This window comes from Sorex araneus, chromosome 2 (genome assembly GCF_027595985.1).
Source record: "Sorex araneus isolate mSorAra2 chromosome 2, mSorAra2.pri, whole genome shotgun sequence".
Classification (NCBI taxonomy): Eukaryota; Metazoa; Chordata; class Mammalia; order Eulipotyphla; family Soricidae; genus Sorex; species Sorex araneus.
Genome location: NC_073303.1, coordinates 297,248,817 through 297,392,995, shown reverse-complemented (window position 1 = coordinate 297,392,995; position 144,179 = coordinate 297,248,817). Strand labels below are relative to the sequence as shown.

Below are 144,179 nucleotides of genomic sequence, written 5' to 3'. Positions count from 1 at the left end.
TGGCACCTCCTGTGGTCCTTCTGTCCTGCCAGGAGTGACCCCTGAGCACTGCCGTGTGTGTGTGTGTGTGTGTGTGTGTGTGTGTGTGTGTGTGTGTGTGTGTGTGCATCACCCCTCCACTATAGTCCTGGCACCAAAAGAAGAAAAAATCGATGGTAGTCAAAAAGTCAATGTTCTGGAATAAAATGGACTCTCAGAGCAATGGAAGAGAATTAAGATCCCAGAGCTTAAACCTTCAGATGTAGGAACAAAGGAGCTTTGCACATGGAGTAGAATTAGAAAAGGCTCTTTGGCAAGTGGTACTGGGAAAATTGAGAGGGAAAACAAAGTGTAAAATAATTAAAAACCTAAAACCATATCTCATGCCATTCACAAAAGTTAATTTAAAGCATATTAAGGACCTTGAGATTAGACCAGGATACATAAAATACATTGAAGGAAACATAAGCAAAACTGTCCAGGATATGGAACTCAGCAATGTCGTCAACGGTTTGATGGCAGGGAAGAAGATAGCAAAAAATAAGAATAAACCAATGGGACTATATCAAATTTATAAAGCTTGCCTGGCACAAAAAAAAAATCCTTGGGATTAAATAAAAGATACTCTATTGAAACTCTATTAAAAGAAAGGAAATATTTGCACACAATACATCAGATAAAGAGCTGAGATACCTGAAGCACTCACAAAGTTCAAAAACAATAACTAACTGGGAGACTTGAACACCACACTCTTGTGACGGAACATATAAGTAAGGAAATAAGAGCACTAAATGAGAATTTGGAAGAATTGGTATTAATAAGTATGTCCATGACCCTCCATCCCAAAATCTAAATATACATTATTTTCCAGTGCCCATGGAACATTCGCTAGGATAGGTGATATGCGTAAATACAATTTGATAGTTTGTAAAATTTAAAAGAAGATAGAAATCATATCAAGTATCTTTTCAGATTTCATGCCATGAAGGTTGAAATTAATCATTTAAAATAAAGTTGGGGAGGGGCCTGAGAAAAATATAGTGGGTAAAGCACTTGCCTTGCACACTGCTGACCCAGGTTGATCCCTGGCATCCCACGTGGTCCCCTGAACACCACCATGGGTGATTCCTGAGTACAGAGCCAGGAGTAATTTGGGAGTATCGCCTAGTGGCCCAGAAGCAAATCAAACAAACCAAAAAAACAAAAACAAGAAAAACGTGTTGGAGAAGATGTGGACAGAACGGTATCTGCTTGCATGGTGGAATGTAACTAAGTGCAAACATTTTGGAAAATATTATTTTGGAAGAAGAAAAAAACACTTATTCAAGAAGCTAAATATTGAGATACCGTATGATTCAACACTTCCACTTGTGAATATCTATCAGGAAAAATATTAAAATGTTAGCACAGAAAACTGTATGCTGAGCACAGAGCTAAGAGTAAGCCCTGAGAACTGCTGCATCTAGAGTCCCTCTGCCCCTGAAAATAAACTACATCCAGGGCCATAGATACAGTAAAAGGCAGTAGGGTTGGTCCACAGCACTGCATGGTTCTCTGAGCATGGCAGGGTATGATTTATGCCTCCCCCACGCCCCCTCCCCTATCCCACTGCCACACACACACACACACACACACACACACACACACACACACACACACACAGAGCTATATCCAATGTAATATTTATTGAAGCATTATTTATAATAGCAAAAAAATAACAAAATGAAGTCTTCATCAAAAGAAATAAAAGAGGGCCTGGAGCAATAGCACAGCGGGTAAGGCGTGTGCCTTGCACGCGGCCAACCTGGGTTCAATTCCCACCATCCCATATGGTCCCCCAAGCACCTCCAGGAGTAATTCCTGAGTGCAGAGCCAGGATTAACCCCTGAGCATCATCTGGTGTGACCCAAAAAGTAAAAAAAATAAAGAGAGAGAGATAAAAGAGATAGTGCAGCAAATAAGACACTTAGACACTTGCCTTGCACAGAGCTGACCTGGGTTCATCCACGACATTACGTATGTCTCCCCCGCCCCAAAGTACCACCAGCAGGGATTCTTGAATATAGATAAAAATATAGCCTGGAGTGCTCCCATGTATGTCCCTTCGAAACAAAAATTATTTTCAGAAAGAAAGGAACAAAGGTATAAGCACGGAGCTGGGCATAGTCCTGAGCATATCCAGTGTCACCTCAAAAGTAAAAATTAATTAAAAAAATTAAAATTTCCCGTTTGCATAAAACAAAATAATTTTTAGGGATTCTTCAGAGAAAAATAGAAAAAAAAAGCCATGTATTGGATGTTTTCACACATGTGGAGTCTAAATATATAAAGTTGACAATGGACAAAATGAAATTAAAAATGCAAACACTGATATATTTTTACCAACATGGACATTGATAGTAGAACTAAGGTTCCCTGAGAGGAAGACGGTGGGGAACAGAGACGGGTTGGAAAAAGGGTATTGTTAAAATAACAGATGGTAGAGACACAAACAGGATCATTCAATTTTTGATTTAATTGTAGTGGTTGGGGGGACCACACTCAGTGGTGTTTAGAGGCCACTCCCATTAGGGGGGTCACTCCCGGGGGAACCATATGATGCCAGGGATTGTCGCCTGTGCTAAGTTTTCTGAGCATTCTCAGCATGTGCTCAGCCTGTTGAACTTTCTCTCCAGTCCCTATTTTTCCTAAGTAACAGGTCATTCCCAGTGCAAGGAGAAGATCACACTCAAGAATCAAACACAAGTCATTGCACGTGCAAAGTATGGATTCTGCCAACTGAGCTACCTTCCCTGTCAAGCTGAGCCCATGTGGTTGTATAGATTAGAAATTTGTCTTGAGATTCCTATCTAATGACTTCATTCTTATTTAAAGACTATTTGTCTTGGGGCCAGAGAGATAGTACAGTATAGTGGGAAGGGTACCTTGCATACAGCCAACCCAGGTTCTATCCCCATCTGATCCCCTGAGTTCTTCCAGGAGCGCAGAGCACAGAGCCAGGAGTAAGCCCTGAGCACCACCTGGTGTGACTCAAAATGCAAAGAAACAAAAAATATTTTTTAAAACCTACTGACTGTTAATTACTAGACATGATAACGTTGTGCAGAAGCATAATTAAATCTTTACTCTAGGGAAGTTTATGTCTAGTTTACATTAGAAAGATAATTTGCTTTCTATCTTTTTAAAAGGTTATTGTTAAATACTATAGTCTATATTAGTAAGATAATATATCCCCTTGTTCTCTGCAAATTACACTGTGTAGCTTCATTTTCCCAAATAGTCTCATCTATGAATTGTGTTTACTTTTATTCTACTAGCTCTTATAAATATTCCCTAGGAAATCTCATCCACTTTATTGATATTCACTACTAAATATTCATCATAGGGGTCAGTGATCTAGACCAATGGGCTGGAGCATATACTTTGAAGGAGATGAGGATTCAGTAGCTAGCACCACATGGCCCTCCAAGCACCATGGAGAATAATCCCTAAGCACTGAGTCCAGGAGTAACCCTGAGCACCACAGTGTGTGGCCCCCAAATAAAACAAACACATACACATATACATATGTATGTGCTGTATATGTTTTATTTTGATGTTTTTATATGGTGACACCTCTAGCAAAAGTCTTCACCATGTGTTTTGAAGATGCAGCGAATTCAGTGCTTCCCAAATAGAACAGAACTGATGTAGACAGGTTAGAGAAGAGAAAGGCAATGGAATTCCTGGAAAGTAATAACCACCTAAGGTTGTCAGGTTGTCAGGACCCACCTTGTGGATACAGAAACTAAGACCTGATAAGATCTTTACCTGGAGCTAACCCAGACCAGAGAAGGTTGGTTGGACCCAACCTTAGAGAGAAGCTCCAGCATAAACTAAGGTCAAGAAAAGGAATTTCAAAGTAGACCATCCCAACTCTACCCCTTGGCAACCAACCTAGCAATGGATTCTTACTTCGCTAGAAGGCTCCATGTGGGGTAGCTTGGGGAAAACCCTATAAATGTCAAGTTGAACAAAGGAAGCAGGCGCATATGCTGCTTGTACCCATGTGGCCAAGCACATGTGGTACCTGAGCATGTGAATCACTGCATCCCCCATCTTGAAATGCGTACAGGGTGCTCTCTGCCTTTGGAGAAACCCAAGTTCTCTCTTGAGCATGCTACTCCCTCCTTCCCTCCCTCTCTTTCTCTCTCCTTCTCTCTCTCTTCCCCTCCCTCCCTCGCTTCCTCTGCTCCACCCACTTCTCCCACTCCTTCTGCTTCCTCAAAACCTCCAAGTAAAAACTGGTTTTACTTCACTGCTCTTCTGAAATTCTTTTCTGAGAGAAAGCCAAGGACCCAGAAGGCCTGGGTAAGGCCCAAGACTGGTTTTTCTTTCCTGCAAAAGCAAGTCCTCACTCCAGCTTGGGTCCATAGATTCCCAAAAAATCGGATGGTAAAGGTTAGCTCCCATGTTGAACATACTAAGGGGACATTAGGTGTGGCTTGATGGCTACCTAGTGGGGCTGGTGGGACTCTGGTCCATGCCATGCAGAGGCTCACTGTAGACTTTCTTCTTTCTTCTTTTTTCCCCCTCTTCTTTTGTTGCCACCCTCTGATTTCTAGCCTTCCCAGCCCAGCCGGTCCTGGGGTGGTAGAGTTGACTCAGGAGAAAGTGGGTATCTCTCTTCTCTCCACTTCACATACACCAACTACGGAGACCCACTGACTTTAGACGCTCCTTCCATAAATTTTCCCCTACCTTCTAAGTTAATTGCATTATCCTTTAACCAATTGACCAAGTAAGAACTTTAATTTATTTACAAGTTTCTCCTTTCTCATCATTTCTAGCTATGAGACTCTATTGCTTCAACACTTTAAGGATCTGTTTTATCTTTTTTCTACACTCTCATTACTGTTATTCAGGTTCCATTTATCTTTGACTGCAATAACCTTTTAATTTGTTTCTACTTTCTTTGTTGTGATCTTAAAATCATTCTTCCTTGGTCCCAGATGTAGACCAATTGCCTTGCATGTGCAATACAATGGCTTTATTCTCAGCACTACACAACTAAATAAATATTTCTTTCCCCTCTATTGCAAAAGAAATTGAGGAAAGCCCAAATGTAGTTAAATGAGCTTTCCACTTCTAAGCTATAACTTGGTCATTACTTGAAAAATCACCATCATTTTTTGAACACCTAATATATATCAGGCATTTTTATGGTAATATATAAATGGTGGAGACAATAGTTTAACTCTAAAATTATTGTTCTTAATATCACATGATAGCATTATGGCTGCCTTTTTTTTAAATAGGATAAATCTCAAATCTTTTAAATGCAATTTATATTATTCTCAATTAGATCCAAAATCCATCCATTTATTCATTAGACATTTGTGAGTATTTATTACATAACAAGTATACTGGGTACTAAAAGACTTCCTTCAAAATATATAGACCAGAGAGAGAGGGAAAGAGGGAGAGAGAGAGAGAGAGGGAGGGAAAAAGGGAGAGAGAGAGAGGGACAGAGGAAGAGAGAAAGAAAGAGAGAGGAAATGTGCCCGTGATAGAGGTGGGGGTGTAGGAGGGGCCGCAGGGGAGGGCAGGGGAGAAACTGGGGACATTGGTGGTGGGAAACGTACACTGGTGAAGGGATTGGTATTGGAACTGAAACCCAACCATGAACAACATGACTGTGGAAAAAAATAGAGATAATTGAATTTTTAAAAATGTATGGGCTAGCCAGCCTGAGAGATAGCTCAGTAGACTGAGCAAATGCAAACTATGCATTCCATTAGAGAAACTGGATCCAATCCCCAGGACCCCTGAGATTGATCCCCATGCACAGAGAGCTGGCAATAGCCCCCAGTAGCTCAGGGTAAGGCCCCCAAACAGTAAATCTTTAGGTTTTGAACTACACAGTACAATTTGTACAAATGCACACATCTGCCTTTCACCTTGGAGTGGAGATTTAATCACTTTTAATCATTTGGTCTTTTAATACTTGATCTTTCTGGTGACTGACTAACAAAGAAGGCACATCTGAATGTAAGGGCCCCACTTTAATCCACCTCATTAGTTTAAACTCAGCTATGCTCAAAAGTCCTTAGGAATAAAAAAAGACTCCTGTCCTCAGGAACTTCCAAGGAGAGGAGAGAGAGAGAGAGAGAGAGAGAGAGAGAGAGAGAGAGAGAGAGAGAGAGAGAGAGAGATGGTTTCATTTTAAGAATCACCTCACCTGGAAATCTCCAGGTTCTTATGGAGTTGGGGATGGATCTCCACCATCTCCCTGTTTTTACGGGAGCCTGGAAGTCACGCCCATGAACTACCTCTGGCACCATATAAACTCATTAACCGGCCATGATTCAGAGACTCATAAATAAATCTTGAAAGAGATCAACAAGATGCAGAGTTACTTCCACATCCCAAAGTCATTATCCAAATTTAGAATTCTTGAAGCACATGGCCATATTTATAGCTGCACATCTCATACTCTATACCACTGATATATCAGGAGTAGCACATCATATTGGGTGGTATGTAAAGAAGAAGGCAAGCAGTCTCGATTAAGAAAATATTAACACAAAAGGCTTAACCTGTAACAACATGCTGTATGTAACAACATGTTAGTAATCTCATACACAAAAGCCAAGTTGCTAAGGGTAAGATACAACAATCTTCACACACTTCTAAGGAAATCTTTTTTGGATAATTTTTAGTGAATTATTCATAACAAGCAATACAAAATAAATTATTTAGGATCTGCTATTGGGGCAGGCTTGGGTGTTGGTTGGAAAAATTGGGAATAATGGTGGTAGGAAGGTGTAATGGTGATGAGAGTAGTGTTGTAATATTGAATATGATAAATCATCATGGACAACTTTATAAAAATAAAATTAAATTAAAAATAATAATTAAAAAGAAGAATAGCCTCACAATTGTGAAAACTAGCAAATTCAAAATCTGGATGGTAGATAGTTTTTTGAGATTTATCCATATTGTTTCCCAACAATATGGAAATGGTTGAAAGAGTTGACATTAACACCAAGCATTCCTCCACATCCCAACCGTCACTGGTTGTTTATGTTCTTTGTGATGTGGTTCAGCCTCACTGGTGTGAGGTGATGATTATGCCTTTCCTAAATGATGAATGATATAGAGCATTTTACCTATTGGGAATCAGTATGTCTTCTTTGAGGAGATTTTTGTCTATCTATTCTCCTCATTTTTTGATTGGCCTTTTTTTTTATGCTGAGTTTTCACCTAATGTCTTGGCTATTAATCCTTTGCCAGACAAGTAGTAAGAAAATATTTTCTCTCAGCACGTGAGGTGTTTTTTTTTTTTTTTTTTTTTTGCTGTTTTCATTGTTTTGATGTAGAAGCATCTTAATCTGCTGTGGTTTCATTTGTTTATCTTTGCTTTGTTTGCTTAGCCAATGGCATTGAGTTCTTGAAGATGCCTCTAGACTGAATGTCATGAAGGATTCTGCCTATGTTTTCCTTAATGTTATCTATGAATTCAGGTTTGATATTGAGGACTGTAATTCTTTTTTTTTTTTTTTTTTTTTTTTTTTTTTGCTTTCTTGGGTCACACCTGGCAATGCACAGGGGTTACTCTTGGCTCTGCACTCAGGAATTATTCCTTCCGGTGCTCGGGGGACCATACGGGATGCTGGGAATTGAACCTGGGTCGGCCGCGTGTAAGGCAAATGCCCTATCTGCTGTGCTATCACTCCAGCCCCTAATCCATTTTTCTTTTTTTTTTTTTTTTTTTTGCTTTCTGGGTCACACCCAACAATGCACAGGGGTCACTCCTGGCTCATGCACTCAGGAATCACCCCAGGCGGTGCTCAGGGGACCATATGGGATGCTGGGATTTGAACCTGGGTCGGCCGAGTGCAAGGCAAACACCCTACCCGCTGTGCTATCACTCCAGCCTCCCCCCCAATCCATTTTTCAATATACTTTTGTGTATGGTGTAACATAGAGATTTAAGTTTATTTTTTTTACACCTGACTGATATTTTCTCATCACCATTTGATGAGGTTTTACTTACTGTGTTTAACACTTTGCTCATTAGTTGAAAACTAACTGTATATGGTCCCTAAAGCACCACCAACAGTGATCCTTGAACACAGAGCTAGGAGTAACCTCTGGGTACTGCTGGGTGTGTCCAGGATCAAAACAAGGTTGGCCACAAGCAAACACTTTCAGTGAAAGTGCATTCCCTCCTGAACTGTTGCTTGAGTCCAAAATGAAGGTATCTTAATTAATTCTCTCACATGGGAGAACAGTAGGATGGCAAAAGTCTGGAAGTCAGGGGTTAATTTTTCAAGAGCAGAATACATGTCACCCGCATCAGCCACAATCAAGATTCAATGATTGCTGTTGAATTGCATGGGTCAGCTAAGGCGTTTGACTGTAGCTGATCGGTATAGTTTGACTAAACTACAGGAGAATGAATCCTTTTAGTATTGAGTCTCAATACTGATAACATAATAGTAATTCAGTTAAATTTAATTTTGTTTTGCTTTGGGAACACACGCTGCAATTCCCAGGGCTAATTCTAATCTGTGCCTAGGTATCGCTTTTAGAAGTGATCAGGGGACCAAATACAGTGCCAGGGATCAATCTAGGTCAGCTGCATGTAAGAGAGGCACCTTAACTCTTGTCCTAGTTCCCCCTTTTTGATGACAGACATTTTAAAAAGAAAATAACATTAAGAAACCTGGCCTCCCATTTGTACTGAAGTCCAAAGATATAAGAAAACCCTATTCTTCTCATAGGAACGTACCCCATGTGGACTTTCCTTCTTTAGGCAAGTTTCCATTGTCCTCCTGGCTGGCCACAGAGGCATCATCAGCCAGAAAAAAACAAGCAGAGAAATTCTTACTGTTTTCCAATTTTTTTCCATTACTGCTGGGAAAATAGCATGCTATGCAGCTCCATGAGTAGATTTGAGTTTACCATCTTCAATCTTTTTGTCTGTTTTTTCAGGGGCCACACTTGACAGTACTCAGGGCTTATGCTTAGCACTAGGCTCAGGAATCACTCCTAACAGTGCTCAGGGGGATCATATGAGGTGACATGGATCAAATCCAGGTCAGTCATGTGTAAGATAAGCAACCTATCTACCACACTATCTCTCCAGCCTACCATATTCAATCTTATTAGTGTCTCTAAACAAGATATTGTCAACTCATTTCAGAATTGGTGTCCACAAGGCAAGTAGCCCTTTGATTGTCAAAGGTTTTTTATAATACTCTAAGTACTAGTAGAATCCAATATTTCATCATACAGTTCCCAAGCCAATTCTAGAAGATGAAGATTCTCCCCACTCCTGTATCTCTCTACGTTCTTTGGGCAACATGATCCCATAAAAGCCACTTATATTTCCATATGCATGTGGATCTTTTCAGGGTACTACTCTCTGAATTAAAGTTTTTCTCTGACATCCTAAATGTTGTATCTTTCTCAGATTTTAAGATCATTGTTGATCCTTCGGTCTAAAACCAGTTCAAAGGAAATTAAAAGCTGGACTTAAAATTAAGCCCAGAAAAATCTAGGCTTGGACTATTGAAGATGTAAGGAGTGATCTAGTTTCCTTTTAATTTGTCCTTTCCTGAAAAGCTGATCAAGAAAAACACATAGGCAGAACTTTTAGGGTAATTTTTTAATAGTTTTTGGGGAAACACCAAATGGTGCATGTCTTATTCCTGGTTCTATACTCTGGAATCACTTCTGGTGGGACTTGGGGGACAATATACAGTGTCAGGGATTGAACCCAGATTGGCCACATGTAAGGCAAGTGCTTTAAGCAGTGTCCTATCTCTTAAATAGTTGTAGGAGAAATTCCTTAATAGTCCCTTAATAATTCTAGACAAAATTCTTAAACAGAACATGCGTCAGAAGGCCAGGTCACATTGAAATTTATCAACCATTCTGGTGCCCACTAGTCTGCAACATGTCCTGTCTAAAAATAGACTTCATGTTCTTTTCCTTTAGAGGTTGCTTCTGATCACAGTGCTAGCAAGATGACTTGCTAAGACGTGAGCTCACTGTCTTTCATTCTGTCTACCTGTCATTTAGTAAAGTTCTTTCTCTAACCATCGCCTTGTCGCTCAATTGATTGACCCTATCAAGCAGAATAGAACCAGACCTTCAAGGATGGTTTCAATTAATGTCAGATTCATTCATACATGTCAGATACCACGGTAGCAACACACCTCCCATGGAAATTCTTTAGAACAAAGTCCCAACAATTATGACTGAGAGGTGCTCACAGATTTTTATCACAAACCCCAGATACATCCACTTGGATAATTGCATTGAGATTGTGTTCCTACGAGCCATTGAACCTTTTCCCATAATATAGTGTGGATTCGGGCAACTTACTGATTCTCATTTATTTTGCCCAGTCTTCATTGCTTGGAGGACAAATTTATAAACCTTGTGTGTTATGATTTTAGGTAAGAGAAATATTGTTCAGTCAGACAAAATGTCTATTTCCCAAAACAATCAAAACCCAACCACTTCACATAGTTTATTCAAACATGCCATTTCACCTACGTGCATTTACCTTAATCCCAACAACTTTTTATTATTAACTATAGCCTCTGTTAGGACTCAATCAAGAGGTATGCTAAATTGGATAGGTGTTAATCTAGGCAGAGCCTTACTTATAACTAATTGAAACATTTAGATTCCATACCTTTACATTTTTCTAATGTCAGTATTTGTATCCATGTCAGAGATGCTTCACACATGCATGGTAAATGTTCTACCATTAAGCTACATCCCTGCTGCTAATGCATTAGAAGTAGCCCATGGGAGACCAGGAATGGTTCAATGGTATATCACCTATCTTTCAGGTATGAGGCCTCGAGTTTAATTCTTGGCAGCCCCTTTATGCCATGTATGCTCCTAGAGGCATTGCCCTCTGAGATTCCAGAGGTCATACTGAGTGTTAAATCTTTGGTGTACCACAACAAAATATTTGTGATTATCACAACTAAAGTGTGTGATCTTGCAGCTAGCACCATAACCAAGTGCACAAGTCCTGGCAAGCACTGCAATGAAAAGTGTGAGCACTTGGGTCTGAGAGATAGTACAGCAGGTAAGGTGACCTGAGTTCACTTACTGGCATCCCATATGATCCCTTGAGCAAAGCCAGGAGTAATTCCTGAGTACAGATCCAGGAATAAGACCTGAGCATTGCCAGAAGCGGCCCCCCAAACAGAACAAATAAATAAAAGTTGTGAGCTCTTTAACTCAGAATGTATGGTCCATGCTTGTTGCAACAACAAAGAAAAAGGAAGAAGAAAATTCAAATAAAAAAAGAAGTGGCTTGGGGCTGGAGCGATAGCACAGCTAGCACAGCGGGTAGGGCGTTTGCCTTGCATCAGCCGACCCGAGTTCGATTCCCAGCATCCCAGGAGTGATTCCTGAGTGCAGAGCCAGGAGTGAGCCCTGAATCGCCAGGTGTGACCCAAAAAGAAAAAAAAAAAGAAGTGGCTCATAGACTAATAACCTCAATTAAATGAGGGAACTGCCATAGAGGTTTGATGGAACCCTTATCAAAAGGGGCAGGAGAGAAAACTCAGTGGTGAAGCAAAGGCCTTCTATGCTTGAGTCCTTGACTTATCCCTAGTCCCATCCCTAGTGCATGCACATGTTCATACACATGCATTCCAATGACATTCTTCAAGAAAATAGAGCAATAAAAACAAAATTCTAAAATAGGGGGCTTCTATGACCCCATGCCACCCCAGGAAAGGAAAGTTTTTTCTCTTTCGGGTCCACGTGGTGACCACCAGTCCACCGGCAGCCAAGTAAGCGAGAGAACCCAACTGGTTACTGATTTATTACTGTTTATTCAATCTTTAAACTTCTCCCACACTTCTAGCTCTGGCCTCTGTGGATCTACTTCGCTGCCTTCTCTAGTCTCTCCTTCCCCATGTGTCTCTCTCGGAACCCCTTTTTGCTCATGGTGCAATACATTGACAGTTACCAAAGGCACCAAAAGATCTTACAGGAAGAACATTGAGGCAACATTATTCTCTTGTATCTGCAGGCCAGTAATCTAGGCCTCCGGAAAGAAGATATAAAACCAAAACCTAAGCCTTCCTTGGGCTGAAAAGCACTCAGATTTACATACCAAAGACTGGGCTGGGCTGCCACATGAAATCTACATTGTCAATTACAAACTAGGCAGCACCTGAAATCTACATCCCAAAGACTAGGCTGGGCCAGAGCCTGGAATCTACAATGTAACAATTCAAGCTTAAAAGGTTCAATAACAATAGCAGAACACCTATTCTCTAGGACAGATACTCTTTCAGCAGGACCCATCAATGATGAAATCCCATGGTTGTGTTTCTCCTCTCCTTGTCCAACAAACATATAAGCATTCATAATATTAATCGTTTTGTATGGGCATAGCAAGAGATGCATTAAACTTTTAGAATTGCTCTCCTGAGGTCATCTCAATCTCAAACTATAGTGCTCAGGCCAGATTAGTCTTTCCTATCCCTAGCAGGGTCCTAGTCTCGTCATTACTTTATGATCATGACAGCACTTGTCCATGATCAGACTCTTAACTTATAGTTAAGAATGAGGCACTTTGGCCAGGCCCATCTCGATGCCAGGGTAGCACATAACTTACCGCTTGCCCTGGGTCCGTCTTGTCCCCCGTTGGGACCCTGCCTTTTAGAGGGCTAGGAACTGAGGGCAACCAAGGCTACAGTCAAGAAAGCAGATGCCCGGGAATTAATAATATTCAAAGCCAATTAAATCCCAATTGCAAAGGCATATTAATAAATGTTTTTCTTTGTCTATACAAAAAGGACTTGCTCTGAATAAGCTATGCAAAGGACTGAAAGAGAAGAGAAAGACATTATTTACAAGTCAACAGAACACTAAGAAAGAAGCTACAAATAAACACAGAGGAATAGGAGCACTGTGATGGGAGTAACCCAATAAACCTAAACTACCTGAAGCTATGTAATCCTACAGCCCCCTATCCTGTTTTCTGCTTTTTCAAACTTCAACTCTCAGATCATAATTCAATAATCTTATAATAAGGGTAGTTAGTGCAGACTGGATGACATTATTTTTTTTATGGAACACCAAATGTACAGAAAAGTGTTTTCCAAGGAGCTTAAAGTCTGCTTGAGGGAACTGGAGCAATAGCACAGCGGGTAGGGCGTTTGCCTTGCACACGACCGACCTGGGTTCGATTCCCAGCATCCCATATGGTCCTCTGAGCACTGCCAGGAGTAATTCCTGAGTGCATGAACTAGGAGTAATCCCTGTGCATCGCTGAGTGTGACCCCAAAAGCAAAAAAAAAAAAAAAAGAAAAAGAAAAAAGGTCTGCTTGATTTTTTTTTGTGTGTGTGTGTGTGTGTGTGTGGTGCTTATTTGTTTGTAAGTTTTTTAAATAGCTTGATCAGTGCAGATGGGAAAATTTTAAGAACCGTTAGAAGTTGCCTTTAACACTTCAGCTCCACTATGTGATTAGCAGTTCCAGAAAGCCTGGGTGGGAAGCGCAGGAAAAAGAGTAGAAGATTGGACACCTGGGGCCAGAGAGACAGTAGAGCAGGTAGGCCACTTGCCTTGCCTGCTGCTAACCTGGGTTCCAGCCCAGGTACCACATATGAGTCCCTTAGCAACACTAGGACTGACCCCTGACCCCAGAGTCAGGAATAAGCACTGAACCATGCTGGGTGTGGTCTAAAAACAAAAACAGCCAAGGGATCAGACACCTAAAAATTACAAACCAGAAGAAACAGCTTGGGAGATAGCTCAGAGAGCTGGAATCCCATATTTGCATTCAGCAGCCCCCATTCATTTCCCCCAGCACTACCAGAGGTGCTGCTTCCCACCTACCCACCATGCCATCCCCCACCCCAAAAACAAAAAGCCCAGTAGAGAATCAAAGAAATATCTCAATGGGCTGAGTTATATGCAGGAGGCCTGGATTTGGTCACAGATGCTGCGTGGTACCCCAGTACCCCTGGAAGTGACTTTCAAGCTCTGATTGGAGGACAGACCCTGAGTACCACCAAGTGTGCCCTCCCTGCGAAGGAAACAAAAACACCAGAAGTGAAAGGACACAAGAAGGAATTAGCATCCATTAAGTCACCCAAAGAGACACCAGTCCCCACATCCTGTACAGGAGAAATTTGTGGGTCCGAATGAACCCAGAGGGTGAACCTGTGACAACCCAGTGGCTAAGGACTATGTGGAGCGGGGTGGTGGCTCCTTTCCTGGATTCCCTTTGGCCTGCTGTCATCCCCCTCCTGAGGTCCTCTTATAAAACATCTTAGTATATTCAGTGCACACGTTGCTCCCTCTTTCAATTCTTCACCAGAGATATTCTCTAGCTTCTTTTTGCTCCCTCTCCTCTCTGCTTTGGTCCTTGGAGCATATCTGCCTGTGCTTGGGATTACAACCAGCCCTACACTTTGAGGTTGCTCACAAAGCTGTACTTGGAGGGCCGTGGGGTCCCCAGGATACACCCGGGGAGACCTCTACTTTATTTGTGTGGATGGATAATTTATTTTTAAGTGTAGGCTGTGATTGCAGTCCTATTGTTTATTACATTTTCAGGAATATTTCAGTGTTGCTACCTGAGCCTACATGAGAGTATCAGCATTTTTCCTCCACTGTCTCTCATCCTCCCACATACCCACTTAGCAAATTCAGTTCTATAGTAGACCCAGGGCCTATTATCACTGGTTATTTTTAATTCCTTTGTTATATTTATACTGCACACACACGAAAGAAATCATTTGGTACTTTGCCTCTTCTGTTTAAATTAATTGCCTCAGTACAATACCCCCCCAAAATTTGCAACTTGAAGTGAACTCCAAGATTTCTTTTTCTTATAAATGAGTAGTGTTCCATTGTGTGTGTGTGTATATAACATAGTTGTTGACCCCTCCCCCCAATTTGGGGCTTTGTTTTGTTTTTTTTTTGAGGGGGGGTCACACCAACATTGCTCAGGGTTTACTCCTGGCTCTGCACTTGGGAATTAATCCTGGCAGGACCTGGGATTGAACTCAGGGTCAAGCTCGGGTAGGCTGCATGCAAGGCCCCTGTCCTACCTACTATACTATCTCTCCATCCCCCTCATCTTTTCATTGAGGCCCCCTGAGTTACAATATTGTTAGTGATAGTTTCTTCCATCCCACCACCTGAGTGTCAGTTTCCTTCCAGCAATGACCCTCCCACTCACCTCCTTTAGCCAGACTGTCTTTCTCCTTAGTGATCTCAGTTCTGTAAACCCATCCTCGGGCTCTGTGGCCTTTTATTTGCTATTGCCTTACTAAGATTAGTTTTTATCCCAAGTATGAGAGTGATCATTCTGTATTTATTCTTTCTCCTTCTGACTTCTCTGAGCATAAAGCCCTCTAGCTCTATCCATTTAGTGGTAAGTTGCATGATTTCATCTTTTCTTATAGCTCAGTTCATACATACAACAGCTGTTTTATTCACTTATCTGATATGTGGGCACTTGGATAGTTTGCAGATCATGTCTTCTGTAAACAGCACTGCAATAAACATAGGAATACAGGTGCCTTTTGAACTTAGTGTTTTAATATTTGGGGGATAGAAGTCGAGGAGTGGAGCCACTGGGTCATATGGAAGATGCACTCTTTTTTTTTTTTTTTTTTTTTTTTTTTGCTTTTTGGGTCACACCCGGCGATGCACAGGGGTTACTCCTGGCTCTGCACTCAGGAATCACCCCTGGCGGTGCTCAGGGGACCATATGGGATGCTGGGATTTGAACCTGGGTCGGACGCGTGCAAGGCAAATGCCCTACCCGCTGTGCTATTGCTCCAGCCCCGGAAGATGCACTCTTAATTTTTTTTTTTCTTTTTGGGTCACATGCGGCAATACTCAGGACTTACTCCTGGCTCTCCACTCAGGAATCACTCCTGGTGGTGCTCAAGGGACCATATGGGATGCTGGGAATCAAACCTAGGTCAGCCGAGTGCAAGGCAAATACCCTAGCCGCTGTGCTATCACTTCAGCCCCAGATGCATTCTTAAGTTTTAAAGAAATCTCCATGCAGTTTTCTCTAGAGGTTGAATCAGAGGAATTCCCGCCACTAGTAGATGAAAGTTCCTCTTTCCTCACTTCCCCGACAGCATTGGTTGTTTTAATCTTTCTTGGTATGTGCCAAACTAAACAGTTTTTCCAGGACCAGTCTGTTGAAGTAACTTCTTTGCTCCCTCAAAGTACCTGTTCTTCCGTCAAAGATTAGTTGCCCATGTATCTGAGGGTTTGTCTCTAGTCTTTCAATTCTATTCCATCTAGTCTATTTCTTTTAATAGTGATATAATTTTGAATGTAAAAGTTTCTCACTTTCTTCATTTAGTAATTCCTAGGTAGTTGATCATTTTGCACACATTTGTAAATGAGTTTTTTTAAGTTACTTTTTTTTCTTCTAATGTTTGTGTTTAGGATTATAACACACAGATTTGTATGTGTTGATTTGTAGTGTCCTATTTTATTGCTTTCATTTGTTCCTAAAATTATTTGTGTGGAATCTTTAAAGTTTTTTATGTGTTTATTATGTCCTCTGCCAATAGTTATAGTTTAACTTCTCTCATTTGAATTTTTTTTTTTTTTTTTTTGCTTTTTGGGTCACACCCAGAGATGCTCAGGGGTTACTCCTGGCTTTGCACTCAGGAATTACTCCTGGCAGTGCTTGGGGGACCATATGGGATGCGGGTCGGCCGCGTGCAAGGCAAACGCCCTACCCGCTGTGCTATCGCTCCGGCCCCTCTCTCATTTGAATTTCTTAAATTCTTTTTCTTGTCTAATTGCTGTGACTAGGAATTCTCTAACACTACACTGAGTAGTAGTGGTAAAAGTGGATACCCTTGCCTTATGGATAACCTTGCCTAATGATGGAGAGAAGGCTTTCAGGTTTGTTTTTTGTATTTTTTAATCACTGAATATAAAGTTAGCTGTGCGTTTGTCATACATGATCTTAACTGTATTGAGACTATCACTATCACTATCACTGTCACTGTCATCTCGTTGCTCATTGATTTGTTCGAGCGGGCACCAGTAACGTCTCTCATTGAGAGACTTATAGTTACTGTTTTTGGCATATATAATACGCCACGGATAGCTTGCCAGGCTCACTGAGAGAGGCGGAGGAATCGAACACGTGTCGGCCATGTGAAAGTCGAATGCCCTACCACTGTTATTGCCATTTTGGTGATAGTTTTCATCATAAATAAAATGTTTCATTTTCACGATGGATACAATCACGCAGTTTTGTTTTGTTTTGTTTTTTGGGCTATACTCAGAGGTGCTTGGGGCTCTGTGCTCAGGGATCACTCCTGACGGTGTTCTGGGGACTCTGACTGTTGTCAGGGATCTAACCCTGTCAGACACGTGCAAGGCAAATTCCCTATTCACTGTACTATTGCTCTGACCAGATCATATCATTCTTATCTTTCCTTTAGTCATGTAGTATATCACATTAAATAATTTGCATATATTGAAAGATTCTTGTTTTGTTTTGTTTTTGTGCCACACCAACAGTGCTTGGAAGCTAGCACTAGCTCCATGCTTTGGGGTCACTCCTGGCAATGCTCGAGTCCATATAGTGCTGGGGATCAAACCCAACCCTCTGGTATGCAGGGCATACACTCTGACAACCCTCCAGAGTCATTTTCCACACTGCCTCAATATTCTTGTGTTCCTGAAACAAATCCTACAGGACTGTGGTATATTGTATAGTAGAATTTAGTTTGCTATTAGTTTGTGGCAGAATTTTACATCTATATTCATCAGGGATATTGGGGTGTAATTTGCTTCTTAAAGTTTCAGTCTGCTTTTGGTATTAGATGAAATAATAGGTCTTCATCGAGGATTAAGTAGAACTCATTAGTCAGCCAACTTAGGCTTTAATTTTTTGTAGGAGGTGACTTTTTAATGTAGTTTCCATTTCCTAATATATAATAAGTGTACTCAAGTTTTTCAGTTTATCCTGATTACATTTCAGGAAGTTGTGTATATCAAAAGTTAATCTATTTCCTCTTATTTCTCCAGCTCAATGACATAAAGTTGCCCATAGCACTAATGGTCTTTAATGTTTGTGGTGTCTGTTCAACTTCTCACCTTCCATTTCTTATTTACTAGAATTTTCTTTTTTTCCTCTATATATTTGTCAATTTTGTTTATTCTTTTTAAAAAAACAACTCTTGGTTTTATTGATCTTTTGTATCCTTTTTTATTTTAATTAATCATCATGAGATACATTTGCAGAATTACAGACTTTCATGATCGCATTTTAGTCAATGTTCAAGTACCCATCCCTCCACCAGTGCCCATTCTCTCTCCACCCCCAATGTTCCCAGTATTTCCCCCCCCCCCTCACCCCTTCCCACCTCCTGCCACTGAAGCAGGCACAATCCCTCTTACTCTCTCTGTCCTTTTGGGTGTTATGGTTTGTAATACAGGTAACAAGCAGCCATCATGTTTGGTCCATAATCTACTTTTTTTTTTTTTTTTGCCTTTTGGGTCATACCCGGCGATGCACAGGGGTTACTCCTGGCTCTGCACTCAGGAATTACCCCTGGCGGTGCTCAGGGGACCATATGGGATACTGGGAATCGAACCCGGGTCGGCGGCGTGCAAGGCAAATGCCCTACCCGCTGTGCTATTGCTCCAGTCCCCCATAATCTACTTTTAACATCATCTACTATCCCGAGCGATCCCTCCAACCATCATTTATTTATTGCCCCTCTCTCCATCCCAGCTACTTTTTCCCCAATGCATGAGATCAGCTATCAAGCTGTGGGGCAATCCTCCTGACCCTTATTTCAACTATCCTTAGGTGTTAGTCTTCTATTATGTTATATTCCACAAATGAGTGTAGTCCTTTTATGATTGTCCCTCTCCTTTTGACTCATTTCACTTAGCATGATACTCTCCATGTTGATCCACTTATATGCGAATTTCATGACTTCACTTTTTCTAAGAGCTGCACAGCATTCCATTGTGTAAATATTGTATCCTTTTCTTAAAGACTGTATCATATCTTTCTGCTCTACTTTTCTTTTGTTACTACTTTTCTATTGCTGTTACATTATAACATGTGTTGCTCTAGTTTCTTGATTACTCATTACTATTATTTATTTATATCATTTTTAAATTTATTTCATTTATTATTCCTTCTAGGTTATTTGAGCTTCCCTTATTTCTTGTATAAGCTTGATATAATATGAAATATAAATTCCCTTCTTAGTACTGCTTTTGCTGAGTCCCATTGGTTCTGATAATTTGTCTATGTTCTCATTTATTTCCAGAAATATTTTAAAAGATTTCCTTTACTTTTGTTCAATTGCATGTTTTTTAGGCTCCAAGTATTTGAGTTTTCCTAAATTTCATTTCATGATTAATTCCTAATTTCATAGAATTGTGATCATTGTGATCAACAAAGAATATGATTTATATTATCAAAACTTTATATGCACTTGATTTTTATCACAGCATACGGCCTACCCCAGAGAAAGTTCCACCTGCGTTAGAGCATATTTGTGCTCTTTGTGTGTGTGTATAGAAGATGTGTGTGTGTAGATGATTACACCCAGAAGTACTCAGATACTTTCAGATCAGTGCCCAGACTTTGTTCTTGGGGGTGTTCAGGGAACCTTATAGTGCCAGGGATCAAACTTTGGCTTTCTACTTGCAAAGCATGTGCACTACTTCACTGAGCTCTCATTCCAGCTTTTGATTAGACTTTCAGGTTGTCATATGTCTATTAATCCTAGTATTTCCAATTTCTCATTAGGGCTGTTTGTTCCTTATAGAACCTTTGTCTGGTTAATTTATTCAATGGTGAGAATGAAATGTCAAATTTTCTTCATAATACTGGGTTGCTCTATATATCCACCAGATTTATTAGTAATGGAGCAATGGATCAGTAGATGGAATAAACCCTGAGAACCACCAGTTGGCTCAAAAATAAAAACAAAGAAGTTTGCTGTTCTTCATTTGTTATATATATAGTGAAATGTTAGGTCCTCTGATGTATTAAAATGTCTATCCCTACATTTTACCACCTTTCTTAGTTTTAGTTTAACTCTACTTTGTGTAAAACAAGTTTGATAGTCCCTGATCTGATTTTTTTTCCAAGCCTACTAGTTGTCAGTATGATCCTTTTCCTATATGATTTTTGATATTAGGATAACATTGGTCTCACAGAAACTCTTAGGAAAAATTGGTTATATTTTTTGAAAGAACTTGCAAGATATTTAATAAGCTCTCTTTGAAGGTTTGGTAGTACTCACTAGTAAGCCTATCTGTACCTGAGACATTTTTATTATTTCAATTTTCTTACACATGTGGGTTTGTTTGGGTTTTCTATTTCCTGCAGATTCAGCCTTGGGAGGTTGCATGACTCTAAAAGTTTCATCCATCTTTCCTAAACTCTTTAGCTTAATGGAATAAATGTGTTTATATAATTATTTATCTTTTTCCAAGAGGGTGGTGTTTGGGCCACAGCTGGCAGTGTTCAGGGGTCACTCCGGGCAGTGCTCAAGGGACCATCTGCAATGTTGGAGATTGAACCAGGGTCTGCTACAAGTAGAGCAAGTATCTTAACCTCTAATACAGTCTCAATATTTTTGCGTGTGTTCTGAGGTATCTTTATAACTTCTTTTCATTTTTCATTCAATTTAGCTTTCTTCGTTTTTTCTTCGTCTAGCTAATCCTGTTTATTCCTTAAAAAATTAGTTTTATTGATCTTTTGCATTATTTTCTTGATTTCTACATCATTTATTTATGTGCTTTTATTATTGCCTTCCTTCTACTTACTTCATTGTTTTTGCTTTTGGGTGTTTTTTTTTTTTTGGTGGCTCTTTTTCTAGGTTTTCAAGCTTAATGTTGGGTTATTAGTTTGAGCTTCTTTATTTTTTGTTCAATGTTGTGAGTCTGTTTGGGCTATAAGCTTGACTCTACTACTGCTTTTGCTGTGTCCATAGGTTTGAGAGCTTATATCTTCATTCTCATTCATGTCCAAGAATCTTTATATTTGTCCTTTGATTTTTTTCATTTGATTCAATGGTTGTTTGGTAGAATGTTGTTCAGTCTCCAAATGTTTGGGCTTTCTCCAGACTTCTTTTTTTTTTTAATTTAATAGTTTATTTTTAATTAGTGAGTCAACGTGAGGGTACAGTTACAGATTTATACATTTTTGTGCTCATGTTTCTCCCTTACAAAGTTTGATAACCCATCCCTTCACCAGTGCCCATTCTCCACCACCAGTAAACCCAACATCCCTCCCCCCCCTCCCCAGTCCTGTCTCCCCCCACCCCACACTGCCACTATGGCAGGGTATTCCCTTTTGTTCACTCTTTCTGATTAGGTGTTGTGGTTTGCAATAAAGGTGTTGAGTGGCCATTGTGTTCAGTCTCTAGTCTATATTGGGCCCGCATCATCTTTCCCCCACATGACCTCCAATCACATTTTACTTGGTGTTCCCTTCTCTGAGTTTCCCAGAATGAGAGACCAGCCTCCAAGCCATGGAGACAACCTCCTGGTACTTATTTCTACTATTCTTGGGTGTTAGTCTTATAGTCTCCAGACTTCTTTTTATGCTCATTTGTCTGCTTTCATCATATTGTTGTTTGAAAAGACTTGACATCATTTCTGATTTTGTGCGTTTTATTGGCATCGTTTAGTGTCCAAGCATGAGGTCTGTCCTAGATAATGCTGTATGTGCACCGGAGAAAAATATGTAGGCAACTTTTGAAAGTGTCTTTATATATGTCTATTAGGCCCAGCTCTTCCAATCCTGATTTAGAGCTACTTTTTCCTTATTGATTTTCTGTGCTGATGATCTGTCTAATGATGAGAGTGGATTGTTAAAGTCTCCTCTACCATTGTATATGTTGATGGATCTCCTCGACTATTATTGCTGTTGATGTAACTCCTCAGTTATATTAGTAGTTACTTTGCTGTTCCTTCATTTGCTGTCATTGTTTAGAACAACTAAATCCTCTTTATGTATTGATCCCTTCATCAATATATAAATTCCATGAATATGCATAATAAAATGAGTTATCCATATTGCTTATTACATTACATTTTTATTTTGAACTGCTTGGGGGAGGTGGCATGAGTCACACACAGCAGTGCTCAGAGAATATTCCTTGCTGTGCTCAGATGTGACCCTTGCAGATGCTTCGGAAACCATATGAGGTACTGTGGGAAAATGGGGTCAGTTACACACAAGGCAAGTACCTTACCTCCTGTACTATATATCAGACCTTGAGCTTTTTCTTTTTTTTTGGGGGGGGAGGCAGGGAGTTGGAGACAAATCTGATGGTGCTCAGGGCTAACTCCTGTTCCTGTGATCAGGGCTCACTCCTGGTAGGGCTCCAGGGGCCATATGTGGTGCTAAGGATTGACCCCTGGAAGGTTCAAGGTTTTCAGTTCTTCCATTTTGCTGCCAATGCCTCCTATTGCATTAAAAAAAAAAAGAGGTTATTCTCTTTAGCTCATTCATATCATGATCACGATCACGAAATTCCGTTAATCACCGATTTGTCGGGCGGGCTCAGTAGCATCTCATTTCGTCCTTTCCCTGAGATCTTAGAAGTCCATCTGGACTCAGCCCTCCTAAGGATGTTGCACTGGGGCTCTTCAGGGTCAGGGGAATGAGATCCAGCTTGTTACTGGATTTTGCATATGAATACACCATGGGAAGCTTGCAAGGCTGTCCCATGTGGGCAGGAAACTCTCATCAGCTTGCCAGTTTCTCCCAGAGGGAGAAGTAGGCTACAAGACACCGCTTCTGGGAGCTGGCTTTTAAGTCTCATGCATGAAGGTATGGGCAGAGAAACCCAGGTGTGTGTAATCCCATCAACGGCCAACATCCAGAGAGAGACTTAAAAGCAAGCTCTTAGAAGAGTGATTCAGAGAGTCTCTTGCCCGCATGCCTGGCTGTCTTCCCCGTGTGGAGAAGGGCCTCTAGCATGGTTGTAGCTAGGTTCCGGTGGTCTTCGGCCACCGGGAGCTCTGCTCAGGGTGGGGAGGGAAGCTGGAGCCCATCCCTTCCGAGGGGCCCCGGAAAGACAGCCAGGCGTGTGGGCAAGAGACTCTCATTCATATATGTTGAATTTTTTCATATGTTCTTTCAAACTTTCTCCAAACTTGTTAATTGTCTTCCACAGATTTTTTTTTCTTTTCACCAAATGTCAATGCTTGGAAATCTTTTTCCAGGAAGTTTAGTAAATCATTTGGGAGCCCTTTCTGGCTTTTTGTAAGGGCAAATTTCTTCATTTTGGGGCCTGGGGCAATAACACAATGGATTGTGTGCTTGTCTTGCAGATGCCAACTTGGGTTTGATCCTTAGCACCACATAAGGTCCTCTAACTACTTGCAGGAGTGATTCTTTTGAGTGCAGAGCCAAGAGTAAGCCTTGAGAACAGCTGGGTGCCCCAAATTCCTTCATTATGTCTGGTGGTATGAGAAGGGTAGGGGACGGCAGGGGGCGAGAACCAAACACATGCTGATCTGAAGCCATGATGAGATACTCGCATTTACTATGTCAAATATGTGCCTGAAGGTTTGAGTTCTGAGGGTCGAGATGCCAGCTGGGGATTTTGTGGTCACATGTGACCTGTAGCAGCTACACTGCTATTGGGCCTTTGCCATTCCAAGATTTTAGCATTAGCTGTGTCACCAAGATAAGGCAGGCGAGTGTTACAGTACCTGTAGTCCCTAGCAGCGCTGTTATAAATTAGGATGATTGTGTTTGCCAGCCTCTAGTCATCTGTGTTACCAAGGTCAGGCTGGCCCGCGTTCCCATCCTAAGAGTGCTTCCACCCAAAGGTCAAAATAGCTGGCAGGCGTATGTGCTGCTGTCAGCTCTCCTTTGCTTCTACGGAAAGTCTGTTTTCAAGCCCCTCCTCTACTTGGTCAGGGGGGTTTGGAGTGGTGGGTGGGTGCTTGTTGTTTTCCCCACTACTCCCTGACTGCAAATGGATTACTTACTGCTTTGAAGGGCACGGAGCATGTCTGAAGGAGTCTGCTGAGACTTGTGAATAGCTTGTGACTTTATATATTGCCCACCTTTGTCATCTGGGTCACCTACGAGGGGCAGGACTGGTAAAATCTGCCACAATTCCCTGCCCAGCTGCATCTGATCTGTAGTCCCTTTGACTATGCAGTGCAGCAGCTGGTTCCAATTACTCAAGTTCTTGGGGGCCTCAGGCTTGAGTGGGGAACTGCATGTTACAGAAATGGAAAGTCGGCCCTAACCTTTGCCTAGGCTTTCCAGGTTGGTATCCTTCCTCGCAGAAAACAATTTCAGGAGGAGATGAACAGTGGAGTGAAATAGTTTTATTTAGAGAAATATGGAAACGGGGTGGAACGATAAAATAGCAAGTAGGGTGCTTGCTTTATTCCCAACTGACCTGGTTTGATCCCCACCACCCTAGTTGCTGATCCTAGTTCCATCCCTAGTACCACATATGTTCCCCCAAACACTACCAGGAGAGATCTCTGAGCGAGACTCAGGAATAAGTTCTCAGGACTGCTGGATTTTGGGCCAGGAGTAACCCTTGAGGATTGCCAGGTGTGTGTGGCCCAACAACACCAACAAAATAGGGAAACAAGATGAGTTTTTCAAGAAATAATAAAACTATTATATTATTTTTCCAAAAATAATAAAATTTGCCTTGCATGTGGCCAATCCGGGTTGATTTCCTGGCTTCCCATACAGTTCCCCGAGCACTGCCAGGAGTAACTTCTGAGTGCAGAGCCAGGAACAATCCCTGAGCACCACTGGGTGTGACCCAAAAAGTCAGAAACAAACAAAATTGAGAAATGTGGAGAAAAAGCAAGTATGAGAGAGACAGAAAAAGAGAGAGAAAACATGAACTAACACAAGAGAAATCCCAAGCTTCTCTAGATTAGGGAACTACAGAACACATAATAAATTGACACGCAGAAACTTGAAACCTTGATGGCCTTTTACATATTTTTATCATGGCCTTTTGTTTATCTTGAAGCTTCTCTTTTTCTGAGGGTGGGGTGGTCTATCCTTCTCTGAGTGAGACCTAAATTTCTGCAACTGGGTGGTGCCTCCATGCTTTGAGGGTTATTTCGGGGCTGATGACTTGACAACTTTTTAAACTCACATCTTAGTTTCATTATTTCTTGAAAAACTCATTACCAGTGTCTCATCCCTGTGTACCTGCCTGTCACAATGGGGTTTGTTACCAATTACTATTTTGGTCTTGTTGATTCTTTTTAATTTTATTTATTGATCTTTTTTTGGGGGGGTCATACCCAGCAGTGTTCAGAGATCACTAATGGCAGTCTTTGGGGAAACATATGTGGTGCCAGGGCTGGAATTAGATCAGCGGCATGCAAGGCAAGTTAAGTGCCTTAACCCCTGCACTACCTCTTTGGCACCTGTTGGTTCTTTTTAACACTGCAGATATAGGTCTGCTTTTATTGAGGAGTTCTCAAACTTTCTTGTCATGAAGCACCCTTAACTATTTTTTTAACTTATTATTCTGCCCAAATACGTAACAAATGATTCTACTTATTAAGTAATTATATATAAACAACTTAAGGAACATTGCTGTCCTTTTCTAGGTGTGTGGGTTGGGCCACACCCAGCAGTACTTAGGGCTTACTCCTGTCTCTGTGCTCATCGATCACTCTTGGCTGCCTTGGGGAACTTTATGTGGTGCTGGGGATGGAATAAAGGTCGGTTGTGAGCAAGGCATCGTAACCTCTGTACTATTTCTCCAGCCCAAGAAACATTAGTGTCCTATTTAATCAATATTTGAAAATGAATAAATGTAAAGTCGCTGCAAAATATTTTAATCTATTTGACTTTTGGTCCACACCCGGAGGTACTCTAGAGCCATTCCTGGTTCTGTGCTTATGAGTGACCTTTGTGGCAGTGAAGGGACCATATCTGGTACAAGGGATCAAATTGAGGTTCACTGCATGCAAGACACACATCTTAGCTTCTGCACTATTTCTCCTCCTTGCACCATCAATTTTTAAATGGTCCACTCACTACTTCATGCTTCTATTGGAATCTCATTGGACATTACCACCGTGGTTTCCTGCTCCACATTTTTACTTTATTTTACCTCAAGTGCTGAAAGTACATACTTGCAGATAGTAAAGCAAATGGAATGAAGCTTGAACTATCCCTGTGACTCTTGATGTAGCAGAATTTACAAGGGAGTTTTAAAAAAATTTACTTTTTATTTTTTGGCGGAGCTCGTTTTATTATTAAATTAAAGGTTATTTTAGGTTCTTTATAGTTTATGACCTTTCATCTCCCCCCCTTTGTTTTGATTTTTGGGCCACACCTGGGGGAATGCTTGGTTTTGCGCTCCGGATCACTTCTGGCGGGCTTGGGGGGGGGGGGGGCCCATATTGGATGCTTGCCATCAAACCCAGATTGGCTGCATGTAAGGCAAACTCCTAACCACTGTACTATCTCTCCGGCCCCTTACATGCACTTTTAAAGGTGTTATCCCCCAAAAGTTGGGCCAGTGTCATATCCTTGAGAAGGGAGAATCCCAGCCCCACAAAAAAGGTGGCGGAAGCACAGCGATAGTACAGCCCATGGAGTGTTTTCCTTGCAGGTGGCTCACCTGGGTTCGATTGTAGGCATCCCAGAGAGTTCTCTGGGTGCAAAGCCAAGACCAAATCCTGAGCACTGCTGGATGTGATCCCCCAACCAAAACCAACCAACCAACCAACCAACCAACCAAAACTCCCCCCGCTGCAACTTTTCAGTCAAGTTAGTTTTCCTAGCAAAGTGGTAGTACAACACACTGGAGTCCTGTTATCTCTGAAGACCGCACTCTGGGAAAAAGGTGAAGGATTGTTAAACGACATTCAAAGTACCTTCCTGGTAGTACTTAGTTCTGCAAGAAAGAGCAGGGAAAGGTGATTTTGCTGGGCCTCTCCACGCGGAACTTCCCCGTGCATCGCGAGGGAAACCCGGCCCGTGTCCCGCTTCCTCCGGCCTCCCGGACCTCCCTGACGATGGTCTCGGTCGCCCCAACTGTCCAGCAGGCCGGGGACAGTCAGACCTGGCCCTAAGCGCCCGCGGGACTCGGCCCGGCCTCCGCCGGGGAACAGGTGGGGGGCGCGGGCGCGCGGAGCCCTGGAATTTAGGAGGCGAGCACTGATTTTGGAAAAAAGCCCGGCGCCAGAGAACTCGGGGCCCCGCCGTCTACCTTCTCCACGCGCGCCCGGGGGCGGGGAGGGGGTCCCCGCGAGGTCGAGCTGCCCCGCCGCTCCGGGGTCGGGCCCCGTGGGAGCCGGCGGGGCGGGCAGGGCTGGCGCGGCGGGGGCCGCCCCGCGGCCGACACTGGGGGGCGGGGACTAGGGGCGGGTCCGGGGGGTCGGGCGATTGTGTCGGGAGGCGAGCGGGGCGCGGGCGGCGGAGGGCGGAGCCCGCGGCGAGCCGAGTAAGGAACCCGGGCGCCCCGGCGGGAGACTCGGGGGCTGCGCGGCGAGACCCCGGGGGTGCGGGGCGGGGGATCCCAGTCCCCGCCCCTGTTTTCCCCGCCCCTCCCCCGCCTCTTCGATGCCCCTCCCCCCTCCTCCCCTCTGGTTGGAAAGTTTCTAGAATCTCTTCCCAGCGGCCTTTGCGGTTCCAACATGGCGGAGCTGACGGTGGAGGTTCGCGGCTCCAACGGGGCTTTCTACAAGGTACCGACCCCCGGGCCGCGCCGGCGGGGCTCCTGGGACCCGGGGGCCCCGCGTGGGAGCGGGCGGGCGGCCCCGCCGCGGGAGGGCCGGGCCGGAGGGGCGCGGCCGGGCCCCGGGCCGAGCGCGCCGGCGTCCTGGCTGCGCCCCCCCTCCGGCCGCGGTTTAACGGTCTCGGGGGCCCGGGGCTCCGTTAGCTTTGGCCGCGGCACGTCGGACGCGGCCGGCGGCTCCCCCCGGAGGGGGCTTCCTCTTGGGCGCCGGGGGGCGGCGGGCGGGCGCGGCGGCCCCGCGGGGCGGCGGGGGAGCGCCCCGGGAGCAGGCCCGAGCGCCCGGCGCCGGTGTGTGTGGGGGGGTGGGCGGCCGTGGCGCTGGGGGGGAGGGTCGGGGGGCCGTCGACTGCCCCCCCGCCCTCCGCCCGGGGCCCCACGGCGCGACCCCTCCCCGCCCCCCGGCCGCGGGGGGTGGGGGCGCGCTTCGCGGAATCCCAGGAATTCACCTTTGTGTGGGGCTTTGGGGCTCATCAACTTTAGAGGTCTGGGAGGGGAGCGGCGGCGGGGATCGCGGGTTCGGGTCGGGGAAGGAGAACTCGGGGGAGAAGAACAACACCCCCCCCCCACCTCCCCTAAACAAAACAACAACAAAAACCAAAACCTTGAGAGGTGGCGGGTGGGTAAGATTTTTGCGGCCTGGGAAAGGGGGCGGCGCTTGGAGCCCCTGATCTTTTACGGAAGAGAGAGAGAAAAAGGGGGAGCCCGTACGAGGAGGGTTGAAAACATGAACGGGGTCCGAGAGACAGGTGGGGAGACGACTAGTTTGTTGGCAGCAAGTTGCCCAGTGTGGGAGGGGAGCGTGGGCTTCCCGCCCCCCACCCCGCTCCCCCTCCCGCCAACCTTCCCCACGAGTTGTTACGGTGTTTGCCTGGGAGGGGGGAGAGGCGCATTATTACGGGGGTCCCAGGACCCGAGGCAAGGGGAGAGGCCTCGGGGGAGTCGAGTGTTCCAGGGGAGGGGGCCCCCGCGGATGGGAACGAAACCCTTGCAGCCCGGGGTCGGCCGCCACTGCGCGCCTCCCTTCGCCCCGAAGTGTGTCACGATGTTACGGGATCAATACGGAGCGCCCAGCTGTTGTCTGTCACTCAGCCGCGCTGAGCCAGCATCTCAGATGTTGGAGAGTGCCCGGCTATTTTTGTGAAGGGCCTTTTCCTAAGACGGGAGGACGGTGGCGACGCGGGCGAGGATGGCCTTGGGTTTCATTCCAGCGTCCCCTGTTCGGTCCCCGGGGCGGGGGGGGAGGGAGGGGGAGTTTTATGTGTGAGCTGCTTGGCATTTGCAGCGTGGTCCTGAAACTCCCGTCCTGGGCAGGAAGCCGCGTGGATATGCAGGGACTGTCACATGACCCGAGGAGCTCGGGGGAATCCGGAGTCGAAGGATCTGGCCCAGCTCCCCCCGGTGTACGGTGTTTTTGCACCAGGTGGCCGGCATAGAAGGAGAAACAGCACGGTGGCAGCGGGCCTCTGAATGCCCGGGAAGTTACAGTAGGAGCCTACCTAGGTTTAAAGATTGATGGCGGAAGGGAAGGACCCAAGTGAAATTGAGTTATTTTATTGACTTCAGCTCCTTTTGCAGGCCTGGTGGGAAGCGAGAGCGTTGTGGCTTACATGCACAGGATTCTATCTTTGGCTGTCCCACGCCGTGGTTTACTTGCATCAGGGCCCCCTTCCTCCAGAAACATTTAAAATTCCCACGAGTGCGCTGTAATGAAGATATACATCCCCCTCCCCCCACCTTGCTAACATGTAGATACTGGCGGGAATGCCATTTCTTTTAGTCTACTGTGTGTTATCTTTATTGCCTTGCTTGAAAATCATCTTTCATGGCATTAAGATCACTTGGTAGCTTTTGCTTTAGCCTCTGGTTTCTCATTGTGGTTCAGTGCACGATAAGGAGTGAAAGAGACGTTCCTCTTTTTAGAACTCGGGAAGTATTGATTTCCTAGCCGAACTCAAATCTGTTAACTCATTTTATTTCAGCTTTTACCATGTTATGCATTTTTATCTAGCAAAACGAATGCCTTCCTCTAAGGAGGGCAGGGAAGGGCCTCAGCCACATTTGCCTACTAAAATAACTGCACTTGAACCTTTGGAATTTTAGGTCCGGCTGTAATGTGTTTGTGTATACATTTGTAGACATTATGGTTCACAGAAAGAAGCTCGAGCATGAAGTAGGAAGAGCCCAGGATTTGCCCTTGAACTCGGGACTTAGCAGTGGACCTCTGAATAAATCTTCCTGGTTCTGCTTTATGTAAGACAAGGGGCTGGAAGTCTTGGTGGTCTTCACTACATATGTCACACCCAAGAGGTTTGGGCCCCATCAGAGTGGTGCTGGGGAATCCACCCTGCGCCTCATTCAGCACTTGCAACTTGCACCAGTACTTTCAGCAATTGCTCTGCTCCAACTATCATATATATTTTTTAATATTTAAAACTGCCCACTTGGAAAAAACGTTTGGCTTTCTGCACTAACAGTTTATAACCAACACACTGAAAGAGGTCCACTATTCCCCGGATTTCCCTCATGCCTCTTCCTAGTCAGTCTCCCACGTCCCACAGTGTGTTTTCTTCCTGCAGGACTTACTCTCGAATGTCCTGTATGTAGAAGCGTAGCGTAAAGTGGGCAGGGTCACTTTTCATGTAGTGGAGCAGTAGCTTAATTTTAAGTATTTTTGATTTAGATCCATACCTGGTGGTGTGTGGTGCTCAGGGGCCACTCTTGGTGCTTGGGGAACCATCTGGGATACTGGAGATTAAATCCAAGTCCGCTGCATACGAAGCAAGTGTCTTACTCACAGTACTATTTCTCGAGCCCAATTTTAAGTAATTTTTTAAAGAATAAAGATACTTTATGATTTAGTGAAAACACTTGGGAAGAACTGGGTGGTGGGGTAAGAGTTGCCTTGAAATAACAGTTGCTGACTACTTTTTCCCTTTTACTGAATGACACAGGTGATTCTTATTTTCCTTATCTCCTTTACCTAGGCATGCATTTGACTACAGATGTTTCTCATAGAAGGATTTCAGTTTTGAACTTGTAGTTGGGTTATTTATCAAGTTACCCAATGTTCTGATCCCAATTAACATTTCTATTGAAAGCATGCTTTTTATTTTATAAAGTAATTGTAATCAGTAAAAAGCTGAAGATTTAACTTACAATTAGGATTTTAAAAAATGGTGATAATTTTCTAAATATGTTCTGCATTAAAAAACGAAATAGTGGTATTATTAAATGTTAAACATTTGATAAAGAAATAGAGTTCTATGTAAAATTTTGCTTTTATGAGCCTCTCTATCTTGTGTGTGATTTTTTTTTTTTTCTTTTTGGGTCACACCCAGCGATGCTCAGGGCTTACTCCTGGCTTTGCACTCAGGAATTACTCCTGGCGGTGCTTGGGGGACCATATGGGATGCCGGGGATCGAACCCGGGTCGGCCGCGTGCAAGGCAAATGCCCTACCCGCTGTGCTATCGCTCCGGCCCCTTGTGTGTGATTTTAATTTATACCAGTGTTCTCCTCTGCATCCCCCTTTGGCTTGGTTTTTAGGCCACATTGTGGAGGTGAAAGGTTACTTGTGGCTGAGTGCTCAGGAGACCATTGGTGCCTGGGATCAAATCTTGACCTTCTTTGTGCAAAGTATGCACTCAGTCTATTTATTACTTATTTTTATTTATTTAATTTTACTATTTTTAAAAATTTTTTAATTGAATCACTGTGAGATAAACCATTGTGAGATAAATCATGAACAAAGCTGTTCATGATTGGATTTCAGTCATACAGTGTTCCAACACCCATCCCTCCACCACTGTACATTTCCCAGCACCAGTGTCCCCAGGTCCCCTCCCATCACCCTCCCCATCCCCTGCCTGCCTCTATGGGAGGCGCTTCTCTGTCTCTCGGTCTGTCGGTCTGTCTGTCTCCCTCCCTCCCTCCACACACACATACACACATTCTCTCTCTCTCTCTCTCTCTCTCTCCCTCTCTCCCCCCCCTCCCTCTTCTCCCCCTCCCTCCTCCTGGGCATTGTGCTTTGCAATATCGATACTGAAAGGTTACCAAGATCTTGTCCATCGTGATCATTCCTAGCTATTATTGTCATACTGGTCTTTTTATCTTACCTACATTCCACCCCATACACACTTGTGGTTAGTTCCAACCATTGACCAGTCCTCCTAACTTCTGTTTTCCCTGGCCATAGATAATAGTCTCCTGCCGTATGTTTTTTTTATATACCACAAATGAATGCAGTCATTATGTATCTGTCCCTCTCCTTCTGACTCATTTCACTCAACGTGATACTCTCCATGTCCATCCATTTATAGACAGATTTTATGACTTCATTTTTTTCCTGACAGCTGCATAGTATTCCATTGTGTAGATGTGCCATAATTTCTTTATCCAGTAGTCTGTTCTGTACTCAGTCTCTTTAGATCTTTCTCCAGACCTCAGATGCCTTTTTAGGTGCCCTTAAAAAAAAAAAAAAAAGAAAAACTAAGAGTGATTTTACATATGATTTTAAAACAGTCAAAAATCCCAGAACATTTTCATTTAATCCCTCCCCAGTCAAGCAGAGGAAAAACCCTGTGCCCATCTGAAATAATTAAAATATTTTTAAAACTAATAATGTTAAGTAAGCTCTGTGATAATGTTGCAGCTTCCATAGACGTGGGTATATATAATTTTAAATAGAAGTTGGAATTAAGTCACTCAATTTCTAGGTCATGTAGAGCGTCATTTCTCAAATGGGGACTTTAGGCTATTTCATGGGGGCCACAGGTAAAATGTGGGGCCAAATGAAGGAAGGAAGATTAGATAGGGCCATGGTGGTCAGTATAAGGTTGAGACACTGGTATTGAGGAAGGTTCACATGCTATTCCAAGGAAATGTGTAGTCTTTAAGATAACTGAATGAAATCTCAGGTCTTTAAAGAGAATTAGTTGTTATCTAACTACTGAACAAATTTCAAAGTGCTTAGTTCTTTAGCTTAAAGGGAATTTGAGAGCAGTTAAATTATGCTGTGGGTTATCACAAATGATCACTGAAGTTACAGTAAAGGAATTGTGTTCGAGGCTGTATTGGCTTTTCAAAGTTAGTGTAGACTGTTGCAGTTTTTGTTTTTGTCACACCTGGCTCTGTTATGGGTTGACTCCTGGTGGAGCGTGCAGATTATGTTCAGCAAGCTCAAGAATATTATTTGTGGAAATTAGAAATTGAGAAGATGGTGGCCTTAATATGAGTCAGTGTTAAAAGTTTCAGATATTAAGGTAAATATTCTACATATTTTAAAGTTTTTTTATAAAAATATAAAAGCTAGGATTTAATCTAACAGAAAAGGTCATAAACTTTTAAAAACATTCACTGTCACTGTCATCCTCTTGCTTATCAATTTGTTCGAGCGGGCATCAGTAACGTCTCTCATTGAGAGACTTATTGTTACTGTTTTTGGCATATCCAATCAATACGCACGGGTAGCTTGCCGGGCTCTCCGAGAGGGGCGGAGGAATCGAACTCAGGTTGGCTGTGTGAAAGACGAACGCCCAACCGCTGTGCTATCGCTCCAGCCCACTTCCAAAACATTAGTAATATTAAATTGAAAACTATTAGTTACCTAAAGATGTATTCAGGATTTGGCTTTATATAGGTAAAGAAAATACTTTTGTGCTATATTTTAATTTATGCACCTGTATATTTTATCAGATGTGTATGCTTCCTGTTCAGATAGTAGTGTGAGTGCCTATTATAGACATCCTATTAAAATTAATGCATGCATTTTCTGATTTTTTTCTCTCAACTCCATGAGGTGCATTTATTTCCATTTTATCTATTAGGAAACTGATGATAATGATTAAGTAATGTGTCCAAGATGATGTTGCAGCTTAATTAGATTTAATTCTAGGGCTTCACACTTGAGTTAGCTCAGCGTGAGAGGTTTTCCTAAAGAAGTCTTAGAGTACTGAGCTTTTGTTTTCAGTCAACACCATTTACTGAAAATTCAAGAATGAGTTTTGTACCACTTTATGTGGCAAACAGTCTCCCAGGGGATTGAACCTCAGGCCTTACATGTGAAGCAGCACTTTACCCACCTACCCACAACATCCTTAGCTCCAAACTAGCTTTTCGTGTATTAAGGCGTGATAGCAACATTCATTTTATGATTGAAAGCCCTAATTTTATTAGCTAGTTTTAAAGATCTTGGTGTTTTCCTTTTTCTCCTTATTTTCTCTCTCTTTCTCTTTGTTTTAGTTGTGATTGGAGATTGTACTTGTGCTTGCTACGTGTGTATGAGGAGTGATCCTTCTCTCGGGTTGCACTTATTGGCACTTGAACTTTTTTAAATGTGCAGTTGTGCACATGAAGAGTATGGTGGTGTGGTGCTCACTGAAGATCTCATTGATGCTCACACATGTATTCCTACACTTCCTGGCTGGATCCTTGCACTTTGTTAAATTCCTTTTTGCACTACACCCAGGGATGCTCAGGGGCTACTACCAGCTTGGAGCTGGAGGGTTACCCCTGGAGACACTTGCAACCATGCAGTTACATGGAATGAGTCTTGCATGCTGAGCATGTGCTCTAGCCCTTTCAGCTATTTTTGTGCTTCACGCATTTTTTTTCAGACTCTGTGTGCGTTTGTGTGTGTGTGCGCGCGCTTGCTTCTCTTGTGGGGTGGGGGAGATTATTCCTGGTGGTGGTTGGTGTTCTTGGGGCCCATGGTGCTGGGGTGTGAACCTGGGCCTATAAAAAGCATGTGCTCTGCATCTTCGTGGTCTCTCTGTGGCCCTGCCACTTAATATTTCTCAGTATCAAAAAAATTATAAATTACAGGATTTGGGTGTTTTTTTAGGTAGGGGTAAGAAATTGTGATGGGTCTATGTTCTTTTTTTGGGTTTTGGGTCACACGCATGGTGCTCAGGGGTTATTCCTGGCTTTGCCCTCAGAAATTATTCCCGACGGTGCTCAAGTGACCATCTAGGATGTCAGGGATTGAACCTGGGTCGACCCTCATGCAAGGCAAGTGCCAACCAGCTGAACTGTCTCTCTGCTCAGATGCATCTATTTTTGAAGACCAAATCTTCATATTAAGGACTAGCTGGAGTAAAGGCAAAATTAGGTAGTGCAAATTAAGTTTTGTTAATCAGAACGTGTATTTTTACATGTATTCTTACAAATAAGTTCACAGCTTATTTGTCCTTTTATTAAAGACGGTGAAAGCCATGGCAAATTCAAAATAGTTTAGTTTTTATTAACATTCTGTACTGTAGCACTTTTGTGGTGCTGGGGACCCAAGAGGGCCCCGCAGACAAGGCAGGTGCAGTGCCCGACCCCTGCAGCCGCAGCAGTTGTTGCCTGGCTTTTTGTTGAGGATGAGAGGGATTTTCCATCACAGATGACATTTATGGTTACTGCTGGCAAGGGAACATGGTTTCCCCATCACGATTTCTTCAGGATCAGGAATCTCATCTTTCAGGTTCCTGTCTCTCTGCTTTTCTTGTTTTTGACTAATCATAGTAAAGTTTCTTTCTGTCAGTGTTTTGCTTTTACAGTTTTTCAGTTGTTTTCATGTCTTAATTTTTTTGTGTGTGACTTGATGTGTATCTTCTGCCTGCTAGTTCTTTGTACGTAATTGTTGAACTAGCAGATGAACTGAAGAGTCTTGGTTTCTGGATAGTCTCGAGATGATGTGTAGTCTTGGTATAACCTCACACACAAAAACCGGGTTTTAAAAACTGGAGCTTAACTTTTTTAGGTGTTACGTATTGATGCTGTTTAAGTTGAGATATTCAGTATCTTATGCATAACAGAGAGTCATAGGGACCTTTATTTTTTTTGGAATAGGAAAGTCATAATAGTTGTGGATGAACACTTGGAATCAGTAAGTCATTAACATTTAAAAACTGTTGGATATCACATACCGGCCAAATTTAGCCAGAGAGCTATTTCAAGAACTGTTGGATATATCGCAAACTGCCACAGACTTTGCCGAAGAGCTCTGTATGTTATTTACAAATGATATTCCTATGAAATCCTAACAATCCCCATTGTCTTTTTTCTTCCTTCTCCTTTTTCCTTTTTTGGTATCACCCAGCTATACTCCAGGGACCATATGCCGCTCAGGGATGAAACTGGAGTTTACCACATGCAAGGCAAGGGCCTTAACCCCTATAATATCTCAACAGCTCTAGATTACATAGAACCATATGATTTTTTTTTAATTGCAAATTGTGTTTTATATTACTACATCAGACCTTTTAAAATATAGGCAGTTGTGCCAGCATCTTCCAACATACATTAATCCTGTTGGAAAGGCTTTTTTGCGGGGGATCGGGGTTGGGGTGGGGTGGGCTTGTTGGGCTAATCAGGCATTTGGTCCCATCGGGTCTTTGTTTCCTTCACTTCTGGGGTTAGAGTGGATTGGGGGCAGGTTAGCTAGCAGAAGAGGTGGTTCCTGTTTAGGTTGGTAGAACCTAGAGTCCCTGAGAATTGTTCCCAAGTCTGGGTGGCTGGGGAGATCAGAGGACCTGTGCACATGCTTTGCGTGCTGCAGGGCCTGTTGGATCTCCATCACCACAGGGTCTCCCCAGCACACTAGCTAGGACCCCACACTAAGTGTTTCTGAGATGCTCAGTGAAGACTCAGAAGTTCCACGGGGACAACATTGACTTTTGGACAAGTAAACTTAGGAATTTTATTTCCTTTACCTACTGCTCTGGTCCCTGTTTTGTCTTCAGTTCCGTGCAGTAGGTCCTAGAGCACTTTTACCTGTGACACTGCTGTACCTTCCTGTCTTTGTTTTTGTTTTTGTTTTTTGGGTCACACCCAGCGACGCTCAGGGGTTACTCCTGGCTTTGCACTCAGGAATTACTCCTGGCAGTGCTTGGAGGACCATATGGGATGCCGGGGATTGAACCCAGGTCGGCCGAGTGCAAGACAAACGCCCTACCCGCTGTGCTATCGCTCCGGCCCCTGTACCTTCCTGTCTTTAGGAATCTTTTCCCCCTCAGTTCTTCCTGTACTTGTTAACTGTGTAGATAGGAACAAACTTCGTTTTTTTTAATTCTTTCAGTTAAGGTGAAAGCTCTAGGAAGAAGCTACCCAGGTATTTTTGGGAAGTGGAGTAACTAAGTGCTTTGAAGTAACTTTGAGTACCTGGAAGTACCTTAGTTTAAGATAGCCTCTGTTAGTTTCCAACTTTTGAAAAACTTTTAAGTTGCTGAAAGAACTGGCTGAACTTGGCACCCCCTAGAAGTTAGTTTTTTCAGGTTAATAGAGTTGGTCATTTAAATCACAGACAAAAATGTACCTTTTTGTCGTTTTGGTTTTTTGGGACACGCCTGGCTATGCTTAGGAGTTTCTCCTGGCTCTGCACTCAGTAATTACTGCTGTATTTTGGGGACTGTCTGGGATGCTGATGGTGCCTGCAAGGCAAGCGCCTTACCTGCTGTGCTGTCTCCAGCCCCCAAAATGCACTCTTCTTATAGTGCTGGGCTTTGTGCACTTCACACTGAGCCCTGTGTCCCTGGCCTCCAAACACTGTTATTTTCCAAGCATTGCGTAGTCAGGATCATTGTTTCCCAAAGTAGGTGGTGCTGCCCCTGAGGGGTGCTGAAAATACTCTGGAGGATGGTAGTTTCGGGGTACAATTTGGGGCGCTTTTTGCTCATTTAAGATTTTGTGCATGCTCAGTATTTTTCCCCCTGAAAAAGGGCAGTAGACCAAATAACTTTATAATCTCTTCTTGAGACTATTGAAATTGAAGAGAAGTGTTTGGAGAGAAGTTTATTGCACAAAACAAATGGCTTAGTGATTATGTTTTTTTTTTTAAATTCTAATAAAAAATGTTTGATGTGTTTGGTTTTCTTTCTTTTGATCTTGTTAGACACGAGGCTCATTCTGACTGTTCATATGTTGATTAATCTATAACAGTAAGTTAGAAAGGACCAGGAGGACTGGTCCATGGTTATAAGCTTGCCCTAAGGTTAGAAGCTTGCCACAAGTGGTGGTGGGGGTGGGGGTTATGATAGATAAGGGACCAGTATGACAATGATAGTTGGAAATGATCACTCTGGACAACAACTGAGTGATTGGAGACAATTACTACAGCCTTTCAGTACCTGTGGTGCAGACTGTAATGCCAAGAACAGGGGGCGGAGAGAGGAGAGATGGGGGAAGGGGAGGGATGGGGAGAAGGAGAGAGAGAGAGAAAGGTAAGAATGGAGATATATTTAGAAGTTGGGTTGAGAGAGCAAGTGAGAATGCTAAGAATGGAGATAAAGTTGGAAGTTGGGTTTAGAAACTAGGGACTAAGTAGTTCTTCCATGTTTAGATCTGGAAAGTTTAGTGGAAGATCTGTACAGTTTCATTTATTGTGTTAAAGTATACTTCTCAGGGGCACGAAGGAATATGTATCCTGTGACACTTGTACTGAAAGTTTTCCTTTTTGACTCTTGTCTACATAAAAGGGGAACTATAAGCCAAATAATGTTGGCTGTAGCACTGTTTTCCCGTTGTTTATCAATTTGCTCAAGTGGGCACCAGTAACATCTCCATTGTGAGACTTATTACTGTTTTTTAGCATATCGAATACGCCATGGGTAACTTGCCAGGCTCTCCTGTGAGGGCGGGATATTCTCAGTAGCTTGCCGTGCTTTCTGGGAGGGATGGAGGAATGGAACCCAGGTCAGCCACGTGCAAGGCAAACACCCTGCCCGCCGTGCTATGGCTCCAGTCCGTATGTTGACTGAGATATCTTAATACTTAGATTGTTTCTGCTCACTTTTTTTTTCTTGCTTATTGGGTCACACTCAGTTGCACAGGGGTTACTCCTGGTTCATGCACTCAGGAATTACTCTCCTCTATTATATCCAGGATTTTCTTCAAAGATTTGATGATGGTGCTTTCTTGATTTTTATCAGTGTCAACAAAACCTTCTGATAAGAAACCTCAATCAGTCCTAAAATGAAGACCATTGATAGCTGAGGGAAATGTCAGAGGGCTAGAGAACATTGTAAGCAAACCATGTTTGAGCATGTGTGTGGCATTTACATCCTGACTGCTGTGTGTCTTGTATTTGGCTCCATATAGATGTATCTACTGTAAGATAGTTGTAAAAAGCTTCCTGATTTCAGGGATGCTAAATCATTGGAATTGGGGGAGCTGAGAAATTGATTGGGATCAGAGAATGAATCAGTAACTTAATAATTTGTCAAAGGGTGACAGTTGTTCTCTAAAATTTTGTAAGTTCCTGGAAAGAAAAACTTGAGATGAACTTCATGTAAATTATGCAGTTACCTTTTTCCCCATGTAAGCTTGGTTTTCCTGATGTAAAAAAAAAATTACATTTTCCTGATATAAACTTTAACTGATGTAATTAGGGGAAAATAAAGTTCACCCTTTCTAAGAAAAGCAGTACCTAATGAGTACAGTGACTTTAATTTATGTAGATTTTATTTAATCATTTTGCTTCTAGAAATACAGTATTTTTATTAGCAACTGCAGTTTTTGTTTTGTTTGGGGGCTGCAGCTGAGAGTGCTGGAGGGACCGGACCCTGTCACTCCAGGGACTGAGCCTAGACCTCTGGCCTCTTAGAAAGAGGCATACAAATGAAGTTATGTTTAGCTTTTGTGCTAGGTCAAAGGGAAAATAGAAACTTTAACATTTTTATGCCTCTGAGCCAGGGAAGTTTTCAAAAGAAAAACTTAAGTACTAAAGCTAGAATGACATGTATGTACGAGAGTTCTTTTTTTTTTTTTTTTTTTTTTAATTTATTTATTTTTAATTAGAGAATCACCGTGAGGGTACAGTTACAGATTTATACACTTTTGTGCTTATACTTCCCTCATACAAAGTTTGGAACCCATCCCTTCACCAGTGCCCGTTCTCCACCACCCGTAAACCCAGTGTCCCTCCCACCCTCCCCAATCCCATCTCCCCCCCACCCCACCCTGCCACTGTGGCAAGGCATTCCCTTCTGTTTTCTCTCTCTAATTAGCTGTTGTGGTTTGCAATAAAGGTGTTGAGTGGCCGCTGTGCTCAGTCTCTAGCCCTCATTCAGCCCGCAACTCCCTTCCCCCACATGGCCTTCGACTACAATGTAGTTGGTGATCGCTTCTCTGAGTTGACCTTTCCCCGGAACGTGAGGCCAGCCTCGAAGCCATGGAGTCAACCTCCTGGTACTTATTTCTACAGTTCTTGGGTGTTAGTCTCCCACTCTGTTATTCTATATACCATAGATGAGTGCAATCTTTCTATGTCTGTCTCTCTCCTTCTGACTCATTTCACTCAGCATGAAACTTTTCATGCCCATCCACTTGACTACAAAATTCTTGACCTCCTTTTTTCTAACAGCTGCATAGTATTCCATTGTATAGATTGTACGAGAGTTCTTGATCAAATTTTGGAGGAAGCAGTAATGAGCGGGGACTGCATTTTCTTTGCTTAATTAAGAGAATAAATGTGAACTAGCATTTTTATTCCTGGTAGATGTTTGGCTTTTACTACTTGAGTCATTAAAACTGAATCTTCATTTAGAATGCTGAACCTTTTCTTGCTGGCATTTTACCCAAACTATTCATAGTACACTCTTAAGATTTTTGATCTTTAGTTGTTGAGGTTTTAGGGTTTAAATCTACAGTAGACGGACTTGCTTTTTTTTGGGGGGGGTCACAACTAGTGGGTGTTTGGGCCCCTTCTGGCTCAGTGCTCTGATGGAGGGGGGAACCAGGTTGTTCCAGGGTTCTAATATGTACCTCCTATGTTGGAATTACACACTTCAGCCTGTTCCTCTGGCCTTGGATTCAAAAGTTTTGGGAACTGAGGATTGAAGTCATCTCGTGTCTGGTAGTTTTCTGATTGCTTTTAAAACTGTTATCTGTTTTATGAGAAATGTAATTAGTCTAGGAAGAAGGAGGTCATTAGTAGATTTTGAATCCTTTCTCAGGAGTTTTCCTAGACCTCTCTGTGTGGTAGTTAAGTGGGAGTGTTTTCAAAAGTAGCTAATGTATTTCTACGTCACACCCAGGCAAGGCCTTTGGTTGTTAGCTGATCACCTCCGGTTGGATTGGGGGCCACACCTGGTGGGTGCTTCTGGTTGGTTCCTCAGGATAACTGCTTAATAGTTCATTCCCTGTTGCTGATGATTGGAACAGGGCTCCCACTTGCAAGGCATGTATTCGTGTCATTTGAACCACTTTTTCTTACATGTTCTGTGTAAGATTTCTGTTCTATTTGTGATTAATTTTGATTTTTGTTTTAGATCTTTCTATCAGTAGACTTTAAGAAACAGTTTTGCTCAAATTAGTATTAGTACCAGATGGAGTAATTTACTATAGTAGATTACTGCACTGTAGTAGGGGCTAGAGAGAGAGTACAGGGGTTGCAACTGACGTGGTTTGATTCCTGAAAACAGCCTGGAGCCCACCCTGAGCATTGCTGTGCATTGGCCCCCAAAACAAAACAAAAAACCCCTGTAATAGCAAAAGCACACGATGATCTGATTGGTGATGATTTAATGAAAAGAGCCCCAGACAAAAGTTGAGATTTTAAGTTACCTACAGTGTCTTATGAACTTAAGTTTGGTGTTTCATAGTAGATGTGTATGGTTTTAACTTATTTCTCTAAAATGAGGGATCCGGAGGGTTTCTTTTTTAACTTTGATTTTGGGTTATACTGGGCTGTGCTTTGGGCTTATTACCCCTGGCTGTGTACTCAGGGGATCATTCCTGCTGGTGCTCACGAGACCACATAGAGTTCTCAGGAATTGAACCCCAGATCAAATGTTTTACCCACTATATGTCTCTGACCCCTAGCAGTTACTTTAAAACAACAACAACAAACAAACAACCTATTAAACTGTAGTTTACAAAGTTGTTCCTAATACAGTTGTTTCAGGCATTCAGTGTTCCAACACCAGTCCCGCTACCAGAGTGACCCGTCCACTATTGTCCCCGATTTCCCACCCACACTACCCAAGTCTGTCCACTTCTCACAGAATATTTTCTTTTATATTGCCTGTAACAACAAAATGGCTAATAAATTTATCTAAATACTTCAGTAAAAGAAAATTGGTGAAATTGTGTCTCATAGTGGTGATGTTAAAGTCATTGAGGATTTACTGAACTGCTTGTTGCTCCTGAAGCTTTCTGTGCTACTGTTTCACTTACTGAGTTCATCGGGCTTCTTGCTACTTTCCAATCTAATTTGTTGTTGTGCTCCTGTTGGGCTGCCAGGGTTGTGGTATTTGGAGGTTTTGAGCAGCTGCGTATGTGCGTATGTGGCCATATACTCCAGTTGCTGTAGAACTGGTCTGAGTCTTTGCCTTAACATCTCTTGAGATCAGCTGTGAAGCTGGACCATTTATGTGGTGGAGGCTGTGGGGTGTGGATGTGTCTGTGAGGCTCTCACAGGGCAGGTACTTGTCCACCCTCTCCTGAGAGGGCCTTAGGGTTTTCAGCCTGAAAACCGGTGTACCTGGGAGTTTGATGGGCTTGGCCTCTCCTTCGCCATTACTCATGAGCCTGAGGTTGGGTTATTTATGAGCTGGAGGCTGCAGGGCTTCTGCCAGTATGGTGGTGGCAGAGGACAGGAAGAGAGGCTGGGGATCGGCCTAGGGCCTTTGGTGTCCTTTGTTCCAGCTTGTTTCGCACACTCGCTGGCCATGGGTTGGTTGGTTAAGGCCACCTAACTTACTCCAGTTTTTCATGCTTTCTTCTGGAGTCTTTATTTTTAAAAGTTTGAATTTCTGCTTTGTTTTTGGTGAAAACATCCTTGTTCATTTTCCCCTATAATAGTCAAAGGTCTCAGTACCATTTTACATATTTAATTCCTCCATTTGTGATTTCCTAAATTATTTATACTTACTTTGGAATCTTTGTCAATGTCATCTCACAGGTTTTCTTGATTTTTTTTTTTTTTTTTGGGCCACACTGTATATACTCAGGGACTTCAGAGGACCAGAGATCAAACCTGGGTCTCCTGAATGGAAAGCACGAGCTCCAGGAACTTGAACTCTCTGCAGCATGATAGCTGTAGCTTTATTTGTCTTGGTGGCAGTGTGGGGGAGTTTCTGTGATACACCTGCCTGTGCATAGCCTCTCTGTTGGTGGCACTGGGGGACTCTGTGTGGTCTAGAGAATCCAGTCAGCATCAGCTGCATGCAAGGCAAGCACCTTAACTTCGGTACTATCTGTTCTCTATCCCTGATTGTGGTAACTTTAAAACAAGGCATCTGTCTGTCTGTCCTAATATCCTTCCTTGTCAAAAGAGCTATTGAGTTCTTTTGGGGGGTGGGGCATGTGGAGGAGACATACCCAGTGATGCTCAGGACTTAATTACGGGCTCTTGCTCAGGGATCACTTCAGTGGAGCTGGGGTACCATATGTGATACCAGGGATCGACCCCATGTCCCGGTGTGCAAGCCAAGTGCCTACTTGTTGTACTATTGCTCTGGCCCTAAAATAAGTTTTAATATTTAATAGGGAATGTGAAAGGAGGATATAAAAATCTCCAATAATTAGACTCAAGGAGGACAGTGATGGATAAATACCACTCTCCCTTTCCCAAATTGAATTTACAGCAGATGTGAGCATTATTGGTGACCCTGAAAAAAGATTTTGGCCAAGATTAAACCTTGCCATTTTTGTTCTTGAATATATAGAACACACCATTCTGGTAAACTACGGAGTATCAATTTTTTTAATAGCTTTTTTTTTAACTGTCCTTTATCAAATAGACACATTTACAGTTATCTGGCTATTATTTGTATCTTATCCCTAGACTCTAGGGTTTGGGGATTAGAATGTTTAGTAAGGTGTCTACTAAAGTTTTAAAAAGCCCTGTAGTTGAAGTACACTTTGAGGTGGCCAGGGACATAGCTCAAGTGCAAGGCCCTGAGATCCTTGGACTACATGCTTGCTGTCTGCTCCGCTGCCATCTGCCCTCAAACCTTGAGCAACACTGAGTACAGCTGTTTGCTTGAGCAGTTGGGCTCTGAGAGTCAAAGGAATAGTCCTGAGCCCTTGAGCTCTTCGGAGTGTGGTGTAGCCACTTTTAAAAAATAAAGCCAAAGTAAGCCACTCAGGGTCAAAGTCCGTAATTGGATTTCATGTTTAAAGGATATTAGTTTAAGATCAAGTGTTCCTGGAGAGTTCGAGGTTAAGTTGTTTGCCTTGTATCCTGCAGACCTTTTTTTGAATCTTCAGCCCCACATGTGGTCCCCCAAAGCACTGCCAAAGGCCTCTTGAGCATAGTCAGCAATAGCTCCAGGGCACAGCTGGATTCCCCAAATGTGTGTGTTTGTGTGTGTGTGTGTGTGTGTGTGTAAAATAGCATAGGTGTGAAGGCTGTTTTTTCTTAGTTTGTGAGCAGCATGTAAATTTGGGATGGAGGAAGGAGAGGTATAAGCCCGAATTTAAGTTTTGAAAAGGTTGTGTGATCTTAAGTGGAGCTCAGGATCTCAGCAACTGGGCTGAGGTATTTGGGGGTGCGTGCTGCTCAGATTCTGTGGTGCCATTCTCAGTGATGCTTGGGGGCCATGCTGGGTAGGTGCAGGGTGGCACGAAGACATGACCTTTACGGCTCAGTACCAGATCCTTAGCCACAGGCATTGATTTTTAGCTAGGAAAATGGAGATTATAATGAAGAGTAGAATTTCTTTGTAGATTTGAACTCTAAATTTATAAGTCATAAATTATAATGAAATAGTTTATTTTGAGGAACTCTACAAACTGCAAGGTGTTTGTGAAAGATTAGTAAATGTTAAAATTGAACATAAGACTAATGGCAAGATATATTGTACTCTTAATATTTATAAATGAGGGAATTCTCAGTTTCTGAAGTACTACTTAAATGGCAAGTGTGGAGTATAGTTATTATGCTTGTAACTTAGCTACGAAAGTGCTGACAAATATGATGGCTCAAAGTGAATGTGCGGATGAACTACCAGAAATAAAACTGGCCAGGAAGTCATCATTTGTAGTCAGATAATCAAAGCTTGCAATAGAATAGCATCTCTCAATGTTTAGCTTTTAGAGAAGAAAGAGGACTGTAATGTCCCCCGATTCCATTTCCTTCTCTTTCCTCTTTTCTTTTGGCTTTTTGGGTTACATCCATGCGATGCTCAGGAATTACTCCAGGCTCTGCACTCAGGAATTACTCCTGGCGGTGCTTTGGGGACCATCTAGGGTGCTAGAGATCAGGCAATTGCCTTACCTGCTGTATTACTGCTCTGACCCCTACCCCCAGATATTCAAGGCAGAGGAAGAAAGGTAAATCCTAATTTACAGCCCTTGCTTATGTCAAATAGAGTAAATTGTTCTATAGCATAAACATAGACTGTTGGAAAGAGATTGGAATCAGATTAGAAAATATTATAGTGGTGGGTGGGTACCAAGAGACTATAGGATTAATAGAAATCTATATTTTTTTGTTGGTGATCTTGTGTGTTAAAATGATAGTTTTGTTTTCACGCCCATTTGTTTTATATATATATATATATAAAATATATGGACTGGAGCGATGGCACAGCAGGTAGGGTGTTTGCCTTGCACACGACCGACCCAGGTTCGATTCCTCCATCTCTCTCGAAGAGCCTGGCAAGCTACTGAGAGTATCCCGCCCGCATGACAGAGCCTGGCAAGCTACCCGTGGCATATTCGATATGCCAAAAACAGTAACAGGTCTCATAATGGAGACGTTACTGGTGCCCGCTTGAGCAAATCGATGAACAACGGGACGATAGTGCCACAGTGCACTACAGTGCAGTATCTAAACAAGCACCTTAGTTGATTTTTATTACTCTATCTGCTTTGTAATTTTTCCAAGTTTTACTAGTCTGTATTTTTATACTTGTGATTTTGCCTTAAATTTTTTTTTTTCTTTGTAGGAGTTATTTACACCTGGCGGTGTGCTTACGAGTTGTTCCTGCTGTGCTTTGGGGGACCACATGACGTTAGGGTTTGAACCTGGGCCTTCACTGTGCAAAACATGTGCTCCAATCCTTTGATTTATGTCCCTGTGTCTTAAAATTCTCTCAGGATTATTTCAGTGAACATTTGGGGAGGGACAGTGATTCAAATTAGATGTATTCACTGCCCTGCTATTTATTTATTTAAAAAAATTTTATTAGTGAATCACTGTGAGGTACAGTTACAGACTTACAAACTTTCGTGCTTGCATTTCAACTATACAGTGGACAAGTGCCCATCCCTCCACCAGTACTATTTTCCATCACCAGTGGTCCCAGCGTCCCTCCCACCAGCCTCACCCCGTCTTCCCCCCACTGCTGTGTTATTTTAACTGCACTGTAGTCCTGTTGTTCATCGATTTGCTGGAGCAGGCATCAGTAAGGTCTCCATTGTGAGGCTTGTTTTTGGCATATTGAGTATGCCACGGGGAGCTTGCCAGGCTCTGCCATGCAGGCGGGATACTCTTGGTAGCTTTCCGGGCTCTCCGAGAGGGACAGAGGAATCAAACCTGAGTCGGCTTGTGCAAGGCAAACACTCTATCGTTGTGTTATCACTCCAGTCATCCTGTTATTTCAACCAGACATTGAAAATATATTTAGTTTTTGGTGTATATTATGGAATCTTCTGTGATAATCTCTTGGGTTTTTATTGATTGCTTTACTTTTTGGATCACTTTTGCCTTTGCCTGGAGCTTGGGGGTGACTATAAAGTGCCAGCTCTTATATCTGGGGCACCCACACAGAAAGCATATGCTCTACTACCTAGAGCTACCCCCGATTCCAAAGATTATTTTTGGTGTTTAAATTGCATGTTCTTAAAATATCAGCACAGTACAGTGTTGTGTTTTTCCTATGTTCCAAACATGTTTTAATGAACTGTGTACCAGTTACCTAGTATATTTCAAAGTGTGTAAAAGCACTTGACTGAGGTGGGGGACTTTGCACTTTTGATTGACAGTAATATAAAATTATTTAACATGAATTCACTTATATGTGTACCAAGAATAGTTTGCCCACGGTTATATCATGATGGAACATTTAAGTAACAGTTACTTTAAATCTAGGTCAATTTCTTTTTCTTGAATGTGTCAGATATTAGCTGTATTAAAGACTATAATGACTAATTTTAAATTTAAAGCTTAGGAATTGATCTCTGTTTATTGTTATTTTTGAACCGCACCCAGCAGTGTTTAGGTACTTTTTTCCAACTCTGTGCTCAGGGCTCCTGGCGGAGAGGGTTGAACCTGGGCCTGTGTCAGTTTGTTGAACCATCCAGTCCTTGACCATTTTATTGACTATATTTCCAAGAGGGCTTTGAAGTAAATTGCTCACTAACCTTTTTTAGAGCTTTCTGGAGGATGGGAGCTATTAAGTAGTACTGCTTAATGGGGTTGGGGTGACTCTTGGACATGAGTCTGGATGCACAGGTCACATGGTTCAGTGCTATCACTGGTGATGTGCTTTGGGTTAGTGCTACTACTCCCAGATTGAACCTGTGTTGGTCTCATGCAAGGCAAGCGTCCTCTGCCCACTGTACTCTCTCTAGCCCCCCTGTGTAATTAGTTATAATAATTGAAAGTATGTGAGAAGAATTACTACAAAATTCTTTGTGGTAAACATTATTTCACTTTAATTTTTATGATTGTGTGAAGTGCGATACTGTAATTGTTGGGTTCAAATTTAGAACTTGAAGATACAGTATCCAGTTCAGTATCCACTTACTATGATGTTCTGATCCTGTACAATTGTTTCTCCTATTATTGAGGTAATGATATTATGTGAAAACTCGGGTTATTTGGTTAAGTAGCTTCCAAGGTCATAAATGATGGAGATGCAATTTAAATGCAGGTTAACCTAATTCTTTTGAGTTAATCCTCCATAACTGCCTTTTTTAAAAAAAAAATCTAATATTTTTAAAATTAATGTAACATTTAATTGAATATTGACATGCTTTAAAATTTGTGTTTTATAGGGATTTATTAAAGATGTTCATGAAGACTCCCTAACAGTTGTTTTTGAAAACAAGTAAGTAGCTTTTTATTGATAGAACTCTTAATTTAAAGATTGGTGATACCGAACTGTTCGTTGCTTTTGATGTTTCTCCTGTCAGTGGATATGAACTTGTATTTGGGGAGTCTTGGGATTTTTTTTTTGTAACCTCTTCGTCTAATTTCCTGCACACAATTTTTACTCGTCTCTTTTTTCTGACCTTTGCCAAAATGTACGTGAACATGAATAAGTAGGTTTTATAGAAATAGCTGGCGTAAATGAGATTAAAATATGCTTTATTTTTACGGGTGGTGGAGAATGGGCACTGGTGAAGGGATAGGTTATTGAACTTTGTATGGGGGAAGCATGAGCACAAAGATGTATGGATCTGTAACTGTACCCTCACGATGACTCTCTAATTAAAAATAAACTAATAAAAAAAAATTTAAAAAAATATGCTTTATTTTTAAAGATCCAGAATGTTAGAATGATCTTGTAGGCCTTCCAGTGTCTTCTGGCAAAAATGCTAGATTTTTTTTATTGGTATTAATAGAAACTAAAATTAATTTGATACTGTAAGGGCTAGGTAATGTTTTAAATGTGTGAAAGATCATCTGGGCTTGGTTAGGAAGGGTTGGTTGTAATTTAACAGTATATGATCGAAGGTCAGAAAAGAACAGTTTCAGTTTATGTTTAAGTTGCTTTAGAAACTGCCTGGAAAAATAACTGCCCCTAAAAGCTGATTTATGAGGAAACCAGAATTGATTTCTTTAAGCAGTTCAGACAGTGCTACTGTTTAGACAGTAATGGTGAAAGGAAAGCAGCTCGTGGAAGCTTTTACTATGTCCTGCTGTTTTGCTTAGCATTGGTGAATGGTACTTAAAGGAACTTAACTGTGGAATAGCACCCAAGCTATACGATCTGTTAGAGTTCAATGATAGGAAAGAAATTTTGGCAGTTCAGCTTCAGACAAAAGTAGTAGCAGAGTGGCTTGTACATGTATATTTGCTACAAGGATTAAAAGTTAGCTTTCCGAGATTTCACCTACAATGTTTTAACTGTAGAAAAAAAATTAATGTGAAAAAGTAAAAATCTTTCTGTAAACTCAAAATAATTGAGACTTTATTTGTATCTAGATGAACAAGCATGCTATGGGGGAATTGTGTATCTTGGAAAATTCAGTGTATGAAGTTGTGCCTTTTGATAGCTTATATACTTAAAAATAATGTTAGGGGGCTGGAGCGATAGTACAGTGGATAGGGCCTTGCCTTGCATGCGGCTGACCCGGGTTCGATCCCCAGCATCCCATATGGTCCCCCGAGCACTACTAGGAGTAATTCCTGAGTGCAAAACAAGGAGGAACCCCGGAGTATTGCAGGGTGTGACCCAAAAAAAAAAAGTTAGAAATAAGCTGATCCTATAGCTGTACATTTGGCAGGAGTATAGTTGTGACATTTCCAGTCATTATGAATTTAGTTTATGCTGCTAATTCTTTTGCAAATATATATATATTCCTAGCATTAAGTAGTTTAGAGGGTATGGTTGTTATTATCAGCAATGTTAATTATAAACTTTGTTAAATTCATTGAAAATGTTGTTTTACTTCAGCAAACTACTGGGAAAATACTTGAAAGTTGTGTTTTTTTCAGAGAAAGATAAATGAGTTAACTTGAAAATAGAGTTAACTTGAAAAAACACATAGTACTAAGCAAGCTATATAGCTTCTTGTTAAGAGACTATTAGAATAATGTATTTTAAAATGTGTAATTCTTTTCCTTTTAGTTGGCAGCCAGAACGCCAGGTTCCATTTAATGAAGTTAGATTACCACCACCACCTGATATTAAAAAGGAAATTAGTGAAGGAGATGAAGTAGAGGTAGGTATTTATAGGTTCATTGTTTGCATATGGTTTTTCTAAATAAATATTTTTATAGAAAGATCTGTTTTGCTGATGGATAATAAATCTTGTTCTGTAGGCTTTGGTTGTGTAATGTAGCATTGCTTTAAATTTGGAGTCAGAACTGGTATTCTTTTCTCAGGTCTACTATTTTGAACTGGCCTTGGTTATTCCTTTACACGAAAGTGAAAATGATTTTGAGAATTTAGTAAGATACTGCCCTTTTAAAATTTTGATGTAGAAGAATTTTATTGAGGGTGGATACTATTTCAGAGGAGAATGTGGGAGGAGAGAGAACAGAAATAAGCAAATTTGTGCCCCCTAAAAAGGATACCTCAGAGTAGTTCAAGATAATGCTAATTTAAATGGCCTGTGTAGAATATGGCACAGAGAACTATAGATGGCATTTGCTATTTGCCTTCTTTTTGGTAATTAATTTTGTGTTTTTTTTCTCAATCTTTGCAAAATATTGGTAGCCTTCTTTTATTATAGGATCCATAATGCAGTACATTATGTTATATGTGTAACTATAGTATACTGTCTTACTGATTATTCTGGGAATATTGGAAAACTTAAAATGAAGAAAAGGAGAACAAAAACTACTGGCCAGTGATTAAAAAGCTCTTTTATAATTTACATATCGTTCCTAGCCAGTTTCTGTTCCTGCCTCCTCAGTTTTAAGTGCAAAATGGGATCCTTATTGTATTGTTTTTCTGTTTTATTTCTTTTCACACTTAGAGATTTTCTTACCTGTTTTCAGTTACATTTGCTGATTGTCATACTAGGGATTGAGCTACTGAGCTTCAGTGTACTTAAGGAATGCACTTTACGCTTGACACACAGCTCTCGCCCTTAATATGTCTTTAGGAAAAAGAAACTTGGAAGTAAATGTCAAAGGCATAAGGAATTTGTTGGGGATAGAAAATGCCACTTTTAATTTTCAGGAAGGTAATACTGATTCCTCCTAGGTGCTCAATATGCTAATAATACTGTCAACTCACAAGGAGTTGATAGTATTGAAGAGATAGATTTTCAGTTCTCAGTTTGGGTGGAGAAACTGGAAACATTGAAGCTTATTTATAAGCATAAACAACAGTACACACAGTCCTTAACTTTACTGTTTATTTTTCCAGTTGACTTCCATCAGAAGTGGGTGAAGTGGATGGTTAGGCTAGAAGATTGTTGAAAGGAGACTCTGACTCTAGTTTAGGTGTCAAGGCATAGTACATATATGTGTCTTTCAGAGCATTATCACTGATTGGATAGCAAAGCAAGGAGAAAAGCAATGGTAACATGGCTCTTGAAAATTAGTGTGAAATTGGATACTCTGTCAGATGAACAGTAGATTGTAGCTGTGATGCTTCTGGTAACTGTTACATCATGTTCACTGGATGCCGGTGAAAATGTGTTTCCAGTATTACTTTTTTCTAGTAACATTTGTGTATGAGAATGGGTGAAAGAACAGGACAAGCAAAGAATGGCAGTTTTAGAAATTTTCTAGAATTTAGCAGTGAGTCCTATCAGGTATTTTTTTGTTTTGTTTTTTTTTTTAATTGAATCACTGTGAGATAGATTTGTTAAAAAGCTGTTCAGGATTGGGTTTCATGACCATACAATGTTCATACAATGTTGCAACACCCATCCCTCATCACTGTACATTCCCCACCACCAGTGTCCCCAGTTTCCATTTTACCACCCTCTAATCAATCCCCCCTCCCCCTGCTGCCTCTGTGGCAGGCAACTTTCTCACTCTTTTTTGGTGCATTATGGTTTGCAGTGCAGGTTCTAAGAGATCATAGTGCTTGTTCAGGATGTTCCGTGTTTTGGGGGGGAAGGTACATCTGGAATAGTTCTTTTTAACTGGGTGGCAGCTTTGGGGTGAGGACATAACTGCTGGAGCTTCCACAGGTAGAGGTACAGGGAGGTGAGGAGGTAGCCCATCCTGACCCTGAGAAAGCCTGAAGATTTCTGTCACAAAACCCACATACTTGAGTATTCAGCAGGTCAGTATCTCAGTCAGTAAGGTCTGGACTGAGGTGGTGGAGTCTGACTGGGGGCATGGCAGTGATTTTGGATTGTGGGAGCAAGTGGCTGCAGGGGTCTCTGCTTGGGCAGTCACCAGGCTGACTTGCCCTGCTCTGATGTACCCCAGTTTGCTCAGCCTTGAGTGGGCACGAGATTAATTGTGGCTTTTGATCTCTTTCTAGATTTATTTATGGGTTGCTGAAGTGAGGGCTTATATGGCAGTGCTGGTGTTGTTTCATAGGGGTGACTGCCGGTGCTTCCAGGAGTACAGGGAAATGGGGAGAGGTAGCCCATCCAAACTTCAAGAAAGCCTGGAGATTATCATCACAAAACCCGTATACCTGAAATTTTCAGCAGATTAATCTCAGTGAGGCTCATCCAAGACTCTTGGAGTCCAGCTGGGGGCATGGCAACAATTCAGATGGTGGGAGCAGGCAGCTGCCTGGGGCTCTGCTTGGGCAGGCACCGGGCAAAGCCTCCCCTGTCCCATCTACCCTGGTCTGGTCAGCCTTGTGTGGGTCTGAGATTATGTATGGCTCTTGATCTCTTTCAAGATGATCTTATGGGTCTTTTGAGTAAGCTGATATATGAGCTTGTATGGCTGAGCTGGAGGTGGTTTTTGGGTCTGGCTCCTGCATGCCTAACTTTTGGTGGTTTCTTGGAAAACTTGGTCCTGAGTTGTTGAATTCGGCCAGAAGCATAGCGGCGATTTTGGGGTGTCAAGAAGGCTGTGGGCACCATCAGGTTGCTGATGGCCCTCGCCCTGTTCCCCCCATGTTCAGTCTGACCCATGGGGGGTACTGTGCCCTTGTGGCTCTAGTGGTGGGACCAGGACCGAGGTCAGGGCTGCTACCATTTGCGGCTCACGTATTCTGGGGGTGCGTAGCCACCAGCCCAACAGTACCTGCTCAGAGGGCACACGCCCCATCCTGGGACTCCAGACACTTGGTGCTCAGAGAGGTTTCATCCGTTCTATGCTGCAGGAGGTGCAGTCGGTCCGGGAATGAAATGGTGGCGGGACACCCTGTCAGCGTCCCCTGTTATGAGCCGGATGTGCCCTCACCTCAGACCCTCGCTCCTTGGTGGTGCCTGACGAGCCCACACACACATTCACGCCAACCCTGCGGGTGCTGCCGCCATCACCCACTGGTGCCAGTTGGGTCCCGCGTAAAGCCACTCTTGGAGAGAAAGCATTGGAAGGGCACTTCAGTCATTCATGCACACTTGATGGCCTGTCAGCCGTGCTGCGGAGCTGTGGGTCAGTGTGGCATAGCTCAGAATGCTAGCATCCCTGCAGGGGCTTTTCTTCTCCTTTTTTGCTTTTTGGCCACACCTGACAGTGCACTCAGAAAGTCCTCTACAGAGTGCTCTAGAGACCATATGGGATGCTAGGGGCTTGAACCCTGGTCTGCCTCTGCATGGCAGACACTCTGTCCGCTGTGCTAGCTCTCCGGCCCTTGTGGTGTGTGTTCTCTAATCCTAGTTCAGAAGATCTTCTCTGGTAGTTTCTGGATTGTTTTAGCTGTTTTCCAACCTGTGAGCAAAACATTGATGTAAGAGGTGAAATGATTTGGACATTGATTGCTATGGAGTGTTTTCTTTCACTTTTATCATCATCATCCTGTTGATCGTTGATTTTCTCGAGCGGTCTCAGTAACATCTGCATTTGTCCTAGCCCTGAGATTTTCGAAGCCTCTCTTTACTCGTCTTTTCCAATGGTGCCACATTGGAGGCTCTTTCGGGGTCAAGGGAATGAGACCCAGCATCTTCCACTTTGTTTATGATTTACAGTTCAAGTTTTCAGTTTTGGTTTTGGGATTATACTTCATGATGCTCAGGGGTCACTTCAGAATCACTCCTGATAGTGCTGAGGGAGGTGGGGGGAGGCATAGAGGATGCTGGGGATTGAACCTGTGTTCATCGTGTGCAAGGCAAAGTGTCTTACCTGCTGTACTATCTTGCAGACCCCAACAATTTTTATTTACTCTTTTTTTTTGTTTGTTTTTGTGGTGATGGGCAATCATACCAGGGCCTCACTGCCTGCAAATCTGACAGTTTTATCACAGAGATACAGTCCTAGCCTAAACGCCTAATAGCAAAGTAATTAAGTTTATTTAGGAAATTGGAGAGAGGGTCCAGTTGGGGTTAGGAAAAGAAGGTGGGAGGGGAGAGGTGGTAGGGTGGGAGGAGAGAAGAGAAGGGCGGGGGAGCGGGGAATGGGACTGATTAAATCCCGGTAAGCTGCTTTCAAGACAAGCTGTGTTAACCTAACTCTTTGAGGCTTTGTTTTTACTTTTTTAATAAAGTATTTAGGATTTTAATTTAATGTGTAATTTATTGCGTAGTATGGTTTTAGTTTAGGTATGTCATCACACTCAGATGTAAATATATAGATTATATACAGGGCATCTCTTGTTTTTTGGTGGGGGGGGCATATACTGCATTGTTAGAGATTCAATCCGGGTCTCTCTCGTGCATAGCTTATGTGCTAGTCCTTTGAGTTATCATCTTGTTCCATAGATTTATTTTACCTGGCAAGCTACCCATGGTGTATTTGATAATGCCAAAAACAGTACCAACAAGTCTCACAATGGATACATTACTGGTGCCCTCTCGAGCAAATTGATGAGCAACGGGATAACAGTGCTACAGTGCATAATATTCCCTTGGGGGTCTTTCCTAAATTCTGAATACTAAGTTAACATGAAGGCTTAGCATCTGATAAATAGCTTCAGTCCTGAGTGTTAGTTTCTAATGTATCATGCTCGGTTCACAGGTGCTGAAGTTTTGTATCTGTCTCACAACTTGCAGCTCTGCTTCTTTGAGGAGGGGAAAGGTGACCTTGATTCGCTCTTTAGTAGAAAAATTATTTGGAAAGGCCATATATGGTGACATTCAGGGGGTTACTCAGGAATCCCTCCTGGTGGTGCTCAGGGGACCATATGGGATGCTGAGGATTGAACCCATGATGCCCTAGAAGCTGTATTATCTCCGGCCCCTAATCATTAGTAACTTTGGAACAAAAAGGATTCAGGAAAAACCTTTCCATTGAGTTTTTAAAGCATTTTTATAGATTACTCTGTGAGATTTCTATTCTTATAGGTCAGGAATGGTTGAATATTGGCAATTTTAGCATACAAATGTTTGGCTACTTGAGCTTTACCTTTTAGTCAGCTTCTAAGACTTACATGGTATTATAGGACATACATTTGAGTCTTAGTTGAATAAGAACCTAAAGAAGATAGTATATGGTTTACTAACTGTCCTACTAAACCTGTTTCTTCATTGATTGTGATGAAATGAATATGTGGGGACAGTACTTGGTCAGTATATCATCACACTGTTTGGTAATGAGCCATTAATACTGATAAAGTGTTTAGTGTAATGCCTAATATTGTTTAGAAATTTTCTTGTTGAAAAGTGTTGAATCATTACTTTTGGTATTCATTCGCATTATGTCTGTTTAGTTGTGACTTTGAAAGACATTGTTAGTGAAGTTTGGTAACTTTAGGAACCAGATGAGAGTTTAAGTTATACTTTGGTTTTGTGCTTAAAATCTGTAGGTTGATTTTAGTTACTTGGTTTGGAGTTACTTGGTTGGACTCCTGAAGTAGACTTCCTGAATTTGATTCCTCACATTATATCCTCCTCTATCAAGCTAATTTCTGTTCTGTTATTTTTTTTTTTTAATTTAACCAAGCATGTGTGAGGGAAAATAGTAATCACTGGCTAGTTTTGTTTTGTTCTTTGTCACTTTACTTACAATTTTGCAGAAACAATAAAAGAATACCTAAGGTCAGTTTTCCTAGATTTTCTTTTTTTTTGGGGGGGTGTAGAAGGTGTACAACCCAGCAGTGCTCAGGGCCAGCTCCTGGCTTTACACTCAGGGGTCCCTCATGTTGGCTCAGGGGAACCATATGGAGTGCTGGGGGCCGAGCCCAGGTCTGCCTCATGCGGGGCAAGGGCCCCACGCACTGCTCTCACTCACTCCAGCCCCGGGTACCTGTTGTTGCAGAGTTGGGTGAGGCACATGAATGGCTTAGGACTAACTCCTGGCTCTGCTCAGAGTTAACTCCTGGTGAGCTTGGGATGCTGAGTCCGCCGCGTGCAGGGCAGGCACCTTACCCGTTGTACTACCACTCTGCCCTTCCAGCCCCAAATATTTTAATAAATATTTGAAAATGGCTAAACCAAAAAATTCCCTGTACTGTCAGGGTTTTGGCAGTATGTCCACCTTTGGGTTAAGTATTTTGTTGGCGCTCTTCAGTTACCATGCATAAACCTTGAACAGCTCCTTTTAAAAAAATGCATGAAAAGTAAAATACATGTTTAATAAGTGTTTTGTTTCCTTTTTGTGTTTTGACTTTTGGGCCACCCCCTGTAGTTCTTGGGGGCCTATTTCTGACTTTTGGGATTCCCGCCAGTGGTACTCAGGACTATTCAGTGCCACAGCTCAAACGTAGGCCTCCACTAGGCCTGCTCATTTCTCTCTGTAACTCGGATTTAATCCATTTTAGCATACTCTGTACTCTGCTTACTTATGTTCCAATATCATAATGCAACATTTTCTTTTGGGGGCACACAAATCACCCTGTCAGGGACTACTCCCTGCTCCTTGGGAGTTGCTCTCAGAGATGTTGTGGGGAGTACCAGCCATGGAACCTGCAAAGCATGCACTTAGCCCATTGGCGCTCTCTTCAACCCCGAATACAATATTTCAAGACATTTCGGTGATTTTAAATTTTGAATGGAGAGCATAGTCATCTGTACTGTAGTTAACACAATTTTAATATTGCCAACTTGATTCACTATTAAACTTTTTTTTTTTGCATTTCTTTATCATCAGTATCTAGTCACCTTTGCACACAAAGCTGCCTTTGGCATTTGTTCAGTAATGAACTTTATCAATTTAGTTGTACAAACATCATAAAAGATGAAAGAAAACTGTCATATGTCCTTTAAAAAAACAGGATGGTCCAGATTTTTGTCACAGGATTTTGTATGATGAAGTACCACTTGAATAATTAACTGGGTGAGAGTACTAAATTTTCCTTTCCTCCTTAGAGTTATATTGTATGGGGATATTCATCTAGGAAGTTGCCACTGAAGACTTCTCACTGTCTGATATTGTTGATAAGAAAAGTTCACAATTTTAGTATCTAGTGTGCTGTTTTCTCTTTGTAACAGTCTTCTGATTCCTGATAATTGTGAGAATTCTCTTGTAAATTTTAGTATTTTTGTAGTTGTGTGGTAGGGGAAAAGTACTGAATCCTCAACATCCTTTCTCCTGCTTCTGGGATGTAATTCGGGGATTCCTGCATGCAAGGCAAACACTCTACCACTGAGCCACATTACAGCCCCCCAAATATGATTATTTAGCTGTTCAGGTGTAGTCAAAATGTAACTAAAAGGATGGTGTTTCTTAATGAAAATAAAAGTAATTGCAAGGCACAGGATAAATAAGACCAAGATAGAGGATAAGATCTTTGAATGGTGGGAGTATCTTTGCTATCAGAATTACAAGATAATGACAGGCTATTCTGTAGCACTATAGCACTGTAATCCTGTTGCTCATCGATTTGCTCGAGCGGGCACCAGTAACATCTCCACTGTGAGACTTGTTACCGTTTTTGGTATATCAGATAAACCACAGGTAGTTTGCCAGGCTCTGCCGTGCAGGTGGGATACTCTCGGTAGCTTGCTGGGCTCTCCGAGAGGGAAAGAGGAATTGAACCCGGGTCGGCCACCTGCAAGGCAAACGCCCTACCCACTGTGCTATCGCTCCAGCCCCCATAAAGATAGGTTTTATAATGAATATACTTTGCTAGGATCTATAGTGTATATAATTCCTTTTGCTCACAATGAACAGTTCTTGTGCATTTAATTCAGGTTCCTCAGCAAATGATCTAAAATGTTATATTGAGGGAACTGGGTTTATCCTAAATTTTTATCACTTTCTGAAAAATGATAATTTCTTCATCTTAAAATCTTTTGTATGTGTAAACTTTTTTTCTTTCAGGTATATTCAAGAGCAAATGATCAAGAACCATGTGGATGGTGGTTGGCTAAAGTTCGAATGATGAAAGGAGAAGTAAGCAATGTTAATACCTGCTTTGCGACTTGTTCCCAATATTCCGACTTTTAGTTTTGATTCTAAAAGTGCACTTCAGAAATAGTTGATCACTTCAAGCATTCATCAGATCTTTACTTTCTGTTTGTGTCCTGAATTTGCAAGTAGCACAGCTCCTCTTGAGTGATGCAACACAGACAAGTGAGGACCTACCAAAGTTGATGCTTACAAGAATCTATAATCTAGTTTAGGCAGTTTAGATTAGCGAACCTAAACTGTGCTTAGTTTTTGTGCCACAAGGGGCAGGTTAAGCCGGCTAAGGTAATTAGAACTTCATTAAAAACTAATTATTTTCATTCAGATGGGATTTTTAAAGTATTTTGATATCTTTTAGTTTTATGTCATTGAATATGCTGCTTGTGATGCCACTTACAATGAAATAGTCACATTTGAACGACTTCGACCTGTCAATCAAAATAAAACTGTCAAAAAAAATACCTTCTTTAAATGCACGGTGGATGTTCCTGAGGATTTGAGAGAGGCGTGAGTAATTTTGTTTACTATTTAATTGCTTTGTGAATTAAGAGGATTTTTATTGTTACATTACAAAAATTCTAAACATCTAATTATAAACCTTCTGATAGAAAATATTTTAATAAATACAAAGTTTTAATGGCTGCTTTAAAATTGAACTACTGGGTTAGCATGATAGTTGTCCTCTAAATTTAATCTGTTATTTAAGTTTTATACATGAATTAATTTCTCCTTAGGTGTGCCAATGAAAATGCACATAAAGATTTTAAGAAAGCAGTAGGAGCTTGCAGAATTTTTTACCATCCAGAAACCACGCAACTAATGATACTGGTAAGATAATTCATATTTTAAGTTATTTAGTGTATCTGACATGGACTTTTAATTAAGCATTGCAAAAGATCAAAGCGATTTTGATGTAAATTAGTGTAAGAAAAAATTAAAGAAAACTTTTTGCGTTTAAAGTTTAATTTTTAAAAGCCTTCTGAAGTGAAGAGGAAAAAAATTTTAATGTGGCATTCTTTATATAAATTTAAGATGTGGGATTCTTAATTTTCCTTCTACGGTAATTTGAATTAGATTTAAGTAATGTGGGATGCAGAAAGAAAAACAGAATTACTTGGGAGGAAGGACATTAAGTGAAGATAAAGTAGATAAGGCTTTATGTAGAAAGTCCTTGTTTCTGTTATCTCGAAAAATGATTGCATTTTTGTGTGTGTCATTAACATGTTTGTTCGTAGTCTGCCAGTGAAGCGACTGTGAAAAGAGTAAATATATTAAGTGACATGCATTTGCGAAGTATTCGCACAAAGTTGATGCTTATGTCCAGAAATGAAGAGGCCACTAAGCATTTAGAAGTAAGTGAATTTACTTCCATTTGTCACTTAATTTCTAAGCATATTATTAAAGTTTACTGTTTTAAAATAATTTATTATTAGGTAAGATAACGCAGGCTAAATCTGGAGTTGTGCCTTAGGGAATGATGTTTTTCTTTTCTATTACTGCTCCAGAGCCATAAGCTTTTGTTGCTGTTTTTTCCTCCCATTTTTTTTATTGTCCTGTTGATGAGTGTTTTTTTTTTCTTAGTCACCCTCTTAGCTATCACTCACACCACACTTTTTTTTTTTTTTTTAAATTTTTGGGTCACTCCCGGGGGTGCTCGGGTTACTCCTGGCTCATGCACTCAGGAATTACTCCTGGCGGTGCTCAGGGGACCATATGGGATGCTGGGAATAGAACCTGGGTCGGCCTCATGCAAGGCAGGCATCCTGCCAGCTGTGCTATTGCTCAAGCCCCACAGCACACTTAGAACTAGTTCAAATCAGCAACTTGTATACCATGAGAGGAGGCCACGTGATGAGTAGTATTTATAAAGATCCTGTCATTGCTTCTCTGTCCTCCGGTATTTGAATTTTCTCAAAATGTTCTCTGTTGTTGAGACTATTTAGAAATGTCTCACCCTGTTCTGAACTGTTTCCCCAGTACATACACAGACAACTCTATTTTAGATCATTTGAGGTGTGCTTTTCTTTGAGGAAATACTAGTTTCCTTATTATTTGAAAACTTGCAAAACATTGCAGGAGGAACACTTAAAATATGAAACATCTGAATTGGAGTATTGCGTATGTTCGTAATTTAAAATTACTAAATATAGCGTATACCAATTTAGGGCAAAATAATTTTCATTGTTTGTGTAAATTGACTTTTTGTCATAGATCAGTGGACATTTGAGTGTTTACATTTTTTTTTTTTTTTTGCTTTTTGGGTCACACCCAGCGATGCTCAGGGGTTACTACTGGCTTTGCACTCAGGAATTACTCCTGGCGGTGCTTGGGGGACCATATGGGATGCCGGGGGTCGAACCCGGGTCGGCCGCGTGCAAGGCAAACGCCGTACCCGCTGTGCTATCGCTCCGGCCCCGAGTGTTTACATTTTAACACTATTTTGAAACATTTTGAACGTATATACACTTTTAATCTATTATGTAAGTAATCTAATGTTCTTTTTACTAGTGCACAAAACAGCTTGCAGCAGCTTTTCATGAGGAATTTGTTGTAAGAGAAGATTTGATGGGCCTGGCAATAGGAACACATGGTAGTAACATCCAGCAAGCTAGGAAGGTTCCTGGAGTTACAGCTATTGAACTAGATGAAGATACTGGAACCTTTCGAATCTATGGAGAGGTTAGTTTTTGATCTCCATCTCCGGGAGCTTAATAACATTGACTGTTGTTTGATAATTTATCTGGAATTTCAGTTATAAGAAAATTATGAAATCTGTGCTCATTTAGGGTTCTTTGAGGATGAGCTGTGTTTAAGGGAATGGAAGAGTTACTGAATCTTTCATGTGAACTTTCGGGGAATTTTTTTTCCCGTTTTTTTTCTCTTTATGGCGGGGGATGGGGTGGGGTTTGGGGCCATATCTGGTATTGCTAATGGCTTGCTTCTGGCTCTGTGCTTAGGCATTAACTTTTGGTGGTGGGGTACCAGCTGGGATGCCAGGGCTAGAATCCTGGTCAGCCGCATGCAAGGCAAACCGCCCTACCCTCTGTACTGTCGCTCTGGCCCAGTACTTTTGGGAAATTGCTAACTGCTTCTGAACCTAAGTAGTTTTACGTTTATTAACATAACTTATTTAAATATTTCTAAGCGCTTGCTACTTGCCAAGCGTGATTATTTTATATTCTCTAGTACATAGGATAGCTTTTGTAATACTTGTATTTGGATAGTATTTTGTCTGTGACTTATGGTGACTGGAAAATAAGTAATTCATACTTTTACTGAAAAATAATCCATATTTTTTATTGAAAACATTTTGCATAGGGGGGTGATTTTTTTAAGTTTCTTCTGAAAGTCATGAAAATCTGTAGGTCTAGTTTTTATTTCTGAAACCTGTAGAAGTTTCAGAAATAAAAGCTATAAGATAATTAAGACAAAAGTCTTTGGAGTCATACTACCTGAATTCAGATTCTGCCTCTACCACTCTGAACGGATCTGGAAAAAGTTACTTAACTACCCTGCATAGTTTTTCTTCATTAAAGATATTTATATAAGACACTAGTTGCTAGTGTCTTAATTCTTCCAGTTTCTGAGGATTATATTATGATATGGTGACCTATAGTTTTTAAGAAACAGATATTAAAAGCTGAGTCTGACTCACTCTCACCTTTAGAGAGCACTTTTGTGTCCTTCCCCTTCCCATTTGGTAAAAATTATATCCATTAGAAATTAAAATAATTGGGCTTTAAAAATGTATCTTTGCCAAACTAAATAGTACATTCTTTTCTGTTCCTGAGAATGAAAAGTGATTTAGAATGTTAAGATCATTGAAAAATACTGTTTTTAACATTTACCTAGAGAAATGTATCATTATATCTTAGGGAATATCACTGAGTATATTTAGGATTGGGGAAAAAAGTGTGATCAGCATAGATAACTAACTCTCTTGCTTGTTTTCTCAGAGGCTTAGAGAAAACTTAGGGATGTCTATGCCTTGATTCAAATAGTATTTTTTCCTTAACCTCTTAATTTTATTTTTTATGTACTTGTCATAAAATGTGGTTCTGGAGTAGAGGGCTCCATACTTAATCTAAGGCCTCCTTTTTAAGAAAAGGAACCATGTAACCACCCATCCCTCCAAACCCCAGACCCAGAAATCTTTCTCTAAGCAAACAGTACTCCCTAATTGTCCCTGAGGCTACTTTAACAACCCCTAAGGCCTTGACTTTGGAAATCTGTAATTTCAACCATTTCCTGCCATTGTCTTCTTCAGACCTTGTTTTCTCCTTGCTGCTCTCCAGTCCCACAGGTCAACAAGTCTGTGTGTCTGCCCTGCTCCCTTCACCCCCTATACTTCTCACCTGCACTGTTCACCTGCACTGTTCTGAGGACCCACAGGACGCCCTATGGCTCCCAGTTGACAAATGCTGCTCTAGGGGACTGAGCAGGATCTTGCATTAGGACTTAATCATATTTTTCTCAGTTCTTGTGTTTTTATTTTGGGTTATGGGTTTTTTCAGGTGTGAAGAATTTCATGTTTGTTTTCCCTCTCCCATCTACAGAGTGCTGATGCTGTAAAAAAGGCTAGAGGTTTCTTGGAATTTGTGGAGGATTTTATTCAGGTTCCTAGGAATCTGGTTGGTAGGTACTTAAACTAAATGTTGAATAAGTTAAATGTTGAAGTCACTTAATGGGAAATGAATATTGTTTGGTATCTTAGTTGGTTACATGGAGTGTCTGGATAGCAACACTTACTTGATTTAGTGACCTAAATTATTTAGCACAACTTGCATCCCCTAAGTCATTTTTTAAAAGTGAAGATTTTTTTCCTACACATTATTACAGAACATGATATTATAACTATAACGTTTAGTTATTGCGGTTCTTCTTAAGACATTCCCTCCTTTGGTTTCTTCTTACCCCTAATATCTTTTAATCATTCATGTAGCCATCAAAATTGTCATAACTACTTTTTGAGAAGGTGTTTGTGATAATTTTTTTCTTTTGTTTAGTGCAGAAGAAAAAGTAACAGTGGATTAAAAATAGGGTAATAAACTTCTACACAATAGGCCCTGAATAAATAATAATTGGTTGTTGCAAAGGCATAGAATAAGGTAAGAAGTCATGGGCAGGAGAGAAGGATGGTGATGATGAGGGGAGGTTTCACTATTAAATTTTGACACCATTAACAAACAGTATTTTACCCATGGGTTATAAATTAAGTGACAAGTTTTTATTCCAGGGATTTTGTCTGGGATGAGTTGCTTTAATATACTCGGCACCTGTTATCTATTCTTTTATTTTAAATACTGTTTGAGAAAATGGAAAAGTTTTGCTCATATTTTAAATACCCAGTGATTGTCCAAAAAATTTAACATACAGTTCAGTATCAGTGTTAAGTATTGAAGTTACTAGGAGAATGAGTTTTTTTTGTCACCTTTGGTGTCTGTTTTGTGTGGGGGCAGTTCCTACCTGGTGTTGCTCATGGCTGCTTCTTAGAGTGCTTGGGGACCGACGTGCTGTGCTGTGAACCAGGGTTCACATGCAAGGCCCGTGTCTCAGCAAGGCCCCTGCCTGGGTGCTGTTCCTCCTCCTCTCTTGGTCTTACTCAGTAGCCTGAGGCCTCTGTGCTCTGTTCACACATAATCAGATCGGTTTCAGCTTCAGGAAATAAGATCTTAGCTATTGGTGTTTTTGTCAAAATCTCTAAAACTTGTAAACAGGAGTGAGAAGTTGTAAAACCATCATTTTGAGTAGTGGCAAGTAGTGTACCTGTAAGTAGTTTATAGTACAAGAATTTGGAAAGTTTCTAGTATTCTGCTATTTCCAATTCTGCCTAAACATCTGAAACATCTAAGATACGTTTCCAGTTAAGATTCTCTCTCTCTCTCCCTCTCTCTCTTCCCCCTCTCTCGCTTCCTCTTTTTCTCTCCCTCCCTCACTCTCTCCTTCCCTTCCTCTCTCTTTCTCTCCCCACCTCCCCTGTTGTGAGGGGTTGAACCCAGGGCTTCACATATGAAAAACATAAACTTTAAAACTGAGCTACTTACATCCTGGGCCCCAAGTAAGCTTTTTGAAGTCAGTTTTTGGAAACTGTTCTGTAGACTGAATTGCTACCAGCATGTTAAAATTGAATGTAAGATAGTTACTGTGCAATTTTAATCCATTCTAAAATAAAATGCTACTAAGTGTTTATCATTGCTAAAGACATCAATTTGAGAAGAGGCTGCTTTTGAAATTGATCCTCTATGTTTATCTAAATACTAATTATTGTTATGAGTACTAACTTTATGGTTGTTGCTTTTATAATTTAACTTAGGTTTCTTCACTTGTAAAAATAATTTGGAGGTGAGTGTGTGCTCAAGGGATTCAGGGCTCTTTCTAACCTAGCAGTTCTGCAAAAAATAGCCCAGAGTTTGTGGTAAATTTTGAGTAAAAATTACAGATATTTAAGAAATAAAGGAAAGAAGATACATTTGTTGTTCTCTGGTCTTTTTTCATTTATATGTGCAGTGTTATATGTCCTGTTTTTCTCTGTCCTGTCTGTGTTGATTTTAGTGATTTGGGTTCTTTGAGTCCTTTTTAAGGAAATTTACATTACACTGATAATTTGGTGAAATACAAGTAGTGTGAAGATATAAATTGGTGGTAGTCCATGATAATAAATTTCCTTCTAAAACACTTTATGGGTGAACAGTCTTGAAAACAGGATATTCTTAGTCTAATGAGGGAAAAAAGAGCACTGATGAGAGGGATTGAGGAGCACTGGTGGGTAAGTTCTGTAGAAGGTTCCCTTTACACATTTGGTTCCAAAAATTCTGGAATCAACCATCATCCCTCTTCCAAATCTAAAGAAAGCTTACTGTTTGAACTTTGATTTCATGTCGGAAAGTTATTTGCAAAGGAACCGGAACCTTTCACATCCTTGAAGCCTTCCTTAGACATAACTACTCTGTTCCTTCACCTTTTTATGCTCACGCTCAGTTTATACTACAGGTCTGCTTCAGTTTGTCAATATACTTTGGAATTAAACTATGAACATGGTCAATTAAAATATTAACTGCCTCTGGTGGGACTAATAAAAATTGCAGGTAGGTTCCTGCCAAGGACCCCAGATGGTGATGGATATTCACTCACTGCTGGTGTAACTGAGAGAAGGAAGGGGTACATTTGGGGGATGGAATACGGGACATCCACCTGATTCTTGTTTTTCTGCAAAAGATCTGGTTTTTTTTTTTTAGCTGAGTCGCGGATGGAGTTGCTGCTTGAGTGTCTGTGTGTTAACAGTAAAAGTTGCTTTTTTATACTGCTACTAGGGCTTTTCAAAGCTGCATCGTGAATTCCCTGTTGTTCTCTGTTTTAAAAACTATTTCTGATGCTTTTAACCATAAATGTACAGTTACTAATGGTGGTGAGATTTAGGTGTAGGGACAGAAAGTTTTAAACTTACTACTGTATTGGTCAGTTTATTATTCCTATTATCCCCCCTCCCTTTTTTTTTTTTTTTTCTATTAATGCAAAAGGTTCTCTCAAGAATGCACTGGGGAAACACGTGCATTTTAACCCTTTTAACCAAACTTGAGTTTAGATTGCTGATTAAAGGTTTAGGGTTTTTTTGTTTGGTTTTATTTTGTTTTGGACTACACCTGGTGCTGCTCCGGGGTTACTCCTGGTGGTGCTCTGGGTACCATCTGGGTTGCCAGGTATTGAACCCTGGCTGGCCTCATGCAGGGCTAATGCCCTACCCATTGTACTCTCTCCAACCCTGTTTCACATATTTTTAAAGGAAGATTTTGTTTTTGTTTTGGGACCATATTGGTAGTACTACTCTTGGGTTGGTGCTTGGAGTCATTCCTCACTCATTCCTGGTAGCCATGCAGTGCCAGTAGTTCAACCCAGGTCTCCTGAATGCAAAGTATGTACTCCAGCCCATTAAGCTATCTTTCTGACTTTGCTGACTTAATTTTTAAAAATGAACAGGAGGTATTGATTTAATAAAAGGAATTTAATAATACAGTGTTGCTATTAACTTTATAAAAGACACATTTGTTTTATTATAGTTAAGATTGCCTGTATATTTTTATCACTGGTTAACTGTGTTATGACCAGTACTACTTTGTGTGATATCTTTATAATTACTTTCTTATGGGAAGAGAGTCTTTATACTGCCTTTAGTTTCTCCTTTAATTACTGAATACTCAATACTGCATTTAATAAATTAATGTGGAGAAGGTAAATGATTTGCATTTTATGTCATTTTGGTTATAGGAAGAGTGAGTATACTATATACATGTTGTATGTATTTGTATAGCTGTGGAGTACACTGTAAATGTATAAAATGTACACATTTTATTTCTACTAAGCGTATCTTAAAGGTAGATTTCCAGTCATAGGTATCTTGAACACATAGAAACTGAAAATAGACATGACAAATTGTTAACTCGGTAATATTAAAAAGTTGACATTAAAGCCAAAATTATTTTAAAGGTATTTAATGTTTTGAAATGTGTTTGACTTAATATTTCTAAAGTGTAGAAATTGGGCAGGGCATATTAAGAAATGTCTTGATTTTGAAAATTTTTTACTATGAGCAATCAGTTAATGGTAGCCTTAAAATACACTAAACAAAATGGGGAAGTTTCAGAATAATAAAACTACAGCATTTAGAATTAACTGAGAATAAAAAGATGGAGATGAAACTTTGTCTTTTATTTTTATAATCCGAATGTACATCAGACTTTGAAGTGGAAAAGAAATGGCAAGTTTTAACTTAGTATATTTGTTTTTTCATTAAAGGAAAAGTTATTGGAAAAAATGGCAAAGTTATTCAAGAAATCGTTGACAAATCTGGTGTAGTTCGGGTGAGAATTGAAGGAGACAATGAAAATAAACTCCCTAGAGAGGACGTAAGTATTCAGATACAGTTTAATTACTAGTCTGCTTTTTTTTTTTTTTAATGGTCTTTACTGATCTAACATTTTATCTTGTTTGGTAGAAATAGTTTTTGAAGGAGTTACATTTGATTGGCTAATTAGCATTGATGCAGTGGTAATTTCTTTATTAAAATTTCATTCCTTAGACTAAGTGTTGCTTTATCCATGTCATTATACAATTTTGTACTTTAAATTCTCTATTGGTTTCCCAGCATTTCATTAAAGCTGTTTTATTTATTTTTTGTACTTTGCGGGGAGGTCACAACTGGCAGTGCTCAGGGGTTATTCCTGGCTCTGTACTCAAAAGTTACTCCTGGCAGTGCCTGATGGGACCCTGTAGGATGCCAGGGATCAAACTTGGGTCAGCTGCATATAAGGCAACTTTCCTATTCATTGTATTATTGCTTTGATTCCCCAGACATAATTTTTTTTTAATAAAAAAGGTTTTGGTTTGAAAATCTTTTATAGTTTATATTTCAAGCAAAAAGCTGTCAATCAAGTTCTAAATTACTGCTAGCATTACAGTGTTTTGTTGTTTTGGGACCACACCCCAGTGATACTTAGGGATTACTCCTGGCTCTGCACTCAGGAATCTCTCCTGGTGGGATTGGGGGACCAAATGGAATGCTGGGGTCAAACAGGGTGCAGCATGTGCAAAGCGAGCACCTACCTACTGTGTTAGCGCTTGGCCCATCTAATAGCATTTCTTAATTGAAATCTGCTAAACTTTTTTGTTGCTAATAACTTAACATTTTTGAAAAGCTTCTTTGAAGGAACTTGTGGTTTGGTCTATACCCGGTGACGTAAGTTTAAGGGGTGCTACTCCTTTAACTTTGTGCTTGGTGGTCTTGGTGGTGCTGATGGGCTATATATTGCCGGGAATTGTACCTGAGCCTCAGCTGATGGTTAAGCTATGTCTGGCTGCTAAAATTTCTTTATCAGTTTTATCACTATTGATGTTTGGCTACAGTTATACTCTTCATACTTCATAAATCACTCAAGGACTTCTGAACTTTGTGGCTTCAGTGATAATTCTTTAAACTTTGTGCCCCCCTAATAGGGTTTTCTAGGATTTTCTCCTGAGAAAGTATTGCACTTGCCACTTCATTTGGTTGTAGTGTGTGTGTGTGTGTGTGTGTGTGTGTGTGTGATTGAACCATGAGATAGACCATCACAAAGTTAGACCATTGTGAGGATTGGGTTTCAGTCATACAATGTTCCAACACCCGTCCCTCCACTAGCGTACATTTCCCACCACTAATGTCCCTGGTTTCCACCCCCACCCGCCTCTGTTGTAGGCACTTTGTTTTCTTTCTCTCTCCTTTTGTGCTTTATGGTTTGCAATACAGATTCTAAAAGATCATGCTATATGTTCAGGGCGCTCAGTGTTTTTATTGGGAAGATACATCTGGAAAAGGTTTTTTTTTTTAACTGAGTGTTGGCTTTGGGGTACAGGCGTGACTGCCAGGGTTTCCAGAAGTACAGGAAGGTGGGTGAAAGTAGCCCATCCTGACCCTGAGAAAGCCTGGAGATTTCAGTCACAAAACCCGCATATTGTATTTTTCAGCAGATTAATGTCTTGGTGAGATCTGTCGCGAGATGGTGGAGTCTGGCCAGGGCATAGCGGTGATTATGGATTGTGGGATCAAGCAGTTGCTGGGGACTGTTTGGGCAGGCACTGGGCTAACCCGTCTCCCCCTATGATGTACCCAGTCAATCATTCTTGTGCAGCCCTGTTTGGGTCAGAGATTAACTGTGACTTTTGATCTCTTTTAAGATTTATTTATGGGTCTCTGAAGCAATCTGATAAATGAGCTTGTATGGCTGAGGCAGGTGGTTCGTGGGCGTGGTTCTACATACTTAAGTTTTGGTGGTTTAATTTCTTGGGAAACTTGGTCCTGAGTTCTTGAGGGTCCAGCCAGAGGCACAGCGGTGACTTTGTATTGTCAGGAAGCCTGCAGGTCCAGGTTGTCTTCTTGGCCACGCTAGCGCCCAGTGGGCCCCAGTGTCAGTGTCAGCAGTGGCTCCAGCAGGGACCAGGACCAGGGCTGCCACAGTTCGCTCTGGGCAGGCTGCAGTCACCAGTCCAGCAGAGCCTGACCAGGGGCACATGCCTCCATCCTGGATCCCTAGACTGCACTCAGGGAGGTTTTTCTCCATAATATGCTGCAGGTGGCACGTGGGCTGGACCTGTGAAGAAATGGTGGTGAATAATTTAGCCAGGGAAAACTTGATGTTAGGCAGAAGTATCATTTAATGACCCTGGCCAGTAAACATCCTAATCCAGGCAGGTGGACCCTCAGCTCTGGGACCCGCACCTCACCGTCCTACCAAGTTGGCCCTGAGGAGCCCTATTGAGACACGTTAAAACTGCAAGCGTGCATGGCTCGTGCTTTGCAAGTGGGAGGCCTGGGATTGATTCCCAGCACTGCATCGTCCCATGAGCACTCCTGGGAGCATAATGTCTGTAAGGGCTCCCAAACAAGTAAGGACTCAGGTGCATGCGGGAGCCCAGGTTTGACTCCTGGCACATGATCACTGCCAGTAGCTGGTGCCTGAAGCTCTGCTGAGTTTACCTTCCCCACAAAACAAATAAATGAGAAAAAACAAACGTCTTAGATTCGTACAGGTAAGCCTTAGACTCATAATGTTATTTCCAGTAATTTCATCCTACATTGCTTCTAGAAGTGCTATAAATTTAAACTTGTAGTTAAAGAAATGACCTCCTTTATTAATCACAGACCCACTGCCTGAATTAGGATTTTTACTGGTCAGGGCCACTAATGATGCCTGTATGTTTTAAGTGGTTCTGATACCTAGTTTTCCCTTAGCTTACCCTATTCCTAGTTACTTTTTAATAATATTTAGTATTTTCTGGCAGTTTTTTTCCCTCCACATTATCTTCATAAATAAGAACTTAATGTATTTTCTAATGTTTGTAGTTGGCTATCTTTTATCACCATACTAGGGCACAATTGACAAAACTTAAATACAGAAACCAAATACATGATGTAAACGTGTAAGTAGGATAAGAAACACAGGAGAAACCGTGGGTGCTCTTCTATAAAAGAAATAAAATGTTTGGTTTTAATTTGGGTGTCATGGGGAATGTATGTATTAGGAATTGCTGTATGTTACATGTTTAGAATAAGCTAAAAACAGTACACAATTTTTAGTTTTTAAAACATTACATGTTAAAATCTACAGGTTTATTTGGGACTACTTTTAACTTTTTTTCCTTTTTGTTGGGACACACCTGCCTGTGCCCAGGGCTCACACATCAGTGCGTGGGGGACCACTCGGTGCCGTGGTGCCCAGTCAGCTCCACCCACTGTATGGTTTCTCAGGTCCCTGCTCCTGACATTTTAACCTGCCTACGTACACTGTAGCTTCGGTTTACAACTTGTTTGCTTTAAAAACTGATGACTCACCTCTTTTGTGAGATGACCTTAAATGTAACAGTTAACATAACAGTTATCTGTAGTTAATGATTTTTCTCTCAGCCTCATATTTTGTTTTTTGGTCTCTGAATCAGATTCAATGAATACATTGAAATTAAATCAAATTTGAATTAAATTATTTTCCACTACTATTATAAGTTATATAGTATGACTTGAGGAATGATTAATTTAAATACAAAACAGTGATCAGATGCTGCTGCTTTTTCAACATTTGGGGTGTACTCCTGGTGGTACTTTTTTAAGTAAAACACAAGGTACTAAGGATTAAATCTTTGCTTCCTGCTTGCCAGTCATGTGCTCTGTAGTTCTTTGTTTTTGTTGGTCTTGTTTGCGTGGGGTGGCACTCAGTGTTTGATTCTTGCTCTGTGCTCATTGGTCACTCCTAGTGGTGCTTAGGGGACCATTTGCAGTTCTGGGGATTAAATCAGAGTCAGCAGCATGCAAAGTGAGCACCTTAACTCTGTGCTCTCTCTGACTTCTGCGTTAGGAGCCATCTCCCCCATTCTTGATAAATACTTCTGATCAATTATTTGATTAGGGTTTTTGAAAGATTTATCTTTATATTTCTTTTGGGGAGGAAGGCCACCACACCTGCAGCAGTGTTTTAGGGGCCACTTTTAGCATTTCTACCTATTTCTACCTGTACTGTCTTTTTTAAAAAATTTTTTATTAGTGAATCACTGTGAGATAGTTACAAACTTAAGAACTTTCGTGTTTGCATTTCAGTCATACAGTGATCATTATTTACCCATCCCTCCACCAGTGCCCATTCTCTTCCACCAATGTTCCCAGTACCCCTCCCACCACCCCCACCCCACCCCCACCACCCCACAAGGGTATTGTAGTTTGCAATAGAAGTATTGAGTGGCCTTCATGTTTGGTCTATAGTCTACTTTTGGCACGCATCTTTCAACCCGAATGGGTCCTCCCAACATCCTCTACTAGGTATTCCCTTCTGTATCTGAGCTGCCTTTCCCCCCAACATGTGAGGCCAGTTTCCAAGCTGTGGGGCAGACCTCCTGGCCCTTATCTCTACTACTCTTGGGTGTTAGTCTCCCACTCTGTTACTTTATATTCCACATATGAGTGCAATCTTTCTATGGCTGTCTCTTTCTTTCTGACTCATTTCACTTAACATGATACTTTCCATGTTGATCATAGTAAAAAACATATTGTGTGTTTTTTAATTAGAATAATTTTAATTTTTAAGAAAAATCTAAATTTTTAAAAAACAAAATGCTATTAAAATTTAACACATTAAACTTAGATCTGTGCTTTTCCTTTATTTCTTTAGTTTGTGAACCCAGACTCCCTGTCTACCACTGAGCCACATTCTTAGCCTCCTCTGATGTCAAAGTATTTGTTCTCCCCATCTCCCCCCGTCAGAAATTTTTAATTTTGCTTTGTAAATATTTATATTCTGTACTAATACTCGAAACACTTGACAAAATATTGAGTTATTTTCTGAGCATGTACTATAGGGTTAACCAGATCACTGGACTTTATTTTATTAAAACAATTCCACTAAAGATGATACATTTAGCCAGGAGGAAGTTCATGCAAGGTGTTTTTTTTATTATTATTATTATTATTATTTTTTGTACTTTGTTTTGGGGCCACACCCAGATACTTAAGTGTTACTTCTAGTGGTGCTCAGGGGAACTCTGGCTTTAGGGATTAAACCTTGGTCTTCTGCATGCAACACATTCATTTCAGTTGTTTAAGCTATGTCCTCAACCTGAAGAAAGATTTGGAATCTGAAGAAATCAGATTGAATTAAGTTTTAAAAGCTTGAAAAGGAACTGATTGTATAAGTAGTAAGTTTTTATTACACTACAGTTTCTTTATTTTGGTCCTTCCCGGTGGTTCTCAAACACGAAGAGCCACTTGAGGATTTTCAGTCAACCAGGACAGTAGTTCAGTGCTAGACCCACAGATGAGATGATGATTAGATCTTGAGGTAAATGTAAAAACTATATGTAATATGACTATGATCAGTGGTTAACGAGTTTAGTATTCCCAAATTACTGATATTTAGCAAGTTATTTTTAAATTTTGAATTTGGTAGCTATAAAATGCCCTGTATCTTAAAAAGCTTTCCTGATACCTTGACATGTCATATTTATGCTAGAACTTTGTTATAAAACTAAGTGCTTCTACGTTGTGTTTTCTTACAGGGGATGGTTCCATTTGTATTTGTTGGCACTAAAGAAAGCATTGGAAATGTGCAAGTTCTTCTAGAGTATCATATTGCCTATTTAAAGGTTTGTAATCTTATATTCATATCTTTGTTGGTCCAGGTGTAAAATTTTTTTCTTTGTGGTAAAATTTTTAAGTATTTTATTAAATAGCTTTAAAATGAAAGATCTTTCACGATAAAAACATTTTATGCATATTTCTCTTTGGACTTTCAATTGTTGTATATCTTAATGTAATTTGATTCTTATCTACATTTTTTTTTTTTTTTTTTTTTTTTTTTTTTTTACTTTTTGGGTCACACCTGGCCACACCTGGCCATGCACAGGGGTTACTCCTGACTCTGCACTCAGGAATTACTCCTGGTGATGCTCGGGGGACCATATGGGATGCTGGGTATCAAACCTGGGTTGGCCTTATGCAAGGCAAATGCCCTACCCACTGTGCTATGGCTCCAGCGCCCATATTTTGTTTTTAACTTGACCTGTTAATCGGCACAACACCAGTAATGAAGTTGTGCTTTCTTGGTAACTGCGGTAACTGAATTCGAATTTGGGACATAGTCATCAGTTGATAGTTTTAACTATTGTTTATAGTATAGTATATTCGGGTTGATAAAGAACAAGGATACTAGAAAAGGTGTTCTGTACATCGTTAAACGTTGCAACTGGCATTTTATACTCTTTTTCCTCTTAGTGTTTCTTTTACTTAAAGTAATAATATCCTAGCTTTTCTATCCCTTCTGTATTTTTCAGATGATCTCATTAATCACCATTATATTAATACTTTGAAGCACTTTTAGTAATGTCAGTTGTCCTGTCTTTCCAACACTCCATGCATCATTCCCCACTCCCCCCCAGTTTTAAGAGTAAGCAGTACTCAGGGCTTAATCTTTTTTTTCTTTTCTTTTTGGGTTACATCCGATGATGCTCAGGGGTTACTCAGGGTTGGCCTATCACTCAGGAATTGTTCCTGGTGGTACTCGGGGACCATATGGGATGCTGGCAATTAAACCCAGGTCAGCCACGTGCAAGGCAAATGCCCTACTGGCTGTACTATCGCTCCAGCCTAGAGCTTCACTCTTTTATGTCTGTTTCAGCTTTTGGCTTGGGGACCTCACCTAGTGATATTACAAGTTACTCCTGGCTCTGCACTCAAGAATCATTCCTTGTGGTATAATATGGGGAATGGTATGCCAGGGATTGAACCTGGGTCAGCTGTGTGCAAGGCAAATGCCTTACCCACTGTACTATATAGTCTGATCTCCTAAGTCAGTCCTTTTGAAAAATTCATTTTTATGAAAGTTTCAGTCTCGCATTCTATGCTCATTATATTAATACTTTGAAGTATTAATGAAGATGAAGGTTTCATCTTCCAGCAAGTGTGGAATTGTAATCACCAATTTTCTTTAGACATCTAACTTTAATAAATAGCCTGTAATTACTTAAGTTTTGAGGGAGCAAGTCTACTGATTTAACAAGATTATGAATCAAATATCACTATATTTTTTGACAAACTGCCTTTTATTCTTTAGGGAAAGGGGGGGCATTGTTAGGCCACACCCCACAGTCCTCAGAGTATACTGCACACTCCTTGCTCAGGACTTGCTCTTGATGATGCTAGGGGAACCAATATGTAGTACCTGGGATTGGATACATGCAAGGCAAACATTTTAATCTGTTTATTATCTCTGGTCCCAGAAAAACACTTTTCTAGTAGTGCTTCCACCTGAGGTGGTACCTGTACCTCATTTAACAGAAAAATTATGAGGGGTGAATTTGGTAATGGGAAATAATTTACTGTCTAATATATAGTTTATTTTAATGTTCGGCTTGTGAAAATGTCCCTTTGGAGGAGTAGAGTCTTTGTCTGTGTTTTATAGTGTGTGCTTGTGACACTTTGCATTGTTGATTCATGTTAAGGCAAGCAGTAAACCTTAGATACTATGGTTTTAGGGAATTATACTTTACCAAAAATTGAAAGATTTCTTTAATTACTACTGAGAATAGCTCTGTTGCTTGAGAAGACAAAAATTTACATATAAGATTTATTCCACCCTACCCCCCACCCCTTTTTTCTTTGGTTTCAATTGTAGGAAGTAGAGCAACTAAGAATGGAACGCCTACAGATTGATGAACAGCTACGACAGATTGGTATGGGTTTCAGACCTTCTTCCACCAGAGGGCCTGAAAAAGAGAAAGGATATGCCACTGACGAAAGTACCGTCTCTTCTGTACAAGGTTCTAGGTCTTATAGTGGAAGAGGCAGAGGTCGTCGGGGCCCTAATTACACCTCCGGTTATGGTAAAAAGCTAACATTTTTTCATAGTTTTAGCTTGGGTACTCTTGCTTAATGTATTTTTATTTATTCTTGTCTTTGAAGATAGGAGGTAGTTCTGAGGTATATGTCTTAAAGTCGTAATCTCTTTATAATGGTAAAAGGTAGTGAAAGAACTATTTTTGTAAGCAGCTCTGTATATTTTAAGGTGGTAGTATGGTCATGCTTATATGAGAAACTTCTTTTCCAAATATGTCCTTGTACAGTTTTCATGTAATTAGTAAAACACTCATGATAGTTGTGATACTCTAGGAACCCTCTTTCTCACCCTGTAGGGGGAAAAAAAACAGTTACTGTTAAGTGACTGTTACTGTTAAGTTACTGGAGAGCCTGGCAAGCTCCCCGTGGCGTATTCATATCCCAAATATAATAACAGATATATACATACCTCTTGGAGAGACCGGCAAGCTACCGAGAGTATCCCGTCTGCATGGCAGGGCCTGGCAAACTACCCGTGACATATTCGATATGCCCGATATGCCAAGAACAGTAACAATAGGTCTCATTCCCCTGACCCTGAAAGAGCCTCCAATCATTGGGAAAGATGAGTAAGGAGAGGCTGCTAAAATCTCAGGGCTGAGAGAAATAGAGACATTACTGGTGCTCATTCCAGTAAATCGACAAACAACGGGGTGACAGTGATACAGTGATACTGTTAAGATTGCATATGCCAACTCTATTCTAGCTTTTAAAAATGCACTTTATTTGACTAGAAGAAATCCCTCTGTCTCTCTTGGTGAGCCCGGCAAGCTACCGAGGGTATCCTGCCTGCACAGCAGAGCGTGGCAAGCTACCCATGCTATACTCTATGCCAAAAACAGTAACAATGATGGTCCTCATTCCCCTGATCCTGAAAGGGCCCCAAATACGCCATCGGGCTACACTAGCAACACAACAGGGACGAATGGCAATGTTACTGGCGCCCGCCCTAGCAAATGAAGAACAATGGGGTGACAGTGATACAGTGATAGAGAAGAAATCATCTCTATTTGTAATTCTTCTGATTAAAAGCTATCCTTCTACAAAAATAAATAAAATGCACTTTATATTAACAGTGTTGAATTAGTATCTGAAAATATTTTTGAAATGTGGCATTCACTAAAATGAGGATTTTGAAGCTAGAATCTAACATTTCATAGTTGAACAGTTTTATGGTTAGAGTCCAGTCTGTAGGAAAGGCTCTGGATGATTTTATCAACAGTCTCAAAATTCGAGTAACTCTATTTCTACATTTTGACTTGAATTTTATTAGTGATCTGATTTTTATCTTAGCGTATTTATTTTCTCTTTCTCCTCGGTCCTGCTGTGATCATCCTGCTTGGGAAAATAATTCAGTTTTTCAAAACAAATCACATTTAGGAAAAATCAAAATTCATGAAAGCTTTATAATGTACAGATACCACATCTAGATCTTATGTTTGAATCATCATCTAAAGATGCGATATGTATGAACTTGTACCAGTTTTTCTTTTGTTACAGTTTGGAAGATACTTATCTCTTCCTTTCATATCTTCTTTGTCTTTAATTCTTAATTAAAAAAATTTTTTTATTAGTGAATCACTGTGAGACAAAGTTAGACTTACAAGTTTCATACTTACGTTTTGGTCATACAATGATCGAGAACCCGTCCCTCCACCAGTGCCCTTTTTTCCACCACCAATGGTCTCAGCATCCCTCCCACCACCCTACCTAATTTCTTGATTTTTTTAAAGAGTGTAGTTAACCCTGTACAGATACTGAGAAGCAAAATTTCAGCAAAATCAGTGTTTAGTATATGAAATACTGAGGATTGTGAATGTTTAACTACCTTAAAATATGTGTTAATATAAAAATAACCAGTAATTAAGTTCATACTGAATGGTTTTAGAGGTACAAATTACTGTACCTACAGTCAAGTTTGCTTTCTTTGATTGGTAAATTTATTGAAAAATTTGTAAGTTTCTGTGAAGTTTGCTTAGTAATGAAGACACTAGCAAAATGCTGTTGACAGTAGATAACAAATTTATCTGAGAGTGGTGGGAAAAATGTACATTGGAAAAAAACTAAATTGTTCAGTAGATGGCACTCTTAGCTCTAAATCATTGTAGAGTAGTAACATTTCTACAGTCAACTTTTGAACTGGGCTCGAGAAAAACCAGTTGAATTTAGTTAGAAGTGGTTTTGTCCACATGATCATTTGAAAGGCTGTAGAACCATCTTGTGAGTGTATTCTAGAAATTTTAGAATGAGGAAAACTAAAATTAAAATTTTCTTGAAAGGCCTAGAGACATAGATAAGGTATGTTCATTGAAATGTGGCCAACTGTGGTTCCGATTCCTGACACCATGTGTCGTCTCCAAAAAAGATTTAGGGCTTCTCAGCACCGGTGGGTGTGTGCTCTCCCCTATCTCCAAGTTTCATGGAAACAGGTCCTTTGTTACTAAAATTGGGTCTACTTGAATTCCTTTTTTCTTTTTGTGACTTTTTGGGTTACACCTGGCGATGCTCAGTGGTTACTCCTGTCTCTGCACTCAGGAATTACTCGTGGCAGTTACTCTTGGCTCTGCACTTGGGAATTACTCCTCTCGGTGCTTGGGGACCAAATGGGATGCCGGGGATAGAACTTAGGTCAGCTGCGTGCAAGGAAAACACCTTACCTGCTATACTATTGCTCTGGCCTGAAATTTTTTTTAAAAGTTTTTGGACAGTTCACGGCAGAGCTCCAGGGCTACTGCTGGCTTGGAGCTTGGGCTTCTCTTGGTGGTGTTCAGGTACCACGTGATATGAGCCATTGAATCCAGGGCTCCATTGTGCAAAACATTGGCTCCAACCCTTTGAGCTGTCTCCCCGGCCCAGTGAATTTTGTTTTGCTTTGGGGCCTCACTTGGAATTGCCCAGGGGTTATATTAGTCCTAGCTCTGCACGCAGGAATCACTCTTGGTGGTGCTTGGGCAGGGTGGACTGTATGGGTTGCTGGGGATCAAATCCAGGTTTGCTATGGGCGAGGCAAACAAGCACCTTTACCCACACCCCCGCCATCTCCTAAAGAATAAGTTCACTTTTTTCCCTAATTTTTATAATGTGTAAACAGTGTTTTACAAAATTGAGAGAGTTTGGAATGGTCAAAGTGACTTCAACAGTTTTCTCTTGTTGGTGTAACAAATTACAGAGTCTTGAAAGATGCACATTCATTGTCTTCATGTTAATTAGGTAAGAAGTTTGAGTGGCGTCTGGTCCGAAACTCCCAAGGTCAGCAGTTCCTTTGTGGAGACCTTTTAGAGGGGAAATGTCTGCCCTCGAGAGGTGCTCAAGAGGCCAGGATGCCCCTGCAGTGATTCTCAGACACCTTGGGTTAAGGATGCAAGACTGCTGGGTCCTGTGGTGGTGCTAGGGGCCATATGGACCTGTGTTCTGGGCACTGTGCTGATGGACACCTCCTGTACTCTGCCCAGGCCTTCCTTTTCCAGTTGACTCTTAGGGAGACTTGATTTCTTTGATAGTCCAGCTTCTGTGACTCCTCCATTTTCCATTCCTTACCTGTTGTCTCCCCCTTCCCCCCCAATATAAACAAAAAACCCAAAACCTTAAGGAAACTAGTAATTGGTCATAATGTTTTATTATACCATCTCTGATTCTTTGTTGAACAAAAACAGTTTTCTCTTTTTCCCTTTTTTTTTTTTACTTTTGTTGCATTGGTTCTCTTACAAAGTCCCATGTAATGTGGATTCCCCTGAATAATTTTCACCTTAGCACCCTTAGCTTCAGTTATATCTGCAAAGCTTTTTGCTATCATACATGTTTAAGTGGCTCGCTTACTATAAATAAAACAGCACTGCTAGTTCACTTGCCCTTTTTGTTTTTGACTTTAATATCTGTCTACTGAAATCCTGTAATGTAACCAGTGTTTCCCACAGTGGGGCAGTAAATGCCCGCTGGGGGCATGGAACTGATCTGGGGGGAGGTGGTAGTTTTGGGTGCCATCGGGTAAGCTTTTTACGTTTGTTTGCACAGGTAATTTCTAGAGGGGGCTCAGAGTTAGTTATCCCCCTTCTCCACCCCCCACTCTGATTTGTGATTTCTGATTTAAACACCGCTTTTAATATCTTAACTACTAGATTTAGATTAAGGGGTGTGTGTGTGTGTGTGTGTGTGTGTGTGTGTGTGTGTGTGTGTGTGTGTGTGTGTGTGTGTGTGTGTGTGTGTGTGTGTGTGTGTGTGTGTGTGTGTGTGTGCGTGCGCGCGCAGATGCACTAATTCACTCTTGTGCATGGGTGGTGGGCTGGGGATTAAAGTCTGAGTTCATCCGTGTAAGGCATGCCCTTTATCTCTGGCCCAGAAGATTTTAAAACTGTATGAAATGTCAATTTTCCCTATTCTAATATCAGCTAATGTGTTTTTACTTGTTTTGGAGAAGTACTTGGTTTTTTTTCTACTGACTCCATTGTGTTTCTTTTGTTTGGGAGCTGCATCTGTCAGTGCTCAGGAGTTGCTCACAGCAGTGTCAGGGACTGTGTGGTGCTGGGAATGAGACTTGGGGGCTCAGGGTCAGAGCGTGCACTCCGATCCCGTGATCTGACTCTGACCTATACAAATGCTCTTTAAAAAATGCATTTCTCGGGGCTGGAGGGATAGCACAGCGGGTAGGGCGTTTGCCTTGCACGCGGCCGACCCAGGTTCGATTCCCAGCATCCCATATGGTCCCCTGAGCACCGCTGGGGTAATTCCTGAGTGCAGAGCCAGGAGTGACCCCTGTGCATTGCTGGGTGTGACCCAAAAAGCAAAAAAAAAAAAAACAAACCGCATTTCTCAATCAGTTAATCTGTTATGAGCATATTATATAGATATAATCATATCCCCCCAAAAAGACTGCATTGAAGGGTTTTCTTTATTGACGAGAGGATGTTGATAGGCATATTTTTTTAATTACAGGGCTCCCCAGTGATAATAGAGGGCCAGTGGTGGGGGCCTACCCCACTCCCTAGTGATACTTGTGGTTGGTGTGAGTGGCCTTTGGTACCGAGGACTTACTTATTTAGGACTTACCTTATTCCTACAAAGCATGAGTTCTACCTCTGTCTCCCTGACCCAGTATTGTAGGCACTTGTAGAAATTATGCTGCATTGTAGAAATTATGCTGCATGTGTATTTTTAAAGATCACCATTAGAACAGGTGATTTTATTGTTAGAAATGATCTATAAACATTCATTTCACCTTTTTTGTCTTGTGATTGGGAGAATAATGAATGTTTGATTGCATTGATATGGAGATCACACATTGTTGTGGTCTTAGGTCTTGAATGGCAGTGCCACTTAGCATGTGGGCTGGTGCCCTGTTGTTGAATTCTGGAGACTAATGGCCAGCACTCTCCTTGTCCCCTGAAAGCTTTTATTTCATAAATGTATTTGTCTCAATATTTTTGTGGATCCGTGTTGCTTTTAGAAGGTGCCTTCCTACTGCTCCCTTCAAGGAAGCTCGCAGGGGCCCGTGCAGTGCTGGGATTGAAATTGGAGTCTGCAAAGCATGTGGTCTAGCCCTTTGAGCTTTTACCCCCTCTTTGGTTCTGGGGCCATCTCAGGCTGTTCAGGGCCTATTCCTGGCTCTTTGCTGAGAAATCACTCAAGGGACCATATGTGGTACCGGGAATTGAACTAGAGACAGCTGTGTGCAAGAAAAATGCTTAAACATCTCTACTATTACAAATAAATATACTAAATATTTAAAAATAAAAAGACCTATAAAAGCTCTCCATGTGTCCCACCCCCACAGTAATGGACATTGCTTTATAGTCCATCCGATCATTGATAGATTGTCTTTATAGTGTGATGTTAAAATGTGTTCAGTAACTTTGAAATTATATTCTAGGACACTGTTGTGGGCTGGAGCTATAGGAAGAAGAGGACAGGGTGCTTGCTTTGCATGCAACTTACCTGGGTTTGATCCCCAACACCATATATGGTCCTCCTAAGCCCTATCAGGAGTGATCCCTGAGCTCAGAGCCAGGATTGAATCCTGAACACTGTCCAGTGTGGCCCCCAAAACAACACAAAAGACACTGTTGCTTGTAAAACATGCTATGCTATGTATGTATAATGAGATCATCAATTTATGAGAGAAATCCCAGTTTGGGGGTGTGGGTCAGTGGGATAGTTGTATGCTCAGCATGTTTGAGTCTTGGTACTAACTCCCACCCCTTAAACCCTGAAAAGAAAAGACTATTTCAGGGGCCGGAGCGATAGCACAGCGGGTAGGGCGTTTGCCTTGCACGCGGCCGACCCGGGTTCGATCCCCGGCATCCCATATGGTCCCCCAAGCACCGCCAGGAGTAATTCCTGAGTGCAAAGCCAGGAGTAACCCCTGAGCATCGCTGGGTGTGACCCAAAAAGAAAAAAAAAAAAAAAAAAGAAAAGACTATTTCAGATACATTAAAAATGTGCACTGTATTATATATATTAAAATATCCACTATACCCACTACAGTCAGTGAAATACTAGTGGAATACACGATAAAAGTTTTTCTAAATATCGGATTTACTTTTAAATATTAGACAGTTATTTTTATTATACTAGTTCATATAAAATAATAAAACGGGCAGTTCTTGATTTCTCATATTAAGTATATTTTTATATTGTAACACTTCATACTTTCTGAAATAATTCGTTGGTAGTGTTTATACATAAAATGGTTCCATTTTTGTATGACTAGTCTGTTTTTGATATAATATTAATACATCTTAGTTTTATTTTGATTATTTTAGTCGGGTGGATGGGAAGTCATACGCAGCCATGCACTCGGGGCTCCTTACTGGGGGCTCAGGGAAGCATATGGGGTGCCAGGATTTGAACCCAGGTCAGCCACTTGCAAGGCAAGTGCCTTACCTGCTATACTCTCTCTAGCCCTGTATTTAGTTTTAATGAAGTTTAGAATCATTTAAGTTTTCTTTAACTCTTTGAAGTAGTCAGTCCTTTTTAAATAGAAACATAATTGGCTTACGTTCTCTTTTCCAAGGTACAAATTCTGAGCTGTCTAACCCCTCTGAAACAGAATCTGAGCGTAAAGATGAGCTGAGTGATTGGTCATTGGCAGGAGAAGATGATCGAGAGAGCCGACATCAGCGTGACAGCAGGAGACGCCCAGGAGGAAGAGGCAGAAGTGTTTCTGGGGGTCGAGGTCGTGGTGGACCACGTGGTGGCAAATCCTCCATCAGTTCTGGTAGTCTTTTATATACTATGTCAGCATTCTGTCTTTGTAGACATTATAACTTTATACAGGTTCATTTATTTCCCATGATCATCTGTTTTTAGAGGTTTCTCTTTTCCATTGAGGAAAACAAAAAAGAAAGTTTGGCAGAGTTTTCTTGGTGAAGTTTTAGCTAGAATTTTCAGGTTTGAGAAACTTAATTTGGCATATTCTATGCGTTTTGATAGTTAGGTGTACTTTTATGCTTTGGTTTTGGAGGTGGGAGCTTTACGAGCTCCTTAGCCCTGGATAGAATTTGTGGGTTATTTTTTTCAGATGCTTTCAGAGACTTGAACAAAAAAATATCTGTCTGGAATAAGAAAGATGAGCTGAAAAACATTCTCCGTTATCTTTGGAAATAGGGGGTTATTGTAAAGCCAGCTTTTAAACTTTAATGTTTAAGTCATTGGACTGTGAAGAGGAATGTTTAGATTTGAAATGTATAACCAATTTTTTAACTAAAGATTTTGAAAACTTTAAATGATGTATAATTTATCATGGCATTGTGGAAGTTGCTAGGATGTTCTTGCTTAATAAAATAAGCTGGGGTGTGTGTGGGTGGATGAGTACATGTGGACTATATTATTTAATAGGCATGTACCTTAACATATTTATACCACCTCAATTATTCTCAATATTGTATATTCCCAGGCAGCTTATATAAGTATCAAATGTCAGAGAACATATATATATAGAGAGAGAGAGAACATATATATATATATATATACACATATATATGTAATTATAAAGGGTGCTTAGAAATTATACACTCTAGTCTTAATAGTATTCTTTGAACTTTGAAGATTCAAAGTCTTTTTAGGGAAATCACTTTTATAATTTAATATTTTACTGTTACTCAGGCTGAAATTATAGTATGCTGGTTTGCAGAATAATATACTTTGCCTAGAGTTTGTGATTAATGGATAAACTTAGTGTCTTTTGCAAAGATGCTAGCTTGCTAGCTGTTACCAAAGGAAAATTAGGAAAAATCGTGATTAGGTGCATTTCTCCTATAAGTTGATTGCTGGAGGCAATAAATGCACATAGGTAAGATGGGTATTTTTTTCTTATGGATTATATCTTAAAACTTCCTTTTCCACCCTCACCCACCTTAACTCACCTTCATTCTTTCTTTCTAGAGATGGGAGTCTAGTCCATATTCATTTATTCATTTTCCTTTAACCAGTTTCACCATTTTTTAGTTTGCTTTATTTTGTGCATATTGTTTATTGATAGAGTGCAGGTGTTGAGTATTATTTTTTATTTGCAAGTAGTCCATTAACTAGCACAAAAATACAGGAATCACCTTGAATTCAGTAAAGGGAACAAAGTCCCCCCCCCCTTTTTTTAAAAAAAAAAAAGAATCAGTACTTTTTTTGCTGAATAAATAATTTGCCTTTATATTTTGGCTGAGCAGGCTTAGCTTGAATCTGGATGTCAAAATTAACATTTAATAGCACTATTTTTTAATATTTTCAAAGGAAGTTGGAATAGTATGCTTGCTCTTAAATTTTTCATTGCCATTACCATTTTTCACACTTGTTATTGTATAGGTAAAATTGCGATAGAGAACATTTTAAATTTTTATTGTGCGAATTTAAGTATCAAAATAGTGAAAGATAGCATTTTATTTGAAGAATTTATTGGGGAATATTGAAGTTTATCATTAATTTTACATAGTTCAATGTAGATCGAAATGATACTAATAACAGCAGCTCTCTTAAACAAATATTTCTTGCCTCTGACATGCATATAGTGCTCAAAGATCCAGACAGCAATCCATACAGCTTACTTGATAATACAGAATCAGATCAGACTGCAGACACTGACGCCAGCGAATCCCATCACAGTACTAACCGTCGTAGGCGGTCTCGTAGACGAAGGACTGATGAAGATGCTGTTCTGATGGATGGAATGACTGAATCCGATACCGCTTCAGTTAATGAAAATGGGCTAGGTATGTAAGCATTTAGGGAAGGATGTTGTGTAACTTTAACATATGTAGCTTTGGGGGGAGGGAGGACTGCATTAATCATGCAGATACAAGTTGAGTTTTTCTTAGTGTTTACTTCAAGGCAGATAGCTTTGTGTTTGTCCCTAAATGTCTGCTTCTCAGATTTGTATAGGAAATTATTTGAAACTGGGAGGTTTTCGTAAAAGTGCCCTTTGATATTATTAAATCAGTACAATTACTGTAACTGCAAGGTATGCTCTTTATTATTCCCAAACCAGAATTGGGCTTCCAGCTTTGTCTTTAAGAGTTATTTTTTAAAAAATTAAGAGTTATTTTTTAAAAAAATAACTCAAGTGAAGGTGTATATTTTGAAGAGCATTCACTTTCAAAGGGCTCAGATATTAGTTTTGTTAAATCTAAATTTATTCCCTGTATGGTAATTTAAATCTCACAGTTTGAGTTCAACCACTGTTAATTTCCTTGTGGTAATTCTACTTTTAATCTATTTGAAACATTTAAAACTACAAAAGTATTTTTTCTGTCAGTAATGTATATTATTTTACCTTCCTGTTAAAAGTTGTATCTTCTTAAGTCTTTGATGGGAAGAAATTTTATTTTTTTGTTTGTTTGGCTTTTTTTTTTTTTGTCAGAATAGTTCATGGTAAACTTTGCAATTACAGATGATAGTGAAAAAAAACCCCAGCGACGCAATCGTAGCCGCAGGCGTCGTTTCAGGGGTCAGGCAGAAGATAGACAGCCAGGTAACTTCAGTGGACCTATTCACAACACCAGGTCACAAGCATGAAAAAATTGTCATGTGTCTGCTTTCTAAATATACTGTACTTACATGTACACATGTGTGCATATACATTCAAGATGTGCATCGCATAAGTTGTTTACTCAACTAATAAGACTACTCTTAAGAAAATGCATTCTTCCTTCACATCGGAAATGTTTAGTAACTGCTTAATTGAGCTAATGCTGTGTCTCAGTGTTTGTTTGTTTGTTTTTTCATGGGGATACTGTTGAGAGGGCCATTACTTTGTCCATGTGGCAGATTCTTCACATTTGTGATGGGGCCTGCCATTCCAAGGACTCTGGTATAGATTGTAATTGAGGTTAATTGGCAAAACCGGGCAGATTTTGCATGGTGCCTGCTGACTGTATATGGAATCAGCACCTCATTTTTGTGGGAACTGTAATACCCACAGGGTTTTTTTTATATATATATATATATATATGTATATAAGTATAAAAGAAAAATACTGAAGTGTCTTTTCCTATTAAGAGGAATGCATGTTACATTTTTCTGTTTGTTTATTGTAGTGTGATGCCCTTTTCCTTACACCTACTAACTATTCAAATTAATAGTACTTACTTAGTTTTAGAATGTTAATATAAGTAGTCAAAAGATTTAGTGACTTAAAGACAATTGTTTGCTATGTCTATTATTTTGAACATAATTTCATTTATGTACAGAGAACCATATATGTTCACAGTGAAGAAATGTGTGCACCAGAAATAAACCCCTTTTGAACAAATCAGTTTTGCATTCTTTAAAAAGTAAATTCTTTCACATTACAGTGCTGCCCCCAAATAGTGTAATTTTTGTTGCACTTAGCATTTTAAGTTTAGTGGTTATAGAGCTATTTGGGAGGACCAAGGCTGTTTCTGTTCTTGAGGGGAAGGAGTATTCATATTTTAATGAAGTTATTTAAAAGGGATTAAGTATTTCAAAATTAGGAAGTTTTCAGGAAATGTTTTTCTTTTCCTGTCTCTTTATTTTAGATCAAGATTACCTTTTTTTGAAGCTGGAAAAGCAGTTAGTTTTCTGGCCATACTATATAAATGCAAAAATTAAGGCTATCAATGTGGACCTAACATAGAAAAAAATTGAGCATAACTTACTAAGTGGTGACTTTTTAAATGTCAGTATACATAAAAGGAATCACTGTTGAATGCATTATAGTAGAGGCAGAGATTTCTCTGTTACTGGAGTTTTCAGTAATTTGATAATGATTCGTGTGTTTCATACCACATTTATCCCAATTTTTCTTTTTTCTTGGTAATTACTATTTTCCCTTGAGAGAAGTTAATTCTTTCACTAGCCCTTTTGACCCCCACGTCCCACTGAAGTAAAACCAACTATCAGCAATAGTGTGATAGAAGAAATATAAGAAGTGCATTATTTTCTCTTTGACCATGATAGCAGTTCTAAGCCCCCCCCCATCTAAATTTAATAGCAACATTTCTAAATATAATCATTTAGTTTGTCTTCATTTGCTCAGAATTTCTTGTTGACCTTAGTGTCAAATAGTGGATTTTCTTTACATGATAATACAGTGGTTCGTTAACCTGGACAATTTAGAAAAATTATGAAGTACAAATTATGCTACACAAATTACCTGTATTTCCCACATAGATATTTGTTTATTAATATTCTAAAGTGGCTGTATTACAAGGTTGAGTCTAAGCAGGTTTCAGTTTCTTTGGGGGAGGGGGATGCAGCAGTTGGCAGGGGGCCGGGAGGGACAGTGCCCGGCTGTGCTGAGCGGCTGCTGCAGGCTCTTCATTGGAGCCCACGCCGAGTCAGGGCCAGGCCTCCAGTGAGCAAAGCCTTTCTTTTCTTTCTTCCTTTCTTTTGAGCTGTCTCCCTGACCTAGGTTTTTTCTTCAGATCTACTGAGGAGGTTCTAGCTTTACCTCCGTAGTGGGTGAAGAGGGGCACTAGTTAAGGTTTCACCAGCTTGCCCAGTAAGTGCCTTTTTGCTGGTAGTTATTAAAGTATACCAGTCTCTTCATAGTGCATGAAATCATCTTAAGACCGTTTCAGCACCTTCATGTAGTCTCATATATTGATGTCTACCCCCATGGCAGGGTTTCCAAGTTGCCTGGATGTTTTAAATGTCACTGAGGGCTGAACTATGGAAACAAAGAATTCTAATAAGCTGTTTGTAGAGCTAGACTCACTCCTGAGTGGGTTTGCTATGTATCTGCTTAATAAGTGAATCGTGATACTTCCTATGTATATAATACCTATCCTACCCGGTATTGAAAATGATTAAATGCATGAATTCGTTAATATGATTTCAAAAGTTCCAGACTGAGCACACTGAGTTTTAATTTGGAAGAGACAGGTTTAGATATCTTTAGTGCCATTTCTAATAAAAGTTGTGTATTCTAAATCAGGTGTTTGGGATTAAAAAGTATTTATTAGGTCCTTAGAAATTTTTTGAATTTTGTAATAGTATTAGCATGTTAATTTATGGTTAATAAAAATGAATTAAAATATCCGGGATTTTCTTACTAAAATGATTTTTTTTATGAGACCAGTTCTCCCCAAAACCACAAATTTAAAATTTTACTTGAGTTTTCATTTTTCACATAATGAACTTGTTCCAATAAATTAAAATAGAACTTTTTCATAGAACCGGGGATTTTTGTCAGTTTCCAGTAGAAAATCAACTCTTTGAAAGAGACGGCTATTTCCTTGTGTCAGTGAAACAAGTTGTAAGATCTCAGGCAGGATTGTGGTATTAAGTGAGGCCTCTCCAGACATTATTTGTTGTACTTGATTTTATGGTAGGTTGCTCGCTTGGGTTAGCCTTTTTCCTGAATCACTGCTGTCATCTACCTGCTTCTTGCAAACACACATCAGTCCATCAATCAGTCCCTCTGAAAACTAGCAGAGTGAGCAAGGGGATTATGACTATTATCTTAGTAACCTTTTTCCAACACCAGTGACTGAAGTTTTAAGGTTAAATCTAAATCTGTTGATCTATCTTCAGTTTGCTCCTAGGCCCAGAATGGTTAATAGTATGAAATGTTTAAAAAGGGATCCATAAAATACTTGACTAGCTTATTTGTGTTTTAAAATAACTAAGTACTTGAGTAAAGTCTCTTAGATATTTGATAATTTTTGAATTGAATCATAACACACTATGACTTGAAATACCCCCCTAACTGCACCCGCAAACTGATAACTGCAATCATTGCCTGTGTTTTAAATGCTGCATTTTCTGTTTTGGGTTGTGGGTATCTATACCAGTTTTTCCCACAGCCACATGTTTGACTTGGAAGCAAATGGCTGGATCCTTGTCAAAGAGGACTTTAGGCTTCCTCAGTCTCCAGCTTCCACTTTTGTACCATCATTACTAAAACAGATGCAGTTTTTTTAAGATTTGCTTTTGGTTGGAGGTGGTACCCAACTTAAGAAAATCTTGAAATTGGGTAACCCTCCATCAGTTTATTTTAAAAGTAAAATTTTCTTTATCCATAAATAAACGTTAGAAATATTTTTTCAACACCTGTAATTTTTTTCTCATCTTCAACAGTCACAGTTGCAGATTATATTTCTAGAGCTGAGTCTCAGAGCAGACAAAGAAACCTCCCAAGGGAAACTTTGGCTAAAAACAAGAAAGAAATGGTAAGGAGAATTTAACCTGTAGGGTTTTTTTTTGTTTTTGTTTTTGTTTTTTCTTTTTTTTTTTAATATGGTTTAGCTTTATTTTCACTTATTGTGTGATCACTCGTTTCCCCAACTAGGAGAATAATTTAAGAGTATTCTTGATTTTATTCTTGGTCCCAGATAACTGAAGATATGCATGCTTGAGCTAAAATTCTTTTCAGTTAGAAAGTTAAATAGCATACGTAAAAGTCCTTCTGCCCAGAGATACAGACTGTTGTTTGATTTGGGGAGCAGTAGGCTGTGAACCTTTATCAGCGATGTAGACATAAGTTTCTGTTATCTGAGTGCTGTAAGGGACTTGATAGATGAATAGAACATGTCATGTGAAAGGTGAGTGAAGTAGGCGATTTTGCTTTTCTCATGTTATTGACTGTTTATATCTTTAAGATGAGCTCTTTAAAATTAAAGTGGCACAATTTTAGTAAATAAGTACAAATTCTTCCTGTGGCTTAGGTGTGGCTATTTATATCTAATTTTTAAATCACTTTAATTCTTTGAGTCCTTATGGTACATGAATCTATAATTATTAGCTGTTAATATTTATGTAGGTTTTCTTCCTCAGCAATAGATTGCATTTATAAAGAAGTTGAAAAAGTTGTCTCCCTTTGGCAGGCAAAAGATGTGATTGAAGAGCATGGTCCTTCAGAAAAGGCAATAAATGGCCCAACTAGTGCTTCTGGCGATGAAATCCCTAAGCTACAGCGTACTCCAGGAGAAGAGAAGATTAATACCTTAAAAGAAGAAAACACTCAAGAAGCAGCAGTCCTAAATGGTGTTTCATAAACTGAAGAAGTTCCTAGTTTACAGTTCTTTTACATTACATTTTCCAGTAGTGCTTGTACAAGCTTGCCAAAGATAGCATACGGATCGCCAGTCTTTCCATCGCACTTTCCGTTCCTCCATTTGGAATTCAGAAAGGGGAGGGATCCTGAAGAAATCATATGTTAAACAACATACTTTGACACCTACTGTGTTATAAAATATATCATCAGATGTGCCTTGAGAATAGTATATGTAACATTAAAAAAAGTTGCTGGCTATAGGAAATGTTATTTTGTTTTCAAACTGTGGCAGAAATGGGGGGAGGTGGGTGGGGTGTGGGATCCCTGACTATTCTTTATGGAAGCAGTAGCTGCTTTTGTTACATTTTTAATAATATGCAACCACTTCTTCACCTGAGGAAACTAGAATGAAATGCAGTCTAAAATATTTTGCACTGAATTGTAATTTCTTCATTAGTTTAGTCTGGAAACTGGTCTGTTTTAATGTGTGTTTTTTAAATGCTGTGTGTAGAGGAAAATCTGCAGACCACTGGAATACATTTGTTAAACTCATCTGCAGGGACACTGGGTGATATTGGCAGTGACTGTTCTACATTGAGGCTTTGTTTGGTTTATTTATTAAAGTGTACAGTATTTAAAAATCAAACATAGCTTTAGTTAAGACACTAAGCTGAATTAGTCATGTCCATTCAGACATAAACCTAAACTACTGAAAGATCAATTTCCAGAAGGTTTATTCTGTATAAACTACATGTTAGTCTTCAGTAGGCTATTTTTTCTTTCCTTCCCCCCCTTTTTTTCCTTTCTCTTTTTTTTTTTTAAATTTTTTATTTTGGTTGTTTGATGTGCAATATGTTTTTGTATGCAGGTAGTAAATAAACTTTGATCTTCCATTTGCTGATTTTTAACTTTCTACTTTTTATAACAGTTGTTACAAAGTAGTTGGAACTACTTACTTTCAGTTCTAGAATAGTGATTGCTTTTTAAAAGCATCTATACTTATAACTAATATTAAAATGCCACTTTGTTAATTATTCTGTAATGAATTCTCTCATCCCAGCACTTTAGTTTAGGTTTTTAGAAGAGTTTTTAGAAGAGTAGTTATTGATTAGACATTTGCTGCTAGGAAAGACATTTGCTACATTGAAAGGCAACTTCTGGGAGGTTGTGGTGTGAAATCCAGAATTTTGCTTTTGCCTTTGATTATAAAAATTAGACATGATGAGCAATTTTTAAAACAGAGCTAGGTGGCTAACTTGATTTTTGATTCTCGAATACTTTGAAAGGTTATAGGAATATTATTATTGAAAACATTTATTGGCAGTTTAATCAGATGGCTTAATTTTAGGAAAATAAGCACATGAAGTGTGTTTGAAATTGATAATTTATGAAGCTAATAGGTCATATCTACTAAGTATGGACTGATGAGTTTATCTTTACAATGTAAACAGCTGAGCAAGAAAGATCGTCCTATCATTTGACTTCTAAAGATTTTTTTTAATGTACATATCTTAATTTTTTGTCTATAAATATGTGGTCTTAAATTGATGACTGAAGGAGAATTCAGAGTATAGTTTAAAATATAATTTTTGCCTGGTCTGAGTGTGTGTGTGTATGCGTGTGTATACACACACACACACACACATATATCCCTAGCCCTCAGTTTTATTGCAGATAAGTTTAAGATGTGATACGGTATTAAATCCTCTTTCCTGAAATTCTGATAACTTTGTTGAGTAGTGCAATCCTTGCACTATGAATAATACCAAGTTCATATTCTAATTTCTAAGAAATTTGACCCATGTCATTTTCATCCTTCAAAGTTAGAAACAGTGAATTTTTTTTCTTTTTATTCTTGGTAATAATTGGATTATAAGAAGGGGAATTTTCACCTATATATAGGCAAATATGGTATAGAGAAAATGAATTTTCACCTCTTTATATGTAAAATAGATTGGTTAAGCATATTTTCCATAAGCGCTGTTAGTGGGAAAGGAGATAACAAAAACATCTTCGGGTATGGTCTAAGCAGTTCTTTAGAGCTTAGTAATCATACTCAGTGGTAGAACTCTTTTATGCATGCAGCAGACCCAGGTTTGATCCCCCTGCATCCCACGTGGTCCCCTGAGGACTGCCAGGAGTGATTCCTGAGCTCAGAGCCAGGAATAAGCCCTGAGCACTGACTGCTGGATGTGGCCCCTAAACAAAAAGGTATTCAGATTTCATTATTTGCAAAGACTCCATTCAGTTTCATGGTTCTTTCAACAGGCTCTTTGTTCTAAAAGGCAAATGCTTACATTCAGAGGGGACCTGTCTTTGGGCACTAATTAGATAAGATCTGACATAGGACAATTTGTTAGAAACTAAAAGCCACAGATGCTCAAGAAAAAAGGGGGGGATGGTAATCTAAAGACCTTGTGCAGTTCAATACTGTTTGACCATGCATGGAAATCATGAAGGCATAGCTACTGATATTGATGTAGGAGCAAAAGTATAAAAATGGAGTACTCTTTTTTTATTTTTAAGCCCGTTTAGGAGTCTTTGGTTTGGCATCACTAAGTCTTCAGTGGGCCTGAAACTAGCATAAAAGTATTGTCTGTTGATAGGACAGTCACATGGGTGAAAGTAGTCTAGGGATTTACTAATCTTAAAACATATTTAGGTGGAATTAAGAAAAAGAGCACATAAAACTGTTAAGTCCATACAGACATAGCTTAGGCAGGGGCTGAAGGAGGTTGTTCATTTTATTTTATTTTTTTTTTTAATTTATTTATTTTTAATTAGAGAATCACCGTGAGGGTACAGTTACAGATTTATACACTTTTGTGCTTATAGTTCCCTCATACAAAGTTTGGGAACCCATCCCTTCACCAGTGCCCATTCTCCACCACCCGTAAACCCAGCGTCCCTCCCACCCTCCCCAATCCCATCTCCCCCCCACCCCACCCTGCCACTGTGGCAAGGCATTCCCTTCTGTTTTCTCTCTCTAATTAGCTGTTGTGGTTTGCAATAAAGGTGTTGAGTGGCCGCTGTGCTCAGTCTCTAGCCCTCATTCAGCCCGCAACTCCCTTCCCCCACATGGCCTTCGACTACAATGTAGTTGGTGATCGCTTCTCTGAGTTGACCTTTCCCCGGAACGTGAGGCCAGCCTCGAAGCCATGGAGTCAACCTCCTGGTACTTATGAGGTTGTTCATTTTAAATAACATTTAGAAAATGTACTGGCATATATTGCAGCCAGAATGGAGGAAGCGGTGATAAGCAAAAGCAATTGGTGTATTCTGGGTGGTGGTTTAAACCAGCCATTCTTTGGAGCCTGTGTTTTGTTTCCTTTATGCTAAGTCAGAGGTACTTTCATTGCTATTGTTTCTTTGAGAAAGGCCTTTGCAATTTTTGTATGCTAACTGAATAATTACAATAAGATTGGGAAATTACACTTCTTGAGATTGAAACCAGGTAGTATTATCATAGGTTTTTCCTGTAGTAAGCTCAAGATAGGGGAATGGAAAACTGGGGATAATGCCCCAAGTTGAAATGATACAAAAAGAACTTGGGCTTAGATTGATTTAACATTTGGCACTGTTTCTGAGGGCAGGGAAGTAGGATGTTGATTTTAAAGTCTTTGAGTCTTCTGATCGCTGATGCGCTCTTTTATAAAGCTATCTGGTAGAATAAGTTTGTTAACCCTTATTAAGGAGATGTGTGCTTGAATAGATAGTGTTATTAACTGTGATAGCATTTGCATTTTAGTGCTGGAATGATTATAATCTCTAGTCAAACTTTGGTGGGCAGCTTGTGGTAATTAAAAATGGTGGTTGGAATGAGTTGGATTAAGCCATAGTAAATTGCCAGTAGTTGGAGTTGTTACCACAGAAGTGGCAATTTCCTTACCATGATTCAACCTAATTGTGTTAGAGTCCCCTCCTACTGCAAGAGGGAAATGCATAAGGAAATGCCTAAGTTTTCTTTTCCTTTTTAGATTCTGTGTCGGACCTGGTGCTGCTCAGGGATTGCTCCTGACTAATAAAGGGGGATTAGGGTCCAGGGATAACAAAGGACCATATGTGATGCCAGGAATCAAAGGACAAAGCAAGTGCCTTAAAACTCCCCCCACACCTACTGTCTCCTCAGCCCCAGTATATTTTAAAAGGAGTTTTCAGTGAGCCACTTTAGACTCAGATCTGTATCTCCTGAACTTATGTTTGCATGTTCAATCAGTGTATAAAAGTGCTCCTGGATAATCTGTAATACAGAATTTTCAATCTTACTGTTTTCCTATTTTGTTCTTGACAATTTGAGAAGTTGTTGAAGATCTTAAGGTAAAAATAGGGAGTTATACAGCTTTTCAACTTTTACTGTAGTCTAGTAGTCAAAGGACTCTCTAGAATCAGTAACTTACATAGTCAATTACAAGTCTTAAAGATAAGCTTTATTTCTAAATACTCTCAGTATGTTGAAGTACAAAATTGCTCTTCCCTGTGTAGTCACCTTAACCATTTCCATCTTGGCATAACCAAAAAGTAATCTAAAATGAGTAAAATTCCTTTTCACTAAAACCCTCAGACTAAAAGCTCCCTATTGAGTATATAGTTAACAACTTTTAAAAGTTGTTTAAATGATAGGTACATTGCATTTTGAGTGAAATTACTGGTTTGTACCTTTCATGGCATAATTGTAAAATGTACCTAATCTTTTTTGATTTAAAGATGATCATAAAATTTTTCCCGGTGATTTTTTTCCCAAATGAAGTTATTTATTGCATATAGGTTCCTTAGTCTTAGTTGGCTTTTTAAATTAAGTTTTCAAGTTGTAAAGAAAAATGTCTTCTGAGCATCTGAAATGATGTTAATGTGTAACAGCATTTAGTAGCAGTGTTAACATTCTAGACTCTACTTAAACACTGTGGCTTTGTCATTGAGTCAGGAGTAATAACACTGAATAGAATCTCTTGCTAAATATAACTCGTTGCTAAGGCAACATTAGACTCTAAGCTGATAGTACAGTGAGCAGTAAGAGTATATTATGTAAGTTTTGTGGTATTCAAAATCAGGATATATTATAGAATCAATGTTGAATTCTGAATAGTTTGCTTTGAGTTGGTATTTTGACTGGAGATGGAACCTCCATGTCCCTTGTGACATCTGACTCCATTTTATTTCATATTTACAAGTATTTTCCACTATTTTGAAGTTCTTATGCTCAGTTTTAACTAGATTTTGGAATCACACCATCACAACTGGCAGTACTGACAATTTGCCAGTAACTCTGTACTTAGGGTTACTCCTGGCAGCTCTGGGGACCATACATGTGCTGGAGATCAAAATGAACTCGGCTGCATGCAAAGTAGAACTCTCTCCTGCCCCTGAAATTCTCATTTTTTTTAATTGGAATTCCATGTTAGGGTATAATTTGTACTTCCATGAAACATGACCCTCCTGAAAATTTCTGAATTGCAAAGCAACCTTCATAGGTAATCAGTAATAGAATTTCTCATTGCAACAGAACTTAGTATTCTAACGTATTGAAACTTCAGAAGTGACTTTGGGGAGCCAGAGAGATAGTGCATCGGGTTACTGTGCTTGCCATGCATGTAGCAGACCCGGGGGTCGGTTCCCAGCACTCCATAAGGTTTCCTGAGTCTGCAGAGCAAGGAGTAAGCCTTGAGCACTTCTGGGTGTAGCCCCAAATCCTATCCCTCCCCGCAAAAATTTTTTCAGTGAAGCACTTTAAGTGAAGTTTGTGAAAGTATTTTTTGCTTTTGGGCCCTTGGGGCCACAGCTGGCTGTACTCAGGGTTTACTACTGGTGGGGCTTGGAGGACCAACATTGAAGGTGTTGGGGATTCTTGGGTAAGGCAAGTACTACACCTGCTGCATTCTTTACACTCCTGGAAAATTCCCAACCCAGGTTTTTCTTTTAAGGTAGGACATAAATTTCTAATTGCTAAGGAAAATACAGCTTTTCACTATGCCACTATTCCAACGTAGTTGGAATTCTGCTTAAGAGTTCAAAGGCTACTCTTTTCACTTCTCAATAGTTTTTCCCAATGGTTGCCTTTCTGCTTATATTTATTATGAAGCAAATTAAAAATAGCAAAAGAAATCCATGTAAACAGACAACATTGGAATTTTAGGCAAATTTCCATTCCATTTTCACACAGGTTCTGAGCTTTTTTGAATGCCAGATCTACTGATTTTTATAAGTATACTGTGTGCATAACATATTTTAAATGTTTGGGAATACGTGAAGATGAGAATTTGCTTAAAACTCAGGATGTGAACAAAGTGTGTAACCTCTAGGAACATTCAGAAGTAGACTTTAACCCGTGTAAAGCATTGTAGGATTATCTAGTAATGTCCCAGAGACCAAGTGAAAGCAAAAGGTGGGGGTAGGGACGTACCAAAACACACATGTGTACCAGGGATCAGTCTTAGAAACCACTCCCAATTCTAACACTTGCAGGAAATTTTTCACAGTAGTTCAAATAGTTGGCCCAGATAAGCAGTCATACATAGAGAGGGGCCTGCTCCAAAGTTGTGTGGCCAAAAGGTAAGCAGCATTGTTCTCCACGAGGCAAACCATTCCTGGGTTTTGCTTGCTTTTTCTCCATTTTAGTTTGGAGAGAAATTTACTCCAGAATGGGTGGGGATAGAACGTGCTCAAGAGAGAATGTGGACTTCTCTAGAGGGGAAAAATGTCCATTCAGCGTTTTTAGACTAGTGAGCCCTATAAAAGTGGAGGTAACTAGAAGAACAGAATTTTGAGAAAGATAAAGCTTTCAGCACATTGCTTTAGCTAAGTTATGTAACCTTACTAAGATTCATTGTAAAATGAAATAGTGTTGATGCTGGGAGAATGACATGGTAAGTCAAAAAATAGCTTAAACCTTACGTTTAAACTTTCTAAGAAAGTGCCATAAAAATGCGACTGTCCTAAAAAATACCAGCATCGGTTAACCATATTATCTAAAGCTCAAATTTTTGTCCAAATATAATGTAATTAAATAGGGAACCTACATGAAAGGTAAGCTTCAGCTGATGAGAAAAATACTGTCCAGTACTACCCTATTATAATGCAAAATTATTTTTAATACTTTTACTACTTAGTTTTATCTTACTAGCACCAAACATGCAGCACTACATAGTTTCATCTTTGAGTTGACTGCCTACGGGCATGAGTTTTTAATTCGCTTTCACTTTTAAAAGGTTTCATAACTTTCCGTAAACTCGTTGAAATTGTGTTTAGTCCAAAGTATGAATTAAAAACTTAGCAAGTCAGAACACACAAGCCTCATTATCAGCAGTTCCTTTTAATTTGTATCCCTGCTACTGACACTTGAGTAGCTTTTCTTTCCTGGCCATTGGTGGACATGTGGAGGATTGAAAAAGCATCTCCACAGTTCTGCCTTATTCCAGCTTATATGCTATCAGCATGTTTTTTTTGTGATCTGCGTAGGGTCAAGTTTTTCATATTTGTGGGTGATTTTTCTGCTTAAAAAAATGATATAGATGTTTAACGAATTGCTTTCTGAAGTTCAAAAACAGAAGGTGACTACATTCTTTACAGTGATGTTGGCTGTCAGCTGAATGTTAACAGTACTGTTTTTCTTTAGGCAGAAACATAAAGCAAGGTTATTTGGTTGACAAATTTTTGTGGTGAGGTTCATGGAAACCAGTGTTTCCTCTAGAAGCAATGGTTAATATTTGCAATGACTTTAAAACTAACTTGAAAAAAAAAAACTAACTTGAATACTTACTTTTATACCTGTTTGCACACAGAATTAACTGACAACTATCCTGTACAAGAGCTGGTACTTCCTCATCTTCACACTTCGTCGTATCAAATGGGCTTGGTCAAATTTTAAGCAGATACCATAAAAAACAAGTTCAAAGAGCAGATACACTAGTAACCCAACTTTGAATTGACCATAAATCCTAGAGCTAATGTTATGTTTACTTGGACTACTTTCTCTAATAAGATCTAAAATAACCTACAAATTCAGGTGACAGATAATATAATTAATCTTGGAACTAAACAATATCCTCCTTTCCTGGATCTCCCAGTGGTGCTTCAGAAGTGCAGGTGATAAGCAGAGGCCTGTGTTCCAAGAGGCACATGCTTGAAGCTACTTGCCAGCCCTAGAGTAGCCATACATGGGCCATTTTACCTCCAGAGGTTGAAGATCCTTTTCTGGTTAAGGTCCTTAATTACCAATTGCCTTTTGTGTGTGTGCCACACCTAGCTCTCTCCTGGGAGGTCACTTCTGGGAGTGTTGGGGGACTGTGTGGCGACTGGGAATCAAGCCTGGACTGCTAGGAGTGAGCAAAGCAGGGGCTCCAGCTGCACTGAGCTATCTTTGACCCCAAATGTCAACTTCTTAAAAGCTCCAAGCTGAGCATTTTGATAACAGAGATCTCAAGTTTTATTGTGTAAGCTTAAATATAATTATGCAGAATGCTTTTAAAATGTAATTTAAAAGCCCCTTAAAATCAGCTACCTGGAATACATCAGATATTAAAATGGATCCTATTTTTAAATCTTTCATCATACTGTTTTTATTATCAGTAATATGTGTCTGATTGTTTCTTAAAAAGTTGTGGCCAAATTCAGTTTTGAAGGTTTTAAGCATTTGAGCAAGTTTCTTTAGAATAGTCTTTTCTCCCAACATGCCCACGTCTCTTTTCCCACAAGATTTTTCTTTTTGCCACACAGTGGTGCTGAGTGTACTCCTGGTTCTGCAGTCTTTTGGGTTCGCAGGTGGTGCCAAGAATGAACCTAGGTTGGCTGCCTGCAAGGAAAGCACCCTACTCGCTATAGATTTTTGGGGGTTCACACCTGGCTGCATACTGTGGTTTTTGTAGAGTGAACCAGTCAGGGTGCACAGGGGCACCCGTGGTAGCGCTCAGGGGATGGGGCATACCACATGGGGTGGATCAAACTGGTCTCCAGCTCCACTACACTGTGCTTGTAGGACCTAGGGACTGGGTCTGATGGCCCCACATCTCTGGAATCCGACCCTTCAGCTGTCTGCCTGGCACACTGTTACATATGCAGGTAGACCAGGGGCTCCTGGAGACTGTCTCCATTTTTTTTTTTTTTTGGAATTAAGTAGATTATTAATGAGTAATAGTAATTACATATATTTACAGTTATATATTTACAGAGTGAACCAATAGCACAGCAGGTAATGCATTTGCCTTGCACGCGGCCGACCCGGGTTCAATTCCTCTGACCCTCACAGAGAGCCCGGCAAGCTACTGAGAGTATCTCACCCACACAGCAGAGCCTGGCAAGCTACCCGTGGTGTATTCGATATGCCAAAAACAGTAACAAGTCTCAGACGTTACTGGTGCCCGCTAGAGCAAATCGATGAGCAACGGGATGACAATGATATACAGTGATTTACAGTTATTAAACTTTTGATATCCAAGTATTTTAATTTACAAGTAATCTGACTTTGAATCCTCATAACAAACCTACTATAACAAGGCTTGTGCTGAGCTTGTGCTAAGTCATTCTTTAAATTTTACCTAAGAGGCATTTTATTATAAAAATTTGGTACTCATACATAAACTAGTAAGAAAGAACTTAAAATTCAAGTTCACTTCATTTTTTAGCTTGACCTTCTAGTAAATCTTTAGCTTCATTGATTTTGGCTGCTATATAGGGAGATCCTCCTGTAGAAAGGAAAAAAGGAAAGTTATATGGTTTCTCAATTTTTATTTAAATGCTACTTTTGTTGTTCAAATGTAACTGATCAGAGGGATTTGTTTGGGGGCCACAACATGATGGAGGGAAGAGGTGTTTGTTGGTAGGAGGGGGGACGCTGCTGGGGGGGATATATGCATGTCGGGGGCATCCATGGAATCCCCTCTATTTCCTGCCTGGAAATGATATTTTGGTATTTTAAAATAACTATGACAGTGTTGGAGAGATAATACAATCAATAAGACTCTTGCCTTGCACGTGGCTGACCGGAATTCAATTCCTGGCACTGCCTATTTATTCAGGGGCCAATCAGAAGTGATCGGAGTGGAGCCAGGAGGAAGCCCTAAGCAGGTTGTCACAAAACTGACACTGCAACTGGCTCACTACATACACAGTAGTGTATCTGATCAATAGGAAATGAGATCCCTTACGTTAAGATTCCAGAAAAATGGTACTACTAAAGATAGGTTTTTGGACCACTCCTGGCATTGCTCAGAGATGGTGCTTGGGATTGAACCAGGATTGGCTGTCTGCAATGCAACTGTCTCAGCACCAACCAAATGACTTTTTGTTTTAGGCCATACCCTTAGCACTCCTTACCGTGCTTTGGGAACCATATGTGGCACCGGGGATCAAATGGATTTACCATATTTAATACAGGCCTTAGTCATGTACTACCTCTCTGGTCCCTAAAAGTTTTCGAAAACTACATATAGTGACCACCTACTCAAAATTGTTAAGTCATAAGTAAACACCAATTTACTTGTTCACTTATTTTCGGTTTTGGACCACAGATTTTGTGGTCTCTATACTGGTATTCACGAATATTTCTTCCAACAGCTAAGTCTAAAGTACAGCAGACATGAGTATGTATATTAAGTTTCTGGTCTGGTAACCAGAGTTTGAAGATCTGGATGAGGAAAATTAAATGGCACTTTTGGGAGGGAAAGAGGACACCTGGTGGTGCTCAGGGGCCCGTGCAGTGCTGGGGACTGACGCTGGGCCTCCTGCTTCTGGGGCATGCAGCACAGGAAGCTCTCCAAGCCCCCCAAGGTATTTTTTTTCCTTTTGGGTCACACCCAACAATGCTCAGGGGTTACTCCTGGCGGTGCTGGGGGACCATATGGGATGCCAGGGATTGAAAACCCTACCCGCTGCTCCGCCCTCCCCCCCAGTTTTATTCTTAATTTCACTAATTGAAATTCAACACATCCTTTACAAATACCCCTGGCAGCAGTATGAGCAGTATCTGATTTATTAGAAGTCACATCTTTATGAATGTAGATCTCAAAGTGTGGTTAGTATTCACCATTGGTTTTAAAATATAGTTAACTATTAAATCATCTCATTCTAGAAATAAATTCTTGTCTCCCCCCCCTTTTTTTTTTTAAATAAAAACAGATGGATCCGCTTGGGAGGCTGTTTAACATACAAATCTAGACATTTTCTTATAAATATCTGACATGAGTAAGTTTAAGCACTTACCTTTATCTGGGTGATTTAAAAGCATAATCCGTCGATGGGCATCTCTTATTTTTCCTTTGTTGGCAGTAGGACTAATTGAGAAGGAAAGGATTGGGGAAACAGTTGTCAACTGTATGAAAAACTGTTGAGGAACCCTCTTTCCTAACAAGATGAATATTCTGAAACTAAAAATGCTCCTCAGAAAAACAGGGCACATCAAATAAAAATCTAGTAGAAAATAACCATTAGATAGCTAGAAATAAAGGCAGATTTTACCACAAAAATTTGTTGACATTTTAGGAAATTTAAGGATTAACTTTTAATCCTTAAAAATAAAATACCTAAATTCGGCAAGTGTGCAGCTCACTGGGCTTTGGTAGAGCAGTTGCAGGTGTTAGGTTTTAATTGGGGATCGGACCTAGTGCTGCCTGGAAGCTACTCCAGGGTGGGTACTTTGTACTTTAGCCTGGTAGTATTTCAGACAGGCCCATGCAGTGCTGGGGATTTGAACCTTGGGCCTCACACATGCAAAGCAAGTGCTCTACCACTGAACCACATCCCCAGCCACTGAAAAGGGAGTCTTTATTACAAACTCGTAAGGTACACTATTAAAATAGAAATTATTTCACCTGACGCCTAGTATTAATGCAGCTTCCCGTTTTGTCATTTTGGTTTCAAATCCACCTCTATAATAGCCCCCACTGAAGGCCTGAAAGAGAAAATGCATTCATATGATGATTAGAATAAACTTTGTGTTTTCTTCCAGTTTTTAAGCCTTGCCTGGTAGTGCCCAGGGCTATTGCCAGCTCAGTGGATGAGATTGTCCAGTGCCAGAGATCAAATCTGGCGCTCTGAGCGAAGTAGCTCCCTGGCCTTGAAGTTCATATGAAAGAAAGTATAGAATCATAGAACAAAGGTTTAAAACTCCCACGGAATTTTAGTTTTAAGTAGCAAAAAAAATTATAAATATTAAACATTCTCCATCCTAATGAGGCTTTTTTGAAAAATAGGCTGTAGGGCCTCAGTTTGTCTGAAAGAAGATTATTTCTCACTAACCATGTTGTACATAAAATCTCAGAATGACTAGTTTTGAAGTGTCCCAAGAGGGGAGGATAGAGATTTCAGTATTTTTGATTCAAGGGGGTTTTGAGGTCCAAAGCAACTGCTAACAATTTAAGCATGTGTCATGATATCAGGTTTCCAGGATCTCTGCTTTTATGTGAACTCATATAGGTAATGTCTATTTCACCCTTTTGTCTACAACATAATACTCCATGGGATACCACGTTCATCTGTACTATAACCAAAGCCCGCACAACCACATTCAGTCACACTCTAGCCCAGTTTAACCCAAGTATCCATGGAGCCTCAGGCCATACAATAGGAATGGCTCACTTTAGCCCCCTGCCCACTCAGTAGATGCTTGATGGGTGAGGAAGGGTAAGGCGACGACAAAATGATTTCATGATTCTAGAGTTGTTAAAATCACGTGTTTGAGTCACTTACGTGTGAAGCCATCATCAGTATTTTAAGTCATCATACATACTGGGATGACAATGGAATAAAAGCTTTATCAAAGGTTTCCCAACCCCCATACCATTTGATATTCTTTTGAGAGATTAATCCATTTAGGTCTCTGGAGAAAACAAACTTCAAAAATTTCTGATGAGATGGATTCCCGTAAATTTCTTTAAAAATACTTGCACTAAAACCTGAAAGCTTGCGGATGAAAGGGAATTTATGTGGCATTTAGATAAGTGACAGAATTTGACTCCACAGAAGAGTGCCTTAAAGTCCTTACAGGGCAAAAATGGGTACTGATTGTTCAGTGATTATCACGCGGTGATATACTTGGACAATTATAAGACAAGACATAAAACAAGAGCACCTAACAGGATTAGCAGTTTCATTAAAAGTATCTTCTATATGTCTTCCCTTGCTCTCTATATTTTATTCTAAAAAGTCTGAGATTAAAAAAATCCAGAAAAACTAAAATAAAATCACACCATCACAAGCATAGCAAAACTTCTGAACCCGCGGGAAATGAGAGACGGACCTAAGCAATCGCTTAGAACTTAGTATCTGTTGGGCCACAGAGATACTAAGAGCAGGTAGTGCGCAAGCATTGCATGCTCACGACCCGTGTTTGATCCCGACATCCCATACGGATGGCCGAGTGTGGCCCCCAAACCAAAACAGGTATCTTCTTCTTTGTTCAGAAATGTGTACCCTCAAATGTGGTTCGCGGCTTCATACACATGCAGCAGTGAAATAAAGGAAAAGTTTGTACGTCTTACAGATTTTGGCAGACTTTGAAAAACTTGTTTTACTTGAGGTTCCATATGTTTCATAGCTTGCAAAACATAGCGGCCTAAAAACAAAAGCAGTGACAGGAAGTCAGTCGGTCCCCTACCTTCCCTCATTTCGACCCCCAGCCCATGAACACACCTGCAAATCCTGCCGCCGCAATGGTCAGTCCAACGGCGACCACCGTACTGGCCTGGGAAGGGAGAGCACAACACTGACTTCTCGGCGTCCCGACCCTTCCCCACGGGGCGCCCCTTCTCCCGGCCAACTCATTGCGGACTTTATTTCCGGGGGACAAACGGGAGTGGAAAGGGTCCCTTAAAAGCACCACCGTCGCTCTGCTGTCCCGTCCGTGGGGAGTTCCGGGGCTTCCCACGGGAGGAGCGGGCAGGCTGCCCGGCGACACCGGTGTCACCTTCGCAAACCCTTCCCCTCGGGCCGGCTCCCGCCCGGGGTGGGCGACACCCGAACGCGCGGGGAACCGCGTCGGGCAGAGCCCGGGACGGCGGCGGCCGGGCAGGCCCAGTACCTGGCTGACCTCTGGGGCGTCCGAGCCGCGGGGGGACAGCGCCCAGGCCCGACCCCCTCCAGTCAGTCCACAACGCCCGGGCGGTGAGCTCGGGGCGCCGAGACCCGCGGACCCAGCGCACAGAGCCCCGTCCCGGGGCGGCTGGAAACCGGGACCCCCGCGCGCCGCGCCGCCGGGACCAGCCGGGGCAGAGGGGGCGGCGCTCACTCACCATGGCTCCCGCTCGGCTCCCCTGCTCCGCCGGCCGCGCGGCTCATGCCAGCCACGGCAGCCCCCGCCACCCACCCGCGGCCCGGCCGGGAACGGACTCGGGCGCCCCGCGGGAATACGGCAGCGCGGCCGCAAAGCCGGCCGGAAAGCGCGCCCACTGTCGTGAGCGCGGCCGCGAAGGGGAGGGGAAGGTCGCTCCGCCGGCACGTGGGCGGCTCGACTGGTGATTGGTGGAGGCAGGGGCGGGGCGCCCCCTAAGGTGTTGCCCCGGCGCGCCCGGCCTCTGCTGTTTGGGAAATTTCTGCCCCGCGGGGTGATGGAGAAAGCCTTGAGCCCGACGCGGAACGCGTTTCTTCCTCCACCTTGCATCCGGGTCCCCTGTCTTTGGTTTGTGTCATGGGAAATGAATATAAAGAGATGACTGTAAACAGATGAATAAATGAAATTAAATTGGCCGAAACACCTCCTCGAAAACCAAAAAAAGTAGTCATTATTTCTGCAGTATGGATTGCAAAACAGAAGTTGCCCCCAGAAAAACGAGCAAGCCTCGTTTGCTCGGGGATTGTTCCAGGAGCTGTTATGTTTATGCTATGTTAGTACTTGTGTTAGTGTTACTTAACTCATTTCAGCTGGGGCCGGGGCGATAGTACTGCAGGTAAGCTTGCCTTGCACGACTGACTTGGGTTCGGTCCTCGGCATCCCATAGGGCTCCCCCCTCCTCCCTGCCCGGACCCCGCCAGGAGTAAGTAATCTCGAAGACAGCCGAATGTAGCCCCCAAAAGAAGAAAATAATTCTATATAGATACGTGACTTGGAAGGACTTTGTAAGAGCTCCTGGGGTTTTGTAGAATGGGCTTACCACTTCAAAGAGAGCTAACACTCTGGTGTTGGATCTCAGTCCCCACAACTGCCAAGTACTATTTAAAATTTCATCTTACAAAAAAAGTGGGCAGGTTTGAATTTTGCCATCATGGGACAGTGGTTTCTTAAGTGTCACGACTGTGAGAGAAGCCAGTAGAGTCAGATATGCTCAAACATTTCGAATTTATTGAATTACAATTTGCACAATACCATGCACGTAAGTAAGCAAATCCAACTAAGAACATTCATATAATGAATACAATATTCCTAATCCGATCCTCACCTCCAGCTGACCGAAGCCACAGCCCAGGCGCCCTTAATGTGCCTCCTTGGAGTTGGGTGAGCTCCGCAGTCTCAGCTGAGGGTCCTACGGTCCACCCGCTGCGAGGTTGGCAGAGGGACGGGGGTGGTCAGCAGCACCATCTCGGACAGAGTCCATCCCAGTCTCAGGCACGTGGGGGACGAGGTGGCAATCTGGAGGTCCACTGGAGGTCCCAAGTAGAGACATGGAGGAGATCCAGAGGTTCCGTGGAGTCTGGCAAGGGCTCTCAGAAGCCTATCATCTAAGGGTCCACTGGCCAATCAATTTGGAGTGTCGCCAGTTGAATTGGCCAGTCCCAGTTCAAGAGAGGAAGTATCTAGCCCGCATTAATAACCAGATGTGTCAGGCTCGCGGTCCGTGTCTGGTAATCCGTGGCTTTGTAAGCAATTTACTTGCTAACTATATCACACACAAAATGAAAATGTTCACAAAATGGTGTAACTTTTGTTCACACAGGATGGATTGCCTTCTGTTCATAATAGTCCATCCCCTCTATGACGAAGGATACTCAAAGATAATCACACAGGAAGTACATGATAATCACAGAAATTAGATATGAAGGCACAAAGCATTAATGGGTGGCACAAAAGATTGACACAGGGAACTCAAGGATCAGGAACACAAAACATGGGGAACATCCCAATGTTTTTTAGCCTGATTTTTTTTTTTATAAGAAAAGGTTGAGGGGCTGGAGCAGTAGCATAGTGGGTAGGGTGTTTGCCTTGCACGCGTTTGCCTTGCTGGGTTCAATTCCCAGCATCCCATATGGTCCCCTGAGCACCGCCAGAAGTAATTCCTGAGTGCAGAGCCAGGAGTAACCTCTGTGCATCTCTGGGTGTGACCTAAAAAGGGAAAAAAAACCCACAAAGAAAAGGATGAGTTATTTTTTATTTATTTTTATTTTTTTAACTTTAAGTTTTAAGTTATTTTTCACTTTTATTTTTGTTTTACTTTAATATTTTTTAAAATTTTTTATTAGTGAATCACTGTGAGGTACAGTTACAAACTTATGAACTTTCATGTTTGCATTTCAGTCATACGGTGATCATTTACATCCCTCCACCAGTGCCCATTCTCCTCCACCAGTGTTCCCAGTATCCCTCCCACCACCCCACCCCATCCCCCACCACCCCACCCTGCCTCTGTGGCAGGGCATTCCCTTTTGTTCTCTCTCCTTTTGGGTGTGGCAGTTTTCAATAGAAGTATTGAGTGGCCTTGATGTTCGGTCTATAGTCTACTTTCAGCACACATCTTTCAACCTGAATGGGTCCTCCCAACATCCTCTACTTGGTGTTCCCTTCTCTATCTGAGCTTCCTTTTCGCCCCCAGCATGTGAGGCCAGTTCCCAAGCTGTGGGGCAGACCTTCTGGTTCTTATCTCTACTACTCTTAGGTGTTAGACTCCTAGTCTATTATTCTATATTCCACAGATGAGTGCGATCTTCCTATGTCTGTCTCTCTCTTTCTGACCCATTTCACTTAGCATGATACTTTCCATGTTGATCCACTTATATGCAAATTTCATGACTTCATCATTTCTAACAGCTGCATAGTATTCCATTGTGTAGATGTACCAAAGTTTCTTTAACTAGTCATCTGTTCTCGGGCACTCAGTTTTTTTCCCAGATTTTGGCTATTGTAAACAGTACTGCAATGAACATACAAATGCAGATGTCATTTCTACTATACCTAGAAAAGGATGAGTTTTAAAGAAAAGTACAGAATAAAAATAAAGCACAAGGCATAAAACGTTTGCTTAAGCCAATTCCAAGGGTCCCAAGCCCAAAGACTAACTTGAGAGTAATCAACTTGGATAATGTATCTAGAAAGGCACACTTAGTGTAAGTGCTTGAGAAGAGGAATGAAAGGAGACCATCAATTATGACATTTTCTGCAATGTGATGTTTGCCTATCAAAATAAGTTGATGCTACTCCTCTTAGAAGTTATGAAATGTTAGGCATCTGCTTGCATTTTTGTTGAAATTTGCTTTGGTGAACTGGTTGGTTAACATGCAAAATTGTCAGCTTTGTTTTCTTCCTTGGTAAATAAACTGCATTTGGATAGCCAAGAGTTCTAGTCATAAGATTTTTATAATGCAAGTTATTGTCAGCCAGTGATCCAGGTCTAAGATACTGGTGTCAGATGTGCATCCTCACTTTAATCTAGTTTCTTACTCAAGAGCTACAGAAGAAATGTGAAGGATAAGTCTTGGGGACCAAATCACTCAGAAATAAGTTACAAAGGCTGCTTGAAAAAAATGTCTTAAACATATTTTTGGCATGTATAAATTATGGCATGGGAAAGCTTATTCTTAGGAAACCAAGGATAAGCAAAAAAGCAAAGCACTTGGAGTTGAAGCAGAAATAGCTCCGCTGTTGTTGTTGTTACTGTTATTATTTTGGTTTTTGGAAACATCGAGCATGTTCAGGGCTTACTCCTTGCTTTGTGCTCAGGTATCACTATTAGCTGGGCTCAGAGGACCATATGGGGTGCTAGGGATTAAATCCAGATCAGCAGTGTGTAAAGCAAGCACCCTACCCACTGTACTATCCCTCCAGTCTGAGATAGCTCTGTTTTATAGAGGAACATAGATAAACATGCCAGCTCTGCCACTAATTACTTGTGACTTCTGGCAAGTTATTTCTGACTTGGGTTTCCTTATTAATAAGACAAGAGTAATGATAAATATGTTGCAGGATTTTTCTGAGGATAGTTATATATGTGCTTTGCACATAATCATTACTTGATGTGTGGTTCTTGAGGGAATTCAGTGAAAATTAGTGCGTAGAGGGCTGGAGTGATAGAAGAGTGGATAGGGTACTTGCCTTGCATGTGGTTGACCTGAGTTTGATCCCCAGCACTCCATATAATCACCTGAGCCATGCCAGGAGTGATCCTTGAGTATGGAGCCAGGAGTAAGCCCTATGCACTGCGTCGTGTGGCCCCCAAACCCAAACAAACAAAAATCAAAAATAAGAAAGAAAAAAATGGCATGTAGAGGTCTTTCCCCATTCTTATATCTCAATCATAGATATTAATCTGGTAATTCCATCCCTAGCTAGTAGGGACCTGGAATGAGCCTTTAAAAGGAAACCTTTAAAATGTTCATTGTCTAATGAGTGGATAAAAACAATTCTTCACTTTTGAAGCCCCTGGTAGCTTTTGACATACCTTGATTTCTAACTTCATTACCTCAATCTAAAAAGAAGATAGGTCTTATTTATTCATTGATTGGCTTTTTGGGTCATGCGGGGTGGTGATGCTCAGGGGTTACTCCTGATTCTGCACTCAGGAATTACTTCTGGTGGTGCTTGGGGGACCATTCGGGATGCCAATGATCAAACCTGGATTAACTGCCTGCGTGCAAGGCAAACAGCCTAATCTTCGTACTATCGCTCTGGTCTCCAGGAAGGCCAGATCTTAAACTTTCTTTGTACTTCATCTTCACATTGCCTTTTCCCTCTGTGTGTCCAACCAATTCTGCCTTCCTGACTCTTAAGGAGTACTTTTAACTTCAAGTAAGGACCACCCCTATAATCCAGAAAAATATCCCTGTGTCCTATTTTACAATTCTTGATGTATTCATAGCTGTAATCACAGAGTGCTTTAGGACCTGATATCTCCGGGGGACATTATTTAATTCACCACAGATAGCAAAAGAAGACAAAAGAAGGAACTAGCAGGGATACATGAATGAGAAAGAACTCAAGTACATTTGTTCTTTCTGTCTCCACAATTATCAATCAGGTAAGTTTCTTCTTGTGGAAGATGCATGATAAGTGACTGGAAGTGGATAGAAATGTCCCTAAACTGTGGCTTTCAAAAACTTTTTTTTCCTCCAAGCTTATAGACACTTCTGTAATTTTACCTATTTTTTGTTTCCTTGAATCTATCTCTTTGTTACATTTTAAAAACCGTTATCTCCATTTATATTCCTCCCCCAACCTTCTTCTCCTTGATGATTAATATCCACTGGTTTCTCCTCTTATGTGGTTTCATATGTTATCAGTTTTGTTCTATTTACACATCAGAAAAATCACTTTAGACTTGTCTCTTTTTTTTTTTTTTTGCTTTTTGGGTCACACCCAGCGATGCTCAGGGGTTACTCCTGGCTTTGCACTCAGGAATTACTCCTGGCAGTGCTTGGGGGACCATATGGGATGCCGGGGATCGAACCCGGGTCGGCCGCGTGCAAGGCAAACGCCCTACCCGCTGTGCTATCGCTCCGGCCCCTAGACTTGTCTCTTGATTTATTTTTTTTATTTAATGCTTTGTATTTGAATTTATGGTATCATGTAATTCCTTGAAAGTCCTTCTATTTATTTACCAATGAAAAATGTAATCTTTTTATATTTTTATTTAAAAAATAAGTTTTTCTTTCCTTTCTCTTTCCTTCCTCCTCCCTCCCTCCCTCCCTCCCTCCCTCCCTCCCTTCCTTCCTTCCTTCCTTCCTTCCTTCCTTCCTTCCTTCCTTCCTTCCTTCCTTCCTTCCTTCCTTCCTTCCTTCCTTCTTGGAGCTAGTCACACATGGTGCTCAGAAATGTGGGGTTAGTCACATGCAGTGCAAGGTTTTGCATGTGACCAAGCTCTATACTATTTTTCTGACTCCTGTTTTTTAATTTCTATTTAATCATTATAATCTAGGTCACATGTTTATGATACTGTTAATGTTTATTGTTATTTCACCTCACTTTTTTATAGGTGAATTCATACCACTATATAAATCCACTACATTTTATTTATCCATTAACCTTTGGTTGCTTCCATATTCTAGCTATTACAGGGAATGATGCAATGAATTCACTTTTTGACCATGAACTTTGATAATTTTTTATTAACACACAGAATAAATATGTATCTGAGCATACAATTTCATAATTAAAATAAGTATTTTTGATACTTTGAGGCAATATTTATACATAAAATATATATAAATAAATATTTATATTTATTCATAAATAAAATATATGTTGGTCTTTTTATTTCTTTTTTCTTTTAAAAAAGAGACTGAGAAGCTCCATAAGTTCCCAGCCCACTAATTGGTTATGATGTGAAATTTGCATCTTTCCATAAAGATTTACATGTGGGAGAGGGCAGAGAGATAACACAGGCATTAAGGAACTTGCCTTGTATACTACTGACCCTGACTTAACCCCAGTACTATGTGATCCCCTAAGCACCATGAATGAGTGATCCCTGAGAAGAATTGTACGAAAGCCTTGTGCACTGCTGGGTCTTACCGAAACACCAAAACAAACAAACAGCACTACACTTGTGGAAATTTGATGTTAGAAATAAAGAGGTTTTTTTTTTTTTTTTTTAATTGATGTGTCAGGGGACTCGAGGGACAGTACAGCGAGGAGGGCACTTGCCTTGCATGGATTGCATGGATCAACCTGGGTTTGATCCTGGACACTCCGTATGGTCTCTCAAATTCTTCAAGGAGTGATCCCGGAGTACAGGGCCAAGAGTAATCCCTAAGCTCCACCCAGTGCGGCTCCACCAAAAGAAATGATGTGTCAACTATTGCATCAAATGTTGTGTGTATGTTCTTTTGCTTCTAGATAATAGTGTTTATTTCTTCTTTGCTGAGGAGGATATTTTACCAGACATAGTTGTTTTCCTCTCCAGATATCTTCTATGCCACTTTCCACTTTTCTCTGTGCTCTAAGAGAGTGCAGGGGGCTAAGCAGATAAACTTGTCATGTTGCATCAAAGATTTCTCGTGTCTTCTGGTATGGAGTTCAATTTTGTCAGAGATCAGATGATCAAAGGGAGGAGGAGAATATGTTCTTTTCTCCTCTTCCTCCTAAATAGTTGCCATAGTCTGACTGATTTTGTCCACAGAATAATACAGCTATGTGTGTGTGTATGTGTGTGTGTATTTATGTATCTTCAGGTCTGAGGGTAGCAGTGAGTTCATTGGCTCTTGCTGCTTTATTGGTTATAAAGGACACTGGATCATTGTATGTTGGTTTCCCTTAATCCTGCAGTCCCATTATATTTATTGATTGATTATTGATTGATTTGTTTGTTTTGAGGCCACACTAGGCAGTTCTCAGGACTTACTCCTGGCTCTGAGCTCAGGGGTCACTCCTGGTAGACTTGGGGGAACCATATACGGTGCTGGGCATTGAACCCGGGTCTGCTGCATGAAAGACGACCCACTGTACTATCTGTCTGAACCCTGCAGTCTCATTATCAAATTTATTTAGGTATGCCATTTTTTTTGGTGAGTGGTATTGTTTAGAGGAGACTGCAGTAGTTTAAGCAGTTGCTGGTAGCAATGGAAGAAAGTGACTAACTCCTGCTTATATTTTGAAGGAGAAGCTGATCGAATTTGCTGATAGAAGAGATGTCATATATAAAAGAAAGACGGGAAACAAGAGTGACTGTAGAGCTGTACATTTGAGCTGCTGGAAGGATGCTGTTCCCGTTAACAATATTGGAAAGACTTGAAAATGAGCAAATAGAAAGTAAATTTGTTTGAATTATCTATAGATCAGGACTTCTTGGTTTTTTTCTTTCTACTCCAAAATACTTTTTTCCTGTGAATTTTTTACATGAATCTGATATATAGGTATAAAGTAGGTTAACAATACTTATTGAATAATCATGAGAAAATTTATTTAAAACAAAATTTTATGGTGGAAGCCTCCCAAGTGGTACTCAGGAGATCTAGGAAGCCCCTTTGGGCATAATCTCGACCAACTGGGTTGGTAGTGTGATGCTCAGGCCTGAGGTTACTCTGCTGCCTGGGCCCTGTGGTGCCAGGCATTATTGGGCCACCTGGGCAGTGCTCACAGGCCTCTAGAGCCGTCCCCAGTGATGGTGCCCAGGAACTGTGTGGTGCTGGAGGTTGAACAGGGTCAGCTACAGCACAACATGCTCCTGTAGCCCTCTGTTATCACTACAGCCTCTGAAATACAATTTTAAAAGACGATGTGACCTCTGTAGAACTGTGAGGTATTTTTTCGTGGGGAGGGCACACCCCACTTAGTCTGGCTCTCACTCATAGCAGCCCTCTGGGGACCATATTTGGTGCCAGGGATCGAACATGGCTTGGCTGTTGGGGCCCTGTAACTTTGGAATTTAGGGAGAGATAGGAAATCCTAATATAGTTAAAATTTTTTTTTTGGAAAGAAAAAAAAAAGAAAAAATCCTGATAATTAGATTCGAAAGAGGTAACCAGAAACCAGGTGAGTGTAGTTGTTCTGGAACTCAAGTGGAGGAAATGTATAAGTCGCTGCTAACTGATATAAAAGCAATCAAAGAAGAGCAGAGAATTGTCTACGAGAGGTCACATGATGTTTTGGGAAAGAATTTCTGTGCCATGATAGGCACAAAATTTTAACGGGAGTGGATTCAACAGAGGATGAGAGGGGATGAATAGAAATAATGTAATTAGACATGTTTCAAGGAATTTTACTGGAAAGAGAAGTAGAGAATAGAGACGTACCTAGAAAAAGAAGTAGTATCAAAGAATATTTTATTTTCATATTTTAAGATAGTAAAGCAAGGAATTTTGGACAAAAACATTTCATAATATAAGTTAAAAATAAGAAGAAAATATCAAGACTGGTTGTGGGCATATGTAACTTAGCGGTAGTGCGCTTGCCTTGTGTGTGGAATCCTGGGTTAGATTCTCACAACACACACACACACAATAAAAAAGAAAATGTAGACTATTTTCCCAATCGATCTCATAAGTAATTAAATAAAATTTATGAATATTTTGTAAATGACTTTTCTAAAACTTTGACTATGTCCTATAATCATTTACTATTATTTTTCCCTTCCATAAATATATAATATTAGGGTAATAAAATGGGAGAATTGCTTTTTCCTGTGTTTATTTTCTATTCTTTGCAGGAATTTTCTAAAACTTGTATTACTGAAATCTTAAATTCCTGACGAGCAGCCATTTAATCTAGGCAATCTTTTGTAGGCAGGGGTATATAATGCTATCTGCAAAACCTAAATAACACTCAATAAAGATTTCCTTCCTTTTCTTCCTCTTTCATGACTGTTTTTTTTTTCAAACCTTTGTCCTTCTTGCCATTTTTTCCAGTTTCCCTGCCATGATCAGGTAATCTACCATTGGGAATTCATCTGATTGTCCTAAGTTAATATTTTTGGTAAATGATTACACTGAGCTATGTTAGATATAATTCTCTATGGTGTGCCTTAAGAGATTCTTTTGGTGTTAAAACTGCAAGTGGTATATTTTAATTTTTGTGCAAAAAGGAAGGAAAGGAGACTTGGAACAGGAGGGACCAAAGACAGTCCAGGTAGAAATCATAAATGAAGATATGGGCCCTGGGAGAGAGAAGAGGATGCTATGAAGCCAAACTAAAGGCCTAAGAGCTACTCTCCTCTGATCTCTGGCATCAACAACCCGGTCAGGAAACCCCACCTGGCCCTGTGGCTTACTTTGGAACAATTCATAACTCTTTCTTCTCTAATTCTCTAATTTATCTTCGACTTGTTTCACTTTTCCTAACTGCATCTGTTTTAATCTAACTTTATCTGTTCCTTTCTAATTACAAGAACATTTGTTCTGATTTAGTTAAAGCATGTGAATGAAGAACTAGTCAGAAAATTACCATGCGTTTGATCCAAGTGACAGCACTCAAGAGGCATTTATTTCTGAATTAAAGACCGACTTCTGAGGCTGGAAGGAAGGAAAACTTTGGCACTGAGGATTTAAGGGGAAACTTGGAAATTGGGGTAACCAAGGTAGCTTTTCCAAAATAAAGCTTTGCTCACCACATTTCCGCGTCTTTCCCATTTCTGCATGTCTCAATCCTGTTGCCTGTCTCAGTCCCTTTCCCTCCTCCTCAGCCTGGCTTCTCCTTGTGTTCAGTGGCTTTGAGCATTGAATAAATGGAGCCTTCCCTGCTGAGCTGTCAGCAAATGGAACTGACCAACACAACTCTGTAAGTGCATCTTGTGCCTGGGCCAGAACGACAAGTACAATGATTTGATTGCTGGAGATTGCCACTAAATGAGGGTGAAATAGTGGGTCTGGGGTTTGTTGGTGAATATTATTAATAATACAGTGTCACACATTAATAACATAGTGTCATGGGAAACAAAGCTACACTGGAGGGTATATATAAAGTCCCATTTAAAGTCACATTCTTAGGGAGCTGCAGAGTAGAGGAGATGCCAAGTAATAAAGCAAGGTGACCTTAAGCACTATTTCGAGAGTTTCAGTTTGATCTAGGCTGAAGTTAAGAGGATGAAGCAAGGAATCCATCCAAGCTTATTGTCATTAATATCATATTATCATAGTATTTGACTATAAAAAGTTATCTTTTGCTCTCATTATTTATGTTCTTGAAGAGAAGCCATTACCGAAACTGATATTTTTTGGCTCGTCCCTTCAATAACTCATCTGGTAGAGCAGAGGACTGTGGTGGAACTCAAAACTGGCATTTTTCTTCTGGCGATTATGATGTCTTAATTTATTGTGAAGTTAAGCGATAGCACAGCGGGTAGGGCGTTTGCCTTGCATGCGGCTGAGCCGGGTTCGATTCCTCTGTCCCTCTCAGAGAGCCCGGCATGCTACTGAGAGTATCCTGCCCCCACGCAGAGCCTGGCAAGCTACCCGTAGCGTATTTGATAGGCCAAAAACAGTAACAACAAGTCTCACAATGGCGATGTTACTGGTGCCCGCTCGAGCAAATCGATGAACAACAGGAAGACAGTGCTACATCCTTAGCCCACCTACAACAAACAACCTTCTAGACTTCTATGCACCTCTCTCCTCATAAACCTCAGTCCTGACAAATATTTGTCACTATTACTCTCCAGATGTACCCTGAAGTCCACTGTCCCATGGCTTTTACTAAATTCAATCCTTCTATTCCGTGCTCTTATTATCTCATCTTTGTCCGTTGCCCAAATCAAATGTACTTTTGGTAAAACCTTTTGTGGATTTTTTGTTCATTTACTCGAATAATAACCCACAAAATTTCTTATATTTCTTATGTAATTCCTTATGTATCCTTATAAATACAGAGAGTAAAAATTTCAGCTTTGCTTTTAGTCTTTTTCTTGTTTCAACAGTATCTGAAAATCATCTTTAGCTTGTGGACCAGTCGAAACAAATTGACTGTTCACAGGCCATAGTTATCCAATCCATATCTCCTTTGAACTCTGGCGCAGTTTTGTTGTGTCACACATGTCACTTGCCACTTTCAGCTTTGTATAGAAATGATTGGTATACAAGCGTTTGATTAGACTGAGCAGCCTTAGGAATAGAAATTATATCTCAGATATCTCACTGAATTATATCCTAACTACAACATCTGTTGTAGTATCTGAACATGAAAAGTGCTCAAAGGATATATGAAAAATCAATAACTAACTTATATGATCTTCCAACAAAAACATAATTTATTTCCCAATTCATCCAATTTCTCAATTTTTTTATGGGTCTTCCATGTCTACCCTGTCCCTAAACCCCCACATAAAACTATATGTGCTATGGATCCAACTGGTAATTAGGCATAGGGATATTGTTTTTTTTTCATTGACCATGTATTAGGTTCAGAACTCTGAGAAAATGTCAAGGGAAAAACAGAAGGGATTTTAGTCATTTGGTGCTTTGCAGTTGAGACTGGGAAGCATAACCTTAATATGAGCTTTCTTGTATCATGCTAAGTGAAATGAGTCAGAAAGAGAGGGACAGACATAGAAGGACTGCACTCATATGTGGAGTATAGAATAATATCACATGAGGCTGACATTACAAGGGCCAGGAGGATTGCCCCATAACTGGAAAACTGTTTCATGAGCGGAGGAGAGAAGGCAGATGGAATAGAGAAGGGATCACTTAGAAAATGATGGCTGGAGGAATCAGTTGGGATGAGAGATGCATGCCGAAAGTAGATAATGGATCAAACATGATGACCTCTCAGTGTCTGTGTTGCAAGCCATAATGCCCAAAAGTAGAGAGAGAGTATGGGGAATATTGTCTGCCATGGAGGCAGGGGGAGGGTGGGAAAGGGGGGTATACCTGGGATATTGGTGGTGGGGAACGTGCACTGGTGGAGGGATGGGTGTTTGATCATTGTGAGATTGTAACCCAAACATGAAAGCTTGTAACTATCTCATGGTGATTCAATAAAATTTAAAAAATGAGCTTTCTTAAGAGATATCAACATTCCTTTACTGTTTTCAGAGGATTGACAATATTTGCCATTTGGTTTAACCAGGTGCAAGATATAATAAGGAACTCTATTAGTCAGGATATAATAAGGAACTCTATTAGTCAGGATATACATTTATTGTATATCCTAGACAATTGTAGCTATTGTATACACACATTTGGGGAGAGATACAGTGTTTGGGCCACAGCAGCCTGTGCTCTGGGGCTATCTTGCTCAGGAGCGACCCAAGGTAGAGTTGCAGCTACCATGTGCTGCGTCAGGGATTTGGATAGTGTCTCTGTATGCAAAGCAATGGCCTTACCTCTTACACTGTCTCTCTGATCCAGATACTAGCCGTTTATTTGGTTTTGGTTTTAGTTTTTGGACCACACCTAATAGTGCTGGGGGATCGTTCCTGACTCTGCACTCGGGAATCATTCCTGGGAGGGCTCTGGGGACCATCTGTGGTGCTAGGGATTAATTTTCTATCTGGCACATGTAAGGCAAGAGCCTTATCTCCCGTAGTGCAGTGTATTGAATGACTTTGTTGTCTATCTGGATAAGTTGGTGAAGGCTGTCATTTAACCAGATTGTAGGAGATGCACCAGTTTCAAGAAGACAGTGTCTTGATCACATGCTGTGTCATTTAGCATAGGACACCGGCTTAATTATTGATGCTGTTCCTTTAAAAGCTAGTAAGTAAAATACTAAAGAATTGATTCAAGTTTTGTTTGAATCTCATCTCATTTCTCCAGTCTAATCAAAATAGCATATCCTATTGAGTTTCACTTTGACTATAGATTTGCCTAGGAGCAAATAGCAGTAACACAAACAACAAGGTCACACAAAGAGCTATACATACAAGTAGATGATATTGCATGAAATATTTTTGTCAGTTTGAAGAAAATAAAGGAGAATTTGTTTTCCTTTTGCAAAAGAAGGAATGCATTTTTAGTTGACAACATAAAGAGAACTTTAGGGACCTCTTTAAAACTAATCTTACTCAGAATCTATTGCCAGATCCTCCCAAATCTACTCCAATTTTACTCACTTCTTCCAGTTATTCGACCATAACAGGTCTCCCTTTCCTTAATATTAGATCCCTCCAGGTATTTCACACTGTGGTAAGTCAGATTCTAAGAAGGTTCCCAAGGTACTCCCACACTTGTATCACCAACACACACACATTTATTTACATAATTTGGGGGGGATTTTTGGCTATACCTGGCAGTGCTCAAGGGTTTTTCCTGTCATGATTCTGCACTCAGGAATCACTCCTGGTTGGGCCTAGAGGATCATTTGGGAAGTTGGAAATTGAACCCAGGTTGGCTGCATGTAAGCCAAGCACCCTCCCCACTGTCCTATATATCTTCACACACACACAAACACACTCACACACACACACACATTCCTAGCAAGTAAGATACTTACCTTGCATGTGGCTGACCCAGGTTTGGTCCCTGGCACCCCCACTGGTCCCCTGAGACTGCTTACTCCTGGAGCTGAGCTCTGGAATCATTCCAGGTGGCAAGTGCCTTACCAGACCTGCTATGTCTCTCCTGCCCCAAGATAACACAGAGTAGACTAGGAAGTAAAAATGAAAAGAAATGCATAACAAGTTTTAGATATAAACTGTGCTTCATATCTCACACCTAAATGACACATGGACAGGTCAGAGTAAAATATCCCAGTTAGTGGCTGGAGAGATAATATAGTGGGTAGGGCACTTGCATTGCATGCAGTTGGCCCAAGGTGATCCCCGACACTGCATGTGGTCCCCTAAACACCATCAGGAATGCTTTCTGAGCAGAGACCAAGGAGTAATCCGTGAGCACCAATGGCACCAATAGCCCCCAAACAAATAAACAAAAACCCTGCCCAAAACAAAACAGAACAAAACACCAGCCCAGTGAGGGATAAAATAACTGAGCAGGGGCCCAGAAAAGGTAAAGACACTTGCTTAGCATGCAGTTGTGCTTGTGATGCTGGTTTGGATTTCAATACCACCAGGCATGGCCCCCGAGTAACGCTGGGTGTGACCCCCAAAACAGAATAAAGCAGAAATTCGAGCTCTCACCCAGGGAGAAAACTTTACATTAATCTAACTGAATTAAAATCTGAAAATAAAAAAGGAACTTTTTTTTTCCCAGAGGAATAAAATGGAACCCAGAGGCTTAGGTTAGAATATACAATATGTAGAATATAGCCCCAAACTCTTCAACACAAGAAGAATTAGAAGAACATGACTGATTCTAAAAAAAAGAATAATTTAGGAGGAAATGAAAATTTTATTTTCTTCCCTCACTTTCCCTTTTTCTATCTTTTCTTGTCCCTCTCTTTCCTTTTCTTTATTTTGTTTACACGGGATAGTGCTCGGGTGCTTGGGATTGTGGTGGCTGGAACTGAGCTCAGGCTCCATGCATGGAAACATGCTCTAGCCTGGTGAACTCTCTCTCCAGTCCCTAAAAATTTTTCCTGATTTGAAACAAATGTTGAGTTAAGCAACATAATATCAAATCCCTCTCTTAACTGCATTCTATTATGGAATGGAAAATTTGGTAATGATAATAGATATATGAAATCTCAACTGAGAAATGATATTTATTTAAAAAAAAAACCCAGATATTAGGGGCGCAGAGAGATAGTACAGAGGGTAAGGCTCTTGCCTTGCATGTGTCTTATCTGGTTTCAAACCCTGACATCTCCTATGGTCCCCTGAGCCTGCCAGGAGTGATCCTTGAGTGCAGAGCCTTCCGGGGTAAGCCCTTAGCACCGGCAGGTATGGTCCCCAAATAAAAACAAACCAAAGCAGCTGCTATTAAGACTGAAAATAAAATACTTGCTTTTACTTTGTTTTTGTTTTAAACCATTCCTGAAAGTGCATAGGAGGTCATAAGTTGTTTTTTTTTTTTTTTAGTGAAGCAAGTTAGATTTTATTGTTTGTTTGTTTACTTGGGGCCACACACCAAAACAAGGAATTACTGTTGCTCAGTCCTGGCTCTGCACTCAGGGATTACTCTTTGCTGTGCTTAGGGGACCATAAGGGATGCTGGGATTTGAACTGGGGTTAGTCACCTGCAAGCAAGCACCCTACCCACTGTCCTATCTCTCCAGCCTCTGAAGCAAGATGGGTTTTTACTATCACTGTCACTGTCACTGTCATCCCATTGCTCATCGATTTGTTCGAGCGGGCACCAATAACATCTCTCATTGAGAGACTTATTGTTACTATTTTTTGGCATATCCAATACACATGGGTAGCTTGCCAGGCTCTTCCCAGTGGGCTTGATACTCTCAGTAGCTTGTCGGGCTCTCTGAGAGGGGCGGAGGAATCAACTCAGGTTGGCCGCGGGAAAGGCGAAAGCCCAACCGCTGTGCTATCGATCCAGCCCCAAGATGGGTTTTTTTGAAAGAAATTTACTTAAGACTCAGAGTGACAGTACAGCAGGTACTGAGCCTTGCACTGGGCCCACCTGGGTTCTATCCTCAGCATTCCATAGGGAATTATGGTCACCCAAAGTGACCCCTGAGTGCAGAGCCAGGAGTAACATGAGAACGTGAGAATATCTGGGTGTGGCCCAACACCCCCATTCCTGCCAAATTTCTTTAAAAAAAAAAAAGAGAGAAATTTACTTAGAAAGATGGGGGGGGGGGGGTTGGGGGGAGCTTTGAGGAATATACATGTTCAAGAGAGAACAGGGACCTGAATGAGCAAGAGAAACTGACTGGAAGGAGCAAGCTCCAAGGGCTCCTGGGAGGAGGCGATATACAACCCGTGCAGATGGTTTTGTTCTCCCCCGGGAGTTCTCTGCATAAAAGTCCGACACTGTCACAGGGAAACACTGTTGCTCTGTTGAAAGCCCCTCAATAATCTCATCACAAACTTTAGATTCTTCTCTAGTCTCTCCTTGTTCTGAGGGGTTCTCCCTTCTGTGTGGGGCCTTCTTAAGCATCTGGGTGTTGCCTCAGAGTCCCTGCCTCTAAAGAGTTAATGATTTGCCTCTCAAAGGGATGCCATGTGGCCTGCAGGCCTTGGGCTTCTTCAGGGCTGGGAGATCTCTGAGTTTTATTTCTCTAAAGCTCCTTACCAGGGTCCCTTCCTTAAGTGTCTGAAATGCTCTTTTCCCCCAAAGCGCCCTCACTTGCTTTCTAGTGCTCTAAGTGCTGTAAGTGTGAGGGTAACTTCCTTGTGTTCTCAGTCCATATCTCAAATATTTAACCTTCGCTTGACTTAAACTTCGTGCCTCCGAAGGGAAGATTTTACATCCTCATCTCTGCAGAAACTTTAAAACCTCCAAGAAACTAGAGTCTGATTTCTACAAAAAGGCATGTTCTAAAACATAGTTTCTCTCCACCTTTACCAAACATTCTGATCTTAATCAACTTGGCTAGCTATTTTTCATAAATGCAGCAAAATCAGAGAGTTCTCATTTAGGTATACCCCATTATTATGAGAGGTCTAGGGATGGGTGAAGGACAGAGCAAGTTACGGTATTAATAAATATTTTACGTGTCACATCTGGGTTTCTAAGGTTTGGCCAATACAGAGGCGCAGAGATCAAGTCAGCATAATGAGCTGGAGGTAAACGGCCCTCAGGGTTAGTGGCCCGTATGCAGGGGTCCACCCACTCCCCCTCCAAGGCTGCTGACAGCAGGGCCCAGCTGCTGGCCACAGATCTGGACATGCTTCATTTTCCCTAGTAGAAACTTTTCCAGTTCTTTCTGGAGCTGCTCTGCCTTTAGGGTTACTCTGCGGTTTGCAGGGCACTAGTAACAATAACTTTTTTTGTGTTCTTTTGTTTTGGTTTTGTTTGGGGGCCACACCCAGTGATGCTCAGGGAGTAACCTGGTTTTCACTCAGAAATTACTCCCAGCAGTGCTCAGGTTGTTGGGATCAAACCCAGCTTGGCTGCACAAGGCAGTTGCCCTACCTGCTGTATTTTTACTTTAGCCCTTAACAATAACTATTCATATTGGACCTAACAATAACTATTCATATTGGATCTGCTCTTGTCAATTAAGCATATCTCTTTGAACTCCATTTCTTTGGAAGAGGATTTTGGAGTTCTACAACATATTTCTTCTTTTAATTTATATTTTACTTGACTTATTTATATTTTGGACATTGCTTGGGGCTACTCCTGGTTCTGTCTTCTGGGGTCACTCCCAGTTGTATTCAGGAGAGCAGGTGGTTGCCAGGGATTGAAACTGGGCCTCCCAAATGCATGGCATATAGTCAACACTTTGAGCTTTCTCTTCTAAAAGACGTGGTTTAAAATTCTCAAATTTGAATGAAATGAAGATAACTACTTTTTCTTCAAATATGAATTCTCTCCTGGAGCCCCTAAGTGATAAATGTTGTTCCTATTGATGCTGTCCCATTAAGCTTTTCTTACCTCCGTTGTTTTTCATTCTTTCTTCTTTTAGCTGCTCTTTTTTTTTTTTTTGATGATTTCCATTACTCTACCTTTGAGGTTGCTGATTTGACTTTCAGCTTCTCCCATTCTAATGTAGAACCTCCTTATTATACATTTTAGTCAAGCCTCTCTATTATACATTTTAGTCCAGCTTCTATAATCATTAGTTCTAGTATTTCTATTTGATCTTTTCTCAAACTTTCTCTCATTTTTTCTTTGTTGAAATCCTCTTCATTGATCTAATTTCAGTGAGTCTCATTAGGATCCTTGCTTTGAAATCTTCAGGTTGCTTGCATTGTGCTATTGTATTAGGAATTTTTTTCTTGGCTGATGCATTAGGAATCTGTCAGTGTGGTTGAGTTTCTCCATCACCCCATTATGTAGGTACTTCAAGGGACCGTTCAGGGACCAGGAGCCTGTACTGAGTGGACCAAAGCAGCAACTAGGCATTCAAGGGTATCAGTGCCACGTCGCCCCTAGACTGTCAAAAGGATACAGACTTGGATGGTGGCCATGGAACCTGTGCTGGGGTGGGTTAAGAGTGATGTGAGTGCTTGGAGGACCCACTCAAGATGGGAGATGCGTGCTGAAAGTAGCCTATAGATTGAACACGATGGCCACTCAATACCTCTATTGCAAACCACAACACCCAAAAGGAGAGAGAGAACAAAAGGGAATGCCCTGCCACAAAGGCAGGGTGGGAGGGGGATGGAGAGGCAGGGTGGGAGGGGTACTGGGATCATCGGTGGTGGAGAATGGGCACTGGCGGAGGGATGGGTACTCGATCATTGTATGACTGAAACACAAGCACGAAAATATGCAAATCTGTAACTGTACCCTCATGGTGATTCACTAATAAAAAAAAATAAATTACACCCCCCCCTCCAAAAAAAAAAAGAGTGATGTAGGCAGGCAGGCAGGCAGATAGGGAAGGCCCCCCTCCCAAGGCAATGGCAAAAGCCCACCTTGCAGAAAACAGGGAAAAATCAGGAACTAAGGCCTGATAAGACCCTCACCTATCTATAGCAACAGACCCAGAGAAGCTCCTGCAGAAACAAAAGGCCAGGAAAGGAATTTCAAAGACTATCACCACTCCCAATCCCCCTGGTAACCTCCTGAGCAAGGGACTTTTACCTACATAGAAGCCTCGCATGGGAGCAGGTTGGAGAAACCCTATACAGGCCACCTTGAGCAAAGGAAGGGCGCGCATATGCTACCCAAGCCCATGTGCTGCTCCCTCCCATGTGGCTGAGCACATGTGGCTCCTGAGCACATGCGGCGCCCGCATCTCCCCTCTTGAGATGTGTACGTTCATGCTTTCATGGCTAATGCTGGGATGTGCATAGGGGCTCTCTCTGCCTTTGGAAAAGCCCGGATTCTCTCTTGAGCACATTACTCTCCACTCTCTCCCACTTTCCCTCCCTGCTTCCCTTCAAAAAACCTCCAAATAAAATCTGTTTTACTTCACTGCTTGTCTATTCCTGAAATTTTTTTTCTGTGAGGCAAAACAAGAACCCAGTAACCTTGGGTCCCCGGGGGGGGGGGCAGAGACAGATGGGGAGAAAGTGACTGTCTTTCTCCTCCCCACTTCACAGAAGCTGCCAGTGGGGCCCACCAACATGAAGAGGAGGCTGGGGTTTAAGTCCCCGTTGCTGATAGAACATGCACTCCAGCCTAGCAGGGAGAGTCTAACTGGCCATTGGCCAGCAAGGGACACAGCAGGCCATGGAGGCCCCCAGATAAATGGCTAAGCGTTGGGAGCTCTGTGGGGTGCAGCTCACTCGCTAGCAGTCAGATTGGGCTAGCAGGGTCCAGGTATACTTGTCTGCCAGGCTTCAGCACTCCTGATAATTGTCTCTGCCCAGCTCTCTGCCAGAGGAGCTAATTGGAGGGATTTGCCCTTGGGGGCTGTTACTATGGAGAAAGAGATCCACTAGGATGTCCACCAGCACTGCTATCAGCAGGGCTGGGAGGTGACCAAGGCGCTGTCAGCCTGTGATTCTGACCTTCCTCGAGGGCAGTTTCCCGTCTTCTGTTCTCCTGTGCAGACAGTATCATAGCACTGAGGGACCATGTGTTTGTTGGAAACCTGATTTCTAGCGTAAAGTTTCACACCTTAGAAATCTCTGCCCAGGTGCAGCTTATTGCCCTGCAGCGGGATTTCTTGGGAAACAGAAGGCCCCGTCTCTGACCCTTCTGGGTATGACTCTCACTGTCCCTCCAGAGCAAAGCTTTGTTCACCAGGACTTCCGGTCAGTTTCAGTGGCTATGGTCGCAGGACGGGGTAAACATGAGTTCTCCTTATTCCTCCACCTTGACCTTCCGCTTTTGTTTTGTTTGGGGGGCCCTATAGAGCTTACTCCCCACTCCGCACTCAGGGATCCTTCTGGCAGGCTGCGGGTATCATATGAGAATGTCAGGGATCCAACTTGGGTCAGCCACATGCAAAATAAACACTACCAAAAAAATAAAAATAAAATAAACACTACCTGCTGTACTCCTGCCCCAGGGACCCCCATTTTTAATATCTCGAGGAATTAATCTCTCTCGGTGTCTCCGTTTCTATATACACATATTATTAAAACTATATTTCACTGTATCACTGTATCACTGTCATCCTATTGGTCATTGATTTGCTTGAGCAGGCACCAGTAACGTCTCCATTCGTCCTAGCCCTGAGATTTTAGCAGCCTCTCTTTACTCGTTCTTCCCAGTGGTGCTGCATTGGAGGCTCTTTCAGGGTAAGGGAAATGAGACCCATCATTGTTACTGGTTTTGGCATATGGAATAATATATTTACTATATTTACATGCAGTAAATATATAATTATAATTCTATATAAACTACATTCATAGTTTTATATATGTGTATATATCACTGTCACTGTATCACTGTCATCCCATTGCTCATTGATTTGCTTGAGCGGGCACTAGTAACATCTCCATTGTGAGGTTTATTGTTACTGTTTTTGGCATATTGAATATGCCATGGGTAGCTTGCCAGGTTCTGCCATGGGGGCGAGATACTCTCGGTAGTTTGCCGGGCTCTCCGAGAGGGACAAAGGAATTGAAACTGGGTTGGCTGGTGCAAGGCAAACGCTGTACCCGCTGCTCTATCACACCAGCCCGTGTGTATATATATGTATACACATATACATGTGTCAATGTTAGGATTTATTCCTGGTTCTGTGCTCAAGGATCACTCCTGGCAGGGCTCAGGATAGGGGGTCCTGGGGATTAAACCTGGGTTGACCTCATTAAAGCAAGTGCTGCCCTGGTGTTCAGGCCTCAAATCACCTTATGCTTTTATGGGTAGTTTGGACCATTTTGCATACTTAGGGGGTTACTAAGTGTTTGGTGGTTACTTTTATTTAATTTTAAATTTTTATTTATTTATTTTTGGCTTTTTGGGTCATGCCTAGCAATGCTTAGAGGTTAATTCTGGCTTTACACTCAGGAATTACTCCTCGTGGTGCTCGTGGGACCATATGGGATGCTGAGGATCGAATCTGGGTTGTCTGCATGCAAGGCAAATGCCCTACCCACTGCACTATCATTCCAGCCCTGGGGGGTTACTTTTTCTCCAGACATTTCTTGTTTCTGCTCTTATTGGTTTTCAGACCATTGTCACTGGTAGGAGGTTCATATGGTGGTTGATATGAGGTTGATATAATTTGCACTTTCCAAATTATTATCTTGAGCATTTTTTTAAAAAATGTGCTAATCGGTAATTTGTATGTCTTTCTAGAAAAGTTATTTATTCAGATCTTCTGCCATATTTTTGTTTGTTTTTTTGTTGTTGTCGGATTTTGAAGTTCTGTATAATTTAGATATTAATCAATGTTTTCTCCCAGTCAGGAAGTTGCCTTTTAATTTTTGTAGTTTTTTTTTTCTCCCTGTGCATAAAGCCTTTTAGTTTGATGTAGTTCCATTTGTTTTATTTTATGCTTTTGTTGCGTTGACTTTGGAGTTGAGAACCCAAAGGTATCTCAGGCTGGTATATGGAAAGGCATTGTCTATGTATTCTTCAATAAATTTCATGGTTTCAGGGGATTTTGTTTTGTTTTGTCTTGGGACCTCACCCCACTGTCCTCAGGGGTTACTCCTAGCACTGCACGCAGGATTGATCACCGCAAGACGGACCTTATGTAGTGCTAGGGATCGAACTGGGGTCATCTGCATGCAGGATAAGTGCTGACCTCCTGTTCCATCTCTCTGGTTAGTTTCAGGTTTTGTTTTTGTTCTTGGGCCAGTCACACTCCACGGTGCTCAGGATTTTCTCCTGGTTCTGGCTCAGGGATCACTCCTGGCGAGCTCGGGGACCATATGTGATTCAGGGTTGGAACCCAGGTCAGCTGCTTACAAGACAAGTGCCTACCTACTGTGCTATTGTGCTAGCCACTCCCCCACCCCACCCACTTCCATTTCATTTATTTTTGTCCACACCCAGTTTCAGGTCTTATATCCAAGTCATTATTTTGAATTAATTTGTATGCATGGTATTAAATAGTGATTTTGTTTATTTCTTATGTGTATGTTGTCAGATTTTTCTGCAACATTTGTTGAAAAGGCTTCTTTTTCTTCACATTATAATTTTTGTTCATTAGTCATAGATTCTACATCTCCCAAAGCCTGGCAAGTTCCCCATGGCATACTCGATATGCCAAAAACAGTAACTATAGGTCTCATTCCCCTGACCCTAAAAGAACCTCCAATCGTTGGGAAAGAAGAGTAAGGAGAGGCTGCTAAAAATCTTAGGGCTGGGAGGAATGGAGATATTACTGGTGCCCGCTTGAGTAAATCGACAAACAATGAGATGACAGTGATACAGTGATACTGTCATCATTGTATGATAGATTAACTCCACGTATGTGTGTTTCTGGGTTTTCAGTTCTATTTCACTGGTCTGTGTGTTACATGTTCTACATTTTTTCTAGTGGTTACTATTGATAGTATAACCTGGATCTTCAAATGACTAAAATCGTACATGATTGTGCACTTCTGCCATTTACTAAGGTGTAAAAAAGTAAGGCACACAGAAGGGCGCGTGCACTCGGGGGCCCTCTGGGCGGCTGTGTCTCACCGCCCACGTTCGGTGCTCTGGAACCGCTGTGTATGGGCTGGATCGGGACAGCTGTTGGCCAAGGACAGGCGAAGGAAGAACGAGGACCAAGCTGGTTGCTGATTAGTTACCGTTTATTCAATCTTCCATCTTTCTCATCTCCCGCACTCCTAGCTCCGTCCTCTCTCTCGATCTACTCCAGCCTTTCTGGCTTCTCTAGTCTCTCCTCCTACCCTCTCTCCCACCTTTCCCTCTAGGCTACACCCAGCCAGGTAACAAAATCAACATAAGAAAGCCCTTCCTGAGGGCAGGGCATTCCAAAGCCCTTCCAGACTCTTAAGGTTTTTTTCTTTTCCTTAGTCCAAACACTTATTAACATCTTAATACTAGTTATTTTTGTATGGACATAGCAAGAAATACATTGAGGCTTGCAAGGCAGCTTTCCTGGGAACATCTTGCCACAGACTCAGACCACAGCACTCAGGCCAGATTAATCATTCCTCACCCTAGCAGGGTCCAAATCTAGTTATCACTGTTTGGATCATGACAACATTTGTCCATGACCAAGCTCTTAACTTATAGTTAAGCATTAGGCACTTTGGCCAGGCCCATCTCGATGCCAGAGTAGCACAATTCACCGCTTGCCCTGGGTCTGTCTCGTCCCTCGTCAGGACCTTGCTTTTGGGTGTGCTAGGAAGTAAGGGCAGCTGAGGCTTAGGTTGAGAGAACAGATGCCCAGGAGGAAAATATCATGTAGAGTCAAATGACTCCCAGGTTATAAAAACATAGCATTTGCTAAGTCTTCCTGTGTCCATACAAAAAGGACATTGCTCTGAATAAACTATGCAAAGGACTCAAGGAGAAGAGAAAAACAGTATTTACAAGCCAACAGAACACTAAGAAAGAAACTACAAATAAACAGAGGAGTGGGAGCACTGTAATGGGAGTAACCCAATAAACCTAAACTACCTGAGGCTATGTTATCCTACACTAAGGAACTTTTTCCCCCCTGTCTTTGGGTGTTATTGTTGTATTTACTTATTTTATGGTGCTGAGGATTCACACCCATTGATGCTGGGGTCACACAGTACCTTCACTTAAGTTGAGCACATTCCTGGTTTTGTGATTATATTTATGCATGTTTTCAAACAGAGCCATTCATAGTATAAATATCCATTAAAACTATAAGCTATTTACTATTTATTTATTTTTCTTTGTTCTCAGGTTTTCTTTTCTTTCTTCCTTCCTTTCTTTCTTTCCTTCTTTCTTTCTTTCTTTCTTTCTTTCTTTCTTTCTTTCTTTCTTTCTTTCTTTCTTTCTTTCTTTCTTTCTTTCTTTCTTTCTTTCTTTCTTTCTTTCTTTCTTTCTTTCTTTCTTTCTTTCTTTCTTTCTTTCTTTCTTTCTTTCTTTCTTTCTTTCTTTCTTTCTTTCTTTCTTTCTTTCTTAATTTATTTTGGTTTTTGGGACCACATTCAGCTTTGCTCAGAGCTTACTCCTGACTCCTGTGCTCAGGAATCACCACTGGTGACCTTGGGACCATATGAGGTGCTGGGGACCGAACCCAGGTTACAGGTTGGCTGAATGCAAAGTGAGTTCCCTTTGCATTCAGCCAACCTGTAAAAAATACTGAACTATTTTTTCGGTCCCTCTTTGTACTCATGTTTCTAATATGTTCATAGTGCTTATCTGTTGGTCATATGCAATTTTTGCTCATCTGTTGTTGAAATATAGTTTTTCCTCTTGCTTGGAACATCTGTCTATCTATCTCTCTATCTCTCTATCTCTCTATCTATCTATCTATCTATCTATCTATCTATCTATCTATCTATCTATCTATCTATCTATGTTTTGCTTTGGGGCAATATCTTGTTGTACTCAGTGTCTACTCAAGGCTTAGTATGTGGGAGACTGTCTGGTTCTGGGCTTGAACTCTGGCTCCTGTATACGGATCATCATCTCCAGCCAATAGAGCTATCTCTTCAGCCATTGTACATTTTGTTTACTTATTAAAGGATGTATTCATTAGGCATATAATTGCAGATTAAGAATTAGTTTCTTTCACCATTTTAGACAGGACATTTTATTGTCCCTGGCTTCTTTTATTTTCTCTGGTCAGAAGTGAAGTTTAAGTGAAGTTTTGCACATTGTATTGAAGGATGAGGGGCCACATCCAGCAGTGCCCAATGTTTACTCCTTACTCTGAGCTCAGGGATCATATCTGGCAGGACTTAGGGGATCATATGTGGGTTAAACCTGGGTTAGCATGTGCGAAGCAAATGCTCTACCCCCTGTACTGTCTCTGCGGCCCAAAATTTGCATATTTAAAATTTTTATTTGGGTACTTGTAAGTTTTTCTTTTTCTCTGCTTTTCAGAAATACTATTGCTGTTGTTGTCATTGGTTTTTGAATCACACTGGCCTGGTGGTTGAGGATCACTCCCAGCAGTGTTTTGGGGGACCACATGGTACCAGGGATGATATCTGGAGCTTCCACATGCAAAGAATGTATTCCGCCCCTTTGAGCCATCTCTTTGCCCATAGGTTTTAATAAAACGTGGTTTTAAAAATTTTCCCATCTCAGGTATACTTTCAATTCATAAATCTATGAGTTTTGAATTCATATTTTTATTTGGAAAGATTTTTTTTTTCCTTTTTGGGTCACACTCGCACAGGGGTTACTTCTGGCTCTGCACTCAGGAATCACTCCTGACGGTGCTCAGGAGACCATATGGGATGCTGAGAATTGAACCCAGGTTGGCTGCTTGCAAGGCAAACTCCCTACCCGATGTGCTATCACTCTAGCCCCGGAAAGATTCTTAATTATATTCCTTCAGGCAATATTTTACACAATTCTATCTCTTTCTGCACTTGTACTTTGATGCAAATGAAAACTTGTACTGAATCTGTTTTCTTTTATTCTTAGAATTGGTTATTACTGTGCAACAAACAACCCCACAATTTATGACAACAAGCAACAAACTGAATTCACAGATTCTCTGGGTTAGCAGTTATGGAGCAACAATTATTCTGACCTAAGGTCTATTATTAAGTTGTAGTTGAGGTATTGGACTGCAACTGTAGTTGTAAGGGTCAGGGGTGGGAGGAAACTCACATAGATGGTGGCTGGAAGGAGGCCTTAGATCTTCACTCCATAGATTGCTCCATAGAGATGCTTGAATGTTCTCACAGTACAGCATCTGGGCTTTCCCAGACTAGGTGACTCAAAAGAGAAATGGGACAAAGAGACTGCAATGTATTTTGTGCCCTTGTCTTGGATGTTATTGTTACTTCTGCATACCCTATTTGTTAGAAGTGAGTAAATCAATTCATCCCTCAATAAGAAGTAAGGTATTGGCTTGGCTTTTTGAGAAGATGAATGTCAAATAGTTTTTGAATATCTTTTAAAATAATTACACCCTGAATTTATAGATAAATTTTTGGAAAATTAGATATTTTGAGTATTTATTTTGGTCATTTTTAATTTCTCTAAAGTTTTAGTAGTTTGTTGTATAAAAGAATTGCATACTTTTGTTAACTATTCTTCATTGTTTTATGTTTTTATTAAAGTTATTTTGTAAGAATATATGCGGTCCCAATAAATAGAAACACAATTGTTTTGTATATTGTGTGTATAACTTGCAGGAAAGTTTACTCTAGTAGTAGTTTAATACCTTACTTATAATTTTCTTTATGATTAAAGATACAATTTTCATTCTTTCCAATTTTGATACCTTTTATTTTGTTTAATTTACCTTCTGAAAAAGTTAAAATGTGGTAGAGACAGTGAGAATGAGCATCCTTCCTGTCATCAAATGTTAACGAGAAATTATTTTCCATTGAATATGCTGTTTAGTTTTGTTTGCAAATGTCCTTATCAGATTGAAGTTATTAAGTCATTTTTATTGGGGGAGGTGAAGCTTTGATCATACCTGGTGAAACTTTGTGACTGTCCTGGTGTGGTGCTCAGGGGATTGATTATATGTGGTATGGATGAACCCAGATAAGATGCATGCAAGGCAAGTGCTTAAATGCCTCTCTCCAGTTTAAGCATATTCCTATCTCTAATTTGCAGAGGTTTTTTTAAAAAAAATTTTTTTAAATTAACATACATAGTTAATTTTAACACATGCTTTTTGGTATTATTATTATTATTATTATTATTGATTTTTGGCCACACCCAGCAGTGCTCAGGGGTTGCTCCTGGCTTTGCACTTAGAAATGACTCCTGGCGATGTTCCCGGATCATACAGAATGCTGGGGAATCAAACCCGGGTCAGTCCTGTGCAAGGCAAACGCCTTACCTGCTGTACTATTGCTTCAGCCCCTGCATTTATTATTGGTTTTGGGAAAATTTCCATGACTAGTGAGTTCTTGGTTTTTTTTTTTTTTTTTTTTTTTGCTTTTTTTGGGTCATACTGCCGTGGATCGAACCCAGGTCGGCCGCGTGCAAGGCAAACGCCCTACCCGCTGTGCTATCGCTCTGGCCCCCGAGTTCTTGTTTTTGACATGAGAAAGAGATTAGGAATTTCAACCTGGCAAGACTTTAAAAGTTCCTGTTTTGCATTTTTTGTTTGTTTGTTTTTTGCTCACACCCTGCTGTGCTCTGGGCTGACTTCTGGCTCAGCATTCAGGGATCACTGGTGGGGCACACGGGACCCTAGGGATTGCCAGGGCTGGAATTTGAGTCAGGAGCTCCTTTCTTGCTGTACTATTTATTTCACTGGCTCCTAAAATTTGAATTTTGAATGGGAGAAAGCCATTAGATCAGAGGCGGATTTTCAAAATGGCATTTCAGTACTTAGGCCTTAATCATTTATAACTTACTAGTCATGGAAAATTTCCCACCAACAATAATAAGTGCAGGGGCTGAAGCGATAGCTCAGCAGGTAAGGTGTATCGCTAGGAGTCATTCCTGAGTGCAAAGCCAGGAGCAATCCCTGAGTGCTGCTGGGTGTGGCCCCAAATCAATAATAATAATAATAGCTTGGGGTGTGACATAGGAATTCAGCCTGCTGCCTGGCCCTATGGGGTGAGCTGGGAGGGACAAGAAATTAGAAAACCAGAAATTACTCGAAACCCTTAAGGTTCAAAACTCCCACCTCACTTCCTGACTCTGAGTGGAGGAAAGAGCAGTGGGCAGATCCAAAAGGCATCTTCTCTCTGGCTCTGCAGCTAGTGTGCTTGGGTACATTAATGGCCCAAAGTCGTATTCTTTGCAGAAAAAGAGCCTTTGTGAGGGAATCTCGAGGAATGGTGAGGGATTGTGTAATCTGCAGGCAGCTAGGGAAAGGCCCGGCAGCACTCCCTCTCCCTGCCTGCGTTCCCTGGTCTCCAGCCGCTCTCCCACCTGGACGCACAATTCCATGGGCGGTCGAAGGAGGAAATGAGGAACAGGCTGGTTGGTGATTAGTTGCCATTTATTCCATTCTCCCCGCGCGCCTGTCCAGTCTCACTGAGCCCCCCATTCTAGTCTCACACTGCCCCTCATTCCTGTCTCCTCCTGTCTCTCCTGCTCATCTCTCTGTGCTCCATCTCGCAGCCCTCATCTCTCTCTCATCTCTCCCTGCGCCTGCTTCTGCATTCTTCCCCAAATTCTTCTTCCTCTGTCCCCCTTGCTAGTCTCTCCGTGCTCCATCTTGTTGCCCTGGTCTCTCTCCAGTCTCTCCCCAACTCTCCCGCATTGTGAGTAGACACCACAACCCCGGCAGGTAGCACAATCAATATATCAAAAGCCCTTCCTGATTGATCAGGCTCAAGGGAGGGAAATACCATCTAGGGGACCATATGGGATGCTGGGAATGGAACCTGGGTGGGTGGCATGCAAGGCAAATGCCCTACCCGCTGTGCTATTGTTCCAGCCGCTGGAAACTTTTTTTATGTGGGAGGGTTTTTCATAGAAAATTCAAATTTTTTTTTGGTAGATTTGGTAGACTACATAGATATGAAAGGGGCACACAATTCAATACAGAAAGCATTTTCTTGGTCTCATGGCTATCTGAGGTCAAGGAGAACTGTGTTTGTTCTTCCTAGGAAAGCAAGCAAAATTTAAAAATCAAGAAGAACAAAAGGCCCCAAATCAGCTTCCCAAAGAAAATACCCAAAATTTATTCCCAAAGAAAATGAACCATTCTGGGATGACTGACACTTGTATACAAGAACTCTCCTTGGATCTGCTTTCTTGCCAGTGGAAACAAAGGCTTGTCATATGGAGGCAATCAGCCGAGTATTTCCAACTAATTGCTAGTCCTCTTCAGAAGCAGAGAAGTGATAACAAAAGTTAAAGTTTACAGATGTTTCCTCCCATCTCCCTGACTAAAACAAATAAATATAGGTTGTTGGTAATGCGGAATCCAGAATGCCTGGAAGTTATTTTGCAGAGAGAAATTAAATTGTTCTATAAATATGATAGTTTCCTTTGAGATGGCATTTTCTGGAAGTATACAGAATGTTCTCTGAACATATGTTGTTCTCTGAACAACATGCCAGCACTGTTGTTGTACAGCAGATATATATCGTAACGCTAAAACTAGGAAGGTGCCAGAGCGGTACTACAGCAAGTAGGGCATTTGCCTTGCACAGGTCCAACCCACAGCATCCTTTATGGTGCCCTCAACACCACCAGGACTAATTATTCCTGAGCTCTGAGCATTGCAGGGCTGGGTAAGATGCCCCCCCCCCAAAAAAAAAAAAAAACCTAGTAAACTGCAGTATTTTTTGTTTGTTTGTTTTTGGGTCACACCTGGCGATGCACAGGGGTTACTCCTAGCTCTGCACTCAGGAATTACTCCTGGCAGTGCTCAGGGGACCATATGGGATACTGGGATTTGAACCCGGGTTGGCCGCATGCAAGGCAAACGCCCTACCCGCTATGCTATCACTCCAGCCCCAAACTGCAGTATCTTCAGGATGGGAAAGTATTCTTCTGTCAACCAATTATTTGATTATTCCTTTGCTTTTCACTTTGTTTTTCATTATTGTTGCAATTACCAGGGCTCTCTCTGTCTCTCTCTGTCTCTGTCTCTCTCTGTATCTCTCTCACACCTGTGTGCGTACGCACACACACGTGCACACACACAAACCCTTGCACGTATACACTCACATATCTGATTGTGGTGCTCACAAATTTTAGTTGTGCTCATTGGGACTGGCACATCTGGTAGTAGTATTTGCACACTTGCCACAGTGCTTTCTGAGGCCACATCTCTTTAACTGTGACACTTGTTCACAAACTTGCTGGTAGTCTCGCTTTAGTTGTGTTGCTTGTGTGCATTCCGGTTCTAGTGTTCGCCTATAGTTGTGAGCTTAAGTGTGTGCTTGGCAGGGTTGCACTTCCTGGCCATGACACTTTAACATTTGCTTTTGGTTGTGGTGCTCACACAGCTGAGTGAAGTGTGGCTGGAAGTTGCGTTTGGTGTCAGGGATCATGGATAGCGTTGCTGCCAGGCTCAGATTGCAATGCTGCCAGGAACATGCTTGACTCTGTGCTGTACCAGAGATTAAATTGACAGCTCTACGCTTCCAGTGCAGTTGCTCCACTGAGCCATTCCCAAACTCTGGAGTATATACCTGACTCACTAGTCCATGCTCACTAAGGCCATGACAATATGCTACCTCACTCTCCATTGGTTCTGTTTTTAAGAAATTAGCTTCCAGTCTGGAGGGGGGTGTCGATGGGTCTAAGTGTAAGCTCTTCATGAAGGAGACTTGGGTTTGGTTCCTGGTACCATGTGGTCTTCTGCATACTGTTGGGAGAGTCTCCTGACCACTGAACTGAGAGTAGTCCTTGAGCATCACTGTGTGTTGTCCCCAAAAATCAAGATTAAAAAAAAAGAGAAATAAATTAGCTTTCACATAATATCAACCAAGACCTTGTCTTTGGTGTCAAATCCTAGACTTCTCAAAGGTTTAGCACCTCTTTTACTGGTTTGCATTTGTACTAACTCATGGAGATCTTAATCCCTAGCAAAAAAAAAAGTGGGGTTCATAATTCTGATAATGGAATAAGAATTGATTGTGTTATATTGACATTCCAGTACACTTAGGATATATGAAAAGGCCTATTCTAACTGTCAGCACAGGCCCAAGGCACCTGGCAAAGGGTAAGGAGTGTTTTCTAATGGCTGAACTCTCCTGGAGAGGAAGCTTTGTGGGAATGGGTCAATACTTGGCAGTCGGTAAGTCTCTAAAACAACTCAGAAAGAAACCGAAGAACTCTGATACCATTACAACTGACTTACAGGAAGTCGGGAGAAGAGAAGCAGTGGCCAGGACAGAGAAGTCTACCATTCTCCTCCTTCCCCACACACGGCTCGTCCTGATGATGCCTGGGAGCATCGGGACTGAGCTCCGCCAGCATCTTTCATTCTGTGCCCGAGTCCCATTTGATCTATTCTTTTTGGGAATTAATCCCCACCACCCAATTTCTCGGGGAGCTGTGGAACCCAGGCAGGAATGAGCGAGGACTTTCTTTTTTGTAAGAAAAGAAAAATCAATCCTAACCTCTGTCCATGTTCTTTTCAGTTCTGTTTTCCCTAGCATAAAAGAATCTCCGGAGAGAGGGTTCATGACATGAAACAGTTCTGCTCCAGAGATGATGAGGATATTAGAAAAGAGAGAGCAACGTGTTTAAGAAAGAACCTGGGTTTCTCTCTAGGGGAGAGAAAGAGGAGAGTACCGCATAAAGTCAAACAAAGGAATTGCACATTCTACACAGAGATGCAGGCAGGCAACCCCCAGGATGGAGAATTATCCCGCTTACCTTTGCAAAGTTAGTTGTTTAGGTTCCCCTATGCCTTGTCCCCAAACTGCTACCACTTCGGTATTTCTATATGAATGAGTCTCTTTCAGGCCATTTTCAAGAAGAAGATCTTTGGACTTTTGGTGATGTACCTTCCTGTTCTTTTTGTTTGTTTTGGATTTTGCTTGTTTCTTTTTGCCACCCCAGGGTGTGTACAGGGCTTCCTCCTGGCTCTGTACTCAGGATTCATTCCTAGTAGTGCTCCAGGGACCATGTGGAGTGCTAAGGATTGAACTCGGGTTGGCAGCATACAAGGCAAGTGCCCTTCCCACTGTCCTATTGCTTGGTTCCCAGCACCTTCATATTCTTACGGGATTCAGACTTCTCTGAGTCACTGTTGGCACCTTTTAGTCTTATTGATTCCTATTCCTGTGTCTGCAAAGCAAATCTGGCTTTCAGGCTTTGGGGGCTACTTTAGGGCTAGTGACAGAGTCTCTCTCTCTCTCTTTTTACTTTCTGAGAACTCATTGCTAGCTTCCCAATTCCCATTTTGATTGCCTACTTCAACTCTAATAGGAACCGTAATTAGATTGAATTGATTAGAATATTCAATTCCATTGCAAAGTCCACAACTTTCAGTGTACTTTTTGAAAACATATCCAGTATGAACTTTGTATGTGTTATCCTGTTTGCTAAAACCTTTTAAGCCAACTAACACAATCTTTCTTTGATTGTCTTTCTAACTGAATAACCATCTGCTATTTGGAAATTATAATTAGTTTTGAAATTTACATTTAAATATAAATTGTGCACTAGCACACTGATTGGTTTGAGCCTAGGATAAGAAAAAGAGAATTATTCTTATAAGTTTGGTCTTATTATTCACTCCAATGCTTCATCTATTACATGGAATCCCAAATGTATTTTAAAAACCCTGATTGGTGCATATAGACCTCAACTACTTATTATTCTCTCCTCAGCTCCTCGTATTTTCAGCATCTCTCAATTCATTTTGGACACAGTTTTAATTTTCATGGCCACTATGGCTTTTCTTTGCTCTCTTAAAGGAAAGCTGCCAAGGTTGATAGGTTCAAATTGGACTTTTCGTCCTGAGCACATTTATGCATTGCCAAGATCTTTCTGCTTCCTTACATGCTTTTGATTTTAATGGTTGATGCTCTGCCAGTTGACTCAAGGACCAAGCAATTACAGTAATGTCAGTCCTCAAATCTGATTGTATAAATCCAGAACAGTTTGTAGCTTTCCTTTGTATCTAAAGAATGTAACAAGAACAGTGCCCAGGAATCAATTTAAGAACAATAGCTGTTGAGTTAAAGCATCATTATCATTAAGAGGTATTTTTACATTGCTTGGCATTTTTTCAGTGGATGCAATGATTAGATCTAAGTTTCATCCCATTCATACCGTGAGTTATTGAGTGACCTTCAGCAATGCCTCGAAGCTTCCTCATTTGTAAAATGAGGGGTTGGGCAGGATGTTTTCCCTAAATGTTATATGATTCTTAAAGTTTATGATTAATAAAATTATTCTGGTTAATACTATTTAGGTTGATCCCACTTTTATGAATGAAAATGGAACCACAGTGGTATTAAAACCCTGCTGGGGCAATATAGTAAGTCTTTTTAGAAATTGATTTGAGGGGTTGGGAAGGTAGCTCAATCGGATGGAGCATATGCATTGCATGCAGAAACCTTGGGTTCATCCCTGGGGACACATGTTCTCTTTAGTGCCAGCGGAAGAGGTCCCCAGCACTACAAGGGAGGCTCTAAAATGAAAATGGAAATAAAAGAAAAAGAAAAGAAAGAAACTAGAATTCCTAACTATCCATCAACATGTTTGCTATTTTATTGGTTTCAAAATTAAAAAATTTGAAAACAATTTTTAAGCAATAAAATATTTTAAATCCCCAAATTATCTTAAATTATTTACTATAAATTATATAAACATTTAGAAACATACACGGGTATATGTTTCTTATGCTTTAGTGTCTAAAAAATTGAAAGAAATTTGTAAAAAACAAAATGAGGTCAAAAGTTTACATTTAATAAATTAGATGGTGATATTTGTCTGAATCCAAACCCACTATTTAGAGTTGCTTTTGATTCTGACTGTAAAAGTCAATAAATATTTTGAGAGTCAAAAAGTCATAAAATCATGGGGCTGGAGTGATAGCACAGTGAGTAGGGCATTTGCCTTGCGCGGGGCCAACTCGGTTCGATTCCCAGCATCCCATATGGTCCCACGAGCACTGCCAGGAGTAGTAACTCCTGAGTGCAGAGCCAGGAGTAACCCCTGAGCATCATCAGGTGTGACCCAAAAAGAAAAAAAAAAGGAGGACTGTATTGACTGTCATTGACTGTCCTCAGGGCATGCTCCTGGTTCTGCACTCAGGAATTACTTATGAAGGGCTCAGGGAACCAAATGGTCCCAGGAATCAAACCCAGTTGGCCATGTGCAAGGCAAATGCCCTGGCTCTATCTCTCCCATTTTGAAAAGAATATCCCGATGAGTACTAGGCCCTCTCTTTTGGAAGAGACTACCAGAGGGAAAGTCCTTCTCCTTGACAACTTGCTAGAAATATCCTTTAGCATAAGTTGAGCCAACTTCAAATAAACAACCAAAGCATCTTGGAACACTTCATTCTGGGATTGCCCACTTTGCAACTCTGGGTGTGTCATTTAGCTCCCTTCCTTTAGAGCGACTCTCTCCTGGAATCACCCATTCTTGTCTCTGTGCACCATCACCCATCACCCGTTACTGTCACTGTCACCCCTTTGCTTTTGGTAAACTGCATTCTGGAGTTGGCTGCACATCACAACTCAGATTCAAAATTCCTATCATTTACTTTATGGTAATTCTCTCTCTCTCTCTCTCTCTCTCTCTCTCTCTTAATAGTTTCTCAATAAAGCTATTCACTCCTCTCTCTGTATTCTTCAGAAATTCTTTTCTGTGATGTAAAGACAAGAGCATGAACCCAGGGGACTGGAACTGACTTCTTTTATAATCCTGTTCTCCCTGGGCACACACTCCACCAACAGTGCCAATGTGAGTAGGGCACAAATGTTGACGCTAAAGATAGGAATTATTTATTTGCTTATCAATAATTCACACTGCATTTATTTCCATGTGCCAGACCCTGTTCTCGACAGTGGGAATGTAACAGCGAATAAGGAGAAAAAGGCTCTGTATTAATAGTTTCTTTTCTACTAATAGTCTTCAGAAATATTTAGAACATGAAGTTTAGATTTAGATTAAAAGATAAAATTGAAATAAAATATCCTTATAAGTAACTTGTTGACTCTTAAGACTTAATTGACTAAATAAGAGATTTTATTTGCCTTTCCCAAGTTTTCTTTCCACCAATATCCTACATCTGATGCGGGTATTGGTGACACCACTGTTAGTTTTGTCACTATGATTCCTTAATGTCCTCTCTTTATTAACAGTTTTTTTTCTTTTTTTTCATTTTTGGTTTTGGAGTCACACCCAGCGATGCTCAGGGGTTACTCCTGGCTCTACAGTCAGGATTTACTCCTGGCAGTGCTCAGGGAACCATAAGGGATGCCAGGGATTGAGTCCTGTTGGCCACATGGAAGGCAAGTGTCCTCCCCACCATACTATCACTCTGGCCCACTTTTCTTCTTTTTCTTTCTTCTTGGTGGGGAGAACACTTGCCTGTGCACTCAAGTATCACTCCTGGTGGGCTTGGGCGACCAGATGGGATCAAACCTAGGTCAGTAGTATGCAAGGCAAGTGCCCTACCCATTGTACTATCATTCTGGCCCCTTTTTAGTAAGTTCCTCAGTCTTCCCTTATTTTCATGATCTTGACAGCTTTAAAGATTACTGGACAGCTATTTTTTAGGTACTTTCTTTTTTAGGTTTATGAGTCACACCCAGTAAGCTTCTCTTTGCTCTGTGCTCAAAGATCAACCCTGGAATCGGGAACCATCTGAGGTGCTGGGGAATCAAACCTAGGTCAACCACATGCAAGGCAAGCTCCCTACCTGTTGTTCTATTGCTCTGGTGCCTGTTTTCTCTCCTAAAATATTTTTTTTCATTACTTAATACTGAGGGGATGGCACTCACTCACTCACCATGGCTCGAGTGATAGCACAGTGGTTGGGCATTCGCCTTTCACTCAACCAACCCGAGTTCGATTCCTCCGCCCCTCTCAGAGAGCCCAGCAAGCTACCAAAAGTATCGAGCCCGCGAGGCAGAGCCTGGCAAGCTACCCGTGCATATTGGATATGCCAAAAACAGTAACAATAAGTTTCTCAATGAGAGACGTTACTGGTGCCCGTTCGAACAAATCGATGAGAAACGGGATGACAGTGATGACAGTGACTTAATACTGAAGTCATGGGTTTGGGAGAATAGCACATAAGTGCTATGCTTTTCTCATTACATTGTGTTATTGCCAATATCAACTTTGATCACTTGGCGAAGGCAAGGTCTGTCAGATGTCTCTATTAAAATGTTTATTTTACCATTTCTTCTCTTTTTTCTTTGGAAGCTAGTCCATACTCAGGGGCTACTAAAATTAAGCTTCACTTTTGTTTTTGTTTATTTTTGGGCCGAGCACACCCGGCAGTGCTCAGGACTTTTATTTCTGACTCTGTACTCAGGGATCATGCCTGGAAGGGCTCAGGGGAGTGTGAGCAGAGCTGGGTCAGGGCCAGTATCTGCTGTACTATCTTTCCAAACTGAGAAGATTTCTGTTCTTTACTTTCTCGTGTACTTTGCTTATCATAATAAATGCCATTTAAATCTGCCTCCTTGGTTATTTCACATGTCCCATCAATATTTGAGCATTCTTTATCTTGTTGCATAATAAAACATTCCAGTCTCATATTTGCTACAATAAAACATTCCAGTTTCATATTTGCTAATACTACCATCAAATTCGTCATTTCTGCAGATTCTTGGTTCATTTTACTGGAGGATGGTGTTTCTTTTTTCTTTTCTTTTTTTTTTTTTTTGCTTTTTGGGTCACACCCGGCGATGCACAGGGGTTACTCCTGGCTCTGCACTCAGGAATTACCCCTGGCGGTGCTGAGGGGACCATATGGGATGCTGGGAATCGAACCTGGGTTGGCCTCGTGCAAGGCAAACGCCCTACCCACTGTGCTATTGCTCCAGCCCCACTGGAGGATGGTATTTAGAACCAAAATGGAGGCACTTAGTGTGTCAAATGGACTGGAGTGATAGCTTAGCGGATAGGGTGTTTGCCTTGCACTCGGCCAACCCGGGTTTGATTCCTCCGCCCCTCTTGGAGAGCCAGCAAGCTACCGAGAGTATCTTGCCCGCACAGCAGAGCCTGACAAGCTACACATGGCGTATTCAATATTCCAAAAACAGTAACAACAAGTCTCATAATGGAGACATTACTGGTTCCCGCTCGAACAAATCGATGAACAATGGGATGCCAGTGCTACAGGGCTACAGTGTGCCAAATGCTAATTGAACTTATGTTTTAGGATCTTGATGCAGACAGAGCTAGGCTGATGGCTCTTTGTAATCTTTTTTTTGGTGGTGGTAGGACACACCTGGTGATGCTCAGGGGTTATTCTTGGCTCTCGTACTGAGGAATTACTCCTTGCAGTGCTTGGGGGCCTATATGGGATCCCGGGGGGTTGAACCTGGGTTGACCATGTTCAAGGCAAGCAATGTACCCTTTGTACTAGCTCTGCAGTTCCTATAAGGAGGATAAAGACAATAAGTTGTCTTTATGCACTCCATATTCACATTATTCTTTCCCCACAGCGATAACTATGGTTCCAAATAAAATATACTTACTCAGTTCACAGTCCATACAATAAAACTTTGTAAATATAATCCTCATATGAGCAAAAACTCTACTAAATGGGGTTCAAGATCTGTAGTGTTTATTTTCTTGTTTATCCTAAGGAATACAGGCAAATATTAATTGTATTACTATTCACTAGAGAAACAGACTAATAAAAGTTCTATATTTATAATTTTAAGGAATTTTATGCAAATCATGAAGGGTAAGAAGTTCCATGACCTGCTGTTTGCCAGCAAAAGATCCCCAAAATCTGATGGTATAAGTCAGTCTTAGTGTGAAGGAGAGATGACGATGTAATCCATTCATAGGAATGGAAGATGAGATGTGATATTCCAGGATTTAGGAAGGTACTAAAAAAGGGACCAAGTCTGGACTGAAAGATGGTAAATTGGGTTAGATGCTTGATTTGTGCACACCTGACCCACCTGCAATACAATGATCCCTGAGTCCTGAGCTTTGGGTAGTACCAAAACAAACAAACAAATGGATTAATTTTTCTCTCCTGACAGTTTGGTTCTATTCCGACCCTCAAGGGATTGGGTAATATCCCAACATATTGAGAGGAGAATATACTTTCTGAGTCCATAGACAGACCCCAAAATAATATTTAGTATGGATACCTATGGTTAGTTAGTTAGACATATGCCGTGAACTATCACAAATATGTCCTAAAGTAGGATTAGCAAACTTCTTCTGTAGAGGCTCAGATAATAATTATTTTAGGCATTGACCATCATATAATCTCTGTCACTACCCAACTCTGCCATTATAGGCCAAAAGGCACATGAAAAAATGCTCTCCATCGCTATTCATTAGTGAGATGCAAATAAAAACAACAATGAGATATCACCTTATTCCACCGAAACAGGCACACATCAAAAAGAATAAGAATAACCAGTGCTGGCACAGATGTGAGGAGAAAGGGATTCTCATTCATTGTTGGTGGGAATTATGAGTAGTGCAGCCTTTTGGGAAAACATGGGTATGTGTATTCTTCCAAACACAAGAAATTGAGCTTCCATATGATCCAGCAATACCACTTCAGGGAATATACCCTTGGGATGCAAAACACACAACAGAGATGACAGCTGCACCTGTATGTTCATTGCAGCTCTGTTCATAATAGCCAGAATCTGAAAACAACCCGAATGTCTGAGAATAGACAACTGGTAAAGAAATTATGGTACATCTACACAATGGAATACAGTTATTAGAATACAGTTATATCACGATCACAGAATGCTGTTAATCACCGATTTCTCGGGCAGGCTCAGTAACATCTCATTTCGTCCTTTCCCTGAGATCTTAGAAGTCTATCTCGACTAGGCCCTCCCAAAGATGTCGCACTGGGGGCTCTTTCAGGGCCAGGGGAATGAGATACAGCTTGTTACTGGATTTAGCATATGAATACACCAAGGGGAGATTGCAAGGCTGTCCCATGTGGGCAGGAAACTCTCAGAAGCTTGCCAGTTTCTCCCAGAGAGAGTAGTAGGCTACAAGATATCGCCGTGTGCTTCGAAGAGCTTGCTTTTAAGTCTCTCTCTGGATGTTGGCCATTGATGGGATTACACACACCTGGGTTCCTCTGCTGATACCTTCATGCATGAGGCCTGTCTGAACGTGTGGAGAGGGGCCTCGAGCATGGCTGTAGCTAGGTTCTGGTGGTCTTTGGCTGCCAGGAGTTCTGCTCGGGGTGGGGAGGGAAGCTGGAGCCCATCCCCTCCAAGGGGCCCCAGGGAAGACAGCCAGGCGTGTGGGCAAGAGACTCTCTGTTATATAGAACACAATTATTAGAAAAAATGGAATTATGAGATTAGCTTATAAATGGATGGACATGGAGAGTATCATGCTGAGTGAAATAAGTCAGAAGGAGAGGAACAGACATATAATGACTGCACTTGTTTGTGGGATATATATTAAACAAAATAGTAGGAGACCAACACCCAAGGACAGTAGGAACAAGGACCAGGAAGATTCGTTCACAGTTGGAAGTCTGCCTTAAGGGCTGGGGGAGAGGGCTGTTGGGATTGAGAAGAGACCATTGTGATAATGAAGGGAGCACTCCGGATGGCAGATGTGTGCTGAAAGTAGATAAAGGACCAAACATGATGCCTCTCAGTATCTGCATTGCAAGGCATAATGCCCAAAGGGCCAAAAGGAGGGAGGGAGGGGGGATGGAGAGAGAGAGGGAGAGAGAAAGAGAGAGAGAGAGAGAGAGAGAGAGAGAGAGAGAGAGAGAGAGAGAGAGAGAGAGAGAGAGAGAGAGAGAGAGAGAGAGAGAGAGAAAAAGTGCCTCTGCCATAAAGATAGGCTGGGGGTGGGGATGGAATAGCAAGGAAGGATCATTGTAGCACTGTAGCACTGTCATCCTGTTGCTCATCAATTTGTTTGAGTGGGCATCAGTAACGTCTCCATTGTGAGACTTGTTACTGTTTTTGGCATATCGAATACGGCCACAGGTAGCTTGCCAGGCGAGATACTCTGGGTAGCTTGCTGGGCTCTCTGAAAGGGACGAAGGAATCGAACCCGGGTCAGCCGCGTGCAAGGCAAATGCCCTACCCTACTGTGCTATGGCTCCAGCCCAGCAGGAGGGATAAGGGGACTATTGGTGGTGGGAAATGTACACTGATGGAGGGAGGGGTGTTGGAACATTGTATAACTGAAACCTAATTACAAAAGCTTTGTAACTGTATCTCATGGTTATCCATGTAAAAAAAAAAATCTCTGCCATTATAACAGAAAGTCAGTCATCGACCATAATAATAAAGCCAGACTATTTTTTCAACAGAACTTTATTAATAAAAGCCATGAAAATAATCTAAATGTGGTCTCCGAGCCAAAATTACTAGGATTCTAAAGCTACTTATAAAAAATTTCAATTAATTTTGTCCTTAGATTGAGGACATTAATATAAGTTCCTTGGATTCTATTTTATTTTTTAGATTATGCTATATATCTTAACTGGAATTAGGGTCTAATTTTTCCTTTCCAGTCAATTTTTGGGCTTGTTTAATTAATTTTTGATGATTTAATTAATTAACTAATAAATTAATTGCTTTTTGGGTCACACTCAGCGATGCTCAGGGGTTACTCCTGGCTCTGCACTCAGGAATTACTCCTGGAGATGCTTGGGGGACCATATGGGATGCCGGGGAATGAACCCAGGTCAGCCGTGTGCAAGGCAAACACCATACCCACTGTATTATCGCTCTGGCCCCTATTTAATTTTATTGTTACAATTTTTAATACTTAAACAGAAATATTCCTTTTTTAAAAATTGTGTTTTAGGGTCAAGGGTGTGGCTCAATGCATGCATGAGACCATGCATCCATGAGACCTGGGTTCAACCTGCAGTCACAAAAACAGATGACAGGCAAAGCCAAATTCAGACAAAATCTTTTTCTCCTTCTTCCCCTTCTTTCCGTTCCTCCCCTTCCTTTTCTCCCATTGCTGCTCCCCTTCCTCCCCTCCCCCTCCTTCCTCTCCTTCCAGTTCCTTCCAGAGAGGTTAAATAAGATTATC

At 41.0% G+C, this 144,179-nt stretch overlaps 2 protein-coding genes across 7 annotated transcripts; one reads left to right on the top strand and one right to left on the bottom strand.

The window, feature by feature from the left end:
* Window positions 1-27,413: 27,413 nt before the first annotated feature.
* On the top strand, window positions 27,414-89,953 carry FXR1 (FMR1 autosomal homolog 1). Of its 5 annotated transcripts, XM_055128202.1 has the most exons (18): window positions 27,417-27,691; window positions 47,673-47,725; window positions 49,472-49,565; window positions 57,631-57,702; window positions 58,076-58,224; window positions 58,452-58,545; window positions 58,953-59,069; window positions 60,226-60,396; window positions 62,274-62,352; window positions 66,508-66,617; window positions 72,283-72,369; window positions 74,397-74,454; window positions 74,542-74,604; window positions 81,624-81,827; window positions 83,611-83,811; window positions 84,489-84,569; window positions 88,142-88,233; window positions 88,888-89,953. In XM_055128202.1, the coding sequence occupies exons 1-18, from the start codon at window positions 27,641-27,643 to the stop codon at window positions 89,056-89,058; spliced, it is 1,947 nt and encodes a 648-aa protein (XP_054984177.1). In that variant the 5' UTR covers window positions 27,417-27,640; the 3' UTR covers window positions 89,059-89,953. The 5 variants fall into 5 exon arrangements, with proteins under 5 accessions (XP_054984175.1, XP_054984177.1, XP_054984176.1 ...); XM_055128200.1 differs by having other exon boundaries at window positions 27,414-27,691; window positions 74,397-74,604; XM_055128203.1 differs by lacking the exon at window positions 84,489-84,569 and having other exon boundaries at window positions 27,420-27,691.
* Window positions 89,954-98,642: 8,689 nt separating this feature from the next.
* DNAJC19 (DnaJ heat shock protein family (Hsp40) member C19) lies at window positions 98,643-103,426 on the bottom strand. Of its 2 annotated transcripts, XM_004603075.2 has the most exons (6): window positions 103,274-103,426; window positions 102,675-102,726; window positions 102,524-102,597; window positions 100,856-100,935; window positions 100,248-100,318; window positions 98,643-98,731 (listed from the first exon to the last, which is right to left on the bottom strand). In XM_004603075.2, exons 1-6 carry the CDS (start codon window positions 103,274-103,276, stop codon window positions 98,661-98,663), a joined length of 351 nt encoding a protein of 116 aa, XP_004603132.1. In that variant the 5' UTR covers window positions 103,277-103,426; the 3' UTR covers window positions 98,643-98,660. The 2 variants fall into 2 exon arrangements, with proteins under 2 accessions (XP_004603132.1, XP_054984180.1); XM_055128205.1 differs by lacking the exon at window positions 102,675-102,726 and having other exon boundaries at window positions 103,274-103,420.
* Between the last annotated feature and the right edge of the window lie 40,753 nt (window positions 103,427-144,179).

Coding starts and splice junctions, on each gene's coding strand:
- DNAJC19 (XM_004603075.2), bottom strand. Junction 102,598..102,674: donor TGCGGCGGCAGGATTTGCAG/GTGTGTTCATGG, acceptor TTTTGTTTTTAG/GCCGCTATGTTTTGCAAGCT. Junction 100,319..100,855: donor GCATTAATACTAGGCGTCAG/GTGAAATAATTT, acceptor CTTCTCAATTAG/TCCTACTGCCAACAAAGGAA.
- FXR1 (XM_055128200.1), top strand. CDS start 27,641: ATGGCGGAGCTGACGGTGGAGGTTCGCGGCTCCAACGGGGCTTTCTAC. Junction 59,070..60,225: donor AGGCCACTAAGCATTTAGAA/GTAAGTGAATTT, acceptor TCTTTTTACTAG/TGCACAAAACAGCTTGCAGC. Junction 60,397..62,273: donor CCTTTCGAATCTATGGAGAG/GTTAGTTTTTGA, acceptor TCCCATCTACAG/AGTGCTGATGCTGTAAAAAA.